Below are 128,783 nucleotides of genomic sequence, written 5' to 3' on the forward strand. Positions count from 1 at the left end.
TAAATCGCATGCATGATGTTTGGCTTATTAGAGATAAATCGGATTTGTTGAACATCATCTACACACACCGTTTGGACACGCCGCTTAATACACCGTTTGTAGCTGGTGAAATTCGTGTACAAGTAGTCACGCATGCGTTGTCTTGTAATCAAACACTTGAATTGTGAAAAGAAATACAAAATAGCTTGTTGGTTCTCTTATTCCTTTCACTTGGCTTTACTCCTTTTAGTTCTTCTAATTTATAGTTACAATTTATTCAATACTTCCTGCAACATTATGCAACAAACTGTTCGTTTTTCACCAGACGTTTTCTTGAACAAAACCGTGGAAATTTGTTAAGAAAGTGGAAAACAGATTTGTCTATTTATTAAGAAAGTGAAAAACAGACGTTCTAATAAATGGATTGAGGTTTAAGATTTAGAGCTAGCAAATTGTGACTATTAATGCTTAATAGCCAACTGAATTTTTATAAAAAGAGACATACCATGTGTGACAAAAGAAATTATTATATGATAGCTTTATTCCTTGAAGAAAGATTGATCAAAACTTTTTTTTTTTTTTGGTGCTAATATTGCCCAAACTATCAAGTAGCTTTAATTTAGGATGACTCTTTCAAAATTAGGCTTCTATTTTTTAAAATCAAATTATGTTGAACCTTGATTTAGGCTTCTCATATTGGCATTTCATCTTCATGTCTAATTATGCACCTCTATATTTTTTTTCTAAAATATGTTCACTTTTAAGGGTGGGCATCAACCCGCCCAACCCGTGAATCCGACCCAACCCGTGCGATTTTTTGCGGGTTGGGTTGGGTTGGGTTAAAATTTTTTAACCAAACCCAACCCGTCAACCCATATATATATATATATATATTGATATTTTATATAAAAATTAAAAAAATATATAAATATAAAAACTTTGAAATGTTGATTTGTTCTAAGGATTTAAATATTTATATTTTTTTAGTTTATCTAATTTATTTATTTATTTATTTTTGTTCACTATTTAATTAGACTATAACAATAGATTTTTTTCAAAAGCTCAATTCAATCAACATAACATAATCGGTCAACCCGTATGTATATAAAAATTATTATATAAATTTTGATATTTCATATAAAAATTAAAAAATATAAATATAAAAACTTTGAAATGTTGGATTTGTTCTAAAGATTTTAGTTTTTAATTAATTTATTTATTTTTATTCACTATTTAATTAGATTATAAAAATAATTTTTTTCAAAAGTCCAACTCAACCCGATCCAACCGCAAAATTGCAGGTTGGATCGGGTTAAAAATTTTTAACTCGTTCTACATGCGGGTTAGGTCAGGTTAATATTTAAGCTGATTAACTGACCCAACCAACCCGTGTTCACCCCTATTCACTTCCTAAGATGACGAGGATGACTTTACTTGGATAATATTTTACAAAAATAACAAGGCCAGAGGACTGACCTTCTCAGTGTAAACCTTCCAATTGTCATGTCGGTTACCAAAATTTTAAAAAGACGAAATTTAGACTGAGGAACTTCAGCGAGAGGACGTTTGAATTTTCCTAGTTAAATGATTTTTAGCTTACCTTTCAACAATGATAGAGGACTTTTTGATGACTTTGATTTGACTTGAGAAAGTTGGGGCCGTTTGGATGGGTACTTGGACAGGCAACCTTCCCCTCAAGTCGTAGGAGTAGTAGTAGCGTCACATGCTCCCCTACTTGTCCTAAATTTTTTCATAAAACTATTATTAAATTTCAACTAAAAATTTCATATGTCCCTAATAAAACATGTGATTTGTCCGATTAGTTTTGAATAATATACAGAACATATAATGCTTATTACAGACGTGTGATCATTACACTTCAATCAGGCTATTCTATTCCATCTGTTAGAAAGAAAAGAACCTAAATCAAAATACTTAATAACACAGCGATACATTTATACAAAACTTCTTCCCCGAGCACATGCTATGGAGTCATAGTGCGTCATCAAAATCACTTTAAAGAGTAATAAATCTAAAATTATTTAAAAATATTCCAAATAAATTAAAATTTTCACCGCTGATTAAAATTGGATTAGAAATTTTTAACCCAACCCACGCATTTTGGGTTGGGTGGTTCCGTGGTTCTTCGGCCCACCCCAGATCCAAATAGCTGCCTAGCAGTGAAACTGAAAAATGACAAAACTACGCCCAGGTTCCAAAAACAGGTGGAATCCGTATGTTGCAAGTGTGCATGGTATTCAATTTGCGGTTAAAATCAACCGCCTTGCTCGAGTAGCCTGATCAATTTTAAAAGTTCAAAATATGCAAGCTTCCCAGACAGTCATCCAAAAGATATTATCTACGAATGAAATTATCATTTGGTTTTTATTGCTGCAATAATCCTATACATGTTAGTAATTTAGTAATGAGATATAGAATTGCAATAGACCGGTATTCTGCTCCTTAAAAGTCAATCGAAGCCCTTCCCCAGGCAGTTGAGACACCGCTGTACCCTGAAATAAGTAATATGACAAGAAACCAGCAAAATAGTTAAGCAACAATCAAATCATCTCTAAACTAATCTCCTACATAACCATCATTCATAGGGCTTGTAGCTTTTTTCATTGAGAAAAATGCAAATGCCAACATCTAGTTTCCCAAACACTGCATCAGATAGCAATACTTTTCAGTGGATTCTAGTTGTCTAGCACCATCCAGTGAAAATAGCGGTATAGATTTTATATTATCACACTATCATACTGTCTAAAAGATGATGAACCCGAAAAACAAAACATAGAAAGAAAATTAAAAGAAAATGAGTACAAGAAAAATTTTGATTTCCAATATCCATCTTAAATTAGCAAAATACAATAAAGTGTTGGGTAAATGACAAGGCCCCTTTATATGTGAATAAGATCCAGCCCATAAGCCCAGGATTTTAACAAGCCCATAGCATATTCAAATAACTGTGTCAAGATGATTGTCGACAAACTTTGCTACGTCATTAACTGGACAGAATAAAAGCCTGGCCACCTGGACAGACAATGCAGACAATGCAAAGCAGCTTCATGTGCCTCTACAAATCAAAGGAAGCTTCAGGGGTCTATACAATAAAAAGTAGATCAAGAGCTGCAAACCACAGCAAAGGTACAAAGGTTGGTGCAAAGGGTGAACACTATAGAGTCACACAGGAAGAGCTAAGAAGCTTTCAGTATCTACCCCAAACAATCAAAGATTTCAATCAAAGAACTGCAAGCAACAATAAAGGTGAAGGCTACAATGCTACAGAGGAAGAGCGAAGGCTACAATGCTACAGAGGAAGAGGCAAGAAAGCAAGCCTACAGCATCTACGTACTCCAAACAATCAAGAAACCTAGTGAAGAACTGCAATCGCAGCAAAAAGATAAAAGGTACACAGGAAGAGCCAAGAAAGCAAGCCTACAGCATCTACGTACTCCAAACAATCAAGAAACCAAGCAAAGAACTGCAACCGCAGCAAAAGGATAAAAGCTATGCAGGAAGAGCCAAGAAGGAATCCTCTCTGCAAGTTATTTTTACTACTTATAAATATTTATACAAACTTTAGCTTTATATGTTTGTTTTTGTATAGGATCTCTACAACTTTTCTGTATTGTTTGGAAGATATTAATTGTTGTCTGCTCATTTTCAAAGAATGGCTTCTGAATTGAAGAATTCTCATGAATTAACTAAGGGCTTAGAATGTGATTTGGCATGAAGTAATGATCAGTATGTCAGTGTTTAAGGAGAAAACAAGAAAAACCTGTACAAACTTGGGAAAGATGAGACCAATGGGGTTATCAAAAGAATTGTTTGATCTAATCAAGCAAAAAACTCTCTTGAATCAGATTTAGTGGCAAGTCAGAAAGAAATAAAAGGTTTGAAGCTACAATTAACCACTACTGTTAATGAGAAAAATGTGTTAATGGAGAAAGTGGATTGTGTCGAGATTGAGAACAAGAAGGCTCGAGTTATTTTTTAATCAAAAGGTTAATGAAATGAAAGCTGAACTGGAAGAAGTGAAAGACAAGTATAAGCATGTTTCTTTAAAATCTGACTTTAATGAAGTTGATGCTTTTATGCAATGCAGTAAAGATGACGTTCCTACTACTCCACTCTTGGGCGATTTGGAATTTTTTTCAAATGCATCTGATTTTGTAGTTGATGTTTTTGCTAGTAAAGGGAAATATCTGAAGTTGTGGAACCTGTTACTTCTTTGACTGATGTGCCTACTTCCCCTGCACCTACTAATTCTCCTAGTCTCTTTTAGCTTTTCTAGTAATGGAGATGTGAGAAGGTATGGACTCAATCTTTGGGTGATTGTACAGTCATTTTCTTGTGTAAATAGTCTTTTTGTAGGCTACAAAAATAGTACTTTTGTCACCTTTTGAGTGTAAACTGGAGATGTAGGACTGTATATGTATTTTGACATGGAAAGGTTGGCTTCCCTGATCTAACATTATATGTAAGTTTGTAAGATAGTGTAGCTTTCCCTTTTCATTGTATATACGAATTATAATTTTTTGTAAATGTTCCCACCTATTTGTTTCATTTAAAGTTTACTTACAATGTTCTTTAACCACTAGACTTAGTTACATATCCTTTAACAACTAGACTGTATTTCTCAAACAAAAGCTCTAAGATGGCATACCGCTGATTTTAGATTTAAAGTAAAATTTTAAAGACTTGAAAGAGCATTTCAATTTAAAGATTTAGAAAGTACCCATATCTAAAGACTGAATGCTCATTGTGAACATAATACTTTCCAGATGCTTAACCATTCCCCCCCCCCCCCCCCCCCCCCACCCTCCAAGTGCCTGGGATCCTTCTAGGGTTTTAGTGCCTAGAGATTTAGCAAAAGAGTTGTTTGGTTCTAATGAAATTGCCATTTCCCACTTATTGCCAGTACCTTATTTCTCCAATTTTTTGGGTTAGCAAAAATTTTGGTTATCAATCTGTCTTTATCTTTATATCTGTGAGAAATATAATACACATGATCTGCATAATGTTTCACAAAGTAAAGTCTCCGAAATTAATTGAAGCCTATATTCTTTCCATGCAAGTGGTTAAAAGCAAGAAATCGCACCAAAATTCTATAACCACTCGGGCAAAGTTGGACTAAAGCCAAATTATAAAAGTTAAAAAACCTTCAAATAAAAAGGGTGAAGGGGAATCTTTAGCCTACTAGCACATATGCTGTAGGAATTTTAACATTGTTGGAGTCGAAACATTAAAACCCAACATCTTTTGATTGATCTATTGAAATTAGGAGACACCCCTTGGAAAGGCATCCTTAAACTTTTCCCTAAGGTTTTTTAAGTTTTTGAAATTTTTCTTTCTCTAAATAAGATACATGTAATTGATTTATCCATCAAACCAAAATCCCCAAAGCAATAAAAAAACATAGGACAAAATTTCTTACTTGAATATCATCGATTGAAGATAAACAAGTAGAGAACTTTAGACTAGAAAAATATATTTGCCGCCTAAGAATATAATGAAAGAGATGAATCTATATCTTTTGAAAGTACAAAACTGTTCTTTAAAGAAAATCAGAGGAGAACTAAAGGAGGGATAATATATTTACTACACCTAGGCAGGTGCTAAGAGCCTTGTTAAAGTCTTAATGAGATTTTGTTTAATATCAAGGCAGGTGCTAAGAGCTTTAGTAGGACTTAAAAATACATTAAGAGCTCTAATAAAGTCTAATGACTTGAGCAGGTGCAAAGAAAATTGGATACCAAAGTTAATAATTAAGTCAAGAGATAAAACAATATATATAACTGCACTATAAGCGGCAAGTTTGGAAAACATGAACAAGTGAAAAACAATTCAAGAGATAAAACAAGAAAGAAACCAAAGAAAAAAGAAAGCGAAGAAGCCAAGAAAGCAAAACTAAGAAGAAAAAGAAGAGCAGTAAGAAGCGAGCTATTGAAGCCAATAAACAAACAAGCACAAGTATTTCAGCTTTTTAGACTGATCCAAGTACTTGTTGTACAAGAAAATTGCTCAAATTTATTGTCACAACAAGCAGAGTTAAACAGCACCCCAGGGATCAAGATTAGAAAGTAAGCATACAATAACAGTTAGAAAAGAAAGCTGCTTTATGATTTTTACATCTCACCTCTCCGAAACCAAACTAATGATAAGAGGAAAACACATTTGAAAAAAATGAAAGAAAGAAAGAAAAGCACAGTGACTAACCTGTTACCCTCACAGGTAGGGCAAAGACAAGGATTGATGAAAACAGGGTCGTACAAAGGCGACCACTCAATAGTTGCATTTCCTTTGCATAACTTGCAAATATAAAACCCTTTTCCTTTACAAACCCCACAAGGCATCGCAAACTTTTTCTACAAATATACAAAATAGAAATAACAATAAGTATAAAAAAAATATGGAAGAAAATATGACTGAAGAGAAGAGGCGCTTCCTGCTTTTACCCGTTTTGCTTCACTGGCAGCACGAAGTGCCCCCAGAGTGATAGTGGAAGCCACATTGAGGGTGACAAATCCACCAAAGATTATTGCAGCAGTTGCGCCTAAGAAGCCAACCTGCTTCAGTATCATCGTTGCCCTTTGATTTCTCACAGGACTTTCCTCAAACAGCTGCAGTGCACGATACTTCGGTTTGGACTTTGGGTTAGCCCCTTAGCACTCCCGGTTTTGTCTCTCCCGAGCTTCCGGCAATAAAGCAACGCAACGTCTTTTGTAGTTTATCCTATCCAGGCTAATATCATCTTGGTCCCTAGATTTTGGAAAAAAGAAAATGAAAGACGCATTTATGTTCTTACTCCGATTCTTGCCGCTAGAAAGTGAAATTCACAAAAAAAAAATCCTTATCAAAATCAACAATTTACTTTATTTTTAGGATTTATTAGTTTCAAAACATTCATTGATATCTTTATTTACGATTTTGTTTAGGTTTAGAGAGCCAAACGTTGGTAATTATAATTTAACAAATCAATTATTTAACTTTCATTATAAATAAATTTATATAAATATTTATCTATTTCAATTTGACTAATGATAATTAAATCTCCCCACACATAGATCACACCCATGTGAGCTGTGTTTAATATCATACATCTTATTTTCAGTCTAAAACTTTTATCTTTTACCAATTGAACTAACTAGCTTCCACTAAAATTCAAAATGTAAGTATATGTAATTTGCTTAAAATTTAGAGAACTAAAAATTACTAAAGTTTTTTTTAACTAAATCGGTGATTCAGTCACCCTCATTTCCTCATATTTTATAGTTTTTTATTCTTTAAGAGGTATAATCTTTTAATAGAACACACACACTCAACTCATTTTTTTTATATTTACCAAAAGAAACTATAGGCAACACGTCCTCTTACTGAAGGTACATAAATACTGCTAAAATTTGTTTAACTAAATCAATGATTTTTTTTTCCATTTAGGGACTTGTTTGCTTCAAAATTGTCATGGTAAACTAGCTTCCAAAAAGTTGAATGTTTTCTTGGTTAATGTTCTTTTACAGAAAAATGTAGGGACCCAGATGTTATCATGTTCTGGTGTTTATCCAAAATGATATTTGTCTGAGTCAAACCCGAAACGGGCCTAAATGACGTCGTGTCGTTTATTTGTTTTTTTTTTTTTCATTTCTCTGTAAAACGGCACCGTTTATTTCTTCCTCTTCGTTTTACCACACAACCCGACACATCACCCAATTGTAGAACCCAAAAGCAACGAGATGAATAAATAATATGCGTGTGTTTTCATTCTCTGCGACAGTTACAGCCATTCACAAAGCATCACAATTAATATATGTGTGTGTTTTAACAAATTATTTAGGATTGCTAAGATGTGGCTAGAGCTGTAGATGGAGTTGAATAAATTATCTACACCCTGATCTTAAGCGTGGGAATTTTACCGATGAAGAAGATGAACTCATTATCAAGCTTCATAGTTTGCTTGAAAACAAGTAATTAATTAAGCTTCTTCTCTCGTTTTTCTTTTTAAATTTTTTATTTGTTTAGGGGTGGGTTAATTTTAATTATTAGATCCAAAAAAACTCTTTTTTTTTTTGGGTGGGGGTGTTTTGAATTTGTGTAATGTGTAAGTGGTTGTTGATAGCTGGAAGATTACCAGTAAGAACAGACAATGAAATAAAGAATTACTGAAATACCCACATCAAGCAGAAGCTACTTAACCATGGCCTTTACCCTCAAACTCACCATCCCCTCAACCAAATTCATAACCATAATAATTTCAACAAATACACTATTAATAATAATGGAGAAATAATACATAGCAGCACCCATTATCAAGAAAATCTCTCAACTTAGAGCTATCCAGTGGACTTGCTTCTTCTGATTCTGTGGACTCAAAACCTCTACAGCAACGACAACAGCCGCAGCAGCAGAAGCAAGTTGTTGATTACAATAAGTTTTTTTGAAGTGAAGCAAGCAGTTTGTTTGTGTTGGCAACTTGGTTTTGGGAGAAGTGAAAGTAATAATTGTACTCAAAATTCTAGTGTGGTGAAACGAAGAGGAAGAGAAAGCAGCTGGGTTTTGTAGTTGCTTTTGCCTTATCTAAGCCAAACGGTGTCGTTTACAGAAGATTGATGAAATGTCGACAGCCGTCTTAGGATTTGCCCGGGGCAAACATCCGTGTGCACTGTAGAGTGTTTATTCCTTTCAGTAGCAAGACTGGTGGGGCCAGATAGTGAACAGTTTGACTTGATTCTAACCCACGCGCTTAGATCATGTGGATTCGCCAAACCTACGAAACGGCGCCGACTTAAAAAAATTAACAATTCATTTCAAAATTCAAAAAAAAAAAAATATTAACGAACCCCAAACCTTACACGTCAGCAATAATCGAGAAACGCCTATATATACCTGCATCACCGTCGTTTATCTGCTTCTCTCTCTCGCATGAGCTGAACGAACCCTAGAAAAGGCTGCTCTCTCTCTCCTTCTCTCTGTGTTAAAATGATTTTAATTAATCACTTCTAAGTCTTCAAATCTGATTAATTGGAATCATAAGTTACCGTCAATTAATCAAATCGGACGATTCGGAGTTGCTGGTAATTATCTAAATAGCGCTATCATCTTTTTTCTTTTGTGAACTTTTGACCTATCCTCGTGTCATCTTACAGCCGGATCTTCCCGATTTCTGTGTATATCGATTCAATAGTACGATGGAGTTGGTTTTTTTTACTTTTGATTGGCTTCATTTCTTAAATTTTCCCTTTTTTTCATTTGCTTGGATAATTTTTTGTTGCAGCGGGTGAATTGGCGGTTGTTAGGTTACTCTAGAGCTGGATTTTTGTGATTTTGATTTTGGTTAAACAAGTTTAAATTATTGTTAAAACAAACAACGCGTCTATTCATTTTGATGCATATTTGTATTTTTTACAATGTAAATTTTGTGATTGAATTGCCTTCTCTTTAAAGTTATCAGTAGATAACTAATTTTCTGTGTCGGAAAGGCAAATTGGAGTATACAGGCAGGGATGGTTTTTTTCATCTTCATTAGCTCCTAATGTTGTTGCCTGAATTCATTGCTGATCTTAAATGTCCTAGCAAGTGAAAAAGTTGGAAGAATACTGGAAACTAAGTTTTATGGTAGTGTGACTTAGTAATGAATTTATTTATCCGATGCATTTTCTTGAGGTAAATGCATATAGCAGAAGAAGATATTAAGTTTCTAGCGTTGGAGTTTCAATTGTATGGCAGCAAAAATTGTGTGTGTTAAGATATCGGCTCATGAGCTGTAAGATAGTGCTCCCTAGAGGTAGATTGATCAAAAAGATTTGTCCGATCAACTTCAAGTGGTTTGGCGTGTAGACTTGTTAAGTTCTGTAGCTACTTTGCTTGATTTCCATATGCTAATGTGCGATTTGGCAGGCTTTTGTAATCATTCGTTTGAATGATAGAAGTCTAAAAACGGAAAATGGATCTTTCTTGGATCATGAGTTTAAGTCGTGGTGACTCCGAATGCAAAGGAATGATATTGATTTAAATATGAGAGAGCTCATTTAGATTGTGGTCCAGGATGGTGCTGTGAAAATCTTATTATGTGGACTTTTCCAATGCAGATCATGCTTGTTATTGGGATTCACCAACAATGTTTTGGTACTAAAAACTGGTAACTTGATTTACCAGTTCTTTCTCCGTCTTGCCAATGCTTTAGGGCTTTTATGTTGATAGTAATATCCAATTCCCGTGGTTTTGATTCCTCCAAAAAGGATTATCTCATGGGGCATTTAGCAAGGGTTTGCATCTGGCTCATTGTACTTGTGTAGAATGTTTACATCATTTTGTTCATTTTATATTGCTTTGGGTAACTGTTCCATTTATGAGAGAAATTGAATTCAATCATTTTTCTTTGAGTATATGTGTTCTACAATAATGTGATAGCATATGATATTCCAGTGTTCTTATGAATCCATTTCTGTTCTGCTACAATACCTTTCATATCTATTGATGAATCTTAGCTACTATAGCTTGTGCAACTACTTATGTTTTTGTGGTCTTTTGTGGCTCCAATCCTTCAGTTGCTGCTTTGTGAGAGTTGCCAGACTTTAGTGTTTGTGTATGTATATTTGAGACTTCAACATGCCAAAGGATAGAAGGGATCGTTCTGTGTCTGTTGATAGATGCAATGCATCTCCTTACCCATGCAGTTCTAGTCGTACTCAGAAGTCCTCTGCCAAAATCCTATTGGAAAATGATGAAAATTTGAAAGAATGGGAAGAGGCCAGGTGCCCTGTTTGCATGGAACATCCTCATAATGCAGTTCTCCTCCTATGCTCTTCCCATGAGAAAGGTTGTCGTCCTTTTATGTGTGACACAAGCTACCGACATTCGAACTGTCTGGATCAGTTTCGCAAGTCATTTGTAGAGACTTCATCCATGACTGTGATGTCACAGCTAGAAGAATCCCAACCCTCTCCTACAAATGCATCGGTTTTGACTTCAGAAGCAACAGCTACTGGCTTGCTAGAAGAAAGAAGCGAGGAAGGATCCTCTATGCCACATTCTTTGTCTTGCGAGAAGAAGACCCGGCCAAAGCTAGTGTGCCCCCTTTGCCGTGGTGATGTTAAAGACTGGATTATTGTGGATGCTGCTCGTAGGTTTATGAATGGGAAGACTAGAAGTTGTTCTTGTGAGACGTGTGATTTCAGCGGGACATATACGGATCTCAGAAAACATGCTAGGGTTGAACATCCGCTCGTGCGGCCATCTGAGGTTGACCCAGAGCGGCAGCATAATTGGAGAAGATTGGAGCGCCAGAGGGACCTTGGGGACTTGCTTAGCACACTTCAGTCTTCTTTTGGTGAGGAGAGGGATGAGAGCAGTGTTTTGCCTATTGATGATGGTGGTTGGCTTACTGTATTTTTTCTTATAAGAGTGTTTAGGCCTGGTTCTAGTACAAGGAGAAGCAGCTGGTCTGGTACCTCAAGGGCCAGAGCACACTTGAGTATTAGAAGGCGAACTTCCCAACTTTGGGGGGAGAGCTATGATGGAGAAACAGGATCTTCTTCCAGAGACGAGGACAATGAATCATCAGATGGTGGTTCAGCTCCTCTGAGGCGCAGTGAGCGCATTCGGAGGCAAACAACTCCGGACAATCAGCCTTAGTTGCAAACTCTGTGGAATCTGTCTTTATAATCATTTTGTTTGGAGGCTTAAACTGTAAGTGTTGTCAAATTTTCGTTTTTTGCTCTTGGATTAGTAAAAGCTGTTAGATATTAGAAATGTCTTTTGACTTGGGCAATTTGTATGTGTTTCAGGTGGTGGAACAGAGGAAGAGAGATGGAAGTTCTGCCTACATGAGTGTTGGCGTCTGTCTGTACCGTACTACTTGGTATGGAACAGATTTGCCTGATGTGCTGGATATTCCGATGATTGATTAAAACTGTAATTTATAGAAACTTTTAATTAATCGATATATTTTTTCTTCAGCAGCTCTTTATTATTTATAATAATATATATTTTTAAATTTGCATTTGTTGCTATGCTTTTTATGTCGAGTGTCTCCTTGAACAGCTGAGCTTGAAATAAATTTGCACTCTTTTGTGGCCTTGTAACTACTGCTGGTTGAGGGGAGGGCGATTTCCAGCACACATTACTGGGGCGACGGGGACAGCTCACATTACTAATAAGTTGGCTAATTTATCAGTTGTGTGGGCCGTTTGCTGCAAAGTGCGGCTACCTAACTCAATTAAAGCGAATTACAGAAATCGCCAAAGCCATTGTACCATGACACAATATTTGATTAGTTTGGTTTCCTTTGTCCATCTATGTGACTCGCGATGAAACAATAATCATCTGAGAATATTGATAAAAGAAGACAATTTTTTCCCATAAAATTCAATAAATAATGAAAGTGTTAATTTATTTGTATTGTAATAAATGTTAAAATTTTAATACATACCATTCCAATAATGACGAAAGAAGTCAACATTTTCCCATTAAATTCAATAAATAATAAAAATGTTAATTTATTTGCATTGTAATGTATTTTAAAATTTGAATACCAATCATTGTACTTCATTCCCATCATTAATGTCGCATCACTTCAATTCTTTAGACGAGTAATTTTTAAAAACTTCCCCTGAGGTTTGGGTTTGTTGCAAGTAGATGGCGAGAATTTATTTATTTGTAAAAGACCTACTACCGTCAGTTAACTTTAACATTGACCGTTAGTTGACTGTGCAAAGACAATATTACCCTTAACAATAATTTGTAGACGAAAATAACTAAAAAAAATTAAAATTATTGGCTATTTTACCCTCTTTAAATTATTGATATTTTCTTAAAGTTCCTACAAGAAAGATAAAATTAAAAATTTTAAAAATTCTCTTTAAATTATTGATATTTTCTTAAAGTTTCTATAAAAAAGATAAATTTAAAAATTTAAAAATGAAATAGTTATAATTTTTGCCTATGATATTGTAAATCTTTGGAATTGACAAGGATAAAATTGTCAAAAAATAGGGTTTGTGCTTTTCGCGCCAACAATTTTAAATTTTTTTTTAGTTATTTCCGACTACAAATTGTTGTTAAGGGTAATATTGTCTTTGCACAGTCAACTAACGGTAGGGGATTTTTTACAAATAAATAAATTCTCGCCATCTACTTACAACAAGCCCAAACCTCAGGGGAGTTTTTTAAAAATTACCCTTCTTTAGACAAGTTCAATTCTTTAGATAAAAAAAATTGAGATAGGGTTAAAAACTTAGAATGGTAGCTTATTCTTTTTCTTTTTTCTTTTTTTTTCCCCTCTTTGAAACTGTTTTCATAACATCAACTTGTACAAATTTGGTAAGTAATACTTATAAATTTAAAAAAAAAAAAAAAGCAGACTCAATGACTGTAAAGTAGGCCGAGTTCAAATTCGAAGCATACCACACTTTAATGTAGAACAAGGGAAAATATATATATATATATATCATTATTCAACTAAACATTATAATAAACACATTGCGCAAAACAAATAAACAATAGACAACTTATCTTTGCTATATTTGTCCCATTTATTATTATTATTATTTTTGATGACACGAGATTATTGTTCAAATTACAACTCATATTATATGAGAGTATAATTGATATATACAATTATATATATATACTGAGTCCTGTTGACATTAATGTTGATATGACACCGCTCAGATTTTTTAACCCTCTCAAATATTCGAGGGACGTCAAACTCTCATCCTAGGAGAAAATATTCGAGGGACGTCAAACTCTCATCTTAAGAAAAAGACTGCCTTCACTCAAGCTTTGAAACTCTAATAAAAAATATTTAAATTAAACTCTTATAATACGTCCGTAGAAACTCAAACTCACTACCTTACAAATATGAGGGAGGGGCTCAAGCCACTTAGGCTAAGCCCAAGTGGTTTATTTGTCCCATTTATTTAAATCTTCTTTACTCTCTCTTTTATTCGAAAAGTTCAAACAGAAGTATAATAAGAAATAAAAAGAGTAATCAAACGAAGAAAGAACCAACTTTTCTTTCTTCTTTCGTATTCATTCATTCATTTGCCTGAATTCCTCGAAAGTCCCAAACCTTTTCTCTCTCTTCCCTGGGGTCAGAGACTCAGAATATGCATCTCTGAGAAGAAAGATTTGTTGGTTTTTTTTTTTTTTTTGTTTGAGGAATTGAATTGAGTCGATAAGCAATTTGCCTGTGTCAGCGAAATGGTGTCAGCACAAATCTCATCTTCAAGCGAACACGATGGTATTAACGAAACCCAGGTGGTGTTAAACGTTTACGATCTCACCCCTGTGAATAGTTACACCTATTGGTTCGGTTTCGGGATTTTTCACTCCGGTATCGAAGGTTTCTTCACCCATCTCTCTATTTTTCTTGTTTTTGCCTTCTATTTTTGTTTCTTTATGTGCTTTGTATGTTTTCGTGATCTGGGTTTGCGCCTTTTTTTGGCTTTATTTGTTAATGTTTAATTAATGGATTTGCTGGGGCTATAGTTAGATCTTTATTGCAAAAAAAAAAGTTCTTTGGTTTATTTTTTGGTATTAATTTGATGATTGTGCTTAAATTGGTTTACGATTGGTGGCTTGTAATAATAAGTAACAGGCATGCTTTCACGTGTCCGTAGTTCAGTATTTCTCTTTCCTTGTTCTATGGAGTGCTCATTGCTCAATTTTGGAGGTGCGATGCTATATTGTCTTTGGTGACAATTGGTAGGGCTATTTAGTCAGCTGGTGCCTTAAGATTACTAGTGCTAAAACAATGACTAATGCTGTCAGTATTTATTTTGCTTCGATCAAGCAAAATGACTTTGTTGATTGTACGTAGTTGTGTAAACAATTAACCACCTATAGTGCTGTAGGTTAGCACACAACAGACAACAGTTGACCATGAAAGCTGGGTTGTTTGTTCTTGAACTGGGAAAAAAGACGTTTTTGAAATGTTTGAATTGGTGCTCTGAGTTTTGCTTTCTTTCGGTTACTAGAGCCTCCAGTAATACCAGGTTTAAGTAGATCAGATGCAACTTCAAATTTTGAAATATTGATAATATTGGGAATAAATGCTGGTCATTTGGATTATCACAATCATTGATGGGGGTGTGCCTAGGTGGAAGGGGGATAGGACGTACTACAGGAATGATAAAGTTCAAAATGACTGATAGCGAATATATTTGCTGGTTTCCAATACATGTTTCGTTCATGAAGGAACTATTGATTAGAGTCTCCAAGATTTGTTGGACAGGAGGAGATAATGATTTGGAATTGGTCTCAAAGGAGATTACTGGGTTAGGTCTCTTGCCTTGGGAATTTAGGGGACAAATCTCCCTCAAACCAACTTTGGAGGAGGATTAATTTAATTTGTGTTTGTGCTCAGGGTTTGGTGGGGAAAAAAATGGTGATTTGGAATTGATGAATTATGTTTTGTGATTGATAGAAGTCCATAAAGTGTCGTTAAGGTGTTTTCTGATCGTTAAATCCATCTGGATCTACTACTATTCCAAAAGGGATGAATTTATTTAATTTGAATTTTTATTTCAGTACTAGTTTTGAAATTTCCTATGTTGAATCCAATAAACTTTAACATCTGAATCATGCGTATGAGCAGTTCATGGAAAGGAGTATGGATTTGGAGCTCATGATTTTCCAGTTAGTGGAGTTTTTGAAGTCGAACCAAGAAGTTGCCCTGGATTTATTTACCGAGCTTCTATCCTGTTGGGCCGCATAAATATGCCTCCCTCTGAATTCCGGACATTTATTGAGTGTTCAGCATCTGAGTATCATGGAGACACTTATAACCTCATCTCAAAGAATTGCAACCATTTTACAGATGATATTGCATGGAGATTGACTGGCAAACACATCCCTGGGTGGGTGAATCGGCTGGCCCGGCTAGGTACAAAGAATTCTTCCTGTTTTCATCTTCCAATGTTTGTAATACAGCAAGTGATCACTGCTAACTACCAAATAAAGTTGCTTTCAAAGAAAATATGACTCATTTGTAGGCATATTCATCTTAATACTACAAGCATTTCCTGTATCTATTAATCTTATGTGTTTGGTAGCCATACCATATTATCTGAAATGTACTTTCCTAGATTTCAAAAGAAATACCCTTTAACTAATAATAATCCAGGATTGACTTTTCTTTTTCCAAAAATGGTTTCATATTTGTTTTCATTATTTTTCCCTAAAAGTTGAACGCAGTTAAAATTTAACTGAATGCAACTAATGTTCCAAACTCCAGGTGCTTTATGCGGTTGTCTACTTCCTGAAAGCCTTCAAGCAACTACTGTTAAGCAGCTACCTGAATACCATGACTGTACAGGTTAGTGTCTGCTCTTATGAATCCTTTCTCTTCTTAATATTGTTCAGCTTGATCAGTGCCCTGTCCTTCTTACGATTATTACCTACTTTTTAATATTAGCAACATTTTTGTTGCCTTTTTGGGTGGTTTTCTTCCAGAAGAAGATGGAAGTGAGTCTTTGTCGACTGCGACACCCCGCGAGTCAACAGAAATGGATGATAACGATCAAGAGAAACTCTTGGTAACATCATCAGCTGGCACTGGGGAAGTTGCTTTTGTCAGAGAGGCCATCAAGTGAATTTAAGCTGATTCTGAGGTGAAAGAATTGACCTTTGGAACTGCTGTTCTAATCATTATTGATTATGGCTTCTTGGAATGAAGAACCTGCATCCCACGTTTCCGAGGACAAATTGCCGGAAATGATTTACCATCAGTTGCAAGTGTGATTGCTCGCTGGAATGTTTGATTTTTGTCTTTGAGATTCCCTTTTTTTGAATCATTTTTCCTTCTCTTTCCCCATTCTTTTGTTTGGTTGTCAGGATGAAGAATTTGGAACTAGCAAATAGGTGGTTGTAACTGGTGAATTTTGCGAGTGCTCTGTGATTAGTGTGAGCCTCTTAGTGTTTGATGTAGGAATGCGGCTTCTGTCTGTGGTACATGTCTCCTGTCTGTGGTACATGTAATTTGACTATGCGATTGGAGGCATTTTTGTGAACTTCTAGAGACATTTGTCAGAAATTTCCTGTTAATGCATCTTAAAAGTAACTGTAAATTTTGTACCGAAATAGCCTGCCAATTTCCTTCCCCAAATTGTTCTCGCTAATTCGCACTCTACCGTGGCCTTCAAACCTTAAACCCAGGGACAGCATAATATGATGTAGAGTTTGGTTACTGACTATTGAGTTGGTATGACTTTTAATTTTTAAGGTATTTTTTAAATAATTTACAATAAAATTTATTATGCTTGCTAAATAAATTTTTTAAATTTTTTTAATAAAATTATCGAATGTAATATAAGTTTTAATTAAATAAAGGTTACAAAATACAGCTGCCAAATATCAAACACTTTACAAGCTACAATTGCCCAATAACCAGCAGAACACAATTGGAACTTGATTTTGCACTAATGCCTACAGTTTGGAACGCATCAGCAAGCAAATGAAGCAGCTTCAACCTCCACTGCCTTTGATTTGTATTACAAGGTCAACGCTTGCAAGCTGCGAGTTGAATTGAATTCACTCACTGAATCTTTTCTAAAATCGGCCTATATACCGAAAATTTTTTAGTGGCATTTAAACAGAGTAATTTGATCCCAAGTCACCGTTGATTGCAAAGTCCAAGGTTGATTGCAAAGTCCAAGGTCTAACTCTAGTGGAAAGCTGCTACCAGATACAAATTTCAGTATGCGTGAGTCATTCTTGCACGTTAATTGATCTTACTACGAAAAAATGGGTCCAAGTTTTATTGTTCATTCCTACCAAGCCTGAGATCAGAGCACTTTGACTGCAATACTTTCAGGGTGATTTACGCTAGATCTCAAAACTTTTGAAAAGGGTCATCAGGGCCGCACTACGGGCTCAAATTACCCTTTACAAACTGAGCTCACGTGTTACCGTGGCTTCAGCTCAAACTTATTAATGTCAGAACCAATTGACAAGGTACTACCAAAGGAAGTGCCGGGGCTACTCAGGCAAACATCATAGAATCAATCCTGGACGAATCATCTCACCGCAGGCAAACTCGGCCAGTAGAAAACAGCAATTCATACTTCAGTGTAGTGTTTCTAGGAAATCATATGAAAAGCACAATTTGAGTAAAATATAGGATTAATGATCCAAATTGCCAAATTAATACAGCTTACTAACTTCAAACGGGAAGGTTGACAACGCAAATATATGTTCTCATAGATAATCATACGCAGTTTCCTCCAGATGCGAAACAGTTAAACAATATCAAACGCACGAGGACTGATAGGAAATGCATGGACTAATGTCACCATATCATGTATACCACACCCAGAACTATTATGAGCCACTAAAATTTCTTCCTTACAACTATAAAATAATTTTTTCCCCCTCACATTTCTTGCCCTTCCAACTTGTAGCTCAAGACTTGGAGGTGTCATGAAGAGCATCCCTCAAGCCCCAGTTTAGTTGTTAGCCAAGCACAGACCTCGTCCATCTCTTCAGGACAGGTGTAGTGGCCAAGGCTGCAGTCAAACAAAGTAATCAAAACTTAATTACTATAATGTATCAAAATTAAACAAACAAGTTTTGCAGGGATTACTTACCCACTGTAAGCTTTGAAGATCACATCCTGAAATGCATTTGAAGTCAAGGCTTGCGAGGATTTCTCACCAAATTTATACTGAACCACATCATCACCTGCAACCAGCCATGCCAAAATCAATTCGTCAACAGTTGCAGCTTACTTCATAATTACGAAGCCAGTGCAGAAACTAGGGCAACTATTCACTGATGCAAGGCTGGATGAGTGACTACAAAGTACAAACTGCTAGTGAAGATATAGGGTAATTGATAACAATTGTTGAAAAATTCTTTAGAGAAACAAATGGCTAGAAGAAGATATAGAAAGGAGAACAAAGTTATTGCTGCAAAACATTATGAGATGTATTATCACACAATTAGTATGAAACACAAGCTAAGGTGATGATACGGTTAATCATAGCTACTTAAGAACCTAATTGAATATGCTAAATGCCAATTACAGAAAATCAGCTTTCAGTGGGGTCAGAAATTAGGCTTCCTATTGGCAGTATTTTGACTGGCAACATATCATTGTCTTTGTTTATCAATTATTTGAACCTCAAATCATTAACAATTGAAACAGAAAAAAGAAAATTGGAAGTAATATATAAGAAAGCAGAAGAAATCATTCAGTCTATGTCTACATTGACTGTTGCAATTTGGTTTTCTATTGATAGCAATAGAGCAGCACCGGGAACCAAAATGTTGTTTTTGTACCTCTAATTGTAGTGACCAGAAACATATTTCATATTCTGTCCTTACATTCTAATGTCTAGTCGAGTAAAATACTGCTCAGGCCTTGGCCCTTTGAGATGCCAAGCTCTAAGCTTGTAAAACAAATAAGTGAAACCCAGTCCAACAACAAAATTAGCTGAATAGACTGTTCATGAGGCATCTTGGGCCACATCAAATTAATTGAAATGCATTTATTCTGTTTGTGAGTCATCTTGGTCCTATTCCTAGCAATATCTGAATCCCAAAAGAAAGAAGACAGGCATATGCCAAAGCCGCTGATAAGATGCCAACTATAAAATGAATATCTGCCTATTTGAGAGAGTAAGGAAGACCTTTTCCATGGCAGAGCAAAATGGGCAAGGATGCAGCACGTCTTCTAGCTTCATTTTCTCCACCTAGTTTGTTCTTCAAGGTCCTGGAAAAGAATAGGACTTATGACGTGTGCTATTAAAAAAGGCAATAATCGACAGACGTTCAAATTGAAGTAAATATATGAAGTCAAACTTTGAGCAAGGAAGCCAGCCACTCAGTCCTACAACTGCACTCAATTTAGCAGGGTATGGATTGCCATTCCCATATTTTCCATGGGCAAAGCAGGTTGCAGAGTACAGTGCGGTTGCTGCTCCCATACTGAAACCTCCAACACCAAGTTTAACTGTACAAGAAAAGTTCCAATTAGGATGATACACAACTACAAAGCATGACTCAATTTTTTTCTGAAGTATGAGTCAATTTTTTTTCTGAAGATTAACTTTAGGGAAATTAGTACATTGCAATGCATGAAACTAAATCCACCGAGCTTCTCAATTCATTTGAAAAACAAGTTAACATCTCCATATAGATCCAGAGCAAAAAGGAGAAACCAGTATCAGCGACTGTAAGGTGAAATAATGCCACTACACTAACATGTAACAAACAAGAAATGTCAAATAGTCATCAGAAATACTATTAAAAAGCCTCTCTTTATTAAAGTTATTTGCAAACGAAATGCAATCATGTTATATCCAATGGAATCTCTAAATATACTCTTAGTTTATTGTGCAATTTAAGAAGTAGAACCTCATAAAACAACCATACACTATACTGCAATATGTGAGCTTGCATGTAGCACTGGATAAAAAAAAAAACTCCATCAACCTGTAGATTGGAGTTGACGAAAGTAAATTGTGTCTTACATGAAGCAATTTGTTAAGCTGTAGGGCAGTTTTCAAGTTGAAACACCATCTAGATAGATTAAAATTGGAAAGGTAACAATTATCCACCTTGCAATAATTGGCTATCAAAGTGCTCAAAGGCTTCAATAAAATAGACATTTATCAGAAATGATTAGGCAGAGAAAACCACACAGTATTATAACATACTAATACTCAGAAGAAGGAAACTTACTGTCAGTGGGCTCAGTGGACAATAAATTCACAACATGTGCAGCTGCAGCATCTAAACCCTCTAAGTCATCAGGAACATCTTCTGAAAGGTCTCCCACATCAAACCCTGATTTACATCACATTAGCATTTCCAAAACTTTTAATTTAATGTTTCAAACAGAAAATTTTCAGTTAAAGCATGATTTTCTACTATTGTCTGAACAGAAGTGTTCAATTTCCAAGGATTAACAAAGATGTGGAGTGTAAACTTTTTTTTATGGTTGATTTTTTTCTTTTAACTCCCATAAACTGAAACGGCGTGAATATTTTCTTGATTTTTCTAATATAAAACGAAAAGAAATTAAAACGGACAACTACTCTTACAGGCAGTGGATGGAAAGCCGCCAAATATAGTCATTGGTCGAGTAGGGGCAGTTGGGCAAATCCATTTAATCTGTATCACGTAATCAGAACCATAAAAGTTATTAAGTGTCCAATGAAGATAAAATTGAACTTCAAAATAAATTAGGAAAAAGTAACAGAAATTGCGATGCTCATAAAAAAATGAATGTCAATTGTTCTTACATTTGGAAGAGGAAGAGTCTCGAGGAGCTGGGACCAGCTGCCAACAAGATCAAAACATAAATGAGGATCTAATAGCTATTGCATTAATTTTAAAGGCTTTTGTGCATTAATTATAATTGATTCATTCGGTTGTCTGTTGTATTTCCATTTTCTTCTTCTTCTTGATGTGCGTGCATGTGTATGTATTTGCTTACATATGATTTTGATAAAAAAAAAACCCATAAGTTATTAATAGAGGAAAAAAGAGGCAATTCAGATTCATAGGCAGGCAGCACATATCAAAATGGGAAACTAGATAGCCAGCGAAATTCAGCTCATACTAGTTTGAACAGTAACAGCATTCATGATGTTGAAAGGTCAACTTGAACCATGTTTCATCGACTAGTCAAAGAAAAAAAGGAATATAATACAAAAAGGGAGAAAAGTGTCTTCTACCATCGGGCGATGCAAGTATCACCATACTCAACCAGAAACAGCTATCTCCATCCAGTTACTACAAAGAATATAACTTAAGTAATAGGAAAAAGAAAACTAGATCTGTTTTCCAATATAATTGTCAGGAAACTAACAGAATTAAAACGGCCATCTTAAATTTATACAAACAAGCAGTTGAAAGACACTGCTAAACAAAAAAGAAATGAAAAGGCCATATTACCTTGAACCATTATCGCCAAGTCCATGAAGCCACACAACAGTGGCTTGGTGTTTACCTTTGGGCCTGACCACATAGGTCCTTCCGAACTCAATTGCTCTTCTAACAGTATTACCCCCTGAAATGGAACCATCATAAAGTTCGATAATCAAGAACGGTAAAGAACATCCTATACATAGCAAAAACTCATATCAATCTGTAACTCATGCATAGAAGATCAGAAGGCACGAAATCAGTAAACACAAAACCAAAAGACAAATGAGGCATACAAAAGTGCTCACTTTATAAGCATCAAGTACACCAAACTGTAAGTAATGCAACAAAAGAATTAAGCTAACCAGAACTCATGGATGGCCCTGTAAAGCTCATTTTAACCCTTGAAAGATTATCACCAATGCAGGTAAAGTAACTGAGAAGAGCACAGATCCTGCAATAAAACAAATAAAGACTCAGATAGCATTCGCCATCGATAGTTCATAATGTTCGCAAAACTATTCAATAAATGGCATTATAACAAATGTACTTTAAGAGGTATTTAATTCGAAAAATGAAACCCAAAATTCAGAAATCAAAATTGGTCGACAGCTAAATACAAATACGACAAATTCATTCAATCAAAACTGGCATAATAACCATTACAATTAACCAAGTACCCCTCCCTATATTCAAAAACTTTAAAAAAAATTAATTTCTAGAAACTCCATGGTCCAATTAAGAATTGTAAGAAACGAAATGGGAATAATATTAATTAATAAAGAAATAAACAACAAGCGGGTTTTAGGGTTTAAAACATTACCAGAAGCAGAACTCCAGAGCTATGTGATAACTCCACGAGCTGAGTTCTCTCTCGTTGCCCAATTTTTTCTCTGTATTGTCTGCCAATTCTGTGATTCTCGTCTTGTGATTTTTGTCGTTTTGTGATGTGTTACTGTTCAACTTACTCGCACGTACGTGTCAGACGACTCTAGGCCGTTGATAAAAATTCTCGTTAACCGTTAGATCAATACGCGGCATAGGTTCCCTTCTGTCTTCGTCACTTGCATTTTTATGCGGGGATATTTGAAATATTAAATAATAATAATAATAATACGGGTGGTGATATTTTCACCCCATAAATTTTATTAACCCACCCTAATTTTAAAAAATTATTACAACAAGTGCACATTATTTTTTTAAAATTCAAATTAAGAAGAAATTTAAAAATTTAACCAATTAAATCCATATTCATTAATCATTCTTTTACGAGACTATTTTTTTTATTATATTTGATCAATAAGGTTGTTTTAACATAAATTAATATAATTCTTCTAACCTCATAAGGTAAAAGTACCAAAAATATCTAAAAATTTACTTTAACTTTAATAAATTTTTGTACAAATTTTTTTAATATTTTAATGATGTAATTAGGACATCTAGAGTATTGAAAATTATTAAATTCTATATAAAACATATTAGATTATAAAGCATAAAATTAAATGCCTGAAAAATTAGTTACGATAATATATATTTCTTAGGGTAATTTGGTTATTTTATATTATAAGGGTAAATTAGTGAAATTAAACTTATCTTAAAGTAACCTTAAATTTTTAAAGATTTTTAAAAGACAAAATAAGAAAAAAAATATTATAAGAATGATTTAATCAATTTATTATTCAAACTTATTATTAATTTGTAATTCTATAAAATAATGTGAATTTATTTAATTATTTTATAAAGGTGGGGTGGGTTTATAAAAATAGTGGGGTGAAAATATCCACACCCTAACAATACTAACAACAATAATAATAAGGAGTTATTTCAATTTACCCCCGCAAGTTACCATATACTTCAATTTATCCCACTATATACTATACAGTCAAATTGGGACTCAATTGTGAAGATCATATCATTATTGATTTTTTTTTTAATATTAGATACAATACATCCATAAATTCAGCACATTATAAATGTACAATCAAAGTCTAATACAATAAAGTCTAGATTAGATATGACCAACAAGCTAGGCGGCACGTGTTACGGCACGAGCGTGACACGTGCCCGTATTGCACTATATGGCACGAGCATATTTTGGTAGGGTACGCAGCACGGCACGGCACACATGCAGGTAGGGCTGGGTAAAAATTTTAGACACGTAATCGTAAAAGTACGGCATAGAGATGGTTAAAACACAGCACATGAAAAGACTTGAAATAAGCACATTTTATTTTTTAATTAAAGTAAAATTAAAATTTTATACTTTTAGAAATGGTTATATATTGAATATTTTAATGTATTTTATTAGTATAAGTCTTTTAGATTCATTTAATCTTAGTTTCAAAAAAAATATATAATTGTTTTATGTTTATAATTTATGAATCAATGGTATAATCATTTTAATAATTAAAATTATAAACATCATAGTTTTATAAAATGTATGTATTAATGTTATCATGAACTATGATATATAACTCTATGTAAGTGAATTTTTAAGAAAAAAAATTATTAGTCTTATTGTTGTTAATATTAAATATTAAAAAGTAATTCTCATACGCTAGGGTCTAACTTAGTATTAGTATTACATGCTCTTACAATTATTAGTTTATTATTATTGAACATAGACTTGAGTTTTAAACTTTTGATTCCATTAAATTTAACTAAAAATTCATGAACTGAAAAAAGGTACATAGATTTTAAAAAAAATGCCAATAACTTGGCATGTCATCTTGAAAAATAAAAGAAAAAAGAAAAAGCTTGCTGTCCGTTTTTAGGCACGGCCAGCAGGACAAGTACGGGTTCGACACCTGTGCAGAGCTAGGCACAAGCCAAAAAAAAAAAAAAGAAATTAGGCACACCCAGTTGGCCATCTCTAGTCTAAATTGAAGCCAACATACAAAATTAAAGAAAATAAACTCTCACAGCCATAGAGACTCGTACTCTAAAAAAAAATTAATCAATTTTACTAATGCCATTTATAATTGATGGCGTTGAAAAAAAAAAATTAATCCAAAAGCATTTCACATTTTTAATATTATAATTCACATTATACTTAACAAATAATACAATCTAAAACAAAAATTGACATGAGAAATGGTCAAACCGTAGGTCTAATTACGATATCCCAGATGACTAGTATTCCATGAACAGTATTGTGAGAACGCCATGTACTAGCGCCCGATGTCATAAACTTAAACACCGTAGGCCCGGATGAAATCTCATGTTTAATAATGTCTTTGCTCTGAAAACCGGTGAAATGTTGCTTTCAGTCCAGATAATCAAATTATAAATTAGGCACTACATAACAGCTGCACCCTGCAGCTTTGTTGCCTGACCAGTTCAAGTAGGTCGCATGGTGTGGCGTCCATTAAATAGAAAATGGCCCAAAGCAAATATTCCCCTCACCCTCAATAAGAATTTTTTTTTTTAGGTTTCTTTATACTTTCCTTTGTTTTGTAGTCGGTATTTTATTTCGAATTTTTTAATATTAAATTATATGATATCTGAAAATTATATTCCGTTCCGACTAATTTAAATTTGAGCCAAATAAGACCTTTAGGGTGTCAAAGTTCTCCCAACAAATATTTAACACAACTGCATTTATAAGTTTCGAATAAAAAAACTTTCGTTAAATTAGAACAACCTCATGCCAACTAATTTACGCGCTTGTCGGTTATTTCAAGCTTTAACATCCGGGCATGTGTTACATTTGCTAAATGACGTTCCCAATGCTAAAAAAGAAGTTACGGCAATGTGTACAATAATAATAAAATAACTGGGAACCCTTACCAATTTGGTACAGAGTATGTATCCATTAAAAAGCAAGAAAGCTGGTTAGCTTTTTAATAACATGAAGGATTATCATTACAGTTCTTTTTCCTATATGTGCTTAAACTTGCACAAAAAAGACTGTCAAGTTTATACTTTCTTAAAGACTACCTTCCGGAGAGAACTGACATGGTAAGTGAGCACGCTGCTGAATCAGTGGCAAGATTTCTACCTAAGTCTGATGCCAATGCTGCAAGTCTCCTCCTTCCAATGTCACCACCTGCATCATCATCTTGATCAATCGACAACCAATCAACAATGACCATTTGGGTATCTGGCGGATCATCCACTGCCACGCGGCCTTCAAGCATTTCAACCACTCGGGCCATGCTAGGCCTAAGCCTAGCCCTCTCTTGTATGCACCAAAATGCTACATCAACTAATCTCCTTACCTGAGTTTCATCAATTCCTCCCTCATCAGTTAGTCTTTGATCCACAATTTCCATTAGCTTCCCTTCTTTCATTTTCTCATTCACAATTTTCGGAAAGTACTGCCACTTATTTTTAGACTTATCATTCCCGTGTTCAATCAAGCTTACATTTCTTCTTCCCCCAGTCAGCTCCAAAAGAACCATACCATAACTATAGATATCACATTTCTCAGAGACCCCTTGTTCCAGTATCCACTCGGGAGCCAAGTAACCTCTAGTCCCACGGATTGTTGTGATACATCTGCTTTGATCTCTACTCATTAACTTCGACAAACCAAAATCCGATACTACTGCTCTATAATTCTCATCAAGAAGTATATTTTCAGGCTTGACATCGAGGTGTAATACCCTTGACCGGCAATCATTATGAAGATAAGAAAGTGCCTTTGCCACATCAATGGCAACTCTATACCTCAAATCCCATGACAAACACCCACCAGAATAATGGCCTTCACTTCTCCTGCTTGTAGGAAAAATCCAATGATCCAATGAACCATTTTGAATGAACTCATAGACTAAGTATCGAGGCCCTCCAGGGACAACACAATATCCAAGCAACCTTACAAGATTCACATGTTGCGCACTAGCAATGGCTGCAACTTCTGATCTGAATTCTTTCTCCCCGTTTTCCTCACCGTTAATCCGCTTGACAGCAACCGAAGTTCCATCACTTAGGATCCCTTTGAAAACTGAAGCTGATGATCCATGGCCTAGCAGTGCTTGAAAATTGTCTGTTGCTTCTTCAAGTTCTTTGGATCTAAACTTTATCGGTACCCCAGCAACTTTTCTTAGGAAACTATACTCAATCCGAAGCTCTCTGCCTTCTGTTACAAACTTTGATTCTAACAACAATCTTCTTTTATGGTAACGCCTTCTTATGATTACACAAGCGAAAACAGCAAGGACAACTGCAATATCAGCACCTACAATAAGGAAAAAGGCCTTGGAAAGTTTGAGTGTGACGCGAGCAATAATTATAAAGATGATGAGGGCAAGAACTAGAGAAGCAGCAATTATATTAGCTTTCTTGTCCTCCATCTAGAGCTTCATTCTTGTACCAATCTAAATTGTGAGGCTAAAGAGTTTAGTTTTTGAAGCTTTTGAGGTTTTCATATTCTATGTACTGTGAAAAGAGCAACCAATGTTTGACTGTGAATAGTTTCCTAGAAAGATAGAGTATGAGAATATTGAACTTGGAAGATCATATTTGATATCATTGGTAGAGGAGCCAAATGTTGAATAGAATTGGGTTACTCTTTGAATTTTTAAATTATGCATGTGGGATAAAAAGAAACAACCAAGAAGTTCTCCTAGTTCCTCATATTTTTATATTTAAAAGTTGGCATTTTCACATAAATTTCTCATTATAAACTCTGAGTCCAACCATATTGTGTATATTTTTTTTCAGCTATCTTGTAGTCAGTTGTCAGTGGCATGATTCATACTTTGTAAAAATAAAAAAAAATAAAAATTAAGTCTTCTGAAAAGTGAAGAGCCAACAAGCAATAACTTATACATAATTATAAAAAAAAGATGAATATTATTGTAAACAAATACTGTTTCACATATAAAAAAAAAAATGGTGAGACAAACCATCATAGAGGCATTGATGAATAAAGATGAACTTTTATTTGTGGATTTGTTTCTACATTTTAACCTTAAGTCATTCACCATAGAAGGATTCACCATTCGTTGTGAGCTGTAAGTTTTAATGTATTATGTATTGACCAATTCAATAATCCCCTCTGGTTCATGTAATAAAGTCGAGACAAGTCTTGTAGGAATAATCAAATATGGAGGTGGGTTGTCGCCTTCATGAGACTTTATACTGGTTTTGTTAATACAATTATTCTATAATTTAATGCCTATTAATGCATATGCATTGTATACCGATAGATGCTTTTTCAATAAATAGACCAAGTCTTGTGACTTGTGAGCATAGACAACGCAAATGAACAAATAGATGTCAATTGGGTAAGCATGGTCTCGGCATTTTAAATTTGTATCCAGTTGACTAATTTGTATTGGTGAAGGAATAGGTCCCTCGACATAAATGTGAAAGAAAAAATTGCAAATGTGTATTATGCTGGCTCTATCGTCAATCAATGTTGAAAATGAACCCTTTTTTCTTCATAATAAAATGCCATAAACAGGCATTGACCTCGTTTATTGATTACCATTGCTATAAACAAGTTGTTGCTTTTTTTTTCACATCTAGTTGTATATCAATAATCTTTTGCAGTAGGATAAATTTCAATTTACCTCCCAATTAGAAGCATTGACCAAGAAGAGAAAGAAAAACATAAAGAAAACACAGAAGAAGAAGAAGAAACGAAGGAGAAAAAAAATAGAAGGAAAAGAAAAAAGAGAGAAAAATGGAAGATTAGCATTTATTTTATTATTATTGATTTTTTTTAATGAAAAAAGGGGGTTGATTTTTACTAGTGATGCAAATAAAGTTTGAATTAATTTTCTTTTAGAAATACTAAGGGGATAAAAAAACATATGCTTTCAACAGCAGTCATTCTTCCTCAAAATTTACAAGAATATTATGGTATTTTATTAAGTCAATACTAGTCTTAGAAAATAAGATGAGGTTTTCATGCTTCTAGGAATAAATTGAATTTGATCATTATAAAATTAAAGTAAATTGAAGTTGACCTTTTTTGCAATATTGCACAGAAGATTTTTCCCTTCAATGTGTATCCGTCCGGTTGCATAGCTCAAAATCTTTAAATCCACACGCCGCCGCCCATCTAGAAATATATTTTGCAAAATTAGATTCACTTGAAATAGATTTGATACACAGATTCACTTGAAATAGATTTGATACACAGATATTAATTGAAGAATTAAGGGCTATCAATTAAAAATAAGAAAAATTCTATGATGCCGTCCGCATCATAGAATGACCCTAAAAATAATTTATTAGAATTAAGGCTTGCTGTCTTATAGATGCTGTAAAGTATATAGATTTTGTTTGGAATTGAGATGCCGTAATTTTTAAATTACAGTTATTATTAAAAAAAATTTATAATTATAAAATAAAAATTAATAATATAAAATAAATAAATAATTTAAATAATAATTTTAATAAAATTATTTAAAATATAATAATTTTTTATTATATAAATAAAAAATTATTTTAATATAATTTTTAAATTACGATATTTAATATTTATTAAATATTTTAAAACTATAATTTTTAAATTATAAATACCTAACCTCAATTTAAAAAACACTCGTGGTCCCATTAAAAGTAAAGTGATGGCCCACTAGAACCCACCTTTCATTTCCCTTATTTATTTTGTGCGAATCTTACAGTATCTGTAAGGCAGATAGGTGCTCAGGAACTGAGGCCTACAATTCAGCTGCGAAAGCGTTTGTCCCAGCCTGGAGTGTCCAATGTCCAATCGACCAAAAAACACATCATAAACTCATTTATCATTTCGGAGGACCGGTCTATGGTACAGATTCTGTAACAAACATCTCTCGTCATGCCACCATCCGATCTTCTATTGTTTAGATTCTCACTCCACATCCAACGGCTGATGCTGCAGTCTGTAGCTTACAGATTCTGTAAGCTAGTCAAGTCCCATTTGGTAATGGGCCTAGAAAGTAGAAACTAAAGGAAAAAAAAAGTAGGTGAAAAAAAAACCACAAATAATAATAAATAACAATTACATGTTTAGTACAATTAGCACTAAAAAGAGCACCGGACAATATTTAAAATCAACATTTCATCAACATAAAAAATTAAATAAGACAAAATAATTAAATTATATAATTCTAACTTTATCGTATTTTTTATTCGATTAACTCAATTTTAACGAAACTTGAGACGCCCATTACGCTCTTTGCCGCGCCAGCCTTAATTATCTTGATTCTAAATTATCTTGGGTCTTTGATATTTTCGTGATAAAAACAATTCAGGAATGATGGACATCTTTGATAGCAAAAGGGTTTGGAGATGGAGTGAGACAAGATTCAAAATGACAGCGAGGGCTTTGGATCTTTAGAGCGCATGCTGGTACTAAACTAATTCAGTTTTGTGAAGTGAAAATAAATTAAAGCAACCGAGTTTATTTGAGTTGTCTTATTTAAAAAATTTTAAGTTAGACAAATGCATGTATTAAATGTCTTTTGGTGCTTTTTATGGTGCTAATTATTGTGAACAAATCATTGTACAAAGAAAATGATAAAGATTCCAGAGGTTTAAGGGCTGAAAGAAATAAAATGCGTCTCATTTAGATTATTGTATTAATTAATTTTTTTCTGTGGTTAATAAATTAATTTTGATTATTGTATTCATTAATTTTATCTGTCAACGTTGGTCAAAATTTTATGTCAAAATATTTGCAAGAAAAATATCTTCCTCGGCTCAGCCCTCGCGCGGTTCAACGATCAGATCAACCGAAGCGAGAATAATTAAATAGAAGCGCGCGCACCAAGTGTCGACGTGGCATGCAGTGATGGCAGAGCGTTCTCCCACCAGCCAAAACAAACACAGCAGCTAAACCCTACATTTCAATAGCGACGTCGCCCTAAAGCCCTCTCTCGCACTCTCTCTCGAGCCTTCTTGAATCTCTCACTCAATACGGTGCGTAGCGAAACACCGTGTGCGAGTAGACGCAGCCATGGGGAGCCACACAAACGGCGTCGTATCAGGTGATCTTGCGGGGAGCAGCAATGGAGGAGGAGGAGGAGGAGGAGGAAGAGGAGGCGGAACAGCAACGGTGGACAAAGAAGTGGACTTCGCGAACTACTTCTGCACCTACGCGTTTCTCTATCACCAAAAAGAAATGCTCTCCGATCGAGTCCGCATGGACGCTTACTTCAACTCCATTTTCCAAAACAAACACCACTTCCAAGGGAAAGTAAGTTTCCTTTTACTTTCGTGTCTCTACTTAGTTTGCATTTTTGCAATTGTACAATACGCGCTCTTACTTCAGCTTAATTAAATCTTATTAGTTAATAGTTGTAGGCTTTGGTGTAGAAATTTGTGATTAATTCTGTGTTGTTGTGGTGAAGACTGTGTTGGATGTAGGAACTGGTAGTGGCATTCTTGCAATTTGGTCCGCACAAGCTGGTGCGCGGAAGGTATATGCTGTGGAAGCTACCAAGATGTCGGACCATGCTCGGACACTTGTCAAAGCGAATAATCTTCAGGATGTGGTTGAAGTGATTGAGGGCTCTGTAGAGGATATTGTCCTGCCGGAGAAAGGTTCATGTCATTTGCTTTTGCTGTAGCTAGATGATTTTGAAATGGATTGAGTTCATTGGGCCTTGTGGTTTTCGATTCTGATAATAGATTTATGGTCAATGTGCAGTTGATGTGATTATCTCTGAGTGGATGGGATACTTCCTTCTGCGTGAATCTATGTTTGATTCAGTGATATGTGCTCGTGACCGCTGGTTGAAGCCAACTGGAGTTATGTAAGTAATTTGAGATGCCAAAGGGTGAAGAAACACTTTATATATGCGGCGCAACTGATCATCTTGTGGATTGTCTCTTATTTGACATTTCAACGTAAAAACACCTAGTACAAAGTGATTGGACTTTTGTTCTCTAACTGTTATCCTTGCCTTGATTCTGACTAGTGAAAGACAGCTTATATGTTAAATTCTGAGAGTAGGTTATATAGGGATATAAATTTGTACCTGTTGGCTGATGAATGATGTTTGATTTTCCTACGGTAAATGTTGATTGTCAACGGCTAGAATTGACTACCGACACTAGTAGGGGTGAATGCTATGTTAAGATTCTGGAGCGATTTCCCATCATAGAAAAATAATTTCTCATGATGAGGGGGAACAAGTGCAATTATGATTCAGATTGAGTGCAATTAACTGTAGGAAGGAGTATAGTGGGAATTTATCATTTCTCGGCAAGTTAGTGGAATTACCACAACTAGGGAGCGAATAACGACAATGCCAATCACATGGTAGAAGGGCAGATTAGTGAAGGTGTTCAAATTGACAATTGGATGTTCTACTGAGCTTATCATTCTCTTGTCCTTAGTTTCCTTTATATTGCAGACTTAATGTTTCTTCTGTCTTTTGGTTTGAAAAGTTTATTGCTTTTATAATCAGCGACTCATTTGTGAATGGTTGACCAAACAAGCATTTTTCTCTCAGGTATCCTAGTCATGCTCGCATGTGGGTGGCACCAATTAGGTCTGGTTTGGGGGATCAAAAACAGCAGGATTATGAAGGAGCACTGGATGATTGGTATAGTTTTCTGAAAGAGACTAAAACTTACTATGGTGTTGATATGAGTGTTTTAACAAAGCCCTTCTCTGAAGAGCAGAAGAAATATTATCTGCAGGTAAGTTTTAGAACTTTGTTGCTTTTGAATTTTAATATTGTGAATTTATTAAAATCAACGGCACTAAATCTTTACCTTTGATGCTGCTTAAATTTAGGTTAAATTTTATGTATGATGTTGTATGTTGTCCAAACACCTTTCCATTAATGTAATTCAGATTTCAGAAGCTATAGCAATGGGTCTAACATCCCTATATTACACTCTTTCCTCCCCCATGCCCCCTTTCCGATCACTCTAAAGTGTTGAAGTGCTAACAAACTGTGCCTTTATGTGAGATTGGCTGAGTGAATGATGATGTGACTATACCTGCTGATGTGTTACTCAATTCATGTCATTTTATCAAAGGAGAATTTATCTTTGAAATCTCTGGCTGATTGGAAGGGAGTTAGGTCAGTGTTTTATTGACTATGTATCTAATTGATGCTTTTTTATTGAATACCTCATTCAATAAGAACTTGGATTTCCCAAGTCTTGAGTATTGTATCATTGAACTTGTGAACCATATTGGACTTAGCTTCTTGTATAGAAGGTACTTTCTAAAGCACCTGACAAAAATCCACTTTGTTACTCTTATATCACATTCCCTTGAAGAATGAAAGAGCTTGTTTATCAGATTGACCTTTTATGCACAAGACATTCTGCTTTCTCCTTTTTTCTGTCCTGCATTTAATGAGAGAATTCTATTAATTTTGCAGACATCATTGTGGAGCAACCTTCATCCTGATCAGGTTATAGGGACAGCAGCTGTTGTGAAGAATATCGATTGCTCTACTGCTACTGTGGATGACATTCGTGAAGTCAGATCAAAATTTTTGTCATCAATCAGAGGAGAGGGCACAAGGCTTTGTGGGTTCAGTGGATGGTTTGATGTCCATTTTAGAGTAAGTTGAGCTCCTGTGCACCCTTATTATGGTGCATGCTAATGTTCTCAGTCATCCACATACTGAGGAAAGTATGATTCTGATGCCTTTTTGTGCACCAGGGAAGCACGGAGGATCCAGCTCAGCAGGAGATTGAGCTGACAACTGCCCCTAGTACTTATAATGGCACACATTGGGGCCAGCAGGTGTATATCTCCCAAAAATATATCCTCTTTGGATTATCTTCAAATTTAAAATGCTGAATTGATTCATGGATGGCTTAATTTACCTGTCTTTATTTCTCTTTGTCTCAATATCATCAGAGTTATGCATGTCATAAGTATTAGCCACATTGACCTGTATATCATGCAGTAGCTAAGTGTGTGTTCTGCTGGTGTGCAAAATGGTCAAGCTTGCACAGCATTTAGCGACTTCCATAAACTTTTCATCATATGATTTGTTGCAATACTATTGCCCTTGTCAGAATTTAGGCCTCAGCTCTTTTTCTTGCATGCATAGTGTGTTCCTATATAACATTTTGCAGTGCTGGTATGTTTTGCTTATTTCTTATGTTCGTGGCTTCTGCTGGTGCACCATCCACTCCTTTCTAATTTTTCTGTTTTCTCCATTTAACAGGTTTTTCTCTTCCGTCCTTCCGTTCGTGTTAGTGAAGGGGATGATCTGAATGTTTCTTTCTCAATGACTCGTTCTAAGGAAAATCATCGGTTGTTGGAAGTTGAGTTTAGCTGTGAGATTAGAGAGTCTACTGGGCAGATACTTCCGCCAATCAAAAACAAGTTCTATATAGAGTGAAGAAGGAAACAGGTCACATAATTGGTACTCTTCCATTCGCTGAGGTACATATTATAGCTCCTTTATTTTATAACAATCACAAAGCATGATTTGTACAGAGAAACTATGTTAAAAGAAAATGAGTATTCTATATTAAGCCTTAGCGCATAAGCCTGGGCTAAGGCCATAGATTAAGATAATGGCACTCTTTGCCCAATCTCAGTTTTGTGGGCCTAATCCTGTGCTACTTGTTCTTTTCGTGTCCTCTTGCCTATGTAGCCTAGAATCTTCCCATGCGTCCAAGAACTTTTGCACTCACAGGCTTATTATGACTAGAGTTGGCAACATAATATAGTCTGTTACTTCTTATCAAATATTTGAAATATTTATTAGAAATCTGTTTAACTTGTAATTTCTAAACATTTTAAAGCACTTGATCTGAATTTTGGAAGCTATTAATTACAACTTTTTATGTTATTGTTTGCCTAGATCTAGCTAGTTTCTAAAGGCCTCATTTTTAAATTTGCAAATACAAAATTTTGATTACATTACGAAATTGGATTGGCTCATATGAAAAAAAATTATTTTTCTTATTATTGTCTGTAGATCTCAGTGTTTTGAGGTTGGATCCTCCTGTTTCAGAAACTGATTGTATGAACAGAAAAAAGTTTTGCCATAAATAATCCCATATAGACTGGAAAAGACGAAGCAACTAGAAGAAATAATAATTTGGAAGTTAGAACTCCATGGTTATGCACGGATATATACATTTTTTTTGTTTACGTGCATCTTCATTCCTGTGGTTTAAAATCTCTTACCCCAGTAGTTCACCATCAGTTGCAAACCAATTTTTGCTAGAGTCAGATTGTAAGTATGCTTCCCTGCTGCACTGGGGTCAACATGTGATTAGTGTGCTAATATCCTTTATATGGCAATTCCTTCTTGGATTTTTTTGTTTCGTTATGCATTTGATATTTCATTCTTTAGTATAAACTCTCCTGACTATGTTTCATTTCCCTTTCCCAGCAGTGCCTGTATGCAAGAGATGTGACCTTTATGTTTTGGCACTTCTGATCGTGTTCTTGGATATGGCTCTTTCCAAAATCCCATAAAATGGGTGTTTTGGTTCCTTACTTTGCAGCATGAATGTTCTGGCCTTCCTGTTGTGTTTGAAATGATAGTTTTTGTTAACTTTACTGGAATTGTCTCTATAGTCTTTCTTTCCTGCTTTCCTTCTCTATAATTTTCCTTAGTTTCCCCACCACCACCACCATCCCTTCTCAAGTTTTTCGTTTTTGTTCTCTTGGGGGGTAGGTGGGATCTGATTTTCATACAAGGTCAAAAATATACAAAACGCTGCTGCTTTTGACAAAGGTTTCAGGCAAATGTTTATAAATGACTTACTGCTGTTGTTGCAGTGGCTTTCAGACAAACTGTTGGACAGAGGACTGGGAATTGTATATCATTGATAGTTCTAGCATCCATGGTTTCAATCCTTTGTGGGGGTAGTATTTGTTATTTACAAAAACTCCCGCCAGTACTCAATTACGGGATTTATTCCCACGAAATCTTCAGATTCCGACTTAAATTAACTTGCTTGCACATTTCAGATTGAAATTCACGTCATTTTTTTTTAGAAGTGTTAAAAGTTTGTGGAAGCCCCTGACACCGAGTCTAAAGAGAGTTTGACGGACCAGACTTTCTATGCACTGTGTACCCATCGCACGCAGAAATTGAGATTGGGTTGGCCTTTCTCGGTGCTAGGAATGAATAAGAAACATGGCAAGTGGAGATTTTTTTTTTTATAAAATAAAATAAAATGCACAGCTGGTGGCGAAAGTTATGTTATGCATAACATATATCCACCATTAACTAGTGGCAACTTGCAGTAGCGTCGTTGTGCCAAAGCTGTTCTATTTTGACGGCTAAAGATGGCTGGCCGTTGCCAGTTTCATCTTTGGGTTCAAGTTAAAAGACGTTGTTGCATACTTGGTTGTCATCAACAAACACCCTTAAACTTCAAAATAAATCCATTTGCTGCGACTTCCCACGCTTAAGGATCAATATAAAATCCGTGATTAAATTTCACATGCGCATGCACACAGATGCACATGCATGGGCTTTAATTAGGCCGGAAGCAGCTTTCCTGCTAATTATTGTATAAATAAATAAAATCACACAAAATTTTCAATTTGTCAACTCATTCAAAGTCCAACCCCCAATCTGGCTATCTCTCTCTCTCCTACAGCATTGTTTGGCTATGAAAGCAAAGTTGTTTATTTCTCTCCTTAACTTAACTTGAGGCTTTGTTTTCCTTACTCAATCCCCACAAGCTAACTAATTAAGCCAGTGCTCCTGTTAGATATATAAGATAAGATCTGTAAAGTTTCTTTACAACTCTGCACGTGTTTGCTTTTTATCTTTCTGAGGACCCGGTCGATCAGGATGCATAGATCATCGAGCAGTACTTCGAGAGCCTCAGATGAGTTCATGGTCAACATGTTGCCAGCTTCTCTAGGTGTAACCATGGCCTCTTCGTCTCCTTTATTAGCGTCCGACCACGATCGTGACTTGCCAACGTACGCTAATATTCCCATCTCTGATGCCACCAAGAAGGAAATGGCAGCTATGCATCGGAAGTCGTCTTTAGGAGAGAACGCTATTCATCTCATTCCACTTCTACTCATTTTCTGTGCTTTAATTCTCTGGCTCTTTTCTCTTCCAGGTAATTAGCCGATTAATTCATTGATACCCTCATATTCTCATGTGATGAACGAGTACTCTTGTTTCACACTCTTATTAAGCTGTTATTATTATTATTATATTTTATATTCTTCTATACAGAATTTGGGTATGTACTCCTTTTTTTTAATTTCAATAATGCAGTTGAAAGTTGAACGAACTATAGAATTAACTGACCTCGATGATGTTATTGTAAATTTTTTTTTTTTTTTTTTAACTGGATGTTATTGTAATTTGCTACCATTAGTTGGTGGGTTTTGGGTGCGTATTAAACGACGTATCGTCTATGCTAAACTCTACAAACGTCATCTCGTCTGTCTTTCAAATATCTCAACGACAAGAGGGACAGTGTGCGATCACTCGTTCTCATTTTTGAAAATAAGAGGACATTTCGTCCTTTTACTTCTTTAGCCACACGTCGCCAACAAGGCCCATTAATTGTTTCATGGGCTGGACTTGTTCAAGCACTTTGGCCCATTAATGAAGTCACCCCAGATTCGGTCATCACAATTCTGAAACAAATGGCATGTGACACGTCACATAGAAAAGAGTAACTGCTGACTAGTCCCTGTTGGTTAAATTAATCTGAAAACGGTCAGAAATGATTTATCTACCAATTACCAAAAGTAAGAAATGGGATGTGTCTTTTTCGATTTACGATTTAGAATGGGACATGAAACTGATTGGCGGTGGCTGGTGTTGGCAAAGTTGCAATCAAAATTCTGTCAGCGAATACGATTGATGAACATTGAAAGACTTGCGCCATAATGAGGTCGATCTATATTCTGTAGTAATAACAATCATTAAGATAAGAATGCTACCAATCATCATTGTCATCATGACTGCTATTAGCCCACCATCATTAATTACATGAATGAACGGGATCGGGCTACAGTGCAACAGTGATATCGTGCTACAGTTGCACCAGTCGTTAGATTCACTTAAATAAATAGGGTCTACTTAAATAGATGAGAATCCAACGGTTGGGTGTAACTGTAGCACGGTACCACAATTGCACCATAATTTTATCCGAATGATAGATAAACTGGGCCGCATGTAATTCATGGGAGTTTTAAGATCTGTACATAATTTATTTGCCAAAATAGAAAATGATGGTAAGATATACCCTACGTTTATATATAAATAGATTTTAATTAAAAAAAATAAGCCACACAAGATTCTGCTCATTTTCTTTGGAAACAAAAAATTAAAGTGGATATTTACTGTTGATATATATATATAGCATTTTTTTAATGAGATTTATAGTGTTATATTCGATAATTAATTTCATTTGAATGAACGGGATCGGGCTACAGTGCAACAGTGATATCGTGCTACAGTTGCACCAGTCGTTAGATCCACTTAAATAAATAGAGTCTACTTAAATAGATGAGAATCCAACAGTTGGGTGCAACTCTAGCACGGTACCACAATTGCACCATAATTTTATCCGAATGATAGATAAGCTGGGCCGCATGTAATTCATGGGAGTTTTGAAAGTACTTTGAAATGCAAAATTTTAGACTTCTTGACCGAGCAAGAATATGGGTCCTCCCTATAAGTTGGCAAGGCCTCACGTAGTACGTTTCTTTCCTTTCGAATTAGGAAAGGATAAGTAGTTAAAACAAACGGAGGGGGAGGGGAGTGGGAATCAACTCGTTCAATATAATTTCAAAGAACAATTGTCTAATTGAGATTTTGAAAGGTTCGTTGTGTAGGAGTCATTCTCTTTCTTATATTATTATTAAAAAAAAATTCTCGACTTTTCAACTAAATTGATAAATTATATATTCATTTTTCTCTACAAAATAGTCAAAATCTTTACATCCTTTTTTTTTTTTTTGGTTACTATCATACTTGAATTATATAATTGTGTCTTTAAAATAGGGATAAAAAATTAAAACTTGCACGTATTTACAATGAAATTTGAAAGTACTTTTTTTACGAAACATTTGTATTCCATAGTGCTTTTTTTATTTTCATTTTTTTCAAATATTATCATTTAGTAACCTATTGTACATGGGAAAGAAAAAAATTACGTGCATTGTTATTTTTATTGTGAGCTGAAAAGTATTCCCAAGAAAAAGCAAAACATAGAAACAATCAAGCAAGGCCGTGAGCTATGTACATAACAGCTTGAACATGATTCATGCCTCAATTTCAGGGCAAGCAGAATCTTGTTTACAAGCAACACATACACAACCAAACCCAAAAGAAAGAAAAAATAAAGGGATGATCTCTAACTTTAGCACAAGAATATTGCCTTTTGTTATTTGTTTGTTTGCTTGAAAATGAAATATTGTGTTAAAAGAAAGAGAATGGGTGGGGGAGCGAAGAGTGAGACAAATTATTTAAAAAGCTTGGAGATCCATTAAGCTGGCTGGGGATATCTAAGAGGAAACGTATATCCAATATTAATGCCTTTAAGGCACGTTTACTACTTCCAAGATATTTTCTTATATGATTATTATCACTTTTTGTGAACTTTACTCGAATACAACTTGCCAACCGTTCACAAAACCCAAATGCACACACAAACCTTTCATTTGATTTAGGGTAATTTATTTATATTATTGTAGAGTGACAGTTAAGTTCCTAATCTACTTTTCAAATGCCTATAATATCCATTTCTTTACAAAATCTTTTTTGACAAGCACATTACATTGGATTTTTCAACAAATATGATAGTAACTTAAAAACCCAACAAGCATGTTCTTTCTTGTATACTATATATTTTAGTGTCAATGATGTTATGGGTAATTAAATATAAAAATAAAAAATAAAAGACCAAAATGGTAAAAATAAAAAAAATTAAGAACTGAAGTGGTATTTCGGATTTAACCAAGTGATTTTGAAATAATGTTATTTGATCGGTGGTCTATATCCAAATTTCTGAGAGTGGTAAGGATTAAAAAGATCAATTCAAACTTGCACTACTTTAATTTTTAAAATAAGGGTTATTTCCACCCAACCCCCAAATGTTTTAACATTTTCACTTCACCCCTAAATGTTTCAACAATTTCTATCCCACCCCCATTTCGGTTAGTTTGACCATTATTTTTAATGGAGCTGTTTAAAATTTAAGTAAATATCAGAAATGACTCTTATCTTGAATTGAAGAAGAATTAAATGACATAAAATGTTAATCTAATAATTGATATTTATATTAAAAATTCTTAATTAAAGCTAATTACACACTAATTCCATCAATTAAATTATCAAATAAATTTAATTTATCATCACCAAATAATATTTAGGACATAAATTTTCAAATTTATCCTTTGGTCATTAGAATAAACAGTCAAATTTATGGATTTGGGTGTGGGGTGGCGATTGTTGAAACATTTGGGGGTGCGGTGGAAAATGTTAAAACATCAGGGGGCAAGGCGAAATTAACCCTTAAAATAATAACAACGAAAAGAAAAGAAAAAGTGTTATTTTCATAGGCTATATGGTCATGACCCTCTTGACTGTTTTTCATTGGATACACATGATGTGAATAATTGCGCGATTGTTGGTTGACATGTTCAGAAGCCTAATGCCATCAGTCAAAATAAGGCAATTACCCGGTTGGCTGCTGTTGAAATTTCGTTGTTGTATTATTAGCAACAATCTTGACCACACAAAAGCAGCCCGAGTGGCCAGGGCTGCTGCCCTCCAACTTGGAGGGCAGCAGTTCGAACCCCCACAAAAGCATTGTGGGGGTATTTCCTTCCTCAATTAATTTGAGTGAAGGTAGTCTTCTCCCTTACCCATGAGTGAGGAGTAGACATCCCTCGAATATTTGTGAGGGTTAAAATCTGGGCAGAGCTCCATTAGCATTGATGTCAGTTGGTCCCAGTAATAGTCTGATTTATAAATATCAGTAATAGTCTGATTTATAAATATCAGTAATAGTCTCATGTATATGAGTTGTAATCTGAGCAATAGTCTCATGTAATCAAAAAAAAAAAAACAATCTTGACCACACTTTTTTTTTTATCATTAAATGAATGTTTAATTGATCAGTCACATATTTCAATATTATATAAAATCTGAGGACATTTTAATTTTGTTAAAATGAGGGTATTGAAATATTTATTTTTTTTATCTTTTAGTGGCATCCACACTTTGTAACTAAAATATAAAAAAATATAAATCTCAATACATTAGAAGCTGTGTTTTATATAGTCTTTCTCTAGTGTATGCGTTCTTATTTTTTTAAGATAAACACAAAATTTGTAATTTTTAAACCGCACGGTTTAAGAAAATATCCGTATTAAAAAAATACGGGCACACGCACCTGAGAGTAAGGTAAGGGTCATTATAAATTTGAGAATTTGATACTGAAAATACTATCATATAACTCTAACTCTAAGATCATGAAACTATGTTTCCCTTTTTATTGACCAATTCAACATGGGTTCTTTTCCTTTTTATGCTTGGGTACACTATCTCACACTTACACGCATTGTTGTATGAAAATAGCAATTTTTTTTTTTTTTTGAACTCATTGTGTAGTGTAACTCACCCTTAAAAAGCAACTTAGAAAAAACAGCCTAAGTTCCCCTTTAGGTAATTAATTATGTTTGGCTCATGTGAGATTGATGATTCTAACATTGATGCTCTGCAATGGATGTTCACGAAGCCATAGCAATATTGATCCCATACCCAGCATAATGTCGTGCTCGATTTGGTGCACCTAATCTCATGCTCGATTCGGTGCTTGCTTCGACATTAATTGTTAAGAATCTATGGATAAAGCTCACCACAAAGATCAGACTTACAAAAGAAAGTCACCCGTAGACCTGTCTGTTAATAACGGATAAATTATTTATTCTCAAAGACGAAAACAAAAGTTTTGTAATTCACTCCTCTCACGATTAGAAGAAATTTTTTTCTTAATTTAAAATATAAATGTCACATTATTTATCATTATATTACTCGAGAAACAAAGTATTACTACTTAGTAAGACGCATTAGCTAATCTCAACATTTAATTTAGTATCGACGCTATTATGATGTCAATTAAAATATAATCCATCAGAAAATCTATTAAAAATTAGCATCACTAGAAATTAAAATACAAAATGAAAATAATGAATTCCTAATAAGAAATAAGTTAATTATTATCTTCTAATCCAAAAACATTTCAAACGTTATCACTCAAGCTTCTGGTCGGTCGAGTGATGTTCGAGCCTCCTCTTATATCTTCTTATGATATGAGGTTAGGCACAAATTTTCAAACCATACTCGATGTAGCTCTGGAATAAGTTTTAATGCATATAGATTCAACCCATTCACAAAAAAAAAAAAAGGAAAATGTGGATAACATAATTAATCCAAAAGCATGAAAAAATAAGAGAGAGAGAGAGAGAGAGAGTGCTAATACACGATAAGAGGGAACAGTTAATCCCAACTCAACAAGCTATTCTTAGGCGGTTTGGCAACTTGGCAGAGAAGCCATGCCATATTCCCTTTTTTTTGGTTTTGTTTTATTAATAAATTACTTAATACATATATATATATATATATATAAGTACATAAATAAGAATAATTCGCTATAATATAATCTTTCTTGTACTGCATTTTTATTTTTATTTTTATTTTTGAAAAAGAAAGATCCTATTAACTTAAGCCTACTAAAAATACACATAAAAGCTCCCGTAAAAATAACCAAACCACAAATATAATAAAAACAACAAAAAAGAAAAAACTCTTTCAAAAACAACGACAGCAATAATCTAAAACCGGACGAGCGTTTCTCTTCAATCGATACAAGGTCAGTCAATTTTTCTTCTCTCTTTTTTTTTTTTTTGTTCCTTTTTTTTTCTGTTTCGTAATTCAGTTAATTTCTTTTTTTTTTTTATAACTTTTAGGATCTGATTTTGCGTTTAATTTTTATTATCTTTGTTTGGATTATTAATGTTTACTGCGCAAAGTTTAAATTTTGCTTGTTTACTCCTTGTTTTGTGTTTTCTTTGATAATTCAGTTTCTGTTTGGTTGCTGAGAAAAAAAAAAAAAAACGGAAGGATACTGAAAGAAAGAAACATCAGCATTTTTTATTTTTTATTTTTTTAAATATAAAAGAGTTTGAACTTAGTAAAAACACTTATTTGAAGCTCGGTTTATTTTAAGCTTTGTTTATTTAAGATTTCTTTGATTTCTTTGATCAGTTTGATTCTTTTTCTTTTTCCTGCATTTTCTCAGCAACCAATCAGAGGCTGTAAGTGTGTGTATGTAGTGCCGTTTCCATTTTCTGATCATTGAATCTGCTTTGACTGATCGCTTCAGTATTGTTTTTGTTCTTTGATTTTCCTATTAAGGTCTCCATTGTTGAGTTCTGCATTTAAATTTTTGTAAGTCTCTGTTTCTTTGGCAAAAAAGAGATATTGAAGACCTTCACATTACTAAATGCAGCCGTATTGTTGCATGGTGGATTTGAATTTGATCTTATAAATCTCAGTCATACATGATTAAGATCAATGTCTTCTAATCGATTAATTTCTTCTGAGGATTTCATTTGTCTACAAAACTTAACATTTTGATCATGTTATATGAATCTTGTTCATTGTTTGTTATGCTATCTTCTGGCGTGCTTCTTGTTTCTTATTTCAGTCACTTTGTTTTGCTGCAGATTTGGAAACATTGGGATTTCAGGTGATAATACAGCACCAATGAGGTTTAAGAAAGGAGATAAAGTGGAAGTTTTAAGCCAGAAGGAGGTGCCCTCGGGCTCCTGGCGTTGTGGGGAGATAATTTGTGGAAATGGCCACAACTACACTGTTAGGTATGATGGGGATGCAGCTTCTACTGACAAGACAGTGTTTGAGAGGGTATCCAGGAAGGCCATCAGGCCATGCCCTCCTTCACTTGACGTTTCTGAATATTGGGTTCCTGGTGATGTAGTGGAAGTGTTTAACAATTATTCTTGGAAAATGGCAACAATTTCAAAGATCCTGGGGAAAAAGTACTTTTTGGTTAGGTTACTTGGATCTTCCTTGGAATTCAAAGTCAGCAAATTTGACATTCGGGTGAGACAATCCTGGCTGGAGGACAAGTGGATTGTGGTAGGAGAGGTATTTTTTGTCTGACTCTGTTTCTTCTACTAAGCTATGTATTGATTTATTTTTTGCAGTTCCTTGTTCACACATGGTGCAATGTCAATGTACTTCTTGTATGCATTTTATTTCTTTTATTTCTGTTGAACATTCATGTTGTACTTGGTTAACATCTTCTGATATTCATCAGTACTTTCATAGAGTGAACTTGAAGTTGAGTTCAAAGTTGAATATTTGAACTGTGCAATTTATCTAGGGATTGTAGTGATATGGATCTTCTTGTAATTTTCAACTGCTGTACATCTTCTACAGATGACTAAATGATATATCGAGTATAATTAAATTATTAATCAAAATCTTCATTTATTTTGGTTCTGTATTCAGGGTTCTAGCAGTCGTGAAGATGGGAAGTACTACAAAAGTCCAACTTTGAAGTACTGCCAAAATTCAAGCTTCCAAACTAAGAAGTCGAACACGAGGATTAATCTTCACACAAAAGATGAAAGCTTTCCTGTGAAGAACAGAGTGAATATCATTTCCAATATTGTTTCATCTAGAATTCTGAAAAGAGGGTCTTCTTATCATTATTCTGAGGTTGAAGGAACTGGAACTGCAGAGAAATTTAGAGCGGTCGACAAAGATGGCAGGTTGCTCCGGGTGCTTGCTGCAAATCGATCCTTGTTGCCTGAGCAGGCAGATGCTGTTGCTTTTCCAAGAGAAATGCAGGATGAAAGTAACATGCATCCTTTTTTTAACGATGGAACGACTGGGTTTTGTGATGGGGAAGTGGAGAGGAGAAGATCAAGTGCAGCTGTTGGATGTTCATTAGCAATGAACTTAGATTCAAATGATGCTCATAGTGTTGCATGCTCTGTTGGTAGTTGTAGTATCAGTATCAATAATTCCTATAAATTACCTCGTCATGTTTCTGCAGGTCCTACAGAAGACAGTAATGGTAATTTTAGTGATGCTGAATCTTTTTGTCATTTGGCATATGACGAAGGAAATTGTCACCTTCCAAGAAAAGAGGATTTGGCGGCTGAAATCCATAGGTTAGAATTGCATGCGTACCGTTGCACTATGGAGGCATTGCATGCGTCAGGTCCACTAAGCTGGGAACAAGAAGCATTGGTTACAAATCTTCGTCTTTCACTCCATATATCAAATGATGAACATTTAATGGAGTTAAGAAGCTTAGTTTCTGCTGATAATAGCATTCCCATTAGATGATAGGAAAATCTGGATTTACTTTTTGTCAAATTATTCTTTTCTAGTTGTAGAATCTGATAAAAATTTTCCTTGATTGCCCCACTTCATTGTAAGATGCAGGATAAATGAAAAATATTGTTTGTCTTGTTAATCCTTGGTTTTTGGTTTTATGCATATAGTGGTCTAGTTCGAAATTAATGTAACATAAACTTTGCAATTAATATTTCTGAGCTCATCCATGTGCATCTACAATGTTTTCTTACTCTCCCTTTTTCTTTCTTTCTTTCTTTTTGGATTTGTATCAGTTGACGTCCTTCATCTTTTTTAGTTTAGCAAAATAAATATTGAGATATACGAGGATTGAAATTTCCGACCATGTTGTACTTTTGAGTTGTAGGCACACAGATGTATGCTTGACCATGTGATTCTTCTGCCTACACCTGTGCGCTTATATTATATAAAGGAAGTTACTGTTTCTCCAAAGGGCAGAGAAGATTATTCTTATGATTCTCGCTGTCATTTTAATTTGCCTATCATTTGCATCTTTCTGTCATTTGATCCCCTTAACCAGGGTTGAGTAAGTTGGAATTAGTTAGTAAGGGAGTTGTTCCATGCTTTCTCGTGGATATGAATGTTCTATGGGACTGATACTTTTTAAATATTGATATCCTTTGTACAATTTGGTACTGTGATTATTTTCATATGAGGAAATTATTGATACTTCCCCTGCATTTTCCAGGCCCGAAGTTGGAGGCTTGCACACCTCACTTCCCAATGTCAGCAGATGAGTTGGGGTTTGACACCTTTTCTCTTGGTTTAAAATGAGGAACATTAATAGGATAGTCAACGATGAGTCGCTGATGTTGCTTATTCATGTGGTGGCCGGATTCTTCCATTTTGGGCGACCTGTTAGCCTTAGATACCTGAGTTGAATGATTTAAGACCAGGATATTGTGGCTGCACAGCATGACCTGATATGTGGATGCTGAAAGGTTTTTTTTCAAACCCACTGCAGATCATCATGCAAAATATCCCCTTGCTTGCTGATTGTTGTTTTAAAGCCTCTTTGATTCAAGGTCGTCACTTAGAAGTAATGATTTTGTTCCCTTTTTGGTTGCATTCATAGTGCTATTTATGCTTGTGTCCCTTTTCCCCCACAATGAAAAGTTTGAGATCATTGAAGCTCAGATGATGTCCTGCGAATCATGGATAAAAATTATGGAAGTACAGAAATTATGAAATAGGTTTCCTATTCTGTGCATTTTAGTCGGTTCTGGTGCATTGTGTGCACTCATTGGATAGTTGGTCAGCTCTTAGTGAAGTCTGGGAGGTTCTCTCCAGTTAAGCGTTTATATATCATAAAAAATTTGGTCAACATGGTTCACCTGTGAGTATAATTGACTATTGACCACAAGGTTTTAGGATTTGATGCCAAGTACCCCTCTGTGTGTATGATTATTGTGGTTCACTGACTCAATAAGTCATTAGTTGTCATCTGTTGATTTCTGACTTCTGTTTTTGGGATCTGTTTGTCATATTCTTATCCAATAAATCAAGCCTTTCATAATGGACAGTCTGATTCATGTTTCAATTTATTTGCATTTTCCTTGCTTTCATCTGACCTCTTGGTGATTGGAAACTGTATTACTAATCAGTTGCAGTAACAGATAACAACGGCTTGGGTTGTCATCTGTTGGCATTTTTCAGCATGTGAAGTTGGCTGAACAAACCATAAAAGTGGTTAGCATTTCCCCAGCTGCTATTGCTTCCTGCCATAGTAAGCCATTGTAGGTTTTGTTCTTTGTTAAATCCCTTTTTACTGATTTCTGTTTTTCTGGACCTCTCATGGAAACATGATTATATGGTTCCTAATGTTTATTTCTGGATTGCATGCTCATATGAATTACTAGTATGTGAAAGAGGAAATGAACAAGAGCAGGAATAGCGGAGTTGCATTTATAACTGGCACAAAGCACATTCCAAATGCTCGCACTAAACTCTATATTGTCCTATATTGTTTGTAAATATGTAGATGTTTGTGTTTTAAGTCTGTAAGAGTGGAATTTTAATTAAAGCAACACGTTGCAGCTTGTGGTAGCATCTGACTGAAGAGCATGGACTTTGATTATCACTCCGTAAAAAGTATCATCCCTGTTCTTGCTTTAAGCTTCGGTCACTGGAATCCAGAAATTTATACAACAAATGGACTGAGTTATGAATATAATGTTGAAGTGATTATTTTATGGATTTTAATATTTAAGTATTCCATATTGAGTGATTGAATCAAGTCCCGAAGCATGACAAAATAAAAATTGCAAAGAAAGCAATACTAACTACATGGCCATTAAACAAGACCTCGAATTTGGTGTCCAATTATCTGATTATGTGATGAGAGCTCTATAGATTTGGTAAAATAACCAAGATTTACATCTTTGCTGATTTCAAAGTTGACATGCCAACAATTTCTTCAATTCTAGATCACATTTATATCTATTGTGTTGCTTAGGGGATCATACATCGGTTCTTAAGCTGAATTATCATAAGAAATTTAGCCATCACATAATAAGCTTCTGGAGTGTTGGGCTGGAGACAAAATCCGGGTGGTGCCTGATCTTTTAAATAACGGCAATTAAAGTTGCAGATGCATAATTCATCACTTTAACACACATGGAGTCGTGTTTATTCCTTTCTTCTGCCATATAATTTACTTGTACCGTATTTGAGGGATTTCGAAACTTTTAACTCTTTTGCATTTCACATTTTTTATGTTTTTCTGATGCAGACGGTGAATCTATAGCTTATCACAGAGCTGGGAGCATTTTGCTGCCTTCCAATTTTCCGGAAACTTGAGGATAGATGCTGGCTTGGGCTGGGCCTAATTGATTATATGCTCGATCTGACATGCTTCCATTACAGCAGTTTGTAAAACTTTTGTGGGATAATATGTAGTTGCGCAAGTGTTGAGTCCTTGTCTTGTGTTGGCGAACAAAATTGTAGAACTTTCTGTTTAGTATGTTAATATCAGTCTACACTTATGGATTTTCCATTTTTAGGGTTTCAATTTGCTTCTCATTTTGAAAATGCAACCCCAAGAATGACAAGCCAACAATGCAATTTAATTGAAACACTAATGTGAAAATGTAATGCATTTTGGATTTACGTTATCGTTATTCATGTTTTCGTCGTTTCAAATTCAATGATTAATGGAGACAATGAGCCTCGTGTTTTGAGGACTAGATTGTAGCAGTAGGTCAGAGTCCCCATCAAATTATGAACAATCAGTTCCGCAATATTGGCCTCATTATTGCTACACTACACTCTCTGTTACTCTATGGCCTGTCCTATCCCTATAGCTCAATTCTGTATAAATAAATCCAACCTTTCAAGTCCCTACTCTCAAAGCAACCGCAATTACCGCAAAACTTTCTATATCAATTTTCTACTAAAATCTTATCTGGCACAGTAAAAAAATTGCATAATTAAAAAACAAATATATATCTTTGAAAAAAAGAAAAATTGTTTGCTTGCAGGAGCAAATGAATGCATTAAATAAAGGGGCAAAGGGGCACAGGTGGGATTGTCATGAAAATCACCAACAAGGTTCCAAGTTGTCATTCCTTGGTCAGAATAAGCAGCAATTTTATGTATAAGTTTACATATATAAGGATAGACACACACACACACACACACATTTTAAATAATGTGGGTATATCATACTGTTTTATTTTTATTTTATGAGATTGATTTTGATGGACTGAGTTGAGTTTCTTCTTCTTCTTCTTTTTCTCTAACTCTTTTTATCTTTTTCTTTGATTAAAGGAAAGACTTTAAAGAAAAGGTTTGGTGAATGCTGATGGATCAAAAGCCTACAAATGAGTTGTGCATTTAAATGGCTCCACCAAATCCCCTGCCATTGTCTCATCTGCATCTCTTCATGATTGGTACTCCCATGTGACGATGCCTCTCTATATGCGTATGACTTCTTCAGTGACTACCTTATTGCTGGCCCTAGCCCCTTTTGTCCCTTCATCTGTTTTGACTTGTCCATTTTCGTTTTACATTTTTAATATTCTTTTACCTCTAAATTTCACTAAATATATTCTTATCTTTTTAACATGGAGCAATCACATGTTGCTTTTAATGATCAGGCTACTTGGGATTGTTTTAATATACAATACATTACGTTAGTGGATTTAGTTGGTAAAGTTTTGTGTTTAAATAAAAAGTACGCAATTTGAAATTCTTTCGTATGAATGGATTGAGAAGGAAAAAAAAAAAATGCACTCACAGTCGACTGAACTACATTAATTCAAGGACTTTGAAAAAATATTATTAATCTCTTGATAATCAATCATGCGGCAGGTAGTAAGATGATCGTGAAAATAGAGAAGTGCCATGCTCGTGGGACATATTATTTATAATTAGTCCAATCATCCAAGAAGAAATTTTCAATTTTTGCTTAAGAGCCCAGACAAGGTCGCATTAATCAAGGGCAGACATGAGCCAGCTAAAATGCTTTGGCAGAAGCGCTGAAATAGGAGGCATATGGGATTAAATTAATATGCAAGTTTTAATTACAAGAAATTAATAATATCTCCTGCTATAAAGACTACAAGCACGCATTTACTAGGGATCCATAAAACCCAATTTTTTTTTTGGCCAACTTGGATATGATTTCCAGTTGTAATTGTCTTTCAAATTTTGTATAATATAAATCTTCTGTTGACAACCAAAAAAAAAAAAAAAAAAAAAAAAAAACTCCTTACTTGCAAGACATGCTACCTTAGAATTAGGAGTTTTCTTATAAAAGATTATTAATTATATCTGTAATTTAAGCAGTGTTTTTTTAAACCCAACAATATTGGGTCCCCAAATCCTCGTGTATAAACCAAAATCACATATTCAACTCACATGAACGTCTAGGATTCATCATCTGGGTGATTCTCCTGAAAATAAACATTAATTAATTAAATTAAGTAATAAATATGAATCGGACAATGAGCACATGAAATCTGAATCCGTGAGACACATGATACCCTGAGAATATTCTAAACATTTTGTGAAATTATGGAAACACAAGAAGAGCAAAATGATCAACACCAATGATATATCAGTTGGTCTAATATGATCTGCGCATAGGCATCAATCTTTTTTTTTTTTTTTTATCACTCGTTTTTGTTAATAAGAGAGAATACAAAGAGAGGGAAAGAAGTGGCCAAAAAATATATTGGGCAAGACATAAAAGCATAGAATAAAAAACAAAGCATATAATTAAATAATATTCAAGGGTGAGAGTGAGACTGAGAAGAAATGAAAATGAATTGTTTAACTTTGCTATTTTTGGGTCCATTGGAATGTTGAGTTTGTCGTATAGCAAAGTGAGGAGACATAGCGTAGATGTTAATGTGGAGGCATGCTGAAGACAAATCACAAATGAAGAGAAGCACTTTGGCTTTGGCCCTTACAATCATATTATTTAATTTTACAGACTAAGATTAGCGACATGGATTACTGTTAATCAGGTAAAGCTAAGCACGTACTACATATCATAACTAATATATAAATAATATCATGGGGAAAGAAAAAAGAAAGGGTCATGCAATTTTTTTAAATGAAAGCAGACACTTTCTCGATAATAAGGGTATGTCCAAATCACGTTGATAAATGATAATAACAATCGGACTAATAATTAATAATAAAAAGTAATAATCACGATGTTCTAGATTAACACATCGTGATTTGAAAGAATAAACAGGATTTTGTTTTAATGAAGATAGTCATTAATCCTTCCAAGACGTGCACAAGGGGGATGTTTAAAGGTACTAATAAAAGAGAAGCTCAAGGAATTGAAAATAAATAGGTTAATGAGGGGTAATTATAGATGGGATCACATGCTTTTGATTCCTTTTAACAAAAGCATAAAAACACACAGGGCAAATTCTTCATTAAAATGAAGTGAAGAGAGAAAGAGAGATCTTTGGTGAAGCCACATGCTTCCTTCCTGGGGACCATCAAATTAACTCTCTAAATGAAATGAGCATGAGATGTGGAGATCCAAAAAGTAAATTGTTGTGCAACTCTTGCTGTAAATAATATTACTTGTTAATTACTACACTACAACTCAAAGCCCTAAACCCCATAAAAGGAGAGAATCAATGCATATATAAAGTGCATTTGCATGCTGGATTTACAGTCACCTTTTCTTTAAAACAACATTTCATGCATTGGGTGCTGCAAGTGTATTTTGCTTTTCAACTTGTAGTAACACTAAGTTCACAGATTCTAGTGCTGCCCTTTGCATTTTCCCCCACTTTTTTTTTAATATCTTTTGTTTATTATGAGGGGCCACCATCTCTCCTTAGTCCTTCTCTACCCTTAGGGGTAGGCACGGTTCGGATAGAAATTAAGCAGAACTGATTTAAATCAGTTATTTTATAAAAAGAACTAAATAAGAACCGAACTCAATAAAAACCGAACATAAACGGATCTTTTCGGATCGGTTCGGTTTTTTCGGTTTTGGGTCTATTTTGAATTTCTAAATTTTTAGCCCATTAGATCTTATGAATGTAATAATTTTTTCAACAATTAATTTATCCTAATTTCATTACAAATATTAACAATAAATACAAAGTATTCAAAACACATTTTATCACTAATTTATGAAATTATAACATATATATATATATATATACCCGTAATCGTGTGTGTGCATGTCTATTTTAGTTATCTTATGCAACCAATTAAAATTTAACACGTGTCTATTTAAATAAAATTCTAAGAATAATCCGGTTTTTCGGTTCAGTTGAGTGAACAGAATACCGAACCTGCATTTCGGTTTTTTTTACAAACCATATATTTCGGTTATTTTTTAAAATTAAAATCGGTTCGAATGGTACGGTTCGGATCGGTTCGGTTCGGTTTTCTCTAATGCACAGTTTTTTTGCCCCCCCCCCCCCCCCCCTCTCCTTCTAAAAGAGAAACAAAAACTTCTCTAAGCAAAATGAGAGAAATTTAAGAAATATGTATCATCAAAGAATGTTTGGAAACACAGATTATAATACTTTTTTTTCAAAAAGAAATAAACTAATAAAACTTGCTCTTGAAAAATGAGATGTATTTTGTTAATATTTCCTAAGAGGATTGCCTGATTTGTTGGTAGTAGAGCAGAGTGCACATTAATGCCATAAATGTTGGTACAAATTTTTAACACCAAGAAGCTTGAAAAACCAGACAACTGCCACTCGGTTTTGCTCAATCTTAGCTGGTAACCATTGACATATACGTAACACTATAACATCTATAGATAGTTTATTTTTAAGCTACTTTCAATAATTTGCCAAAGTGGGGTTACATGAAAAACTTCACCTAATGTTTTTTTAAATCATGAGAGAGAGAAAGAGAATTAGAATATTATAGGAACACATTAAACTTGAAGAACAAATGCATAATAATACTGCAAAACTGTGTGGAAATTGAGCGAAATATACATTACATACATAATATGAGAGAGTGACAGAGAGAGGCTTACTAAAATCCTAATTTGTTAGCCGTATTACTAAAATCCTACCTCTAATACCCAAAAAAAAAAAAAATTGCTTACAACTTCTTCACGTAGTGCCAAAGTAAATTATGTTGGTACCAAAAGAGGGAGAGGGAAAAAAAAAAGGAGCACATGGGCATTTGAGGAGGGGTCAGTACCGATCAGTGTCCGGATGGGTAGAATTATAATGATATTTCTTGCAAAATATCCTCTGAAAAGTTTCTAAAAATTCTTCCATGCAAAGGCAGCAACGAGGGTGGGGTTATTTTGGTCACTCAATTAAATCTACTTGCCACTAGCATACATTCACTCGCACACAAAGGATAGGACGTATAAAAGTAGTAATGGGGGGGGGGGGGGGGAATCATCGATGATGACGCTGGGGATCAACGGAGGGATCATCAACATTATTTGGCAAATGTTGAAAGATGATGGGTGCACCGTATTGTGGGTATAGTAGCATCAGGACCGTTGGTGCATGTTGATACGATGGGGCCAAACGAAATGAGAAGCGTTGGAGTATGATGGCAAGGGCTAGCTTGGTTTGCAAGATGGCTAGATTTTGCCCAACGCAGGTGCGGACCCCAAGGCCGAATGGTATGAACCCCACTGGATGCTTCGCTGCCCGGGCCACTCCCTCTGAGAATCTAGCTGGATTGAAATCGTTTGCCTCACTCCCCCAAATTGCTTGGTCGTGATGAACGGCCAGGATTGGTATCAGCAACTCGGTCCCACGCGGTATCTTGTATCCACCCAACTCCACGTCGGCCTTGGCCCGTCTGATCGTCGCGATTATTGGCGGATACAATCGAAGGGATTCATTTAGTATCATGCTTAGCTGCACACCAGATATAAATTTATTTATTAATAATATTATTTTTTAAACATAAACATTAAACCAAAAAAAAAAAAAAAATGGAAGAACTAACGTAAAGGAAAAAGCGGGCAGGGTTCTTGTTGTTTCGGTTATGTTTATGCTTGTGTTGTAGTAATAATAATAATTATTATACTAATTATTATTATTATTTATGTAAAAGAAAACGAACCAAGTAGAAAGAGACAAAAACGAGGGGTGGTTTTGTCTTTACACAAGAATCAAGAAGAGGGAGAGAGAGTGGGGTTTTCATAATTTATGTATAGTTTTTACTTACGGTCTTAAGCTTTGCAACATCATCTCTGGTGGGTAAGTCACGTGATCCACACACCCTTAGAACCTCCTCACGTGCTAGCACCTGCCAGTGTGGGTGCATAGCTAGAAGGACGGTTGTCCACGTCAGCAGATTGGATGTGGTCTGTTTGCCAGCAAAGAAGAAGCTCTTGCACTCTTCAATTATGTCATAATCTGTTATGTTGGAGGAGGAATTCGATGATGCTTGAATCATTAGCCCTAACAAATCTTTTGGTCCCTTTTCTTGTTCCTCCTGCGGCATCGCCGTCGCCATCATCGTCTTATTCTTGCTATTCCCATTCGCTTTTCTCTTCTCGATCAACTTCGTTAGTGATCTCTTGATCTGCTTGTCAAGTTTCCATGAGCTTATATTCCTTTTTGTCGGCAAAAATCTGAAACAAATAACAACCATCAATTAGATAGATTATTAACGATGTATCTATACTATCTATCTATATTGAGTTATTATGTATGTGTGTGTACGATTGAGGTACCTGTAGCCAGGGATGAAGACTTTACGGAAAGTCTCAGCAGCAAGCTCCATTTGCTGGGCTTGTAAACGGAAAATGGCCTTGCCATCTTCATAGCTGCTGCCGAATGCAGTTCTTGTAATCACGTCTTCTGTTAGAAGCTGAAACCATTCGGAGACTTCAACTTCTACACTGCCTGATTTTGACATTGCTACCCATTTGTCCAACATATCCGTCACGCTTTTTGCCACCACTGGCACCAACAACTACCCACGCCCCCCACAACATCGGCCCAGCAGGAACCAGAAAATGAAAAATATTAGAGATTATTTATTTATTTATTTATTTTTAATTTTTAGTGGTAGCTAGAGGGACTCACTTTGAGATTTTCCATATGGAAAGTGGGGGTGATGATCTTTCGATGGTGAGCCCATTTTTCACCTTTGAGGCTGAGGAGACCATCGCCTTCGAGCTGTTTAACGAGTGGGTTTGCTTCATTTTTCTCATACAATTCGGACTTGGACGTGAACACTTCACGGATGAGGTCGGGATCCGAGACGGCCAGTCGCACCGTGGGTCCGAACCACACAAGAAATGTGCCACCTACAATTTAATTTCAATTATTACAATGAATGACCACCCCCAAATTTTAAACCCAAAAAAAGAACAAAAAATTGATGATGATGGTTTTGGTGGGCATTAAATGTTTGTTATAAGTTATAAAAGAGATATAAAAAAAATAAAAAAATAAAACGCCTTTTACATTACCACCCAAATAGGAATAACTAAACAACCTCAAGTAGTAAAAATGGAGTTAGCTGAAAGAGAAATGAACACACCACATTAATTAAATTCAGAAACAGCGTAGACCCTACTAAGAGAAGACTAAGAAGAAGAAGGAGAGGAAGAAGAAGACAATTTCATTATCAAAATTCAAGATCCAATAAAACAAAAAAAAATACTGAGAGAGGGTGTGTGTGTGTGTATAACTGCAAGCAAAAAACAAAAACAAAAACAAAAAAAAAGGGATCAATGCAACTTTAAAAAAAAAATAATTAGCAAATAGAATTTTGATTAAGAAAAAAAAAGTTTTTTGGATTTAATTTAAATATTTCATGAGGAGGAAAGAGAGAGAAAGTCGAAAGCAAAGAGTAGTGGACAGTCCAAAATCTCTGAACTTATTGAACTTCAACATCAAAGCATCAAAGCTCAGAAAAGTTCTGAAAAAGTTTTTTAAAAAAGAAGTAGCCAAAATCAAAAAAAAAAAAGAATGTAAAGCTTTCAATCAAAACTCAAAAGCCACAATCTTGAAGGATATGACTACTAAACCAAAGCCAAAGAAACAACATCACCACCTTCTTTAATCATGAACATCAAAACCAACTCTTAGCTTTAGAACTTTTTAATTGTTTTTCCAAATAACGAAAGAGAAGAAGAAGAAGAAGAAGAAGAAGAAGAAGAGTTTTTTTTTTTTTTTAATGATAATAACTAATTAAAATGTAAGAATGTGATGAAATTTAAGTACCGTAGATTTTCTTCCAGTGATGGTAAAAGGAGAGGACTCTAGGGAGAATGTTGTGAGAACAAGGCATAGGTTGAGAAGAAGCCTTAAGCATCATGCCCACAAGTTCTTTAACATTTCCAATGAAGAAATGATAAGGAGGGCCTCTGATCCCTTGCTTTGAGAAATGGTCTTCAATTCTTCGTGGTGTCCACCAAAGACCCTTTGCTACCTTTAACACCAAAAACAACACCATCAAACAAATCACTACTACCTTCAACCAGTAGTTGATGATGAACAACAACAGTTCTTCTAGCTCCATGTTTCCAAACAAATAAGCAAAAAAAAGATAATTAAAGAGTGGTAATAATTTTTCTTTAAAATGTTGTAAGCCAGCTGCAAGAGAAGCAAAGTAAGCAAAGCTAGAGAGTGTTGTGGGAGCAGCCTTTTTATGTTCTTTGCTTCTTATCTTCTTTTGTTTCTGTTGGTGTACTTGTTGTTAGTGTGTTTGCCTTTTAATACTAACAAATGAGAGAGAAATTAAAGAAAAAAAAGACAACTACAGAATTTTTTTTTTTTTTTTTTTAATTTTAGAAGAGATCAAAGCAAGGCCAACGGCGTAGGGGCCGCCATTGGAATTCTAAGGGTCAACGAATAAGTTAATTTTTTTTCTTTTATCTTAATAGTAAGACAATGTTACCCTTGTTTTTTCTTATTAGTATTATTATATCCCCCTTCAAAATTTTGTCTTCTAATACATGCTTTGTTTTTCCTATTCTTAGGGTTCTGCTTTTGAGGGAAAAATGACATTCCCATTTCTCTGTTCTCATCCAATCTAAAATCCAATATAAAATACTTAAAATAGTTTTATGTATATAAGTATTTAATTATACACACAACCCCCCCACCCCAAGTGTAAAAATAGGATTGTAATCAAGGTAAAACGCCTTAACGAATATTCTTGTTTAAGAAGGGGTTTAATTATCTTATAGAATTAGAATGATTGATTCTTACTAGTTAATATAAGTTTATGAGCTTTTCTTTTCCCATCATACTCCATTCCCTCGAAAAACCTACCAAATTGGTGTGAGGTGATTTTGTCACCTGAGACTTCTTTTCTAAATTAAGGAAAAATAATTGAATGGCTACAGATAAGCATGAGGTGTTCATTTTTATGGATAGAAAATTTTGTTTATATAAATATCTGTATCAAATCAAACTGAGATCTTCTACAGAACAATACATTTTTTTTAAATGATTAACACGATTATATTTTCTTTTCCCTTCCCTTTTTGGTTTTTTGTTTCTACTAGTGAGTTCTGTTTCTTGTAAGATAATTATGGAGTAGATTTCTTGATTTCATAGTAGCTCTTATTGAAGCCTAAGAACCTAATTCATACAAAAAATCTATTGAGAAGAAAGATTCTGCATGTCTTATATTACAAATAAATTGATTAAATATCTCCAATAATGTAAGCAGCCAAGTAAATTTTTAAAGAATTTCATTCTATTAAGCAAAATAATAATATGATTATGTGAAAGTAATGATTAGGGATGACAATGGTACCTGCAAACCTGTAAATCCATACAAATTTGCTTGCCAAAATACACCAGCCGTGGGTAATTTTGCGGGTTGTAGACGAGTTTGGTATCACAAATTGAAGCCTGCAACAGGTTGCGGGTGCGTTTGGTAATACCCAAATGAGTATCTACCAACCTGTACTTTTTCAAATATATTTTTTTAAAGTTTAATAATTTTGATGCTTATTATAATTATTATTTACAAATTAATTTTATTAAATAATTATGGATTATTATATACTTCTTATAATTATTATATAATTATGGATTATTATATATTTATTATAATTTTGTTCTTGGGATTAGGGTTTAGAAAGTATTGATTTGAGAAAATATTAATAGTAAATTATTATTGTAGGAATCGTGTTGGATGAGTGCTAATAGTGGTGAATGAAATGAAAATATTTAAATCTCGAGCTTGTGTTAAATGAAAATTTGAGATGATAATTGTTGCTAGTTTGTGGTTCTTTTTCCTTGTGTATTTCATACTTAAATTTAAGAATTGGGGTTCCATTGAGAATTGGTGTTGGACTTGTGTTTTTTTCCTCGAATTAATGTTGAAATTTTAATTTTTCATTTACATTGATTAAATTTAGAATTATGTATTTTATGTGAAATTTTAAGTTATTGTTATAAATTTACATATTGAGTTATATAATTTAAATTTTTAGGTTTTATTAAAAGTATCTTTTAACATTTGTGATTTTAAATGTGGGAACCTGCAAAAAAATTCATCATATATCATTGCGGATTTGGTAATTATCAAAACTCGTAGTGGGCGGGATTTCTTAAAAAAATTAAAACTCGCAATTGATTGCGTGTGGGTTTGGTAATTTAAAATTTGTACATGTACGGTTTGGTAATGACAAACCCATAGTAAGCGGTGCTTATTGTCATCCCTAGACTAATGATATGAATATTTTTCTTTCTAATTTTTTTCCTAAAATTTTAGATATTAAAGGACGTTTTGACAGACTTTTGGTTATATTATTTTTAGAATTTCTAATATAATACTTAAAAAAGAATAGACTATTATGGATTTGATGTACGATTAGAGCATATAGTAGATGTGATTTCTATAAATTCAACAGACAAAATATCTCCAACGGTGGAGATGCTTTTGAAGAATTTTAATCATGTTCAACCAAATAATATGACGTGAAAATTCTGCTTTCTAATTATTTTTGTCTTTTGAGCTGCATTCGTATGGCCAAAATAAAACGTCTTGACTTGCCTCTATTTTTTTTTTTTTTGTTATTTATTATTTAACTTAACGGCAACTCAAATTTCTCATTATTAATGTGAGCAGAGTTTGAAACCTAGAGCTCTGGCTTTCAACCTAATAGATTTTATCAACACAAATAGTTGGTACCTATGAGTTAGAATATAATTTTATTTGCAGCTGACCTCTGAATATATAATCTGAGAATTTGTATTGTGATATTAATTTAAACAATGTTAAATTAGAAGATTATGGATTTTATTATACGATCATTAGAACATATGGTAGATAGGATTTCTTTAAACTGTATTAACAGCCAATAAATTTGACTAAATATCTACATTGTGCAAGTAATAAATTTGACTAAGTAAATCCAAGACTATAAAAATACTTTCTTAAATCCCTATTAAATAAACAATAATAATATTGTGCAAAAACAATGATGAGAATGTTTTCCCTTTCTTTTATTTAATATATTATTCACCTCATGCTGCAAAAAATTTCGATTTTTACTAGAGGGTCCTAATAAAACTGTGACTTGAACAGATGCACTTCAAAACAATGTAAAAGTTTAATTTTGTTTTATGCTTCCTTACGAATGATTAATCTCATATACAGTTGTATGAATCGAGACTTGCTAATGGACCGACTTGCATGGTTTCACCTCTCATGGAGCCCTCCACTCTTTTTAGGTATGTACTTTAAAATTTGTAAATATATAGGACTCAACTGATAATTATAGGCATCATAGGACAAAGAGAACTTTTTTTTTTTTTAGCCATTACATTACAAAATTTATTTATATAATAGAAAAGTTTACTCCTAAATTGTATCTTTGATGATGCAGTCTGGCTATATACATCTAAGTCCGGAGAAGAGCAGTCGAATTCTTTTGCGCATAGATAAAAAATTATAAAGAAAAAAAAATGACATGGTATATATATATATGTATGTGTATGTATGTATATATGTACGTATGTATGTATTTAAATAAGTAAGTAAGTTTAGATATTAATTAGTCATACATATAAGTAAATAAATTTTAATAAAGTTTCAATGGAAAGGATAACTAGGAATTATAGAATGTGGGAAGAAATGGAAAGAATTGCAAAGGTCCTTGTTCCCGAAAAGATTGATTTGGGGAGTCGAAGAAAAGATAGAAAGAAGGAGAACACAAAGTGGGTTGTTATTTTGGAATGTTGCCCTTAAATTTGATCACATGGGAACAAGGCTGTCTATTTTAGAGTTTCTTTCTGTGCTCTAGGTGGGGAAATATGCTCTCGTTGACCCAACAATGGAGCCCCCACGCAAAGCCACCTTCCCTAATCTTGTCCTAATACTCCCAAAACATGCTGGGGCCTTGTGCCCTTCTTGGGTCCCTTCCTATTTAAAACTTTCTCAACGCTCGCATTTCTCGATTACTTGGGAGTTTAGTGCCTAATTTGTGGCTACCTGGTTAATCCCGTCGTTAAATATGTAAGACTTGTAGGTCGGGCACGACGGGCGGTGTAAGCTTCTTTGCTTCATTCTTAACATCGATCCATATCTGGGTATATTATTAATAGGATAGCTAGCGAGCTAGCTAGGGCGATTGAGTTGAAGAAAGAATAACATTCACGTAACTACTTCAATTTTTAGAAAGATTTCAACTAGGGTTGTTATCGAATGAGTTCATGACATAGATGTATTTTGCATACTATGTAAGGTGCTCAATTTATAATTAATTATATAGTGTGGGGTTGCCCATTCCTAGTGCTAAGGGTAATGTAACGACCGTGATGTGATGTGATGTGCTTTGCTTGCTGTTAGTTAGCTATTGTTTTTAAAAAATAAATATAAAACAATTATTAAAGTGTATATTTAATAGATACAAATCATTCACACTTTTTAATATATATTTTTTTTCAATGCAGTATGGAGAAAGGGTATTCGGAAATATGGGTTTGTTTGTCCATGGCAAAATAAAATCAAATTAAAAAAAAAAAAAGGAATTATCCAATTACAAAATAAAATAAATCCCTCATTAATTGAGACAAGAGACTCACTCATCTGCTTGCATCTCCTCTTTCCAGTTCTAGGGCCTATTTTTATTTTCATTCTAGAATACTTTTAGGAAGCTACTTGGACAATAAATACTTCTATTAATTTGTCATGAAAAAGAATGGACTCTGTATTTTGTAATGATTCTATGCTTTGGTCACTCACCTAACCGTAGAGGGTCACCTGATAGCTTCGATTCAAGCATTTATGAGCTGGTATACTCTCTAAACAGTTTTACTACTACTACTACTACTACTATTACTATTGTTATTATTATTAGTTCATAGTTAGATAAATTTTATTATAGCATATCTTTAGTATTTGGATCGTATCAACTTAGATATATTTTCAAATGTTTATGAGAAGACTTTGTCATCTACAAGAACGGGAGTCCAAGTACCGCCATCCAATAGTTACTGAGATTCTTAATTGAAACTCAACATTGAAAGAGTTTAGCGGCAAGCATCATAAGATAAGTACATGAATCATCAACGTTACATTGCATTTCTCCCATACGTGAGATTAAAGAGGACTTGATATATTTTTAAATATGTAGACGAAAAGCTTTTGTTTATATGATCACAAGGGAGTCAAAATATAATATATATAAGAAAGAAAATAATTTAAAATCAAGTAGTTCTCAAGATCTTAATATTTTGGATTAAACCATAATCATGTACTTTTAAAGCAATGAACTAAACTAAAATTTAAAATAAAAAACACATATATTTATTGTAGTTAATTTTTATTGTGAAATATTGATTTACTGTGAGAATTTGCTATGACAAAGAAAGAAATTTAAAAGACTCAAAATTAGGAATTAAGATTCTCTCTTGATCTCGTAATTGTACCACCTCCAAAAGTTACCTACCCTTATATGAAAAAAGATAATGTAATTCGTAAGCATCAAAGCGATAGTTAGTCTCTACACCCATCCAACATTTAAATTAAGACTCAACGTTGGAAGAAGTTGAACACAATGAAATGTGTTGAATCACAATCCAATGCCAAAACATAAATATCTGGAGGTACACAAATGGATTCGGATTTCGGATGTTGTTAATGATTTGATAGCTTTGATCTCACATTGAGTGAAGGAAGAGTGGGAAAAAGCATCCAATTGAATACTTCAAGAAAGATCTGAATTCGTCCTTGAACGCTGTTTATTTCTTACTTTAATTGGATATCATCTGATGCAAATGAAACTTTTATAAAAGAGAAAAATAGATATGGCCATCGGTACTCTGGCCTCTGGCCCCTGCACTTAAAAAATTTTCTCTGCAAATCAAAAAGACTAATGGACAAAAACTAGAATATGCATAACACTTTAACAAGCGCTGGAAATGGTGGAAATGGCCAAAATAATCCAACAAAAAGCCTGCAGCTTATGAGATGCCTGCCTTTGCTTACAATCTTTTATATATATATATATATATAATTTTGGACCCATTTGCAAAGATTTTATTTATATATATATATATATATATATAAAGAAAAGCTGCTATTCAGGAGCACTACTTGTTGTGGAGTAGAAGAGTTATAATATGCTTTTTGAAATATGGGGTAGCTGTATATATATAAATATATATATATATAATATGCAATCCCCTATTTGTTGTTATTATGAACAATATTTCTATATAAAACATATACATCATGAGTACGCAACTTGATTTGAAAGTACAAATTGTTAGAAGAAATATCAACAGAATCTCAATAAAAAATTCATAAAAGATTCATTAATTTTTCATGATGGTGATCCAAATTACTATTAAGACAATATTTATACGAGACTAAATATAACTATTTGACAGTAAATCGGACTTGTTTTTAGAAAATGACAACTAAGTACTAACCATGGTACTTAAATTACCGAAACATGTAATCAATTTGAAACTTGACAACTTTATGGGAACACATAATTGAGATTCAATGATATAAATTTGGACTCATATGCTTTGGAAATAACTGATAATAATTGAAGCTAGAACATAACAGTCAAATGGGTTATAGTTTTCTTTTTCCTTTTGATTTCCTTTGAGAAACCTTTTGAGAGTGATCATAAAAGAGATTTAGTAGGTGAATCAAGAGCAAAAGAAGGGATTTGTACATATGATTTGTTGGCAAATCCCTCACCACCATGCCAAATCTTCTTCTAATTAATTATTAATCAACACTCCCCCTAAAATTATCCCACAAACAAGGATTTGATGCAATCCCAAATTTTAATATCTTAACTCCCATGTTCATGCTTGAGCGAGTCCACTTGTCCTAATACTCATGGCACTAGTTTTACACGTAAAACTTTTGAGTTTTGACCTTCATATACTATCGATTAAAGTTTGAACGTCTATAAATACTCGAGGAAAAATCCACTTTGAGGTGAGAGATGATCAGTTCGTCTTTAATTTCCATCGACGTAATAATAATGCCACTTTTACCTTCTTCTTTTTTTATAAAAAAAATAATATAATGTTTTATACTGGGGAGATTAATGCATAATTAGACGGTCAGCATAGAAAATTTTGAAAGCTCAATTCACTACTAAAATAACATGCGCGTGCATGGTTGCGCATGCATTAAACCTACAAAAAGATTTCTTTTTCTTTTTCTCTTTTTTTTTTTGGTTATATTTGACTTTGCTTGAAAACGATGTTAGTGGCTGAGTGCTGCTGATCAGCTTTGATTTTTCTTCACCCATTCACCAAAGTTGAAATACCAGTAGTGATATGAATTTATTCACCAACATCATCTTGATCATGAGAATGTATCTAAAGGTTATATTATATGCATTCACTTTTTTAATGATTAGCCGCAATATTACAAAATCTAAAGGTTTCTTAAGGCACTGTCTGTCATTGATCTCTTTCAACAGCAAAACTTTGCTCCGTAATTATGGGAACTAATTCTCATACTAAACACACCCTTATTCTGTTGTTTGGTATTGAGATGTTATAATTTTTTTAAATTACAGATACTGTAAAAAAGAAAATTATAATTACGAAATAAAAATTGACAGTATGTGACGAATACAATTTCTAAATATTTTAACAAAATTAATAAACATATTTTTTAAAATTTCATCAATTAATATTTATTGAATATTTTAGTAGCGTTGGTAGGTTTCAACTCTAATCCACGAAGAGGCCGCTTTTGCTTTTGAGGTTCAAAATGTAAATGGATATTAAATCAAATATAAGAAAATGAAAATGAGGAGCGATCGATCGATGAGGAAAGCGTCTAATACGTAGGTACCATAGGGCTAGCTAAGGCCAAGAGGCTAAGGCTAAGGCTGAGGGAGCTGACGTATGTTCCATTGCAGCGATCAAATCTATTTGCTAAATTTTGTTACACAAAGTGACAGAGAGAATATATCATCTTAACAGTAATGAGTTTTCGTCCACGCAATCAACGGTGTGACGGGTCCTTCTTCACAGTCACAGGTCACCCAGCTACGCCTTTCCGCTTCTCTCCACTGCCTTGTCTAATCAGTCTCCGCCACGTGTCATCCAATCATTTACATTTCTTCCCAATTTGTCCACTTCCTAATGTGGCCTTTCGTTACATCAACTCAAAACCGCTGCTACTTGCAGGCTCTGCACCAGAAGCAGAACGCTGCGGCCTGCACTTGTTTTGTTTTGTTCGCCCCCACAAAATTACCACAATGCCCCCCACCCCTTTTATTTTCCTTTTTTTTTTTTCCTGGGGTTAAGAAGGCTCGGGCTAAATGTGCAAATCATGAAGTCATATGAAGTTACCAACTTTCTAAGCGTCAAGAGCAAATTCTGCTCTTTATCTTGATCAGGGCGGCAAGTAAAAGCCGACAAGGGCAGATTTGGGAAATTGAAAAATGAAAATCACATGCATTTAATAAAGCTTTCTAATTTATTTACTAAAATAATATTTAATTAAAAAAAGAAAAAGAAAAAGAAAAAGAAAACAGTGAGATGAAGTTTGTTTTTGGAGTACAAAGATAACAACCTCTGGCAAAAATCCGTACTTTTTTTTTCTTTCTACCCCTCGTGAATCGAGGGCAATGTTTTTTTTCACATTTTTCTAGTTAAATAATATTTCTTTATTTTTACCGTTCGCTCTTCACTGTTCACTGCCATCTGTGATGACTATTTTACCTTTTTCTCCCTGAGCTCGAGCTTCCCAAGATTTCTCTTTGAAGAATCGTAAATGATGAATAAAATTTGGCCTTGCAAATTTGTTTTTAATTTTAAATAAAAAATATTTGAAAAGGAAACTAAGCACAAGGTACCACATTTCATGCCATATGTTTTGTCCCTTTAAAACCATCCTTGTCTGGTTTTGTCTCTCGTCATCGGCCATGTATTCATTCTTCAAGTTTTGAAGTTGTATTTTAACAGTTAACAAATTTCTTCTTTTTTTCCTAAACTTCTCAATTTTTTTTTAATCTTTTTTGTGCTTAGTTAAGAAAGTTTTAAACTTAATGAAAATATTCAGTTAATAGAGACTCATTTTGCGATTGCGTTAAATACGTGATGAGAGAGTTTTACCGCCCTAATGGTCTTACACGGTTCGAATCTGGATTAGTGGGGTCACAATATGTTCTTCGGATACCAGATGATTTAATACACCAAAAAAATAAGTTGTTTCTACTGTGTAAATAAAATAAGTTATTAAATTATTAAGCTAATTTTTTTTAACTTTTTGCTTATTTTAAAAATTTTGAATGACATCATTAACAAAGTTTTCTAAAATATCCCTATGCAATTAATTTATTGTTATTCTAAAAGATTAAATTATTTTCATCTTTATCAATATAAAACTGACTAATTCGTATTATTATTCATCTCCAATAAAATTGATTAATGTACTCTAGTTTAGAATATTAAAGGTTTGTATTCATCTGAATATGATTTACGTTATGACAAAATAACTTCTATTTAAAATTTGTTAGGGCACATATGTAAAGTGCTAGTTTTCAAACTTTGTAACTTACAAAAAAATACTTATTATTAGAGAATCGGATAGAAAAATAAATATGTCATTTAAATTCAAATATTTAGTTCTATTCATAATTTAGACTGATTCAAATCTATTTAAATTTCAGACAAAATAACAAAACACGGCTGAAGTAATAATTTGTGAATAGTATTGAATAAGAGAGTGTTACTTTTTTTTTTCTATTAAAGTATGAACAATTACTTAATTTTTAAAATACCTTAAAAAATAATTATGTCAATGGATACTCTAATCATTTAAACAAACCCAAAGAAAAAAAAAAGGTTAAAAGTCAACAAAGAAAAAGAAACCGCCAGTGGCATAGAGAAAGAAGTACTGTATTTTCAGCTTCACTTGTTTAAAAATGTTTTTACTAAAGACGTGTCATTTTAAATTGACAAACACACATTAATAATACGTTCCATAATTGTATCGAATTGACCCATTGCGTCACAAATTACCACCCCTAAATTAAGCACAAAACATAGCGTGATCGGCTTGAATTTTCAGCACCACATAATTGACATCTCTACCTACAATGTTTGGCTATTCCAGTGAAACTTGCATTATTACAAATATTGGCCGTAGGTTTAAGGCATTTCTATCAACTCTCCTCTTCACCGAAGCCATTAATTTTTTAAGCTCATAAACATATATATCGGATCATTACTGATTCTTGTTACTCTTTTTTTGGCTAAGCATAAAGATATTACCGAATTTATATTAAGATTGATCTGATAAAGATCTTTGATTGATAGGGTACTGCTAACTGCCTCTAGCATCGACATGAAATGTCAAACGAGCAAGGACATGGCAGGCAGAAATTTTGATGAAATTAACCAAAAACCAATTTAATCATGTTACGTTTTTTTGGGCACGCATCGTCCCTCGCATACACATTATTACAACGAGGTTAACCAAGACCAAATTTAATCATATTACATTATTTTAGTTCGGATTAAAAAATAAAGTTTATTTACTGTAAGAGAAATTGTATATATGCTCTATAACCCAATTTATAAAGAAAAAGAAAATAATTTGATAATTAGTATTGAGCCACTAGGAAAATGATTTGAAGAAATGATACCCAAATTAACCTAATAAGTTGTAAGGGAAAACTCTCCAAGTTGGAGGTTGGAGGCTAACATGACAGCGTATCGCAAGATTGGCGATTGATCGAAGAGGTGAAATCTTGAGATTTAGACAAATTTGGAACTTGAGAGAGAAACCGAAGATTGAGATGCCTTTCATGGTGCTACGAGAAAAAAAGTTAAACTATGACACTTACGTTAAATTAAAACTTTAAACTCCAGAGCTTTAACATGCATGGTCTTGAGTGAAATTTGAGATCTTTATATCAAAATTTTAGGAGATTGTCAGTTTTTCTCTTACTGAAATCAATATATACCACTTATTTTTACTGCATTCATAATATACAAAAACTCCCTTGGCACAAAAATTTGGATAAATGAGTTATTTGATTGCTATTTTATCTTGGAAATATAAAATATTAGTTATGATTGTAAGGAAAAAAAGTTTAAAATAACAAAAAGTACAAAGAAAGTCGTATTATTAATTTTTTATTCACACTAAAACCTATATTTTAGTATGTTAGTATTTCAATAACCTATATTTTTTATTTTAGCATTTCAATCTTTTTATTTTAATTTCAATTTATATGATTTATTTAATTTATAATCAATATGAATAAAATAATATTTCAAAATAGAGCGTAGTACTGTAAAATTATTATGTAAGGGGACATTGGATATTATAGTTTTCTCTCAACTGAAATCAGTATATAACACTTATTTTCTATTGTTTTCAAGTGAAGATGTCACTAAAACATATAAAAACAAATACATATTACAATATGTTAACAATTGTATTTTTCTTAAAAGATAAAAAAAAACACAGACTTCAATCTAATTTATTTTGTTGTGTAGTATATTAAAATTTTTATTTTTCTATTTGTTAGCTGTCTTTTGCTATATTAAAGTAAGGAAACCCTTGGTGCTAGATAATGACTACACACTAGCGCATGTATATAATTCAATTCTTACAGGTGCATGCTCCATACCCAAGTAGGCTTACAATATTGGTCATGATCAAGAGCTTTCTAGGGGTTTTCAGCACTTGTGATTTACCCTTGTCCCAAAAAAAAAAAAAAAAAAAAGATCCAACTAAAAATTTTCTTTTTTGTATACAGAGGATTTACTTATTACTAATATAGTCTACCCACTGCTCTTCTTTAGATCCCTTGTTTCAATTCGATAGTATTATAAATTAGCCAAAAAGATAACAAAACTTGATGTTAGTGTAAGATGTTGAGAATCTTTTAAACTGTAGCACTGCTTGATTTAAAACATTCTTACAAATGCCTTCGGCAGTTGTTCACAATTTAATTTAATTTAAATTAAATTAAAATTATTTTACCTTTTTTTTTTAATTTAACTTATACTTAACCCAAAAATTAACAAAATGGTTGCAATAAATAGTAGTAAAATAATAGGGAAAATGATACGTTAAGTAAAACAACTAGTCAATTTTTTCGGAAATGTGAACAGGGAAAATGGGGGCTCTAGCGTTGAAGAGATGTGAGATTGATGGATGCAAAGCATGAAAATCCAGATCATCAAAACAAGGCTGAGAGATAGAAAGGGGATGAAAGTTTGCAATATGGGTTTAGACAATGACAGTTGCTTCGTATCCTGTTTATGCTAAAGCATGATGATACTATTACAGAACATGTCCTGCTTCAAGTTTACATGAATACAATTTATATTTATACATTGTTCTTCTCTCTCTCTCTCTCTCTCTGTCATCAACATCATGCAACCTTGCCCTACCAATATACCATCACTCACCCTTTTCTCTCTCTACATTTATATTTGTATATGTTCCTGTCTATAAATCAATGTATTTTGTTTTATCACATGATGGCCATGTGATCATATGTCGCAGTCCTTTGAATTAGTGCTACCTCTTTAGACTTAATTTCTCCACTTATATATGTTTTCATACCAACTTCTCATGTGTTTTTGGTTGAAATTTCTTATTACCATGATGGAATTGTGTGACCCATCTGATTTTGATCAATCCAGCTGTGGCATTTTGTTTTGACGTTATGCATGATGAAATGTATCCGTGATTTCTTACACAAACGTGAGATACATTACGAATTATAAGGTAAAATAAAGCAAAAATATATAACATAAAGAAAAGGAGAGGGGGGAATGCAGAGTTATGATAAAAGAAAAGGAAAGAATAGCCAATTCACCAAAAAGAATCAAGGCAGCAAGATGATGGCCGATAGAGCCCCCATTCAGGATAATAGCAATAGAAAATGACCTGTGAAAAGAGCTTAGAGTGGATCGCTTGGAATTGGGATGGGGTTATTAGTAGTAGCAGCCCAAGCAGAAAGCAACTGGATCCGACCACCCACCGACAGTGAAATGCCCACCCTTTTTCGCTGCTGCTCTAATCTATAAAGAAGGTCAAAATATGAACCAAATTAAAATGGGTCCTTTCGGCTAGGGTAATGAGCCCCTGAAAGTTAGGACATTGTCTTTTACATGTAGAGGGCACCCCACCTTGTAATAAACATGCTGGCAAATGACCCCACTTCTTGGTTGGAATGATGTGGATGCGTGGTACCCATAATATAGGGCTATTCGGGCATGGTTCGAACCGACACTGACAAAGACAAGTCGAGTGGCTCATTGAGGGGCGCTGAGTCGTAGCCATGAGCGGGCGACCGGGGTGCGCCTTGGGTTCCTCAGACATGGGCAAGTGGGTGTGTATGGTTATTGTAATGTTAATGTACCAGTACCTGCCACTAGTCATTTATGCCATGTGGATTTCACATGAGAAGCCAAATTTTTTGGGTTTTGCATATACACCAGAGTACATGGGAATACAGTTAAGTCTGCTTTTCCACATTTAAGATAAGGACAGAAAGCCAACGAGTGAAACACCAAAACATGAAAAAGATTTAGCCCAGAGATACAAAGATATGCGTCCTTCCTTCTGCTTTGGTGGCAGGCCCAAGCAATGCAGGTACTGCAGGTATGATTGTTATAATATGTTAAACGTTTTTAGGTGGCTGTAGAGTGTTAAAAGAGTGTGTACTGAGCAGTAAGCATTGAGTATGATTAGAAGTTAGGTAACTGTCAGAACGTTGGCCAGACACCACCAGAGAGGGCTATTGAATTGTCCATTTCTCGTGACTTCTGATTAAGTTCAGACTCTTCAGATGTTGCATTGTTTGCCTTTGTTGCTGCTGTACTTGTTGCCGAGGCAAGAACTCACAAGTCACCAGCATAATATACCATCACAATACCGGACCGAAACCACCTCACTTCTCCGCTTAGGTTAGCACTTATTTTTTTTTATATGCCGGAGATTTAAGGACCCCTGTAGCCCTCTTTTATAATGGCCCCAACCATTGAGCAGCCCCCAGCCCACTTCGCTTAAAACACTTGTGGACCGGTGGCCCAAAACTCCTTTCTTGGCCCACCTGCACCAAGTCAGCTGTAGCTTTGAATTTTGATGGAGCAGCTGACATTTCTTGTATTATTTTGATTGATTACTGCTACTGTACATCTTTCTCGTTATCTTTTTTTTTTTTAAATAAAAAATAAAAAAGACTCCTACCGGGGTTTGTTAGCCTATCACTCAGCTGCAGCAGAAGAAATGACAGCCTACCGTGTAAGAAAAATGACAAGCTGCAGCTAATTTGTGAGTTAAAAAACCCAGCAATGCACTTGCGCTTCTTACACCGAGTCGCATCATCATGTTAGGTTCGGTTTGTTTGAAATGAAAGTGCCTTAACTTTTAAGATATAATTATTATGAAAAAAAATTATAAAAATTAATAAATTATAATAAATATAAATTTTAAATAATAATTTTTACAAGATTATTAAAGATAGAGTGATAATACATTCACAAACTCTTGTACAAACTTATTTTATATAAATTGATGTGGCATTAATTCATTGATTGAATGAAAATATAAAATAATATAAATAAATCATGTGGGACAAGAGATATTTAATTAAACTAATGAATTAACGTCATATCAGTTTGACAAAATAAATTTATACAAAAATTTATGACTATATTATTACTTTTAAAGATATAATAGATTTGAGTGATAATACAATCACAAACTTTTGTACAAACTGATGTGGTATTAATTCATTAATTGAATAAAAATATAAAATAATATAAACAAATCATGTATACCTAATATTTAATTCAACCAATAAATTAATATCACATTAATTTATAAAAATAAATTTGTATAAGAATTTATGGTTATATCATTACTCAATAAATTTTAAATGAAATAAATTAAAAATAACCTCAACATAACTTTCAAACTACAACAATTATTATTTAACAAATACTTTAATACTATAACTTAAAAACAACAATTGCTCAACCTCAATCCCGCATCCTTAAGAACGAAGCTAAACCGCTAACGAGATTTTGATTTTTTATTCCTATGTTTCCCTAATCAAACTCCATCATATTACTCAATTGCCATTGGCAACAATGGGCCGTTGATTAGAACCAGCCATCACTGGCTCACTGCCACTCAAGTCAATTTGAAACAAATATATTTGGCATAACGCTACAACTCAGGACTCATGATTCAACTGATGCGCCACTGGTTGGAACATACAAAACTTATGCATAAAAGTATTGGAATGGCATAATCCACGTCACTGAAACATCATTCCAGTAATAAGAAAACTCCCAAAAAAAAACAAGCATAAAAAGAGTCTCCAACAAGTATCTAAAGGTACAACCTAACTACTATAATCCATTGTTCTCGATGGTCACCCCTACGCTGATAACCAAATCTCCGCCATGTGTTGAAAATTTCCAAAATAACAGCATTTTTAAGTCAAGCAGCAGTATGAGAGGTTGCGCCTACACCCGTCCAAGCAGTTCCTCTCTACTCAAATGCATCATCATCGTCATCAGGAAGAGGCTGGCTAGCTGCTGCGGCAAGCTCGGCTTCATGTCTGAGGAGAACAAAGTATCACAGTAAGACAAGGAAATACCAATAGCTATTAACTAATTACCAAGCAAACTGACAAGAACCAAGTTGGTGGATGAAGAGCATTTGAATAAAAAAACATTTTCTTCTGGGATAGTGTTGACAAGACTAAAATGGTTTCACGTAGCCAAGCGATAATATCAGCCACAAGATGTACTCTAAAAGACTAGAATCCATAAATTTCTTAAGCAAAAATATTGCACACAAAAGATAAACAAGTAAATTCTCTTACTGTTGCTGTGCAGCTAAGTCAATCTGTACTTCTGGAGGAGCGAGAGCAGGAGATTCCACGAAGTGCAAATTTGGGTCCCTGGACCCGTCAAAGCATCATCATCAATATCATGTATTACTAAAAACAATAGTGTACAGACAATAAGCTAGGAATTTGGGTTTATTTTACCCAGCAAGCTTCCTGGCAAGGTACAAGAAAGGTTTCTCAAAATTGTAGTTGCTCTTGGCAGAAATCTCATAGTACTGTAGATTCTTCTTCCTGTGGAAGGTAACCTGCTTTGCCTTGACTTGCCTATTCTTCACATCAACCTTGTTCCCACAGAGAACAATCGGTATATTTTCACACACCCTATCATTGCAATGAAAACTTTCAATTAATCACAGGCTTCGACAACAGGGTAAATCCAATTAAGCCAAATAGATCCAAGAAAAAGTTCAAATTGTTGATTTCACATACCGGCAAAGATCACGGTGCCAAGTGGGAACATTCTTGTATGTCAATCGGGCAGTAACATCAAACATAATGATGGCACATTGCCCATGGATGCTGCATATTAGAATTATTAAAACATTAAAACAAGAAAGAGGCATTGATTATGTCTACTCGATCCAATCTTATTTCCCTTAAATTTCATCTTTATCCTTGGTTAGATTAAAATGAAGTTAGTTCCAAGAGCAAAGGTTTTACACTCACTTTGCCATCAGTTATAAGTACTTATTATATTACCTTACATTACCTTAAAGGGGTCACACCCACACTTTAAACAACTAACTTCAAATCGAAGCATAGATAATTCTATCTAAACATAAAATCAAATAAAAGTACCAAGGTTGAGATTAAAAAAATTACTTACTAATAACCATCTCTAAGACCACCAAACTTTTCCTGGCCAGCAGTGTCCCAGCAGTAGAAACGGATTTTGCCACAATTTGTAAAGAAATCCAACGGATGAACCTCCACACCAATAGTTGCTGCAGAATAAAAGAGAAAAAAACCATATAATGACTACAGAAAGAAAAAAATATACATATAATCAAACAGTCTTTGCACTTGCCCTTCCCCCAAACACTCACGTTCATACTTCTTCTCAAACTCCCCAGTCAGATGCCTCTTCACAAAGGTAGTCTTCCCTGAAACCACAAACACCAACACAGTAGTAAAATATCAAATACCATTAACACACAGTCTCATTTCAAAAAGAAGAATTTTTAGTAACTATTCAATGCATAGCATAGCCACATTCTCTCAAACTAATTAACCAAATAACAACAACAACAACATTAAATTATTTTTTTTTCCAAACAATAGAGTCTTTTCAATTAGATAATTTATTTTCCATTTCCAGTTAATCACAGTTAAGAGCCAACGCAGAAAATTAAAAAAAAAAAAAAAAAAACCCTAGCAGTCAGTATCATAAAACCTAGTTCAATTTAAAAAAAGAACAAACAGTAAAGGGAGGAAGATTACCAGTGCCACCGTCGCCGACTATGACGAGTTTGAAGCTCGGGTAATCAACAGTTTGCTGACTTGGCAGAGCCTAAAAAAACAAAAGGAACGAAGCAGCGATTCATTAATCTAAACTTAAAAAATTAAAAAAAAAAAACACTAAGGATCTACGAAATATGAAACGAAGAAAATAATGAGAGAAATTACCATGAGTTGAGTACTGTGTGCGAAAGAATACGAAGTTCGCGGTCTGAACACAGAAGTGAGCGAGAGAGAGAGAGAGAGAGAGAGAGAGAGAGAGAGAGAGAGAGACGGAGTAGACGGTGATGAGCTCGGGCTTATATGGGCTTTTTCAATTTGAGGTTTCAGCGTGGCTTTATGCCGACGCAACTCTCTCAGCCATTAGATTTGATTACTTTTTCTCTTTCTTCTTTTTTCCACACCCTCTTCTGACCGTCTGATCTTTTTTCGCCTCAGATTCACGCACCTCGCTTTCAGGCTCAGCTTTCTATTCAAGCTCTCTCAAATAACGCAACCTTTTTTTTAATTTTTTTTTTAAATGAGAAATTTCCACGTGTAAGACGGATTTTTGGCTCTTATAAATATAGTAAACAACAACTCACTCGAGAAATTGAAGTATTGAACCCACCGATTACGTGTCAAATCAGTTTTCTCAGCGACAAAAATCCCCCACAGTTTTAAATTTTGAATTTTATAACTAAATGCCAAATGTATAACTTTACTAAACTAACCTTAAATGCCTCATTAATTTTCACTTTTTTTTGGCATTATATAACGGCTCTTTTGTCTGGATTTTATGAAGAGCGAAGTGCGCGTAATCTTCCTTCTACTACCATTTTTTTTCCCAATTTTTACATTATTCATTTTCTCGAAAGATTCTTTTATATTACTCTATTAGCTACGTTATTAGGATTCTTTAATTATAATATCAAAAGTAATTAAAATATTAGACATAAATTATAACTATCATATCAAATTTTAGAATTCCTCAATAGCAAGTGATACACCGTTCTAGCAGCTCATTCCTTCTTCATCCTCATGTCACACTAATATTATGTTTACTTCTACGAATGGGAATCAATAAATCGAAATGAGTTTCATCCGAGGAGATTGGTCCACGAGTGCAAAGGCAGAAGGAACATTCCTTCCTATATTAATTAATTGATATATTTAAGCCACTAAAGTTTAATTGTTGGCATAATAAAATAAATAAATGTTTCAAGATTTATAATTAATTATTATTAATGGTTAAATATTATTGAATTTAAATAGAAAGAGGAAGAGACACGTAATCTTTTATAATCTAATAATTATTTTTTATTTTTAATATTTTGTAATGTAATTATTTTTTTAATATCAACCAATTTATTAGATAATAGAGAATACAAGAAGGAACATTCCTTCCTATATTAATTAATTGATATATTTAAGCCACTAAAATTTAATTGTTAGCATAATAAAATAAATAAATGTTTCAAGATTTATAATTAATTATTATTAATGGTTAAATATTATTGAATTTAAATAGAAAGATGAAGAGACATGTAATCTTTTATAATCTAATAATTATTTTTTATTTTTAATATTTTGTAATGTAATTATTTTTTTAATATCAACCAATTTATTAGATAATAGAGAATACAAGAAGATGAGAAATAGTGATGCCACATCACCTCCTCTAGTCCCAACTTTATATATATATATATATGGATAGATAGATATAGATATAGTTAGATAGATATAGATTTTTAATATTTTGTAATGTAATTATTTTTTAATCTCAACCAATATATTAGATAATAGAGAATAAAAAAAGATGAGAAATAATGATGCCACAAATCTTAAATATTTAATGTTTATGGAGTTTGAAGAAGCCAAAAGGCACTAAACAAAAGATTGAATAATTAAATATGGGATTATGACATTAAAATTGGGCTCTAATGGCATTGTTAAAAGATTGAATAATTAAATATGAGATCATGACATTAAAATTAGGCTTTAATGGCATTGTTGAGGGAAGATGAAGGAACCTTCCTTCATATATTAATTAATTGATGTATTTTAATCCACTAAAATTTAATTGTTGGCATAATAAAATAAATGAATGTTTCAAGACTTATAATTAATTATTATTAATGGTTACATATTGTTGAATTTAAATAGAAAGAGGAAAAGACACGTAATCATTTATAATCTAATAATTATTTTCTATTTTAATATTTTGTAATGTAATTATTTTTTAATTTCAACCAATTTATTAGATAATAGAGAATATGAAATGATGAGAAATGGTAATGCCACATCACCTCTTGTAGTCCCAACTTTATATATATATAGATTAGGTGATGTATTTTAAGGCACTAAAGTTTAATTGATAGTATAATAAATTTTGAAGAAGCCAAAAGACACTCAACAAAAGGTTGCATAATTAAATATGGGATTATGGCATTAAAATTAGGCCTTAGTGGCATTGTTGAGGAAAAATGAAAGAACCTCTCTTCCTATGTTAATTAATTCATGTATTTTAATCCACTAAAGTTTAATTGCTAGCATAATAAAATAAATAAATGTTTCAAAAGACTTATAATTAATTATTATTAATGATTACATATTGTTGAATTTAAATAGAAAGAGAAAAAAAGTACAAAGAATATCCACCAATATTTTAGATATTTTAGATAATAGAAAATATAAAAAGATGATGAATGATATCTATTAATAAAGTTACTATTTATTAAATGTGTTAAATACAATCAAATTAATTATAAGAAGATGAAAAGTCAAATCTAAAAAAAAATCTCTATTTATGAGATAATAGAGAATATACAAATAAGTAAAATGGTGATGTCACATCACCTCCTCAAGTCCTAACTTTATATATATATAGATAGATTAGCTACGTTATTAGGATTCTTTAATTATAATATCAAAATTAATTAAAATATTATACATAAATTATAACTATCATATCAAATTTTAGAATTCCTCAATAGCAAGTGATACACCGTTTTAGCAGCTCATTCCTTCTTCATCCTCATGTCACACTAATATTATGTTTACTTCTACGAATGGGAATCAATAAATCGAAATGAGTTTCATCCAAGGAGATTGGCCCTCGAGTGCAAAGGATGAAGGGAGCCTGACTGCAAGATCCACCTGTCGAGATGGAATATAATGAAATAGAATCACTTTGAGGTTCCCTATAAAATGAGGCATGGAACGAAGCCACTACGAAAAAGTTTCGGGGGTTACGGGAGAAAAAAAAAATTAAAAAACCCACAACTATCGAAAAAACTACAATTAGTGTTAACCGAACTTATTTTATAACAATAGTAATTAATCGTTCAAATAATTCTCGGTGTGAAAACACATAAACAATGGGCTGATATTTGAAAACGAAAAATAGTGGATCCGTAGGGAATCAATGAATCGAAATGAGTTTCATTACTTTGTTTACTTTTTAAAATAACACCAGGAATCGGAATAGGAATAATGGATCCCACAAAAATTTGGGAATGAAACATGGGGTTCTCATTCCTGTGGGGAGAGTTGGGAATCAGAACACTTTACAATGAAGAGACGAAATTACCCCAATGAACTTAATAAGTCCAATTTTGTCCTTTAACTTATTACAAAATATAAAAGCCCATAATTCATAAAAAAGAAAAATGCATGTACTCTTGAAATAATAATAATAATATTTGGGATTATTATTGTTATAAAAATGACTGTTAATAATAATAATAATAATAGTTGTTATTAGTTATTATTATAATTAACTAAGGGTATTTTAGTAATTTAAAATAAATCAGCTTATTCTAATTCTTATTTCAAAATAAAGTAAACACATCAATGAAATTTCAGTTTATTTCGATTTCAATTCTTGCATCTCAAATAAACAATTTATTCTTATTTTCATTTCACATTCTCATTATATTTCCTTTCCATTTCAACCTATTTCGATTAACGCAGCATAAAATTATGTTTTTTTTTAATGAGATAATGCTATTTACACCAAATGTGCACAAAACAAACATGTAAAAAAAAAAAAATAATAATAACCTTATAGTCCAACTATAACCTTTGGCAACTCATCTAAATTACGTTTCTAAAAATATGGAATACGGAGAAATTTCTCCCCCAAATGTTCGTGGGGAGAAATTTTGAAAACACATAGTTGTAATTTTTTAAAAAAAGTAAAAATTAAAAACTCGAACAACAGATTTTTTTTTTTCTTTTTTAAGCAACAACAGAAAATAGTTAGCAACTCTAACAAATTTTATTTTGGCCCAAGTTGTACGTGCATTGAAATATATTGTATAATAAGCGGTGCTAGCGCCGCCCTTGAAGGGTGAAATAGGTGGCAGCGCAGATTGTAAAAGTCAAATCACGCTTTCACCAAAATTCTCATAGATCTTGTAATAGTATCTAATCTTGAAAGCACGCTATGGCTTCGTCTTCCAATTCCTCTCAGCAGTGAGTCTCGCGAAACTTTATTGCATATATATGCTGTTTTTTCCCTTTATTTATTTATAATATCATGCAAAAATCAGCTGAACTTGTATATATTTTTTGAAGGGAGGCTGTTATGAGGAAACAAAACAATGGACCCCCGTACAAGTTCTTGGTTCCCCTTATATACGCCCCTGTTCTTCCTCTAAGTAAGGTTCATTTTTATTTAAATTAAACCATTTTTGTTTTGGTTATGTGGGTTTGGCTAATAATATAATTTTGTTTGTGGGTTTTTCTTCTTTTTTTTTAATTTATAAAAAAATCAGTTCGAATCGGATTGAGGAAGAATCCGGTTGTAAGGGACCGATTGTTTACTGCTGTGTTGGCTGGAGCATTTGCTCATGGATTTTATTTGGTGTATCCTTTATTCTATTCTATCGATTGCTTTGCTGGGCAGTTCAATTGTTGGTTCTTTTACATGGTTGATTATTTGTTAATTGGTAATTATATTGCACCATTGCATGTTTTGTTGATGTGCTCTATTCTATATTAACATCAGTGATTCTTGTTCCTCTTGTTTGATATGAACCTTCTGTGTTTTTTAACTGATTTGTTATAATTAAAACTATTCCCATGTGCGTTGATATTAAACTCTATTGACCCATATGAAAATTTATATTGGTAGCCGGGAGAAATTGCCCTTTTTCATTATCATTATTTAAGAATACGTCGGCCTGCAGCAAGTGTCGTTAAATGAGTTACATGTCTACATGGTTTCATTACAGTCTTCTTTTGTAGGACAAGGGGGTTAGTGGTTGAATTGACACAACGCTAGTATCTTTATTGAAGTGTATGTTTGCAACATTGAGTAGTTTTTCTTTTCCTTGGCTAGTTGAGAAGATCATTCCCATGAGCACTAGGTGGAGTAATGTCAAAAAAGATTTGAATGCTATTAACATCTTTCATGTCTTTAGTTAATAGGTCTTCTGGCAGACCGTAGGGGAACACAGCAAGACTGGTCTGGTTGATTTTTTGTTTTAAACTGATATTTTAGTTTGTACTCTTTCTACTTTGTCTTGACTCAAGTTTCTAAAGCTGTCCTTCACTTCTGTATGTTATGATTTAAGTACACATGGAACTGAATTTATGTACTTTGCCTCCCCCATTCTCAGAAGCCTGTAAAAGAGTGGAAGACTCTGTCATGGAGCTATTAACTGGGATTTTGTGGAGTTTGTTCTCCATCTTCTAATAATTACCGTTCTGGTTCTGTTTTGGATTTTATGGTTATATTACTCCCACCGCATATAATTTAGCTTATCATTTATTTAAATCTTTTTTGTGGTTTACAGTATGCTTGCCCCTAACCCAGTTTGCACCATCTTGCTTTGTGCCCTTCTTATTTATTGGGAGGAAGAAAAAGAAAACAGAAGTTATTGTCATATGCATTGTTGTGGGTGTTGTAGATTGGATCATGTAATTGCACTATGAAAATCATAATACACTTGATACTGGTGGAATTTCTCATCAACTTAATGCAGCATTTTAGATCTTAAAACTTATCTTATTGTTGCTAGCAAATTTATTTTGTCTCTTTACTTCCCAGTTTCATGTTGGTTTTCCTTAAAAGATATTTAGATCGGATCTATATGATATCGAGAGCAAATGAGTGCAGCTTGTTTAGCTGAGGTGTGATTGCTTACATCTACTCTTTCAACCTTTTTGTTTTGCGGAGATTATGCAGCTTGCATTTCTGGCGATACCTTGAATAGCTTAAATGGCTTAAGAGAAATCTTTTACTGTATTCTTCTCATTCCTTTGATTTTGGAATGATAACTTTATCATGTAGACCTATACCTTATTTTTTCCAGGGCCAAAAATTTAAGGTCTGATTGTTTCAATTTAACTTCCAAAAAAAATAAATTACGAGTTAGAAAGCTGCCTTTTCTTTTGAATAAATGTTTTGTTCTGGGCAAGGTTGTAGATTCTGTGGATGCCGTATGGGTATTGATGGGGGCTGTCAACTTGGTTCTGTTAAAAAATGGGCAAGTCATCTATCAAGTCCAGAAAAAGGCTGGCCGGAATAGAGGTGTCTATGAACCGGAAGAGCTTGGCTCGGGAAGGTATCTTATCTTCGTGATATAGATGCATCTTTTATCAAGTTTGCAGTTAGAAGATTTTTTATGGTCCTAGAATGACGCATCTTCTTGTTTTATTGATAAAAACGCTGCTAACAAGATATGGATAGAAACAATCCTAGGAGTATGGCAGATGGTTTGCTGGTTTAATCTAGAGTTATCGTGTTTCCTAGGGAAGGGATGGGAACGGAATTTTAATACCCGAACGAAAACAAAGAAATGAGCAAATGGAACAAAAGGACACAAAAGATGGATGTGAAGCAAATTGAGTTGATTGATTGAATCTTACATCGTCCAGGACCACTGCTGCTAGTTTCTTTTTTCTCAGCAATTTCCACATGTTTGCCAATAGTTTCCAGCTTTCGTTCGCACCCTTCTTTGGAATATTCTGCTTCTGTATTTTTCAACATTCAGCAAAGAAAATTTACCATCTGAGAGTAGACAATAATTTCGCGATATGGAAAGCAAAATAGACCAGCTAGTAATCAAGTGCTCTGGAGGTCGTGGAAAACAGATGATTTTTCTCCGTTTTCTACATATCAGCCTTACATTACAATGCCTTGAACAGATATGGAACGTGGAAGCAGAAATTTGTTTACACGTGTTTAACCATTTTCTAACGTTTTTATTTTAAGGCTACTTAATTTAAGTTTTTTTTTTAATGTAAAAATTAAAAAAAAAAAATTTGCATTTCTCAAATGATTAAAGTTCATACAATAAATATCCTTCCTAATAACAGCATCTTCCTAATTGGATCCTTGATGACTACTAGGAATGTTTTTACGAGGATCCCTGTCGAATCAGAATATGCCATCGCCGAGTTGAAGATTCTTGTTTAATCATTACTACATCTCAACCGTCGATTAGCCTAATCCAGATTGAACGATTAAGTCTTAATCCAACGGTTTTGATTCGTTGCCTGTCAATTCATCTTCCACTAATTGAATTAAAAATATTAGGTCATATCTCATTAAACCAAACATAACATCAGCAGAGCAAGTGATAAACTCTATCCTCTTCTTTGGGAATAAATAAATACAACAAGAAAACAGATGGAAAATAAGAATATAATTAAACCATAATTACAGGATTTAAGTATAATCTATTCGACATAATTACATTTCTTAATCATCTTCTTCACACATCTGAATCTGATCTAACATCACATTCATATAACATTTTCAGCCCTAAAAAACCGGACACAAATATTATCATTTTTATTCCTAATTAAACCAAAGAAAAAAAAAAGAAGAAGAGAGAGCGAGACTTTTCAAGCTTCTATTTCTCATGAGTTTCGAGTTCACGATCGGATCGGATCTTAAAATCGGAGGCGAGGCGAGAGGCGATGGCGGAGTGATACATGGCGTCGTGAAACGACGCAGTATCCTTGGTCATCAAACGAAGCTGCTTCGCCTTCTCCTCCGTGAAGCAACCCGGCGAGAACCGGGAGGATCTTGAAGATTTCGCCTCGAGATCCGACTCCGATCTGTTCTCCGGTTTACTCTCGGAGTCAATGTAATCGGCCTCAGAGGACCAGCCAAAGAGCGGGCTCCACCAGTTGGACGAAGCATTCTTCCGGCGTTTGCCGTCGGGATTCCGGTGACCTGACCACGTTGCATAAACTTGGACTCCGGCGGGCCGAAAGGTGAGAATATTGGCGGCCATCTTTAGTGTTATAGAAAGAAGAGTAAGAAGTTTTAGTGTTTTGAAGAGAGACGGCTTGGTTTTGAAGTTTTTTACAGTTAATTTCGGTGACTATTTAAAGGGGAAAGGGAGGGGGAAGGAGAGAAAAGGGGAGAAGCGGATAAGATTGGACACGTGGAGGTGATAATTGCGCTTTTTCATAGGTCTTTTTACCGGCAATTCCGGTTGCGTGTTGGCTTTTAAAACGTTGGGTCTTGTGTTTTTTTTTGTTTTTTCCTTCATAATCCAAGTGATGACTCGGATGTGACAGAGGCTTATTAGATAAGGCAACCTCTAAGTTACGTTTTGCGTAACATAAGGCTCGGTAAATCTTGAGCATTTAATGTGTCTAAATCTAATCTAACGGACGATATTAAATTTATCGGAAAGTAGTAATAAGTGACACACCGGCTGAACTGGTTGTTTCAAATGATGGGCTACCTGTCCTTGCTTTTCGCTTACGAATTCAAGTAGTAGAATCTAACCAGCGAAGAACTTAACTTTGAAATCAACGAGGAAGGACCGGTCATCGGAGATGAGGTAGAGGTGGCGACATCCCAAGCAACATCGATTTGTTGAAACTCAACGAGACACTGATTCACTGCCACGTAGTTACATAATTCGTTCTTGTGATTAAATCTGTAAACAAGTTCTGCCACCTAAATTTGCAAGTTCATCCGCATTAGAAGACCCTTGGCTTGTAGAAAATTCGGTGGCTGAGTTTGAGGAGGATGGTCTTGGAGGAGATGAAACTCCTCTTGCTTAATGTTTTGGGTCTTCTTCTTAATTTTTTTTTTCAGACAATTGCAAATATTTTTAATTCATTTCTTTCACTAAGATCCACTACAAAGTCCCCCGATCTCCAATACCCGCTTCTTCAGGGAGATATTTCACTTAACCAATCACAGTAAAATATTTCTATTTAAAGTTCAGGAAAGGTACAACCGCTCAAGGGAACATTAAACATAACCAACCACAGGAAAACCCAGTTTTCAATTAATGTTTAAAATTCAACAAAGATAAGAAAACATGATTCACTCCTTCAGGAATTGCACCCCTTTTCAATCAATCTTTTGTCCATGCATAGTTCAACCTGAATATGTTATTCAACACATAAAAGCTTCCTTAAGGTGTTGGCATCAAATGGAATATTTGGCTGAAGTTGAGAGGGTGCTGTTCATCAGTAAGTTGATTACAGGAGACAAAACAAGCATGCCGCAAACGGGACCAGAGGGCTGGTAATCGACGATGGTGAAGGAGTGCCGGCACTGTTGGGGGGGAAGGCTAGTGAGCTTAGCAGCGAGATTTTACGAGCCTACGCCTGCCTCTCTTTTCAAAATTTGCATTTGGTCGAGACTTGCATCAACACGAGAGAGAGATGGGGGGAGCGAGAGAGGCGTCTTCTTAATTTATTATTTAGAATTTAATTGCGAAACGACATCATTTTTCGTTTTCCAACCGGCTATGGAAAGTACTTTTTTGGTTGACTCTTTTGGCGATCTGTCTCCAACCGTTTCAGTCGGTTACAATTTCGTTAGTGTTACGTACACGTGACATATTTTTATTGGTTGACAAGTTAAATCACGGGTTGTATCTTACACAAAACGCAACTTAGGGGGATCCATTAGATAATTGCGTGGAAGTTGGGTAGATGATGCGTTACTCTGACAAAGTCATCCTTAGCGTGGGCCCCACCACCGGCCCCCTCCTCCCCCTTTTTTTTAAATTGAGATTTCAGATTCTTTAAAATTGAAATGGATCCCTCTAAGTTACGTTTATTGTAACATACAATCAGTGAAATGACCGGTTGGTCAATAAACACTTGCCAAGTGGATATATAAGTGATAAAAGTAAAGTGGTTTAAGTGGTTGAAACCGGTCACAAAAAACAAGCAACGCGAGATACTCCCTTCTACAGCCGGTCTTGATTGGCGTAACGGCGTCGTTTTCAGCATCAAATTACCCATTGCTTCCAACTTAATCGTCGTCAAAATTCAATCCTCCACCACCGAACTCCTGCGAAATAAAACTAAGTTGGTACGGCTCACAAGACAAGAAACGTGACTGACTCTTGCGTTGGCAGTTTCACCAGCCCGCAAGAACTCAATCACATCATTGCGTAATGCCTCTTCCTCATGTTGTTATTCTTCTTATTATCTGTTTATTTTAGTTCAATTTTCCATATTTAACCCATAATCCTGATGCTTGGTTAAATTTTCTACTTATTTTCAGAAACTATTTTCTTTCTCCCTTTTCAGTTGGTTGTAACGCTGATGTTCTTTGGTTTCTTGAGAGTAACAAATTGATTAGATGAATCAAACTTGGGAATTGACCTTCATGATTGTGAAGCTTAATAATTATATGTTTTTCGATACATAAAAGGTCAAGCGATAGGTATTGGTAAATTAGAGCAATGAGGTGGTGAATGCAAAAGGTGCAGATACCATTTTTTGAAGAAACATCGTTCTTATAATCTATGCCCTTCTCCTTCTTTTATTTTTTTTTCCCTTCTCTCCATATGATTGAAATGATTTCAGTTTAATATTAATGAAATTTTAGCAAATTCTGGTTGTAGTTATTGTCTACCGAGAGAGAGGAAAAGAAAATTGACTGGTATAGGGAGGACAATGACAGGAGGATACGGATTGTCTGAATTCAGATGTAGGTAAAGTTGATGAGAATCTTATATCTTTTTAGGCCAATAAACTTTATTCAGACAATGCATACTCAAGAGCTTGATGGGAAAAAAAATAGTTACAAGAAAGCATGTAGCAATTTTACAAAATATCAATTAGAAGATTTTTTTTTTTTTTTGCAGGTGAGAACAGGATTAAATAGTTGGATATAATAGAATCGTTCCTATCATTTTTTTTTTAAAATCCAAATCATTGGCCTTTTTTGAAATTATATTTTGGAAAAAAAAGGTACCCCTCTTTAATACACGGTAATATGTTTTGTTTTGGCGATGGAAGATATTTTGTTTGGGGCTGGAAGCAGCTGAGATTAGAGGATAAGAAAGCTTTATCAAAAGACAAAGTTGTGCCTCTCTCATCTCTAACCCATGATTGATTACTTTGCTAAAGATTTTTCTGGTTTATTTGAGTAGCATAATTTGATTGAAGAATTGAGGTTGCTGCCTGCTATTTGCCATTTGCCAATGAGAACCATGGAATGTGATGGGAACTTTAATATTGAACACATGGAAGTCACATGCCAACGGGTTAAAGAATGAAGATGTTGTTGTCCCAGCTGGTTTAGGAAGTACAACAGGGCTTTGGTATGGCAATAACAGAGAATACAGAGACCACTCAGGTGTTCCACTGCCTGCTATACTGCTAGTGCAGAGTACGTTTCCCACTCATGACTATTCATTTATCACTCTTGGTTCATCGTTGTTCAGTCTTATGTAATGGGTCCTTAAGTTTTTACGCAGCCATAGAACCATTAGATAGATACCATGTCTATTTCTGTTTCTCAAGCTTGTAATTAAGATTTTTGCAATGAAAGTGGTTGTTGAGTGTTAGAAAATGCATATTTATAAAGGAGAAAACCGTCATTTTACATTTTAAGTCTTACTAACAACCCTTACTTTTATATATTTAACCTTCTTGTGATTTAATTACATGTGTTTTATTTTAATTAAGTATTTTATGTATTTTAGGGGCATTATAGTCATTTCACAATAAAGGAGAGATCAGACGGCAAAACGGACATCACTTTTGAACTCAGGACGGTCGAAAACCTTAGGAGGAGCATAAAAGGAAAAATGACACTATTCACATGTACGGTACTATTCACGTGTACGGTACTGTATACGTTACTGTTCACGACACTGTTCACATAGACGGATGATGACGTGGCATTGACCGATGATGTGGCATTGACTGATGAGGTGTCACGATCCTGTTGGACTAAAATTCTTATGTACTGTTGATGGTGACGTGGCAGCATATCAGTGGACGAAAAATCTCGCGTACGGTGCATGCATCACACAGGATTATTTTCAACCAAACCGCGTTACTGTTCATCCGGGTCAAACCGCGTTACTGTTCAAAGTCGGGTCAAACCGTGTTACTGTTCATCCGCGTGGTCAAACCGTGGACTGTTGACTGATGACGTGGCGCAATCCTGAGCGTCCAAACTGTTTTTAATCCGATGGCCATGATTTACTCCATGTATCTATAAAAAGGGGGCCTCCCCCCCCTAATTTGATATCTCTGAATCCATTTTTGGGATCCATTTTCTGTAATTCCCTCTCCATCTTGTATTTTCTTCGTATTTTAATAAATTCCCATTTTGCCCCTAGTTCAACTATGAGTGGCTAATTTTCTTTCAAGCTTGGGTTGAAGGTGAAGTCTCAACATGTGTCATGGGCTTAATTTGGTAAATTTATTTTCTCTTCCCCTCTAATTTTTGTGGATGTTTTGACTTCTCGTCGACAAATAATAATAGTCTTGTCTAGATACCGCCTTGGTTACACCGGCTCTCTAGTATAAGGTTATTATTATTTGGCACGATAAGCCCTTAGCACCATATTGATTAGAGCGTGGTTCATGAGGTGTGGATTCCCCCCTCATGATTTAATTGGCATTAATACGGATTATTTAGCCCATGATGCATGTTGATACGGATCCAGATACCCAAGTACGTCATTTCAATATAATTCTCGTCAATTTATTCTCGCCATTTCAATACCAATTTTAGAATTTATTCTCGCCATTTTAATTTAAGTTTTAGCATATTCCAAATCATTTCCACCATAAATCCAATCACCCATTTACAAAATTAATTCTACACAATTAAAATCCACCTCCTCGTGGGATCGACACTCGTCACCATAAATCTATACTACAATAGATTCGTGCGCTTGCGAGTACATTAAAATTTGCACAACAAGTTTTTGGCGCCGTTGCCGGGGAGGTAAGTAATTTTAATTCATAGAATTAATTTTTTTTGAATAATTTCTTTTATTTTTTTTTCTTGTATTTTTTTTAAATTAAAAAAAAGAAAAAAAAAGTGAATCTACATTTAAAGGTTAGTATTTCTTTTCTTTTTCTCTTCTTTAAAATTCTGTAATTTAATTTTCCATTTATTTTTCTTTGTAATTTTTTTTGTTTATCTTATTAATTTAATTTTTAGTTAATTTCTTTCACGTATTTATTTTTGTGTATTTTTATAGAAAGGTTGTAATAGCGCAATAAGGTTAGTATCGTAATTTCTCACTCTTCTTTATTTTTATTTGTTTTGTTCCCATCTTTATTTTTTGTTTTGTTTGCATCTTTATTTTTATTTTATTTATTTTGCATGCATGGTCGTAGGTCATTATTACCTAATCTTGAACCTATAGACCTTGAATTAGAAAAAACACTTCGCACACACAAACACGTTAAAAATAAAATGGATTTACAAGCACCACAGGAGAGGCCATTTAAGGACTATTTTAGTCCCTTAGCTAATTTGAGCACGTCATGCATAAGATACCCAAATGTAGCTGCTAGGAGTTTTGAATTAAAACCTAGTGTGTTAAATTGTCTCCCTACATTTTATGGCCTAGAAAATGAGGATCCATATAATCATTTGAATGATTTTCATGCCATTTGTCAAACATTCAAATATGAGAATTTTTCAGATGATGATGTTAAACTTAGACTATTCCCATTTTCTTTAAAAGATAGAGCTCGTTCATGGTTAAATACTTTACCTGCTAATAGCATTTCATCATGGGAACAAATGGTAACGAAATTTTTGAATAAATATTTCCCAGTGCATAAAACCAACGCTATTCGCAGGGAAATCTCGGAGTTTACCCAGAGAGAGGACGAGCAATTTTTCGAAACATGGGAGCGATTCAATGGGCTACTCTTGAAGTGTCCACATCATGGGTATGAGAAATGGCATCAATGCCAATACTTTTTGGAGGGATTACTACCGAATGTGCAAGAATGGCTAATGGCAACAAGTGGAGGAGAGCTAATGTCAAAAAGTGCATCAGAAATTTGGGAATTCTTCCAGCGACAAGCGGATAATTCCCAACAACGGAGTCGATCACTCAGGAATACTAGAAGAATTAAAGGAGTAAATGAGGTTCAAATTGGCGAGTCAACTTCGGGAATCAAAGAAGTCAAGGAGATGGTTGAAGGTCTTGCTCGACAAATAGCATCGTTATCGACTGCTAAATCAACAGAGCCACATGACCATGACTCATACTCAGATCAAGCCAATGCCATAGGTGTAATGAGAAAGCCATCAAATTACAACCCATACTCCAACACATATAATCCTGGATGGAGAGACCACCCCAATTTTTCATGGTCTCAAGGATTCCAACAGAATGGACCAGCAACTCCAGCTCCACCAATGCAACAAATTCCTCAAAATCCTCAAGCCTCTCAGCCCCCATTTAGACCATTCAATCAGAACCAGAACCACTCTCAACCTAGACCATGGGAGGATGCATTCCAGAATTTTAGGAATGTTACTCACTCCACGATTGAGCAACAGAACCGCACCATTGATGGACTACGAAATGAGTTGAGAGCGGGCTTCAACTCACAAGCCCAATCAGTTTCAAGCCTTGAGAAGATGGTGGGACAACTTGCTTCTTCAGTTCAGACCTTGGCAATGACTGTTGAGAAAGGCAAGTTTCCAAGTCAACCAGTGCCTAACCCTAAAGGAGTGCATGAAGCAAGTACCAGTTCACCACAGCAGCATGGAGAAGTCAAAGCAGTAATGACCTTGCGAAAAGGAAAAGAAGTCGACAACAAAGTGGAGATGCCGGTGACAAAAGAAAATCAAATTGTACCTGTGAATGTTGAGGACTCACCACCGGAGGAGAGAGAAGAAGCCAACCCACGAGAATACGTTCCGAAAGCTCCATTTCCTCAGAGGTTAGCGAAAGGCAAGAAGGGAAAATCCACAGGTGAGATTCTCGAAATCTTCAAACAGGTAAGTGTTAATATCCCTTTGCTTGATGCTATTAAACAAGTTCCATCTTATGCCAAGTTTCTTAAAGATTTGTGTACTAAAAAGAGAAACATGCATGTTCAAAAGAAGGCATTTTTAACAGAAAACGTTAGTTCTATACTCCAACATAAAATTCCTTTAAAATGCAAAGACCCAGGCTCCCCCACTATCTCATGTAGTATAGGGAACCACACAATTGAGAATGCTTTGTTGGATTTAGGAGCTAGTGTAAATTTATTGCCTTACTCTGTGTTTGTGAAACTTGGACTGGGAGAATTACACCCAACTCCAGTGGTGTTACAACTTGCAGATCGGTCCACAAAAATACCTCGTGGTATTGTGGAGGACGTGCTTATCCAGGTAGACAAATTTTATTTTCCTGTTGACTTCATTGTAATTGACACTCAACCAATACAGGATTCAAGGAAGCACATCCCCATTATTCTAGGCCGACCTTTCTTGGCAACTGCGGATGCTCACATTCAATGTAGAACTGGAAATATGCAGTTGTCCTTCGGCAACATGACTATGGAGCTGAACATCTTCAACATTGCCAAACAACCTCACAGTGCAGATGATGGAATTGTTGATGTGGATTTAATTGAAGCATTAGTTGATGACACTTTTCTTTCAAACCTTAGTGATGATCCCTTACAAACATGTTTAACTCACTTTGGTTTTGATTTTGATATTGACAGATCAGTTGATGAGGTCAACGCCCTGCTTGACTCAGCACCATCTATGGACACTAATAAATGGAAGTCAAGAGTTGAGCAACTAGCACCATCAGAGAAGCAACTCATTCCATCATCAGAATCACCACCGAAACTCGAGCTCAAACCATTGCCCAACACTTTGGAATATGCGTTTTTGGGAGAAGAAAGTACTCTGCCGGTAATCATCTCATCATCCCTAAATGACGAACAAAAAGGTAAGTTGTTGGATGTTTTAAAAGAGCACAAAGAAGCATTAGGATGGACCATAGCAGATATTAAAGGTATAAACCCAGTAGATTGCATGCATTACATTCACCTTGATGAAAATGCTAAAACTACTAGGGAGATGCAACGTCGGTTAAATCCTAACATGAAAGAAGTTGTTAGAACTGAGGTCCTTAAGCTATTAGATGCAGGTATCATTTACCCCATTTCTGATAGTTCATGGGTCAGTCCTGTGCAAGTTGTCCCCAAAAAGTCAGGGATCACAGTAGTTACGAATGCTGATAATGAATTGATACCCACTAGAGTAACTACAGGATGGCGTGTATGTATTGATTATAGGAAGTTGAATTCTGTCACACGTAAAGACCATTTTCCTTTACCATTTATTGATCAAATGCTTGATAGATTAGCAGGCCATGAATTTTATTGCTTTCTAGATGGCTACTCAGGATATAATCAGATTCCCATAGCACCAAAAGATCAGGAGAAAACTACTTTCACTTGCCCTTTTGGCACATTTGCATATAGGAGAATGCCATTTGGATTATGTAATGCACCTGCTACATTTCAACGATGCATGTTGAGCATTTTTTCTGATATGGTTGAACGATTCCTTGAAGTCTTTATGGATGACTTTTCTGTCTTTGGTGACTCGTTTGATCAATGTTTACATCATCTAACACTAGTTCTGCAGAGATGTATCGAGAAGAACTTGGTCTTAAATTGGGAGAAATGCCATTTTATGGTAAAACAAGGTATTGTTCTCGGTCACATTATTTCGAGCAAAGGTATTGAGGTTGACAAAGCCAAGGTGGATCTCATTTCTAATCTTCCTCCACCCAAAACAGTCAGAGAAGTAAGATCTTTCCTTGGGCATGCTGGTTTCTATAGACGTTTCATTAAAGATTTTAGCAAAGTTTCTAGACCCTTATGCAATTTACTTGCTAAGGATGTACCTTTTATCTTTAATGATTCATGTCTTATGGCGTTTGAAAAATTAAAACAGTTGTTGACATCATCACCCATCATTCAGGCCCCAAACTGGAACTTACCATTTGAGCTCATGTGTGATGCATCTGATTATGCAGTAGGAGCAGTATTAGGACAAAGAGTTGATCGAATTCCCCATGTTATTTACTATGCTAGTATGACATTAAATGATGCACAGTTGAACTATTCAACTACTGAAAAAGAAATGCTAGCAGTAGTGTTTGCATTGGAAAAATTTCGATCATATCTTATTGGTTGTAAAATAATTATATTCACGGATCATGCTGCTCTTAAATATCTTCTCACAAAGAAAGATGCAAAAGCTAGACTAATTCGTTGGGTGTTACTTTTGCAGGAATTTGACTTGGAATTCAAAGATAAGAAAGGGACAGAAAATGTTGTGGCGGACCATCTCTCTCGTCTCCATTTTGACACAATTATAGAACAATTACCATTAAATGAGTCATTTCCAGATGAACAATTAATGAGTGTGGAAGTATTACCTTGGTATGCTGATATAGTTAATTATCTTGTTATAGGTAAACTTCCAGAGCATTGGACCAAGCAAGACAAGGCTAAATTCTTTGCAGAGATAAAGAATTTCTTTTGGGATGACCCGTATTTGTTCAAGTATTGTGCGGATCAAATTGTTAGACGATGTGTCCCAGAAAGTGAAATTCAGAATATCCTTTCATTCTGCCATGAACAAGCTTGTGGAGGCCATTTCAGTGCTAAGAAGACAGCGACTAAAGTTTTACAATGTGGTTTCTATTGGCCATCTATATTTCGAGACGCTTACACTTTCTGTTCTTCATGTGATAGGTGTCAACGAATGGGAAGCATTACACGAAGGAACATGATGCCACTAAATCCAATTTTAGTGGTTGAGATTTTTGACGTATGGGGTATCGACTTCATGGGACCCTTTCCCCCTTCTTTTGGCCATCAATACATATTGGTTGCTGTTGACTACGTATCAAAATGGGTAGAAGCAATTCCATGTAGGACCAATGATCACAAGGTGGTGATAGCATTTTGAAAAGCAACATTGTTTCACGCTTTGGATTCCCTCGAGCAATAATCAGTGATGGTGGTGCCCACTTTTGTAACAAAGCATTCAAAGCACTTTTGACAAAGTATTCAATCACACACAAAGTGGCGACCCCGTATCATCCGCAAACCAGTGGCCAAGTTGAGATCTCCAATCGAGAAATAAAGCACATATTAGAAAAAACGGTGAGGCCGGACAGAAAAGATTGGTCATTAAGACTTGATGATGCCTTATGGGCATATAGAACGGCTTTCAAGACCCCGATTGGGATGTCACCCTACAGGCTAGTGTATGGAAAAGCTTGCCACCTACCTGTGGAACTTGAGCATCGTGCATATTGGGCCATCAAGAAATTCAATTTTGACATGCAGCAAGCCAGCTCAGAAAGAAGATTACAGCTGGCAGAACTTGAAGAAATTCGCAATGACGCGTACGAAAATGCCAAGATTTACAAGCAACGAATGAAAGTCTTCCATGATAAGCAAATTATGAGAAAATCTTTCACCCCAGGTCAGAAAGTGCTTTTATTCAATTCTCGCTTGCACCTATTCCCAGGTAAGTTACGCTCTCGTTGGTCTGGCCCATTTATTGTTCATACTGTTTTTCCACATGGGGCAATTGAAATTAAAGACCCAAAGAATGATGTCACGTTTAAAGTTAATGGTCAAAGATTAAAGCCATATCTAGAGTACCAACCACATGAAGAAGACACCGAAATAAATTTGAGTGACCCACCAAATTTGAATTGATTTTTTTTCTTTTCGTTGATTTGATTTTTCTTTCTTTCTTTTTATTATTATTCTTTTGCTAATTGAAATTGTTTTTGCATAAGTGTGTTTATTTTACCATTAAGTTTTCTCTTATCATTTTTAATCATGAGTCTCATACTTAGACCGTTCCTCCTGAACATTCTTAAACCACTTCAACGTGTCAAAACTCATCTCAAAAGACAGATTCAATTTTGTAAAACACATCGCATTTGGGCTCTACAACCACCAGAGTTAGTAGCCTATGTTGAGGGTTTAGAACACCAACTCAGAGACATTGAGAGAAGTGTTTACGACATCCAGTTGGAGCTTGAGGTAAATTCAATAAGAGGACGATTTTAATTTTCTTTGTGTGTTTTAATTTGTTTTTCTATTTGTGTGCTTTAGTTTGTTACCCCGGTGAAGTGGCGGATAACGGTACTCCGTGACAATCAAGTCGGTTACTTCAGTTTCCCATAATAACTGATATTCTGAGGCGAAGGTATGGACAGAAACGAGATTCTAGCGAAGCTTCACAAGCGATTCCCTTCACTTCCTCAGAATGTCCTCCTTACGATCTATAAAGCTCGGTCCGAACGCATGCGATTACTCATGAGGAATAACATACCTGCTGACATCCGTTGGTTAATCGAGGCTAAAGTACGATCGGCAGGTGAGTTACCTCCAAAATTTATTGCATACATGCCTGGTTGTGGTAAAGGAAATTATGCAAGAAAACGACGAGCTCGAAGAATTTCTGTTGCTTGTCATAAGTGTGCCAGAATGAGTTGCAATAAAAACCCATGTTCTTTAGGAATGGTGTCTGATAACAGGGAAGATAAGATTCAATTCATTAGGGATGGCTTGAATAAGGAGTCATTGGATGATATCCTTTTGTCTCTTGAAACGCATCCCAGTGGATATGTGCAAGGAGCGATTCTCCAGTTATGGCCATTATTCCAGAAAGAGCATGCACGATATAGTCTCGGGAATCTGACTATAAACGACCCTGTTTGCCAGTTTATAAGAAAACTGGATAGGAAGCCTATCCTCGACCCATAGAGGGCGTTCAAGCCGTTTCTGGACGTAAAACCAGAGGAAGATGTGAGCCACAGTCGCAACTACCTGTAAATATCCTTTTACTTTATTGTTATTTTATTTCACTATTGTCTTATTGTTTGCATTATTGTCTTTAATAATTTTATTACTGTTTGCTTTTTCCTTTTTACTGTTTTCTTTTTGACTTGCGAGCCACGTGCTTTACGCGTTATTTGACACTAACATATTACCTCATACACAACCATGACCCACTATCACCGAGACTCTTAAATGTGATTTCTTTTTTGTCAAGCACTCACAAATTGTTTTCGAGAAGTATCACAATGGCAGCTACTCCCAATAGACAATTCAAGAACATTTGTGTGCTTTCTGGATTTACCTATGGCAAACATAAAGAGTTCGTTGAGGCAGCCATAGATCTTGGTCGAAGCATAGCAGCGAGAAAATTACACTTGGTGTATGGAGGAGGTAATCGAGGGTTATCAAAAATGGTCTCAGAAGCAGCTTTTATCAGAGGAAGGTCAAGTGTTAGGCATCATCCCAAGAGTCCTAAAACCATTGGGCAGTTCGTCTAACTCATCAACTGGAGAAGAGTTAGTCGTCTCAGGTATGCAAGAAAGAATAACTGAAATGCTTAATCATGCTGATGCTTTTATTTTCCTTCCAGGAGATCTTGCAACACTAGAGGCACTTATCACGCTAGCATCTTGGGCCCATCTGCACATCCACCAAAAACCCATCGGTTTGCTAAATGTCAATAACTTTTATGATGGCTTTATCGCATTTCTTAACCATGCAATAAAAAACTATTTCATTCCCGCTAATGTGAAAAAACTCTTTATTTGTGCTCACACTGCTAATGAGCTACTGGATCTATTACAAGCTTATAGACGGAGCCAGACCCCTGGACCTTTGTGTTGGAGCGTCCAAATAATGATGGTAACAGTAGCAGCAGTAAGAAGTACAAATTAGATTTAACTCTCCGCCTGTAAATATTTTCTTCTGTGTTGCACCACCCAGGTGATGTCTTCTAAACTCTACTTCTTTCATTTCAAACATTGAGGACAATGTTTCGTTCTGGTTGGGGGGAGGGAATAGTCGACAATTATGAAATTTTGGTTAAGTTTTTACTAATTTTTTGTTGTAGAAACTAACTGTTGCTAACTTTTTGTGTTGAAGATGGCTGAATATGGAGTGTAGTGACTCTAGAAACGCATCTTCATCGTTTAAAAAAAAAAATTAAAAAAAAAAAACTTAAAAAAAAATTAAGACATTTTCTTTTTTCTTTATTATGTGTTTATGTTATTTTTTCTTTTTTTTAATTTATCCTCTATAAAAATGCATTTTCCAACTTTTGAGTCGAAGATGGCTGAATATGGAGTGTAGTTCCTCTAGAAACGCATCTTCTTTAAAAAATAATAAAAAAATCATTTTCTTTTCTATCATTTTTGTAACTTTTCTAAATTAATTTTTCTACATCATTTTCACATTTCTGCATGCATATATTTTTTTTTTTTTTTTATGTTTAGAATAGGTTGGGGGGTAGAATGTTGTTTAAAAAAAAAAAAAATTTGATTTGTTTTAACATTGGGTGACATGATTAATTTAAATTTTAGTATTTGTATTATCTTTGGTCTTAAGTGATGTTACATTATGTTTGCTACTCTACATGTTGATGTTGGAGACATATATGAGTTGCTTGAAGGAATGAACATGTCATAATAAGTACCAAGTGAGTTTTTGAGCCTATTATTTTTCTTGGAGAATAACCCTTTTGCCCACTCTTTATACAGCTTAGCAGTTTATTATTTTATACACGATCTCTAAATTACTTTTGAGTTAACCCTTAAAAAAAAAAATTGTAAAATAAAAAAGAAAAAAAGAAAAAAGAGTGTGTTGCTACTTTGGAGGCCCATCTAACTAGTAGATATGGAAGATTATTTAGAGCCCTAAAAGACGATGGAGAGGCCATCTTTGATCCGTTTGAGCCTTTCAAGCCATCCCTTTTATTTAATATCCATAGTTAACCCTTTTGAGCCTTTAAAAAAAAAAAAAAAAAAAAACCTTTTCTTTGTCAACTTATCATCTTGACCCACTCCGATTTGGAGTATTACCCGATATCTTATAAGTCCCATCACCTATTTATGTTTGAAAAAATGTAAATAATTATTTTGTTCAGTGAAGTAATGCCAAAATAAAAGCAAAAAAAAAAAAAAACAAAAAAACAAAAACAAAAACAAAAACAAAAGTTGTTGTTTCAAAAGAATAAAAATAGGTGAAATCCACCTTGCAACTTCCAAAAAAAAAAAAAAATTCTGCATTTTTCTCAAACATACACTTTGTTTTCCTTATTTCCTTTCTTTGTTAGCCATATCCCTAGCCTACTTTACGTCCTAATAAAAGTCCTTCTTGATTTTAGGGAACTATAGTTTGAAGTAGAAGCTAGTTATATGGGCTAAAAAGATGTAGTGATGCATAAAAAAAAAAAAAAAGATAATAAAGTGGGTTGACTAACATTTTATTTGACTTGAGATCGTATTATTTCTAAGCTGAGGGCATATTTATTTCATCTTGGTGAGAGCATGTGATATTATTTCTTTATTATTTTCTCTCTCAATTACCATTCATTGGAGTGACTATGTTTTATTGGGTTTTAATTTCTTTGTGAGAGTGTCACCACTTCCAGTGAGATTTTGGGGTTTGACATGTCATTCTTGAGAGTAGCTAAAACAAAGTCTACTGGGCTAATTCATGTGGATGGTTGATGTGGGGTGTGATGTTGCTTAGACTGGAGATAATGCTTATACTTTTATTTGATTGCTATCATTAATCTGATGGAATAAATACGAGTGTTTCTATTAAAAAAAAAATATTTTGAATTTGAATTTTGTTTTCCGCTTTATTTGCTAGGGACTAGCAATAAGCTGGTTGGGGGGTGTGTTGAGTGTTAGAAATGATATTTATAAAGGAGAAAACCGTCATTTTACATTTTAAGTCTTACTAAACAACCTTACTTTTATATATTTAACCTTCTTGTGATTTAATTACATGTGTTTTATTTTTAATTAAGTATTTTATGTATTTTAGGGGCATTATAGTCATTTCACAATAAAGGAGAGATCAGACGGCAAAACGGACATCACTTTTGAACTCAGGACGGTCCGAAAACTTAGGAGGAGCATAAAAGGAAAAATGACACTATTCACATGTACGGTACTATTCACGTGTACGGTACTGTATACGTTACTGTTCACGACACTGTTCACATAGACGGATGATGACGTGGCATTGACCGATGATGTGGCATTGACTGATGAGGTGTCACGATCCTGTTGGACTAAAATTCTTATGTACTGTTGATGGTGACGTGGCAGCATATCAGTGGACGAAAAATCTCGCGTACGGTGCATGCATCACACAGGATTATTTTCAACCAAACCGCGTTACTGTTCATCCGGGTCAAACCGCGTTACTGTTCAAAGTCGGGTCAAACCGTGTTACTGTTCATCCGCGTGGTCAAACCGTGGACTGTTGACTGATGACGTGGCGCAATCCTGAGCGTCCAAACTGTTTTTAATCCGATGGCCATGATTTACTCCATGTATCTATAAAAAGGGGGCCTCCCCCCCCTAATTTGATATCTCTGAATCCATTTTTGGGATCCATTTTCTGTAATTCCCTCTCCATCTTGTATTTTCTTCGTATTTTAATAAATTCCCATTTTGCCCCTAGTTCAACTATGAGTGGCTAATTTTCTTTCAAGCTTGGGTTGAAGGTGAAGTCTCAACATGTGTCATGGGCTTAATTTGGTAAATTTATTTTCTCTTCCCCTCTAATTTTTGTGGATGTTTTGACTTCTCGTCGACAAATAATAATAGTCTTGTCTAGATACCGCCTTGGTTACACCGGCTCTCTAGTATAAGGTTATTATTATTTGGCACGATAAGCCCTTAGCACCATATTGATTAGAGCGTGGTTCATGAGGTGTGGATTCCCCCCTCATGATTTAATTGGCATTAATACGGATTATTTAGCCCATGATGCATGTTGATACGGATCCAGATACCCAAGTACGTCATTTCAATATAATTCTCGTCAATTTATTCTCGCCATTTCAATACCAATTTTAGAATTTATTCTCGCCATTTTAATTTAAGTTTTAGCATATTCCAAATCATTTCCACCATAAATCCAATCACCCATTTACAAAATTAATTCTACACAATTAAAATCCACCTCCTCGTGGGATCGACACTCGTCACCATAAATCTATACTACAATAGATTCGTGCGCTTGCGAGTACATTAAAATTTGCACAACAGTGGTCTCATAAGTTATATGAGTAAAAAGCTTCAATGATAATGTTATGGGAAAAAGTATGTCCCTGAAGCAATTAAACATGTAAAATTGACAGTTACCAACCATAGTATTCTGGTGTTTGAACCTGGTACTCCATAATTTGCACGATGTAGAAAGATGAAGGCTGGGAGGAGTTAGGAACATAGGCACTTGGAAGCAGAATGTCATGCATCAAATTGCTGCAGGTCCCGAGCCAAATAGATGATTTGAATCAGAGTCTTCAGCAGTTTAGGTCCTTTGGTAGCTTTGTTTTTTGTTTTGTGAGTTGAATTAATTAGTGGGAATCATAACTTTGAATTTTGATTGTTTTGTATAAGAAGGCAATTTCAGTTGCCATGACTGAAGCTTGTACTGATGGTGTGATCTGTGGCAAGGTAAAGACGTATTTCTTTTTAAATGATTTTTATTCTTTTTATGTGTATTTTTATTTCTTTCCAGTATGGCTAATTTCTGTTATTCACTTCATATGGAACTGATTGAAAATAACATGATATTAATGCACTTCATTTGTTGTGGCATTTATTAAGTTATTACTCAAGCTGAATGATGGACATTCAGAAGGCTTCTATATGTCATTCATCCTCAAATAGACAGTGACTTACAAACTGTTTAAATGAAGATGCAGAAAAGTTCCAGATCTGTCAAAGAGATGGAACTTGCACAGCAGGCTGTGTACTCCAAGAAAAAGAAGGTCTCTTAGAGCTGGTAGAAAAAGGGAAAAAAAAAGTTAGTGTAAGCACGATTCTCGAATATATGCAACGTGTATTCGACGCAGATTTAATGGAGGTAGAGATGAGGATTGTAATAGAAGAATCGCAGCTAGAATTGAGAAGAACAGACAAATTGCGAGTATCGAGGGCTGCAGCCGCCGAGATGAAAACCCAGCTGTTGGAGCACACAAACAGTGTGACCGGGAAGTGTTTTTGCTTAGTTTTCATGACATGTAGAATACTTGTGCAGAAAAAAAAAACGGTCTGATTCTTCCATTTATTTATCGTAGTTAAATGGCTACTTCAGTTAGCAATGCTATTTTGATTTTTTAATTATGCCAACGTGAAGTATTCCTTGTAGTAGTTGCGCAATTTTTTGGTGTATCAAACCTTGATTCAATTAAAGCTAATAGATGTACTCTTTTCAGGCTGCTAAGTGTTGCAAAGCTAGAATTAATGTTTGCAGAAGAATGAAATAATAATGGCTTTTGAAATTGACATTATGCACTTGTACAAATATTTATGCTTAGGAAATTAACTGACTGTTTCCATACAAAAATCCGATCTGCAACCAACAACCTTTATAGTAACGAATCAAAATCTACAACATTGTCATCTTTTTGAAGATGTTACATTTCATCGAGGACGAAACTGTGGGGACAAAAACATAAAAAATACAAGACCCCCGTGTCTGGCGACTTCAATTTCTTAATCTCATCCCCAGGAAGGCCAAGCTGCTCTTGCTTAAGTTTCTGCTTCACAGAGTAAATTACATAACCCTGCAATGTGTCAGGAATGAAGCCAGTCAGGAAAGCATAACACAGCTCAAAGTAGATTCTAACGAAGCCATATAATTAAATCCAACAAGTCTTCATGGGAAACCAACGTAAAAAAAATATGACAACAGAATGAAGTTTACCTGGCTATCTATAACATGGTGGGTTTTGAAAGCTCAAAAAGGTCCTTTCTCAAGCAAAACTTTTCCCCTGCAAAAATGTGAAGTTGAATTAAACAAAGGAGAAGTGAAAGTATCAAACAAGGTCATACAATTTTTATCCGAAGTAAAGGTTAAACATTGCCCACATCCAAGCCAACCAGTGTATGCCTTAGCTCAGAATGATCCATCCTTCTATGAATCTCAAAGAGTTGTTCCACATCTTCTTTAATACAAGAGGGAACAATAATAAACAATGGTTTTCATGCGGTACAGGCCTCTGGTAGCAATATACATGGGCAATCCTCCCTGTAAATGTAGGCATTAAATGAATTTTTCAATAATAATTAAGAAGGCAATCCCAGCAAATTAAAAATAAAATAAAAGGAAAAAAATTGAACAATTGTTGAAAAGAAAAATTCCATATATAACTACTCAAATGCAAATTTTAAGAACGTAGCTAAGTGAACTTCCATTGACCGACTATCTTAAAGCTAATAATATTTTAAAACTACTTATTAATCAATCTGACAACAAGTAATCGAAAGCGCTCAAGAGCTATTACTTTACTTGTATGAAATAATTTATTGACCAAACAAAATTAATTAAAAAATTTAAAAAAATAAAAAGAAACGAGAAGGAGAACTAACAACGTGATCCATGTGAGCGTGGGAGATAAAGATGAAATTTTGAGAGATAGCTCGAGAATGGCATTGTCCAATATCGAATGATAAATCGAGAGAGGGGAAAATAATGCAAGTCTCGTGGCCTGCTATCGACAATTCTTCCACTTTCTACCCTTGTAATTGCATCCCCCTCTGACTCTTCTCCTCTTCTTTGGCTTTCCTGCACTTCTGTAATTCAACGGCAGCAGAGCCCTTATGTAATTCAATGGCGCAACAGAGCAATCAATCGCCTGGGTTTGCAAAAAAACATTCAAACCATTTAATCCGGTAGCCCATTTCTTCAATTAACCAATTCAGCCGGTTTTTCATTTCCAACTATTTTTGCATTAATTTAATAATATCCGTTGGATCCAAATTCAAGATATCGGACGGTTTAAAATTAGCTGATCGTATGTTACGTTAAACGTAACTTAGGGATTGCCAATTGAAATATAAATATGTTGAGTATACAGTGGGTTTACATCAATAACCCCCCTTTATATTAAAATAAAAAATAAATTAATAGATTAAAAGATATAAATTTTAATATATTCTATAATAAATTATACTGAAATATGTATTTTTTTTATCTTTTAGTTTGCTCCTAATTTTAACATGGTCAACAATCTCTAATTGAAACATTTCTCATATAAATGAAAAATAAGAATTTTTATTTAATTAAATTAATAATCGATGGTCATTGCAGTAATTAGGAATATCCATCCGCTGTAATTATTTGGAATATCTCACCTTGTTAATTTGAAGAATAAGATTTAGCTAATATAGTATATTATTCATTAAAAAAAAAGGAATAGAATAAAAACAACTCAAAAAATTAATTTCCATTCTCCTTTTCGATACAAATATTTTGGAAAATATACAGCTTATAAAAAAGATTAGTGTCGGTGCAAACCTTGGGCTACGAGGAAGTGAAAATAAGATTCAGAGTTGGTCACGTTTCCTTTCTTCCGGCCTCGACTAAGACGGCGTTTACGTTCTTGAAATTTTGTTTCAGGCCCTCCATGCATCCTCAGGCTTGAGGAATTAATGGTAGCTGTATTTGGACACTTGCCTTCATATGGGCAAGGAGTCCGTCACTATTGGTTTCCACCATCTTAGATTAGGTTATCATATAGATTCTGGGTAAATATTTATTTAGTTATTATATTTTAAAATACGTATTCAGTTGATCATTTTATTTTGAAAAATATCTCTACACAATTCTGTTGTTGAATATATGACAATCATAATCTAATTTTTATTTATTTTTATAATAATATTCTTGCAACAATATTTTTAGGGACATTAATTGATATATCTATACAAATAATTAATTAACAAATGAACCTTAAAAATAAAATAAAATAAATATAAACTTTTTGTAATTATTTTACTTTTAGAATTATTTGGTAAATTAATTTTTTTGTTAATCAATTATTAACAAGATTATTGCAAAGGTATTAAACATATTTTTAAAATTATAGTAAGGGTTATTTTATAAAAAGAAAAAAGAAAAATAATGGGCACATTTGACACATATTTAACAAAAAGGATGAGGTATTTTTCAAAAATTGAGACTAAACGGACACTTAATCTAAAATATAAGGATTAAACGAATATTTACCCTAAACCTTTTCTTCATACTTTAGAGTTTGCTTTTTACTAGAAAGAAGTATTATATTGAGCAATAATGTTAGCAATTGCAACATTTGACTCTCAATATTACGTGTTACTTATCTTTTGAATGATGATGAATCAAAATTATTTATTATTCTATTATACCATTCAATTGATGAATGCTACGTTAGCTGAAATACAAACGTTAGAATCTCTAGCATTACTCTAAAATTGAGATCATATAAGAATTTGACTTTTACGTGGACAAAAAGAAAAAATGTATTATTTAAAGGGAAAAAAATTTGGTGTGGGGATTCTTGCAATTGAGTTCCTTGGATTTGTCATAGAATGTATTATTCAACCTATTAAAAACGCTATTATTAATTCAATCAGATTGTAGCGTTATATGGAATACGAGCACTTGATTTTTAGTTTTTTTAACATAACTCTCATAATTACACAGAGATTTGAATTTTTTAACCATAAGTAAAAGAAGGATGTTTTAACCAACTCGACTAAGAAATTATTGATAAATTTTAAGTAAGAAAAAAAAAATTTGCGATTGTTGAAACTATTTGTAAAATAAAATATCGAAATATTCCTGAAGTCCAAGTCCAAGTTCACGCGCAAATTGTGGCAAAATTTTTTTGTCGGAATCCAAGGTCGGCGAAAATGGACGTATATGAATAGTGCTCCGAATTTGGAATATCAATTTTTTGCAAGTCATTCTCAAGAGGGGGAAGGGGTTAAATGGACGGACGTTAATATATTTTCGCCCGCCAATTAAAACGATTTGATGGAAGCAAAGGCGGGTTTATTTGATTTTGATTCCTTTTTCTGATGTTGTGTTTGCGCACAAGACAAGCACGTGCGTGGGGCGGAGTTTTCTCGAGGCTGTCGCTTTTTTTTTTTTTCTTGACATGAAAAACAAAATTGAACAGAAGATTCTCTGTGTCTTGTGGGATTGGGAGACCAATACCGCGTTCCGATAGCGACGTTATCGGAGAGTCCGCAGTCGGTTTTTGCGCATGTTGCAGTCTGCACTTGCATGAGCCATGGGCCATGGCCCGGCATTTAGTTTGGTTTTTGTTTGGATCTGCGCCGATTGTATTTGGTGCTCCACCCACTTGTATAGGATCTGGCAAGGAGAGTGGCCATATTTGACCCCCTCAACTCCAACACTTTCATCAACCCGCCTTCCAATTAAACGCATTTATCTTTAGAATTACTATTACTAATATACATACATACATACATACATACAAAAAACCCAATGGCCCCAAAAAAAAAAGAAGACAAAAACCCTAGCCACCTTACACCACTGCCGCCGCTGCCTTAAGCCATTGGCGGCACCAACGTTTGGACTTTTGGTCCCCGATTAACTGATGCAAGATGTTACTTTATTTTATGATTTTAGAATTTTATTATTTTAATTTCTTTAAATTTTATTATTTTATTATTTTGGTGCTGGCCTTAACCAGTAAGGTAATAAAAATAAGGGGATTTTCTGGTGACTGCTAGAGAATTTGTTCTCTCTTTTTTTTTAAAGAATTTTTTTCTATTCCTTTTGTTATTAGTATCCATCAGGTTACAATCGAAATAGACGAATGATGCATTTGGAATTAAGGTTGACCAGCTGTAACTTAAAAATTACAGCAGTAAAATGTTTGGTAAAAGGCTAACTGCTGTAATTTGGAAGTTATGTTAAGATGATTTTTCACTTATATGATGGAAAATCTATTATATCTTTAATAATTTTATCAAAATTATTATTTAAAATTTATATTTACTACATATTATTAACTTTTGTTTTGTAGTTATAATTTTCTTTTCCTAAAACTACAGCTCCTCAATCTCAAATAGAACCGAATTCATTGTATAGTTTTTGATAGTTGCGTGTGTTCTGACTAATCATTGAATACATTTATGAATAGAAGTTCAAATTCGATTTGAAATTCTTCAAAACCAAGAGAAATATAGCAAGCAGACTGCTATCTTTATTTTTCACACACTTCTTTAGTTCTTGCAACGAGTGTGAGCAAGCGTTGATTGGGTTGGACATCTAACGGGCCTTACCAATGTAGTCTGGGCTTTTGTTCTGGCCCATTGGGTAGAGAAAATTTAAAATGAATATCTGAAAATTGAACTTTTTAAGGCAGCTGCAGAGATTGTCTATTAATTTCTTCTCCTCAATATATTGTATAGAATCATTTATTCGCAATAATAATACTAAGTTATGTTATTCTTTATATATAGTCATTCTCTAGTGAGGGCGCCCTCATATATTTTTCATGCAAACACACTTTAAAACTACGAGATTCAAGAGAGTTAGTTTTTAATTCTTTAAAACCGTATGATTTTATATTTTTCACATTTTTTTTTAAAGAATAATAAACTTTCCATCTTTATTTTATTTGTGAAAACTGAACAGGTGTTCAAATATTGGTATCGAGTCAATAATATTCATATTCAGCCAGTCAACCCATAACATAACATGACCAGTACTAATTGGTGATGGTGGGTTCAATCCGGGGTTTAGGGAAATTTCCTTCGTCTCAAAATAGCAAGCACATGGGTGGTCCGCATTGGGATTTTTGAACTGCTGCCACAATCCACAACCAAAATCGAGACACTTGATTATCGTGAACCCTCAAAAGGGGGTCTATGACTATGAGTGCAAAGCTTCACACATTTTGTCATTTTGTTTGGTCCCCCTCTAAAGTCGAAATTGTAGCCCCCCCACCCCCCGATAAAGAATCTATGGCGTTAATTGAAGTGATCAGGAACAAGCAATGAGAGATTGTCTTCAATCATTTACAGAGTCTGTGATAAAATTATTCTTATGGCCCCCTCATCTTTAGTTGGTTGATCCTCGGTTTCCTTTGAGGGCCATAAAATAATCTCAAAGTTGGCCTTGGATTATTGGTGGGCAGCTGATAAAAATCTAACCTCAATTATATAACCCTAGTTGCTTCATGGTTAGAATTTTAGATTATTTGACTACGAGCACTGATATGATTCCTGTTGCCCTGGTGTTTAATTCTCATTTTCTTTGACAATATCCCATAATCCTTGAAAAGCTTGACAAAGAACATGCAGCTGGGGCCAATGGGTCGAGCAATAATTTGTAGACACAATTCTATATTCTCATGTGTTTTTAATTTGGTGACCGATACTGTACATTAGTACATTACTTGAATTTCAATCTCGTACTCATTTAAAAATCAAATACAGATTAGACCACAAACTGTAATCAGAAAAAAGAAAAATTATTTGAATAAATTAAGAGATCCATATTCGAAAAAGTTAGAATGAGTTAGATAGTACAAGAGTATATTATTATTATTATTATTATTATTTTAAAGAGTTATTTTTGGAGGAGCATGGCAATTTAGGCTTTAATTAGCTTGAATATTCAGCGTAGATGATGGGTTTGATAGACTTTAGACGCAAATGGGGGTGAATGCATTCCACATGGTCGTCGGCATCATTGCAAGATTGGGAACTGGGAAGTAATAAAGAATCTTCCCCTTTGATACCCATAGCTCGCGATAAATAAGCTTTCTTTTGAACATGCTTGAGGATGAGGCCTCCATTATTTTCATTTTTCTTGCCTTTTTCTTTTTAGTCTCTATTATTTTCAAAACCTAGGCCATAATTTGGTGAACCCTTTTCAACGGCGTCAACATTTTCATAGACGTCTGCAGTCACTGTAATCTCTCTTCCATTTGGTTTTTTTTTTTTAAATAAAAATAAAAATCTTAAAGAAGAAGCACAACACAATTCATATAGGAGGAAAGAGAACTACAACAAGAAGCACCAACCAAAATTACAAGGGTCTATTTGTTTTATAATTCAACTTTTTCATTTATGTTATTATCTAGTTTGTATTTGAAGGTATGTCCCTAAATAAATATAAATCTATTTTTTTATTAAAAAATCTAAATTTAAATTTGCATTATGTTTGTGGTTCAGATTCTAAAGACTTCATGCCATGCAAAATCGATATATGCAAAAAAATTTCGCTGTCTGTCGATATTTGTCATGAAATTGTTGTACTGTTTTTTTTTATTAACAGAATTGTTGTACTGTTATTGTGTGAAATAATTGAATGGAATTGAGTCAATTGATGTTTGTATAGGGACAAAAAAAAAAGGACCATATTTTAATTGGGGTAATTTTTTAAAACCTCCCTTGAGGTTTGAGATAGTCGCAAATAGATGGTGAAAATTGACTTATTTGTAAACACCCTCTTAAAATTTTGCCCTGTTTAACCGTCGTTTAGGTAGTTGAGGGAATTTATGAGATTTTAAGAGAATACCAAAAGTTTTATAACACTTGTTACCTGAACCACAGTTACTTGCCTCGTCAGTCATTGTGCTCTAAGTTAAATGCCTTGTAAGATTTTCAAAAGCAAATCAAAAGTGAGTTTCTGTGAACTCATTTATGTTGTTTTTATATATGGGTAGTTGGAACAATGATTTTAATTTAATTCATGACCCTTTGTTTTATGAAGTAAAAGAATTGTCATATTTATAATCAACTTTTACATCAGTAACATCATATCATTTTAGGATACAACAAATTTCATTTAAAATTTTCTTTTAATAAAAAAAGGTTAATTTAGTAAAAATGGTTTTTGTTTGTTGATGATAAATTTTGATGGTTAATATTATGTTCAAGAACCCATTTACGAAAAAGATGGGATTTTATTTGTTGATGATGCATTTTCGTAAAAATGGTTTTTGTCAGGTGTACAATATCGCTAGATTAATGTTTGTCTTTTCAAAGTCAACTAATGATCGGTGAAAATTTTAACTAACCAGAGGAAGGCGTTTATAAATAAACCAATCTTTACCATCTACTTACAATTGTCTCAAATCTCAGGGGAGGTTTTTAAAAATTACCCTATTATAATTGATATGCATGCAACACTTGGAACCGCGTTCACTGCTCTGGAAGTTTAACTCTCATGGTTGCTTCCTTTCCTTAATAGTATGAGCACATGTTTGCCGACCAAAAGATTCATTCAAAGGAAAATTAAGGTATCGCTGTAATTACTTAAAGGAAGTAACAAGAAAAACAGAATCCACATACTTTTGATGTCAAATGACCACACGTGTCAGATTAAATTTGTCATGTAATCAATTTACATTTTCCACAAGGTCAAGCACATCAGCATAAAACAAAATGTAACTTTTACATTAGAGTGCATAGAAGATTGGTGCACCCTTTGCAGATACTTAACAAAATTCCTGTCCCATTGGTCCAGACAAAGCTCCCCGACAACAGCCCACTGTATGATGTATCCCACTAACAAAAAAAAAAAAAATTAATTGAGGTTTTCAAGATTGTGGGCCCATTAAATCACATTTAGCCCAACCAACTCATATTTCTTTCCCACTGAGGTTAATAATGAGTTGCCGCGATGGCTTGGAGGTGAAACTTGAAAGCGAAACCCACTTTCGTTCAGGCCTGTCAATCACTGCATCGTAATCGTTGTCGCAGCCTTAGTTTCTGATTTGTCTGGTCAGATCTTCTTGATATGGATACATTTTGACATGGAAAATAATATTTGTCCCGGGTCAAATCTCAAAACGATATAATAGATCATTGTTTTGACTTTTTTTTTTTTGTTTTGATTCATTTTAAAACGACACCGTATCTACTTCAATTTTTTTTCCTTTGTTCTGATTTCTTCTTTCTCTTCATTTAATCCAGTTGACCTCTTCGTTTTGAAAACAATTATGCTTTCCGCTTCCTTTCTCTTAATGACAACCGTTTTTGCTTTTATTTTTTTCATTGTTATAATTTGTTTTGAACGAAGTTATTTTGACTAGGATACATCAGCTTCTTCTTCCTTTTCATTTAACGCAACTGCAGAACCCTTAATTCTTTCTTTTCGTTCTCTGAACCAACTGCAGGACAATCTCCAAGTTCAAAGGAATAAATTAATGGTAGGGGTGGATAAAATCGGGTTCGGGTCGGGTTCGGATCAACCCGATCGGGTTTCGGGTTGTTCGGATTGGGCAAACATTGATCCGAATACAACCCTAACTCACAACCCAACCCGACCCGATCCAATATGTGTTCGGATCGGGTTAAAAAATCGGGTTGAGTTCGGGTCTTGGAGCAGCAGAATGCAATTCGGGTCTTGGAGCAGCAAAATACAGATCGAGTCGAGTCTTGGAGCAGTAAAATGCAAATCAGTGGCACTTGGCTGCAAATCAGTGGCACTTGGCTGCAAATCAGTGGCCACGGACGCGCAGCAGCAGACAGGATGACGCACACTCGAGTAGCAGCAGATTGGGAATCGATCGGGTGCGTAGCAGGCAGCAGTAGGCGCGCAGCAGGTAGCAGCAATCGCGGACCAGCGAACTCGCAGCAACACTAAGCAGCAGTGAGCACACAGGCGGATTCACAACGGATCAAACACTTTTTGAGGTGTGGACTCTGTTGGCAACTTGTTGTTGGCCATTGGGTGTGATTGATCGTGGTCCGTGGATATGTTTTGTGCGCAGCAACAGCCTTGTGTTTGTGTGTGTGTGTTGTGAATGAATCTATGATTTCTGTTGTGTGTATTTGTGTGATTGTGTGATTGTGTGTGGCGTGTGTGTATCTGTTTAGTTTTTTTTTTTTTCAAGAAACCCGATCCGATCACAACCCGATTAGATTTCACCATTTACACCCAATCGATCTGAACCTGAAATTTTTCGGGTCGGGTCGGGTTGGGTAATTTGTCCACCCTTAATTAATGGCAATGAAATAATCATGATGCGAGATATGATTCATATAAACACAACCCAGAAGCATGCATAAGTTTAATAATTTATACACTTCAATCTACACTATGCTTCAAACTGCAGAAACCAGGGGCACCATTTTTCAATTCATGTAACACTTTGGAAAAGTTCATGATATACACCATTGTTTTGGACTCAAATCTGATATACATAAAAGCAATAGTTCCAATCTTGCCCATCCCTAGAAAATCAAACATATTTTCAAAGCAATTCAACACAAAATGCTATAAACTAGCAATTTCTCCATCAAGCATCTGCAAAATCTTGTAACTAATAAACTTACATCATTAAGCACCCAGATTAAGTGCAAAAGGGAAAATTTCAATGCTAATCTGAATTTCAAAATTTATGCACTCAAATGTGTGTTTCAACAAAAAATTTCAGTAATTCAACTTGCAAAGCAACTATATTTATATTTTGCTCTAGCCATAAAAATTCAGTGCTATCAGCCATTGTCCCTATTTTGCCATAACCAACAAAAGCCAAAATCGATCGAAGCATTACCTCAGCTTGTGATAATTGTGCCGCTTTGTGAATGGTTGTCACGTTATGGTTGTCGGTGGTGGCACGCGCGGTGGTTGTGACATCTGGATGGTGAATGGTAGTTTCAGCCACAATTGAAACAATAGGGATTGCGAATGGTTGGACCTCAGTCGATGATGGAAAATGGAATGATTTGCAGCTGGGTTCTGAAGGATGTGCAGTTGGATTTGCAATCGAATGTGGCTGTCGATCGATGAAGGAAAGGCATTGTCGATGCTTTCGGTTGATGAAGGAAACACGATTGGGTTCTGTCGATGCTTTCGGTTGATGAAGGAAACACGATTGGGTTCTGCCGATGCTTTGCCCCCCTAAACGTCGTTGTTTCACAGCAAATTAAAAAAAAAAAAGTGCTACACGAAACGGCGTCGTTCCACGCCATTTCGGGATTTGACCCGAGGCAAATATCAACGCTCTTTTGGCATTGATAATCTACTCCTCATTGTATGATTGGAATTTGGAAAGTTATGAAAACAATTCCATGCCTTAGCAGATTTTAAACACCTATTTAATTGGGATGATACGTGATTTAGTTAAAAAATTTGTTTCTTTAGTGATCATTTTACAAGTTGAAGATATTTTTCTATTGTTTTTATTTTTTTAATACCGAATTTGAATTCCTTTTGTTTTGTTTATCTTGTTTTAATTAATAAAATTTTATTACGTAATAATAATTTGAGTTTGTCAATTTTAATTAATTTATGTTATTTAGGATTAGTATAAAAAGACTTTAAAATCTTAATTTTGTCATTCAAACTTTTATCAATAAAATTTCAAATTTTTAAAAACTTTTGTTTCTCTATCTTTTATCATCTTTGCGTTTCCTTTTGTGTTCTCAATTTTATATTTATTTATTTATCTTAAAAACACTTCTAAACACATCCTATTTATCTAATGATGGCCAGTGGCACGGCCCACCAAATATCGGCCCACGCGGGCTCGTGGGTCATGCCGTGTCGTGGCCACTTTTTTTTATGAGTAATGATAGAGCCATAAACTCTTATACAAATTTATTTTATACAAACTCATTTGGCATGATAAGATTGATTGAATTAAATATCACTTGGCCCACATAATTTGTTTTTATTATTTTATATTTTTATTCAACTAATGAATTAATGCCACGTCAGTTTGTACAAGATAAATTTGTACAAGAGTTTAAGGCTCTATCATCACTCCTTTTTTATAAGGTCCAAAAAAAGTCCACCAACCTTTTTTTTTTTTCTTTTAAGTCCACATGTCCAGCATACCTAAAAAACCCACGTGCCTGACGTGCTTTTTTAAGCTCACTAGCTTAATAATAATAATAATAATAGATCATAATAATAATTAATGAAAAATAAAATTACAATCCTAGAATAACAATTACACCTAATTTTATTTGAACTACTAATATTATAATTGCACATAAACTCCATTGAATGAAAATGTAGTTTTTAATTTATCATAAAAATATTTTGTTCATAATTTTATTTTTTTGTGCATAAATATGAAAAATATTTCATTCACAAATGAAACATATCTCCATTAACTATTAACTAAGTTATGATTTCATAAATGAAATATTAATTTCGTAAAATTTTTTATTTATTATTTATAAAATCATGATATTTATTTATCCAATTAATAAAGTATAAATATAAAAAAAATTATAATATTTATTTAAACTATGACTTAAATTAATTTTAAAAAGCTTATGCTAAAAAATATGTTAAAAATTTTAATTTCAAGATATTTATAAAATCAAGATATTTTATATTTATTTTTTATTTACCGTAATATATTATGGCTCACGGACTGCCTGTTTAGCCCACCAATAAAGCATGTTTATTACGTACATCTTCGCGTGTTGTACTTTATCCTATCTTTAATCATACCGTACTTTTAAGACCCGTGTGATTAAAATTCTACGTGGCCGTGCCGCCGCCCATTTGCCGTCTCAATATTTACCTCGTGTTTTTCCACAATTCCATTGATTTGAATTCCCCAATCAAAGGTGCACCAACTGATATCGAGTTGATAAGGTCGGTCAGTTTTCTGTGAGTGTTTCATCTTAAGATTGACACTACACATGCTTCAAAATATGCATGGTGCATGCATCAAAACACCAAACACAGATAAAAGAGAATCCGCTTTTAATTCACATCCAATATTAGAGGAAATTAACCGACACAAATATTATCAAATCCCGATCTCTCTCTCACTCACTCATTTTCATTTTCCTTTTCTTTTCCTCCGTCAGCTCAAGCAGCGATTGTCCAACCACCAAATTAATTTAACACGAAGACACACAACCTCTTGTTTTGCTTTTACATAACAAAAAGGCAAAAAGTATTAAAAATATGATTTTTCTTCGGCCGACCAATAAGACTAAGCTTTCTGTAATTATTTATGTGTGTTATTCAGTGATATCATTTTATTGATTGTGAAGGATACTAAGGTAAATTGAAACTGAAAAGATGTAAACCTACCCCAATTGAACTTGAACACATACGTTTCCATTCAAAAAGGTGGGCTAGCGTGATCATTTTATAAAAGATCAAGTGCATATGCTTTTTGGAAATTAGATTGCATGCAGACAACAAATTAAACATCAATCATAACATGTGTGCTTTTCTTAGCAGATTGAGTTAAATCAGCTACCCTTTTCTGGGTTCACCAATATATATATATATATATATTGAAATAGGGTTCACCAATATTTGATTCTTCTAGGTTTCATACTTCTGTTATGCCCACTGATTTAGTTAATTATACTTATTAAATTAAATGCTCACTTCAACCTTTTTATGTCTGGTAAGAGCGTGAAGTTGCGCTTTTGTTAATGGGAATTTAATATTTATTTTTTTGGACATCACATTGATGTTGCGTTTATTAAACTAGAATCAGAATGAGCATGAATAATAATGAGTTGGAATGTGAATCAAAATAAATTATTTACTTGAACTGTATGAATAGAAATCGGAATAAGTTAGATTGTCATTAATGTGTTTACTTTATCTTGGAATCGGAATCGGAATAAATTAGATTATAACAAATTACTAAAAAGTACTTAATGGATTATTGTCATAATTATTATTAACTAATATGTTAATTAATTGTATTTTTTTTAATTAATTATAATAACTACATTAAAAATTATTATAAAAATATATTAACTAATAATAGTAATATTAATTACTTAATTAAAATAATATATTAATTAGTTAATTAAAACATTTAAAGACTTTTTATTTTGCCACCAGAAAGGCTGGATTGGCAATTTACAGTTCTAAAGTTTCTTTATTTCAAACAAAAGTCAGATTCCTTGGTCATCATATTTCTAAAGGAACAATCACTCCAATCGAGAGATCTCTTTTGTTTGCTGATAAATTTCTTGATAAAATTCTTGACAAAACCCAATTATAAAGATTTCTTGGAAGTTTAAATTATGTTCTTGATTTCTGTCCTAACATTAATAGGATGTTTAAACCCTTGCATGATAGATTAAAGAAAAAACATGTTCCTTGGACAGATGAACATACCAAGATTGTAAAGCTTATAAAGAATTCTGTGAAAAGCATCCCATGTTTATATCTTGCTAATCCTACATTACCTAAAATTGTTGAAACTGATGCATCTGATTTAGGTTATGGAGGCATATTAAAGCAAAAAGAAAATGATAAAGAACAGATAGTACAATATGTTTCTGCACATTGGAATGATTGCCAGAGAAATTATTCTACTATAAAAAAAGAAATCATTTCCATTGTTTTATGCATTACAAAATTTCAAAGTGATTTATTAAATCAAAAATTTCTACTTAGAATTGATTGCAAAGCTGCAAAACATGTTTTGGAGAAAGATGTTCAAAATATTGCATCAAAACAGATTTTTGCATGAAGCCGAAGGTTCCACATCCATACCCATGGAAGGAAGAAATTTGTACAGAAAAAGAGAAATGAGGGAAACCAATTCAATTATGACCCCTTTAAAACTTCTATCTCCAAGGATTGTAATGGCGAGTGTTCTACTAAACCCCGCAGGAAACATTACAAATCAAAAAATTTTAGGAAACCCTTCCGTAATTTTAAAGAACTTCCTTATAAGAAACCTTCGAGGCCTTATAAGAAACCCAAATTCTCTAAAAGAAAAGAGTTTAGAGCCAAACCAAAGACTCCTTTCAATTACAAAGAAGCTATATGTCATAAATGTGGCATGAAAGGTCATACTGCAAATTATTGCAGGATGAACAAAAAGCTTCATGAACTTGACCTCGATAAAAACTGAAGAACGTGATATAACTCTTTCAGAGCCTTTTGAAACAATTTATTTGTTTTCAGAAAAATCTTTAAAGAAATTAAAAGAAAAGAATTTTAAATATATTTACATTGGTTTAATCCAAGTAGGAATAAAACTTTTGACCAAAGAAGGCTTGGATACTTCTATCCTTACTGTCCTTAGAGATGAGCGATTCATCTCTTTTGATAATTCTTTACTAAGTAGTATCGACTCTAGTCTATGTAAAGGTCCCATATCTTTTGATTGTTATCCAAATATAACAATTTCTCTTAAAAACAAAAATATTTTAAAGAGCATGATTTTACAAATCAAAACCCATAATTATCATATGATTAAGGGATCCATCCCAGTTGCATTAATTTTTAAAATTTCTTACAAAGCTATGATTTCTGCATTTAGCACACAGCATAAGTACCAGTCAAAAAAAGATGAGACCCTTCTCTTGCAGACTGATTTGTCCAAAGCAAACACGGTCATTCCTAAACCAATCCAATGGAAAGATGTAAGTCTTCCAGAGGAATGGATCCTTGAAGGAGCCGCTCCACCAGCGATTCCGAAACAACTTGAGCCCAATACAGAGTTGCAAAATGTGACTCAGTATTCCGATGGTAAAGTCAAACTGTCATTCAGGAGATCTACCTCATCCAGATTTTCTGATAAAGCTTCGGCATTCCTTCATTAGAAAGGAAATTTACAAAAATACCCTCTGTTATAAATCTACCTTTTCAGTCCATAAAAAGTCAACCTAGGTTTTCTACTTCAGATATACCTAGTACCTCCATCCGATCAGTTGATTACACCACTAGTGTTCCTCATCCGATCTACACTAATAATCAACATGTACAAAGTCAGGAAGAGAAGGAACATTCTCCTCCAACTTCCCCTACATTTTCTGCTGTTACAGAAAATGTCATTAATGTCATTGAAAAAGAATTTGAATTAGATAAAACTTCTCTGCATAATGATTTTTATTCTGATTTAAACAAAGAAAAAAGACTTTGGTTTTTCAAACACTTTTTAAACCAAAGAAAAGAAATCCAACAAACTTACTATGAATTTGTGAATTTTCATAAAATTCATATATTGTTTTTTGATTGGTTTGAGATATATTCTTCTGATAACAACATCTCTTATCCTTTTAAAGAGTCAAACCCTATTACTATTAGGAAGAAAGTTCCTGAATCGAAACTTCTTGATAGTGAAAGAACTATAGAGTCTGAACACCCACCTCTTCGGAGTGTAACCGTTGATCACGGTGAACCTCCTATCCAAATTCGAGCTTCACCTTACAAAATTCCAAAACCAAATGATTCAGAGGCAAATTTAAGTAGTATTATTCAACAGAATAATTTCTGTAATACTAACTTAAATACAATCGGAAAGCAGTTGACTAGGATAGAAAACCAAATTCAGAAGTCAACTATTACTGTTCCATCAATTTCTCCTATTCCAACAAAATCGGATTCTGACAAAAAGTTTAAGGAACCTATTTTCAAACCCTTTCAGGTTTCGAAAACTAGCCAAAAGCTTGTTCAAGAGTCGAAATCAGATTTTGCTAAAGCCATTAGAGAACAATTAGATAGGATAGAAGCTGCTTCTTCCTCATCTAGCAAAGTTCAGATAGCCCCTGATACTCCTCAATCTATCAAGATTGGAGTATTAGAACAAGACCAAATGTCTATACCCTCTTCTGATATAGAAGCATTCAAAGAAGAACCTTCTACTCCTAAAGCCAACAAAATTCATTGGGAATTAGCCCTTCCCACTGTCAAGACTCCACCGGATCTAGCAATAGATAATAGACCAAGTGCATTAAATCAATCCCGATATAATGCATCTTCAGTCTATGAGTGGAATATTGACGGCATGTCCGAATACAATATCCTAGGATTGTTGCAACAAATGACAATGGCAGCCAATGCTTATAAAACCCAAGCAGGAACTTCTGATCGTGCCATATCAGAAATCCTCATTACCGGTTTTACTGGTCAATTAAAAGGTTGGTGGGATCATCTTCTCACTAATCAGCAACAATTAGACATTCTAAATTCCATTCAAGTCGATGAAAATGGAGCCCCTATTTTTTATGAGTTCAACAATCCAATTCAGGATGCTGTTGCTACTCTAATTTTAACTATTTCTCTCCATTTCATTGGTGACCCTTCACACCTTCGTGATAAAAACGCTGAGTTACTACATAATTTAAGATGTAAGAAACTTAGTGAATTTCAAAGTTACAAAACCTCATTTTTTTACCAGACTATTTCTAAGGGATGATGCAAATCATATAACTTGGAAAGAAAAATTTCTCGCTGGATTACCTACTCTTCTAGGTGAAAAGGTAAGAAATTCCATTAAAGCCCTTTATGATAACCGTATTCCTTATGATGAGCTCACCTATGGTGAACTCGTCAGTTTTGTCAATAAAGAAAGATTAAAGATTTGTCAAGATTTGAAATTACAGAAACGACTTAAGTGGGAGCTTAAGAAGTCTAAACAAGAATTAGGCGGTTTCTGTAAACAATTCAATTATGACCCCTTTAAAACTTCTATCTTCAAGGATTGTAATGGCGAGTGTTCTACTAAACCCCGCAGGAAACATTACAAATCAAAAAATTTTAGGAAACCCTTCCGTAATTTTAGAGAACTTCCTTATAAGAAACCTTCGAGGCCTTATAAGAAACCCAAATTCTCTAAAAGAAAAGAGTTTAGAGCCAAACCAAAGACTCCTTTCAATTACAAAGAAGCTATATGTCATAAATGTGGCATGAAAGGTCATACTGCAAATTATTGCAGGATGAACAAAAAGCTTCATGAACTTGACCTCGATGAAGAGATCCTTTCCAAATTAGCCCCCCTTCTTGTCGAATCTTCTGATTCCGAATCTTCCATGTCGGGAGACAGTGATCCATATCAAGTTGATGAGCTTTTTGACTCAGATGACTCTGTATCTAGCAGTAGTGAATCTGAATCTGATTCATATTTAAAGAAAATCAATGTTTTGACTAAAGACCAAGAAACTTTTCTTGAACTTGTAAAGCATATTTCTGATCCAAATCTTCAAAAAGAATATCTTGATAAACTTTTGAAAACTTTAGATTTTAATAAAGCCGAGACTTCTAAAGTCCCAATTGTTAAAAAGAATTCTTATGATCTTACTCAAATTTTGGATAAAAAGAAAACAAAAAAGACGGTTCCTAATATCCAAGATCTTCAGAAAGAGATAAAAGAAATCAAATGTGAAATCAGAGATTTAAAAGAAAAACAAAAAAGTGATTCTGATACTATCCAACTTCTTTTACAAAAACAATTGCAGGATAATTCAGACAATGAATCTAATCCTGATGATGGTGATGATATTAAAGTAGAAAACATTGAGTCATTACCCAATGATTTTCTATTTGTTTAAAGCAAATCACCACAAGAAAGTATTTGATTAAAGTCACTTTAATCTTTTCTGATGATTTTGCAATGGACGCCATTTCCCTTTTTGATACTGGCGTCGATTTAAATTGCATTAGAGAAGACATCGTCCCCAAAAGATTTCATGAAAAAACAAAAGAAAGACTTTCTGCCGCTAATAATTCAAAACTGAATGTCAGTTCCAAGGTTGAAGCCTCAATCCATAATAATGGTTTTGATTTTAAAACTTCTTTTGTCCTCACAAATGATATTCATCATGCCATCATTTTGGGAACTCCTTTTATAAATCTCATAGCTCCATATACTGTCAATTATGATAGTATATCCTTCAAAGCAAAAAACAAGAAACTTGTTTTCCCTTTTATTGAAAAACCTAAAACAAGGAATTTGAATATTGTTAAAGCCTGTTCTGTTTATCAAAACAGAATAAATAACCTACTTAAATCAAAACAGTGTGATCTAATATTTTTACAAAAGGATTTAAACTTACAAAGAATTGAAAGCCAACTACAAAGTGATTTCATTAAAAGAAAGATTTATGATTTCAAAACTCTCATTGAAAAAGAAATTTGTGCTGATCTACCTTCTGCTTTTTGGGACAGAAAACAACACATGGTAGATCTACCTTATGAAACTTCTTTTAATGAAAGACAAATCCCCACTAAAGCACGTCCAATCCAGATGAACATGGAATTGGAACAACATTGCAAAAATGAAATCAAAGATTTAGAGTCAAAATGACTCATTGTTAAGTCAAGGTCCCCATGGTCTTGTGCCGCTTTTTATGTTAATAAAAATTCTGAAATTGAAAGAGGCACTCCTAGATTAGTTATAAACTACAAACCTCTTAATAACGCTCTAAAATGGATTAGGTATCCAATACCTAATAAAAAGGATTTACTCCAAAAACTATGTTCTGCTCTTATTTTTTCAAAATTCGACATGAAATCTGGTTTTTGGCAAATTCAAATTCATCCTAATGACCGTTACAAAACTGCTTTTACTGTTCCATTTGGACAGTATGAGTGGACTGTTATGCCCTTTGGTTTAAAGAATGCACCCTCAGAATTTCAAAGAATTATGAATGATATTTATAATCCTTATTCTGATTTTTGCATTGTTTACATTGACGATGTATTGATATTTTCAAATTCTATCGATCAACATTTCAAACATTTAAAGACTTTTTATTTTGCCACCAGAAAGGCTGGATTGGCAATTTCCAGTTCTAAAGTTTCTTTATTTCAAACAAAAGTCAGATTCCTTGGTCATCATATTTCTAAAGGAACAATCACTCCAATCGAGAGATCTCTTTTGTTTGCTGATAAATTTCCTGATAAAATTCTTGACAAAACCCAATTACAAAGATTTCTTGGAAGTTTAAATTATGTTCTTGATTTCTGTCCTAACATTAATAGGATGTCTAAACCCTTGCATGATAGATTAAAGAAAAACATGTTCCTTGGACAGATGAACATACCAAGGTTGTAAAGCTTATAAAGAATTCTGTGAAAAGCATCCCATGTTTATATCTTTCTAATCCTACATTACCTAAAATTGTTGAAACTGATGCATCTGATTTAGGTTATGGAGGCATATTAAAGCAAAAAGAAAATGATAAAGAACAGATAGTACAATATGTTTCTGCACATTGGAATGATTGCCAGAGAAATTATTCTACTATCAAAAAAGAAATCCTTTCCATTGTTTTATGCATTACAAAATTTCAAAGTGATTTATTAAATCAAAAATTTCTACTTATAATTGATTGCAAAGCTGCAAAACATGTTTTGGAGAAAGATGTTCAAAATATTGCATCAAAACAGATTTTTGCACGATGGCAAGCCATTTTAAGTGTTTTTGATTTTGATATTGAATATATTAAAGGTGATACAAATTTTATTCCTGATTTTCTAACTCGGGAATTTCTTCAAAACAGATAATGCCACCAAAGAAGAAAGACAAAGGTAAAGCTGTTCTTAAAGATTCTGAATCTAGAGCAACCTCTAAAGAACCCCAAGCTACCCCTTCTAAAGACAAATTACTTTCCTCAGCCATGCCTATTAAATCTTGGATAGAAATGGTTGAAGAACATGGTGCCCATTACAAAACCACTTCTTCTGATGACCAAGTAAAACAATGGATGAGTTCCATTACAAAGTCCCCTGAGCTTATGCTCGCTTTACAAAACCTTTCCCAAAGCCAGATTTTCTCAAAAGAAGAAAAAGAAAACCCTATCTCCAAAGAAATCTCAAAACCCTCTTCTCAAAATGTGATTGTCTCTGGTGAAAGCTCTTCTTCCCAAATTGTGCTTTCCCAACCATCACCTTCAAAGAAAACCTCCGATTGGTTTGATAAAACTCATTTTCAAAATATTATTTCTTTAGAAGATGGATTTTACCATGCTGATCCTTTCCAAGCAATTTCAAAGTTTTTCCCTAAGGGCTGGTTTTTTAAACCATGAGATTTAACAAAACCCCAGTCCTACTATCAAAGCATTTTAGAAATCACTGATTCAATTAAGTTCAAACATTTCTTTCTCAGTGAATCTCATTCAGAACCAGCCTATTCCACCGCTACTATTTTAAACGTTTTGAGCCTAAACCAATGGGGTGACCTACTCTATAATTTTAAAACTTTCCCTTTAAATTTTCAAACACGTTTACCTCATTGTCGGACTTATTCCTACTGGGATTACCAACAAGCCTGGTATAACACCTTTTTTATCCAAAATCTCAAAAAATCTCAATCTTGGTTATTTTTCTCTAACCCAAAAATAACCGTTCAAAGCCTTCCAAACTGGTTCCATCATTGGTGGAATACTTTTGGCCCAATACCACAAATTTTAACCCCGAATGCCACCCATTGTTTAAATCTCTTCAAAGCCCACTATACTCCTTCTGAATCCGAGAAAAGGTTTCCCCAATTTCTCTGTTTCTGTACAAATTTCTTCCTTCCATGGGTATGGATGTGGAACCTTCGGCTTCATACCCAAGATTCCCAACTCATCATTCAAAGAACCTTTAAAGTAAAATGGTGGTCTAAATTTGACGAACAGTCAAAATTGACTGAAAATTTGGTCCGAGATTGGCTCTCTGCCAAAGGCCTTCTTCAACCCACCATAACACATTCAAAAGCCCAACAAACCTTTTTAACCCAAAAGTCCAAAGCCCAATCACTATTGGCAGGTGCCAAAACAGAAGAAGAATACTTCAAAGCCATGGAACAGCTCCTCGCCTCCCGGTCAAAGTCATCAGTGGCTGACACCTCTGAAGACGAAGATGAAGATGAAGATGAAGATGAAGATGAAGATGAAGAACCATTCATTTCTCTTGGAGACGAAAATGAAGATGATTGTTTTGGAATTTTTTCTCCTTTAAAGCATTGTAAATAACTATTTAGTTATTTACTTAAAAAAAAATTTATGTATATTCGGGTGGTCCTCTGGACACAAGTGAGAGCGCACATGTCTCTTCACCCTTATCGTATTTCAATTTTTGTACAAAGAATCAACTATTCAAAGATACGATCCAAATGTTACTGTGCACTTAAAACTCCGCTACAGTGAACAGTGCGGATTTCCAAAGCTTACTGTGCACTTAAAATCCCGCTACAGTGAACAGTTTAAAGATCTTTGTATAAAAACCGAGAGGAAGACTCAGACTCCTCAGGTTTTTCATTTCTAAGTTTAGAACTTCTTTCTCTTCTTCTCTCCATTCTCTCTAAAATTCTCTCCCTTCTCTCTAAAATTCTCTCTCTTTCTCTCTCCGGGAATAGGAATTTGGAATCCGAAGACAAAAAGGAATTTCTCCTGTCTTCAGATTAATTTCCCATTATTTCCCTTTCTTCTCTACAAAGAAAACCAACCGATGTAAGCATTTCATTCCAGTTTTATTAAAGCATTTGTAATTTTATTTAAAGCAATTTCATTTCCGCACTTTAAATTTCAGCAATTTAAATTTCAGCAATTTAAATTTCAGCAATTTAATTTTATGTAACATTTAAATTTCCGCAATTTACATTTAAAGCATTTAAAATTTCAGTCTTTTAAAGCTTTCTATGCATGCTCTGCAGACTGATCTGTATCAGATCTGCCATATAAATTGTACGTTCCTCTGAGGCAAAGAGACCAGATCTCGATCCTCAGTTGTAAAATCTTCTCTTCTCCCTCCATTCCTTCAGAGCACCATTTCCGGGAACCGGATCTGGTACTGTGTTTGTACCCAAGCCTTTAGTTGTATGTGTTGCTAGGCTTGCTAAAGAATTTAATAAAGAATTGGTAAATTGTTTAAAATCTGACAACCGCATTTAAAGAACTTAATTATTATCTGGTAAAGCAAAAGTGATTTGGTATATCAGCTGGAATACTCGAGAGTGCGGGCTACTGGTCCAAAGGGTTATTAAAAATCGACTTTAAAATAACTAAGCCGGAACCATCTCTCAGATAACAACGCTACGTACCATATCAAGTTTAAAATTTTGACTAGCCGTGTTCCATCCAAAGCAAAACAATTCCATTTAAAGAATCTAAACATTATTCGGTAAAGCACTTTGTATAAAACGAATCAACCGCAATTCCATTTCATTTTAATCAAAGCAATCCATAAAGAATTATTTTGAAAGAACATCCATCCTTCGATCCTATTTCCTTTTGGATCTTGTGTTTTATTGTTTAGGATAAGGATAAGGATAAGGATTCCGCTGAGGGCTGTAAATCCATACATGTAGCCATATTGACCAAACCAAAAATAGACCATAAGGTCTTGACCATGGATCCTCCAATCTGTAGAACATCGTCCTTTTCTAGCTCTTCTTCCAGGAAGACTAGTGAGTCAAAGCATGTTGTGAGTTCAGAAGAATTCATTATTGAGAACTTTGATAAAGCAATTGATTGTTGGGAACTTCCAAAAATTTCCAAAGAAAAGATTTACAAAACAAAAATGCTTGATCTTCTAAAGCATGATTATATTATAAAAACTGAAGAACGTGATATAACTCTTTCAGAGCCTTTTGAAACAATTTATTTGTTTTCAGAAAAATCTTTAAAGAAATTAAAAGAAAAGAATTTTAAATATATTCACATTGGTTTAATCCAAGTAGGAATAAAACCTTTGACCAAAGAAGGCTTGGATACTTCTATCCTTGCTGTCCTTAGAGATGGGTGATTCATCTCTTTTGATGATTCTTTACTAAGTAGTATCGAATCTAGTCTATGTAAAGGTCCCATATCTTTTGATTGTTATCCAAATATAACAATTTCTCTTAAAGACAAAAATATTTTAAAGAGCATGATTTTACAAATCAAAACCCATAATTATCATATGATTAAGGGATCCATCCCAGTTGCATTAATTTTATGTAATTAATATATTATTTTATATAATTAAAATAATATATTAATTAGTTAATTAAAATAATATATTAATTAGTTAATTAAAATAATATATTAATTAGTTAATTAAAATAATATATTAATTAGTTAATTAAAATAATATATTAATTATTGTGATTATTTATTCAAAAATTATAATTATTTTTATTAATATATTAATTAGTAGTAATAATTATATTATTTATTTAATTAATAATATTACTTTAATTAATTATTTAATAATAGTATATGAATTAATTATAATAATTAGTATAATAGTATATTAATTAATAATATTAATATTAATTATTGTGATTATTTATTCATGAACAATAATTATTAATAATATATTAATTAATAGTAATAATTATATTAATTAATTATATTAATAATTATTATAATAGTATATTAATTAATTAAAATAACAATAATAATGAATTAATTATTGTGATTATTTATTCAATAATAATAATATGTTAATATATTAATTAATAATAATAACATATTAATTATTGTGATTATTTATTCAAGAACTATATATATTAATTAATCATAATATATTAATTAATTAATTAATTATAAAAGAGGACAAAGTAGGCATTTTTAATTTTGGGGGAGGGTAAAATGGTCAATCCAGGGAATGAGAGACTCATTCCTACCTCCCCCATGGGAATCAATCTCTCATTCTCCATTCCCAAATAGTGGTGGGCACTACCATTCCGATTATGATTCCTGCTCCATATTGGCGAAGTGAACACCATCAATTATTTCGATTCCGAACTCTGATTCTCCAATCCGATAAGTAAACGCACCAATATTTGATTCTTCTAGGTTTCATACTTCTGTTATGCCCACTGATTTAGTTAATTAAATTTATTAAATTAAATGCTCACTTCAACATTTTTATGTCTGGTAAGAACGTGAAGTTGCGCTTAGGGATGGCAATGGATTGGATCTGATCCAAGATCCAGGTGATCCAAATCCAATCGAATCGGATTTGGGTCGGTTTAAAATGAATTTGGATCGGATTTGAATATTGATGTGTGGATTTAAGACGGATCTGGAGCAGGTCTGGATCTATCATAATATCTAAATCCATATCCATATCCACCCACCAATGTTTTAATTTTATTTTATTTTAAAAGTCTCATAATAATTGTAGAATTATAATGTACATGCAATATTCAAATTGCAAGTCAAGTAATACAACTTGGCAATTTATTTTACCATATTAGCCAAATAATTTTTAAGGAATATAGTTATTCATATATTTAGTTAAATATGGCCATAATAAAACACTGAATATAAATCATATTTTATTTATATTTCATTATCTAATGTTGTAAGAATGAGGGTAGGTGTGTGTGGATATTAGAATGATGAAGGAAACAATAGAATATTATATTGACCTTACTCCTGCAATTACTTTTGAAGAATATTTTATTATCTTTCTTATTTATTATTTTGGTGTAAAAGTATAAACTACAATATTTATTATATTTTGAGATAAATTATATAATTTATTTGTTATCAAAACATTTTAGCCTTCAATTTTCATTCTAAAAAATTATTACTTTTTTATTGTTGAGTTTTAGAATTCATGATGAATCTAGAGTATATTTGAATTTTAATTTTTTTTAGATTTGGAGTAGATATAAATATTTATTTATTTTTTAGATATGAATATAGAACGAAAAATATGAATTTATGATAAATTTAGAGTAGATATAAATCTTAATATTTATTATGGATCTGAATCTAAAATAGAATAATTCCAATCCATATATACTCCATTGTCATCCCTAATTGCGCTTTTGTTAATGGGAATTTAATATTTATTTTTTTCGTCATCACATTGAATGGTGAGGATATCTATGTGAAGCAGCTAGCTAGCTAGCTAGCTAAGCCTAACTACGTGTTGTCCATACAATGCTTGAAAAGGCTGATTATTCATCATTTTGGATGAAGAATCTTCTCCACATCTTTGACGATGAGAATGACTCGGATGATAAGGCTAGAAATGGCCCTGCTGATTTGTGAATGAAACACACTTACAAGTGTCAACGACTCACATAAGGGCCGAAAAATCTGTTCATTAATTATATATTGCCTAGCTAAATTTTAGCTTGGTGATGAACAGGGCCCAGACATATGATCCACCCATATATATAAAATACAAAATTGGTTCAGATTTCTTTGCTCATATCATTTCATCATACTGTGTGCAGTCACGTATTCGAAATAGTATTTTCGGGGATATCTAACTTGTACTCATTCGCCAGTGGTTGAGCTGATGCCCTACTTCTGAGGGCAGCGGTTTAAATTTGTGGGGCTTAAAATATTCGTAAGTTTTTTTCTTTTGTGAAATGTGAGTGGAGTAGAGATATCTTTTGTATGTGAATGTTATTTGTCTGAGCATATACTTAATAGAATTTAATGTAATAATATAAGTCTCAGTTATATATATTTAATTATAAATATTAATATAATATTTATTATAATAACAGTTGTAAATATTTATATAATACAATAATTTAATGTTCTGATGTGTAATCAATATTTAAAAAAAGTATACTCATTTCAAAAGAAAAAATAGAAAAAATAAAACGTCTATTCATGATCATACTGAATAAAATGTTCGTAGCAACAAACAACAAATTACACAACAATAATGTATACATAACAAAATGGAATCCTACATTGAAAAATAAATGCCTTGAATGCCAACTTTGCGACTTAAATAATGAAGGTCAAATTAATACTACTCAAATGCAAGTGTTATGGTACGGATAAGTTAATATATATCTACATATACTCAAAAGTCAGCTCTGTTTCGAGTTGACTTGTCAACGAAGGGTTGGGAGTTGGAGAAGTGAATGGATGTATTATGGGTCCATCTCATGTCGTCTACTTGCCATTAATGAGGGACCTTACTGTCATTTGTGTATGGCGGTAAGGGTATTATGGGACCTTACAGTGGCACACTGAACCATGACGGGATTTCAAAATTTGGGCGCAGATTCAGCCGTGGCTCTCTCTTCAATTCATTGCTTAGCCAACAAATCAACAAAAAGACAATTCCTCTTTCTTTCCGCCGTAGTGACGTTGGAGTTCATGGTAGAGTATAAATTTCAGTTGAAGCACGTAAAATAATAAGTAATAAAAAATTTATTATAATTTATTATTTATTATTTATCATTTTATATGTGATTGGTATTCATACTCCACCGTAGGTAAATTCCAACGTAACTAAACATTTTTCTTAATTACCCTACCAATAATCTCTACATCAGTCGACCAGCCTATTAGCATCTTGGTTACACGTCTGTACCTCATTCTTTTTAAGGCTTTTTTTTATGTGATCATGGTAGTAAAAAGTCTTATATTTTACAAATATTAGACCACTCCATTCATTTTAAAGTTGATATTTTAGTTGGAATTTAAACATATATATTTGTACAGATCTCAATATAATTTTAATTTTAGTGTTATTATTGTTTATTCATTAAGTTATTTTTTAATTTTAAATTTATATGAAAAGTTAGATGTTATTTAATTGTGTTTGATACTTTTATTTAAAATAGTTTTCATGTATTTAATTAAAAATTATATTTTGCATTCAATGAATTTTATAATAAACTAACAGTAAATTCACGAAATGATGTTTTGGGCTATTATTTTAAAAGTAGGAATGAAACTGATTATTATTTAAAATATAAGGATGAAACGGGTTAGTGCATCAAACCCTAGCAATGAACATGACTTTTTCCCTAATAATTATTTTGAAAGTAAATCTAGTTCTTTTGTAGTTCATAATATTTGGATTTCCCGTCACATAACTCTCGTAAAATATTTTTTTTAATAATACAATAAAATTCTATAATATTATAGTCAGAATTAAGTCGAGATATGTATATATATATATATATATATAAGAGTTCAAAGTTTCTGTGCTCACTTACGTAATTTTATACACCTTGGGAGAAAAGGAGCAAAGCCAGTTCGGTATCAGTTGTCAGTCAAGCCAGCCAAGCCAGTCAACCAAGTAGGTATCTCCTCTCCCTTGCTGTTAGAGCAATCTTTCTTTCATTCATCTATATCTCAGTTCATCTTTAACTGGCCACACCAAAAGCTGTGGTATCTTATGGACCTAACATAGGTCACATCCCTCACGACATAAGATTGAAAGATCCAAACCTTCCTCTTCGGAGCGGAAACGGACGTGGCCAAAACATATAAAGATCGACGCGCGTGTGTGTGTGTATATATATCAAAATAATTTATATCTTCTTAATTGAAAATCTTATTTTGCTTTCAATGAATTATGCAATAAATTAACGATAAATAAAATGGAAGGATATTTTGGACTATTGTTTAAAAAATAGAGATGAAATAGACTGTTGATCAAACAAAAAGAATAAAATAGGTTATTGCATCAAAACCCTAGAGATGAAAATAGCTTTCTTTTCCTAATTACTAAGAAAAAACTATATTTAGAAAAACTAAATTTACGTTTAAATAGTTTGTACAAATTGAACATCATAAACTAATTTTCATTTCACAAATGAGTATAAATTTAATTCTAATTACGAGAAATATTTTTTTAAAGAATAATACTAGAATTCTTAATTATTAACCCAAATTATATCAATCCTAAGAGCTAATGTAAACTTAATACATTGGTCACTATTCAATGAATGAATATTTTTGTCTACTATGTCTTAGTTAAATATTTAACGAAATACTTAATTCATATTTTATTTTAGTATTTTAGTCTAATTAGAGTTGGAAGTTATTTTTCGTGTTTGAGTAAGATTCCAATTTGTTTATATAATTTATAGGGTTGTAAAATAACTTTCAATAATAAAATTCCTCTTTGTTGCATCATCTAGTCTTGTCATAAGGTGTATTTATCCATCTCTAGAAAATATTTAGAACAATGTATTTATGTACCTCATTATTCTACTTTTGCTATCCTACTATATTAATGAATGTCATCTCATTTAGGACTTATAATCTAAGAATAAGTCATTTCTTGGAAAGTATATAGGCTTGTTTGGGATTGAGTTGCGCAGCTGTAGTTTAAAAGCTTCTACATTAAAATATTTGATAAACACTAATTATTATAGTTTTGAAACTAAGTTAATTTGATTTTATAATTGTATAATGAAAAATCTATTATATATTTATGATTTTATAATTGTATAATGAAAAATCTATTATATATTTACTAATTTTATCAAAAAATTTATTTAAAATTTTAGTTACTACATAATATTAACTTTTATTTTATAGTTACTAGATAATATTAACTTTTATTTTATAGTTACTAGATAATATTAACTTTTATTTTATAGTTATAGTTTTTTTTTTCCACAGCCTCAATTCCAAAGAGGGCCTATATATAATAGTGTTACTTTCTTTTCTTTTAAACCAATTATTTAGATGCAAATTCAATTTGTTATGTGCCAACACAATCTAACTACGGTCCTTCGTAACAGAGCTTTCTAGGTAGAGACATAATTTATTTTATTACAATTTACAAAATATAATGTACTGTATTCTGTATAGTATTAGAAGAAAAAAAAAAAAAGAATCGAAGTTTATTTTGGACTTACCATCAAGGTTAGACATGTGAAAAGGCAAGTGAATTACTATGGGAGGGATCATTAATTCCTTCATAATTGCATTGCCTCCACAATCAGCATTGGGTAGTTTAGATACGGTACAAATTGATGCACTCCTCTTTGTTTGTCTTTTGTGATTTGTTAACTAATCATTGCACTAATGGACAATTATTAAATCTGATTCTAGCAAAACCTATGGGGGGAAAATGTCCTTTCATGCTTAAAGTTTGATGTAATAAAATTATCTATTTCATTCTAACTTTTTAAATAATAACTTAACACCCTTGTATAATTTTATTATTAGTATACTATAAAATTCATTTGAGGACAAAATAAAATTTTTAATTATATAGATGCAAACAATTTCAAACACAATTGAATAACATCTTACTTTATGCATAAATTTAAAATTTAAGAATAACTTAACGAAAGAAAAATAAAAGTAAAAATATGTGTGAAATCTTTTTTTTTCTTGTCATTATATTATATGTATATGATTTGGTGTTTTTATTATTTATTGATTAAATTGATATTAGATTTTAAATTTATATAGAAAGTTAGATGTGATATAATTGTATTTGAGAGTTTTACTTTAAAATAATTTGTTTATCCTTAATTGAAAATTTTATTTTGTCTTTAATAAATTATATGGTAAATTAATAAAATTATGTTTTGGACTATTATTTAAAAAAATAGAGATAAAATGAACTATTAATTAAATATTGCATCAAACCCTAAAACGAGATGAGGACGGCTTTTTCCCATTTTAAGGGTTCATTACCGAGATACGATTTTATGCTTCCATAAATAGTAATGTTCAAAGGGAGACCAAAGATATTATTTACTATTATCGTAATCATTAGAAAATTCCACTCCAGATTCAACGCCCGAGTCACGTGGTCGTACCGGGCCCCACTTTCATCGTATGAAAAGCACGTGATACAAGGGGGAATCACAGCCTCAAAATGTCCTTTCACTCGCTTTCGACGCGAGTGTTGATGCACCTTCCAACGACATTAACTGCAGCTCGCGAGTTGGCTACAACTTGCGATTATTGTATGTAATGTCACCCAGGACATATCCAAAA

General features: G+C 33.8%; 11 protein-coding genes, 1 non-coding gene and 1 pseudogene across 58 annotated transcripts; 5 read left to right on the forward strand and 8 right to left on the reverse strand.

The window, feature by feature from the left end:
• Positions 1-2,216: 2,216 nt before the first annotated feature.
• Positions 2,217-6,847, reverse strand: LOC102616198 (hypothetical protein). Of its 2 annotated transcripts, none has more exons than XM_006475731.4 (3): positions 6,441-6,827; positions 6,202-6,350; positions 2,217-2,492 (listed from the first exon to the last, which is right to left on the reverse strand). In XM_006475731.4, the coding sequence occupies exons 1-3, from the start codon at positions 6,564-6,566 to the stop codon at positions 2,450-2,452; spliced, it is 318 nt and encodes a 105-aa protein (XP_006475794.1). In that variant the 5' UTR covers positions 6,567-6,827; the 3' UTR covers positions 2,217-2,449. The 2 variants fall into 2 exon arrangements, with proteins under 2 accessions (XP_006475794.1, XP_015385013.1); XM_015529527.3 differs by lacking the exon at positions 2,217-2,492 and adding an exon at positions 2,800-3,055 and having other exon boundaries at positions 6,441-6,847.
• Positions 6,848-8,875: 2,028 nt separating this feature from the next.
• Positions 8,876-11,974, forward strand: LOC102615716 (hypothetical protein). Its single transcript, XM_006475729.4, has 3 exons — positions 8,876-9,053; positions 10,527-11,667; positions 11,766-11,974. The coding sequence occupies exon 2, from the start codon at positions 10,588-10,590 to the stop codon at positions 11,611-11,613; it is 1,026 nt and encodes a 341-aa protein (XP_006475792.1). The 5' UTR covers positions 8,876-9,053; positions 10,527-10,587; the 3' UTR covers positions 11,614-11,667; positions 11,766-11,974.
• A 1,930-nt stretch (positions 11,975-13,904) lies between these two features.
• On the forward strand, positions 13,905-17,061 carry EREBP (deSI-like protein At4g17486-like). 3 transcript variants are annotated; one of them, XM_015529519.3, is made up of 4 exons: positions 13,905-14,314; positions 15,578-15,865; positions 16,217-16,297; positions 16,435-17,061. In XM_015529519.3, the coding sequence occupies exons 1-4, from the start codon at positions 14,182-14,184 to the stop codon at positions 16,572-16,574; spliced, it is 642 nt and encodes a 213-aa protein (XP_015385005.1). In that variant the 5' UTR covers positions 13,905-14,181; the 3' UTR covers positions 16,575-17,061.
• A 1,011-nt stretch (positions 17,062-18,072) lies between these two features.
• On the reverse strand, positions 18,073-64,215 carry LOC102614923 (uncharacterized). Of its 2 annotated transcripts, none has more exons than XM_052438669.1 (10): positions 64,208-64,215; positions 22,218-22,306; positions 21,883-21,997; positions 21,228-21,264; positions 21,027-21,096; positions 20,665-20,769; positions 19,783-19,933; positions 19,611-19,693; positions 18,567-18,660; positions 18,073-18,485 (listed from the first exon to the last, which is right to left on the reverse strand). In XM_052438669.1, exons 2-10 carry the CDS (start codon positions 22,246-22,248, stop codon positions 18,398-18,400), a joined length of 774 nt encoding a protein of 257 aa, XP_052294629.1. In that variant the 5' UTR covers positions 22,249-22,306; positions 64,208-64,215; the 3' UTR covers positions 18,073-18,397. The 2 variants fall into 2 exon arrangements, with proteins under 2 accessions (XP_052294629.1, XP_006475789.1); XM_006475726.4 differs by lacking the exon at positions 64,208-64,215 and adding an exon at positions 22,676-22,833.
• LOC102614626 (probable receptor-like protein kinase At5g20050) lies at positions 25,607-27,345 on the reverse strand. Its single transcript, XM_006475725.4, has one exon. It carries the CDS (start codon positions 27,147-27,149, stop codon positions 25,788-25,790), a length of 1,362 nt encoding a protein of 453 aa, XP_006475788.1. The 5' UTR covers positions 27,150-27,345; the 3' UTR covers positions 25,607-25,787.
• On the forward strand, positions 30,466-35,683 carry LOC102614156 (protein arginine N-methyltransferase PRMT10). 2 transcript variants are annotated; one of them, XM_006475724.4, is made up of 8 exons: positions 30,466-30,988; positions 31,143-31,335; positions 31,442-31,547; positions 32,250-32,439; positions 33,135-33,320; positions 33,422-33,505; positions 33,936-34,156; positions 35,118-35,683. In XM_006475724.4, the coding sequence occupies exons 1-7, from the start codon at positions 30,749-30,751 to the stop codon at positions 34,110-34,112; spliced, it is 1,176 nt and encodes a 391-aa protein (XP_006475787.1). In that variant the 5' UTR covers positions 30,466-30,748; the 3' UTR covers positions 34,113-34,156; positions 35,118-35,683. The 2 variants fall into 2 exon arrangements, with proteins under 2 accessions (XP_006475787.1, XP_006475786.1); XM_006475723.4 differs by having other exon boundaries at positions 30,467-30,988; positions 35,121-35,683.
• Positions 42,369-48,129, forward strand: LOC102613557 (hypothetical protein). Of its 32 annotated transcripts, none has more exons than XM_052438588.1 (6): positions 42,369-42,594; positions 43,451-43,892; positions 44,259-45,058; positions 45,823-46,173; positions 46,739-46,870; positions 47,866-48,129. In XM_052438588.1, the coding sequence occupies exons 2-4, from the start codon at positions 43,491-43,493 to the stop codon at positions 45,869-45,871; spliced, it is 1,251 nt and encodes a 416-aa protein (XP_052294548.1). In that variant the 5' UTR covers positions 42,369-42,594; positions 43,451-43,490; the 3' UTR covers positions 45,872-46,173; positions 46,739-46,870; positions 47,866-48,129. The 32 variants fall into 32 exon arrangements, with proteins under 32 accessions (XP_052294548.1, XP_052294575.1, XP_052294527.1 ...); XM_052438615.1 differs by having other exon boundaries at positions 46,739-46,860; XM_052438567.1 differs by having other exon boundaries at positions 46,751-46,870.
• On the reverse strand, positions 52,489-56,391 carry LOC102613265 (cytochrome P450 734A1). The gene is made up of 5 exons (XM_006475720.4): positions 55,787-56,391; positions 54,641-54,864; positions 54,286-54,527; positions 53,775-54,183; positions 52,489-53,461 (listed from the first exon to the last, which is right to left on the reverse strand). The coding sequence occupies exons 1-5, from the start codon at positions 56,082-56,084 to the stop codon at positions 52,988-52,990; spliced, it is 1,647 nt and encodes a 548-aa protein (XP_006475783.1). The 5' UTR covers positions 56,085-56,391; the 3' UTR covers positions 52,489-52,987.
• A 6,970-nt stretch (positions 64,216-71,185) lies between the features above and the next one.
• On the reverse strand, positions 71,186-73,700 carry LOC102612964 (GTP-binding nuclear protein Ran1B). Its single transcript, XM_006475719.4, has 8 exons — positions 73,534-73,700; positions 73,348-73,417; positions 72,954-73,010; positions 72,734-72,851; positions 72,337-72,426; positions 72,049-72,228; positions 71,881-71,958; positions 71,186-71,613 (listed from the first exon to the last, which is right to left on the reverse strand). Exons 1-8 carry the CDS (start codon positions 73,534-73,536, stop codon positions 71,544-71,546), a joined length of 666 nt encoding a protein of 221 aa, XP_006475782.1. The 5' UTR covers positions 73,537-73,700; the 3' UTR covers positions 71,186-71,543.
• A 3,775-nt stretch (positions 73,701-77,475) lies between these two features.
• LOC107176731 (uncharacterized) lies at positions 77,476-80,546 on the forward strand. Of its 11 annotated transcripts, none has more exons than XM_025097678.2 (4): positions 77,476-77,823; positions 77,926-78,008; positions 79,781-79,919; positions 80,108-80,546. In XM_025097678.2, exons 1-4 carry the CDS (start codon positions 77,795-77,797, stop codon positions 80,130-80,132), a joined length of 276 nt encoding a protein of 91 aa, XP_024953446.1. In that variant the 5' UTR covers positions 77,476-77,794; the 3' UTR covers positions 80,133-80,546. The 11 variants fall into 11 exon arrangements, 5 of the variants coding, with proteins under 5 accessions (XP_024953446.1, XP_024953447.1, XP_015385070.1 ...); XM_025097680.2 differs by lacking the exons at positions 79,781-79,919; positions 80,108-80,546 and adding exons at positions 78,126-78,216; positions 78,927-79,086 and having other exon boundaries at positions 77,515-77,823; XR_008054172.1 differs by lacking the exons at positions 79,781-79,919; positions 80,108-80,546 and adding exons at positions 78,126-78,216; positions 78,895-79,086 and having other exon boundaries at positions 77,530-77,823.
• A 439-nt stretch (positions 80,547-80,985) lies between these two features.
• LOC102611870 (hypothetical protein) lies at positions 80,986-81,679 on the reverse strand. Its single transcript, XM_006475718.4, has one exon. It carries the CDS (start codon positions 81,597-81,599, stop codon positions 81,213-81,215), a length of 387 nt encoding a protein of 128 aa, XP_006475781.1. The 5' UTR covers positions 81,600-81,679; the 3' UTR covers positions 80,986-81,212.
• A 5,718-nt stretch (positions 81,680-87,397) lies between these two features.
• LOC127898762 (small nucleolar RNA R71) lies at positions 87,398-87,501 on the reverse strand. Its single transcript, XR_008050600.1, has one exon. It is a non-coding gene; the product is annotated as a small nucleolar RNA R71 (small nucleolar RNA).
• Positions 87,502-98,969: 11,468 nt separating this feature from the next.
• On the reverse strand, positions 98,970-120,025 carry LOC127901380 (nuclear ribonuclease Z-like; annotated as a pseudogene).
• Between the last annotated feature and the right edge of the window lie 8,758 nt (positions 120,026-128,783).

This window comes from Citrus sinensis, chromosome 1, assembly GCF_022201045.2.
Source record: "Citrus sinensis cultivar Valencia sweet orange chromosome 1, DVS_A1.0, whole genome shotgun sequence".
NCBI lineage: Eukaryota > Viridiplantae > Streptophyta > Magnoliopsida > Sapindales > Rutaceae > Citrus > Citrus sinensis.

Bases quoted from the DNA above. Each gene is read 5' to 3' on its own strand.
- LOC102611870 (XM_006475718.4), bottom strand. From the start codon at position 81,599: ATGGCCGCCAATATTCTCACCTTTCGGCCCGCCGGAGTCCAAGTTTAT.
- LOC102613265 (XM_006475720.4), bottom strand. From the start codon at position 56,084: ATGGAGCTAGAAGAACTGTTGTTGTTCATCATCAACTACTGGTTGAAG. The intron at 54,528-54,640 runs GTGAGTCCCTCT...GGGCGTGGGTAG, and splicing joins TCCATATGGAAAATCTCAAA to TTGTTGGTGCCAGTGGTGGC. The intron at 54,184-54,285 runs GTACCTCAATCG...TATTTGTTTCAG, and splicing joins GTCTTCATCCCTGGCTACAG to ATTTTTGCCGACAAAAAGGA.
- EREBP (XM_006475728.4), top strand. From the start codon at position 14,182: ATGGTGTCAGCACAAATCTCATCTTCAAGCGAACACGATGGTATTAAC. The intron at 15,866-16,216 runs GTACAAAGAATT...TCCAAACTCCAG, and splicing joins GAATCGGCTGGCCCGGCTAG to GTGCTTTATGCGGTTGTCTA. The intron at 16,298-16,437 runs GTTAGTGTCTGC...TTCTTCCAGAAG, and splicing joins TGAATACCATGACTGTACAG to AAGATGGAAGTGAGTCTTTG.
- LOC102612964 (XM_006475719.4), bottom strand. The intron at 72,852-72,953 runs GTGAGTGTTTGG...TTTATTCTGCAG, and splicing joins GTTTGAGAAGAAGTATGAAC to CAACTATTGGTGTGGAGGTT. The intron at 71,959-72,048 runs GTAAAATAAACC...TGACGGGTCCAG, and splicing joins CTTGCCAGGAAGCTTGCTGG to GGACCCAAATTTGCACTTCG.
- LOC102614626 (XM_006475725.4), bottom strand. From the start codon at position 27,149: ATGGAGGACAAGAAAGCTAATATAATTGCTGCTTCTCTAGTTCTTGCC.
- LOC102614156 (XM_006475724.4), top strand. From the start codon at position 30,749: ATGGGGAGCCACACAAACGGCGTCGTATCAGGTGATCTTGCGGGGAGC. The intron at 30,989-31,142 runs GTAAGTTTCCTT...GTTGTGGTGAAG, and splicing joins AACACCACTTCCAAGGGAAA to ACTGTGTTGGATGTAGGAAC. The intron at 32,440-33,134 runs GTAAGTTTTAGA...TTAATTTTGCAG, and splicing joins AGAAGAAATATTATCTGCAG to ACATCATTGTGGAGCAACCT.
- LOC102615716 (XM_006475729.4), top strand. From the start codon at position 10,588: ATGCCAAAGGATAGAAGGGATCGTTCTGTGTCTGTTGATAGATGCAAT.
- LOC102613557 (XM_025097586.2), top strand. From the start codon at position 43,491: ATGAGGTTTAAGAAAGGAGATAAAGTGGAAGTTTTAAGCCAGAAGGAG. The intron at 43,893-44,258 runs GTATTTTTTGTC...TTCTGTATTCAG, and splicing joins AGTGGATTGTGGTAGGAGAG to GGTTCTAGCAGTCGTGAAGA. The intron at 45,059-45,822 runs GTTAAGAAGCTT...TGCATTTTCCAG, and splicing joins AATGATGAACATTTAATGGA to GCCCGAAGTTGGAGGCTTGC.
- LOC102616198 (XM_006475731.4), bottom strand. From the start codon at position 6,566: ATGATACTGAAGCAGGTTGGCTTCTTAGGCGCAACTGCTGCAATAATC. The intron at 6,351-6,440 runs GTAAAAGCAGGA...GTATATTTGTAG, and splicing joins CTGCCAGTGAAGCAAAACGG to AAAAAGTTTGCGATGCCTTG. The intron at 2,493-6,201 runs GTTAGTCACTGT...TACTTATTTCAG, and splicing joins CCTACCTGTGAGGGTAACAG to GGTACAGCGGTGTCTCAACT.
- LOC107176731 (XM_025097678.2), top strand. From the start codon at position 77,795: ATGGCTTCGTCTTCCAATTCCTCTCAGCA. The intron at 78,009-79,780 runs GTAAGGTTCATT...GCAAGGTTGTAG, and splicing joins CGCCCCTGTTCTTCCTCTAA to ATTCTGTGGATGCCGTATGG. The intron at 79,920-80,107 runs GTATCTTATCTT...CGTGTTTCCTAG, and splicing joins GAAGAGCTTGGCTCGGGAAG to GGAAGGGATGGGAACGGAAT.
- LOC102614923 (XM_052438669.1), bottom strand. From the start codon at position 22,248: ATGAGCTTTACAGGGCCATCCATGAGTTCTG. The intron at 21,998-22,217 runs GTTAGCTTAATT...GTTCCATTTCAG, and splicing joins AGGGCCATCCATGAGTTCTG to GGGGTAATACTGTTAGAAGA. The intron at 18,661-19,610 runs GTCTTCCTTACT...GGCTGGTTGCAG, and splicing joins TTTGCTCTGCCATGGAAAAG to GTGATGATGTGGTTCAGTAT.